General features: G+C 48.8%; 4 protein-coding genes, 1 long non-coding RNA gene and 2 pseudogenes across 8 annotated transcripts; 3 read left to right on the forward strand and 4 right to left on the reverse strand.

Annotated features, from left to right (window-relative positions):
• Positions 1 to 8,419: 8,419 nt before the first annotated feature.
• RNF186 (ring finger protein 186) lies at positions 8,420 to 9,064 on the reverse strand. The gene has a single exon (XM_040987623.1). It carries the CDS (start codon positions 9,062 to 9,064, stop codon positions 8,420 to 8,422), a length of 645 nt encoding a protein of 214 aa, XP_040843557.1.
• A 17,852-nt stretch (positions 9,065 to 26,916) lies between these two features.
• Positions 26,917 to 44,687, forward strand: LOC121161383. Its single transcript, XR_005884676.1, has 3 exons — positions 26,917 to 27,021; positions 34,295 to 34,298; positions 44,675 to 44,687. It is a non-coding gene; the product is annotated as an uncharacterized LOC121161383 (long non-coding RNA).
• Positions 44,688 to 59,352: 14,665 nt separating this feature from the next.
• On the reverse strand, positions 59,353 to 60,052 carry LOC121161384 (annotated as a pseudogene).
• A 2,639-nt stretch (positions 60,053 to 62,691) lies between these two features.
• On the forward strand, positions 62,692 to 91,074 carry OTUD3 (OTU deubiquitinase 3). 4 transcript variants are annotated; one of them, XM_040988015.1, is made up of 8 exons: positions 62,692 to 62,970; positions 70,878 to 71,026; positions 75,042 to 75,154; positions 78,202 to 78,324; positions 83,556 to 83,687; positions 84,116 to 84,215; positions 85,187 to 85,371; positions 86,806 to 91,074. In XM_040988015.1, exons 1-8 carry the CDS (start codon positions 62,750 to 62,752, stop codon positions 86,965 to 86,967), a joined length of 1,185 nt encoding a protein of 394 aa, XP_040843949.1. In that variant the 5' UTR covers positions 62,692 to 62,749; the 3' UTR covers positions 86,968 to 91,074. The 4 variants fall into 4 exon arrangements, with proteins under 4 accessions (XP_040843949.1, XP_040843950.1, XP_040843951.1 ...); XM_040988016.1 differs by having other exon boundaries at positions 83,556 to 83,663; XM_040988017.1 differs by having other exon boundaries at positions 62,865 to 62,956.
• A 4,580-nt stretch (positions 91,075 to 95,654) lies between these two features.
• PLA2G2E (phospholipase A2 group IIE) lies at positions 95,655 to 98,190 on the reverse strand. Its single transcript, XM_040987710.1, has 4 exons — positions 98,151 to 98,190; positions 97,402 to 97,540; positions 97,082 to 97,188; positions 95,655 to 95,797 (listed from the first exon to the last, which is right to left on the reverse strand). Exons 1-4 carry the CDS (start codon positions 98,188 to 98,190, stop codon positions 95,655 to 95,657), a joined length of 429 nt encoding a protein of 142 aa, XP_040843644.1.
• Positions 98,191 to 109,413: 11,223 nt separating this feature from the next.
• On the forward strand, positions 109,414 to 110,886 carry LOC121161322 (annotated as a pseudogene).
• A 21,874-nt stretch (positions 110,887 to 132,760) lies between these two features.
• LOC121161323 (phospholipase A2, membrane associated-like) lies at positions 132,761 to 134,676 on the reverse strand. The gene is made up of 4 exons (XM_040987625.1): positions 134,637 to 134,676; positions 134,305 to 134,449; positions 133,944 to 134,050; positions 132,761 to 132,903 (listed from the first exon to the last, which is right to left on the reverse strand). Exons 1-4 carry the CDS (start codon positions 134,674 to 134,676, stop codon positions 132,761 to 132,763), a joined length of 435 nt encoding a protein of 144 aa, XP_040843559.1.
• Positions 134,677 to 141,536: the final 6,860 nt, after the last annotated feature.

The following is a 141,536-nucleotide window of genomic DNA, read 5'->3' on the forward strand; positions in this document are numbered from 1 at the left end:
CAGGCACCGATGATGAATCAGTCTTGCAACAGAGACAACCTAGCCTGGTAGTTGGTTGAAGCAGAGAGGTAATTTATTGACTCATAAACTACTGAGACATCTAGGAGTGTCAGTTTCAGGTATGGCCAGGTCTAGGTGTTCAGAAAGAGACTAGGAACCTCTCCATCACTGGACCCTGCTTTCCTCTGGGGTGGCTCCACCCCCAGGAACATCCTACCGGCAGGATGGCAGGTGATCACGGACATTCTGCCAGATCAGCCACTCCAGTGGCAAGGGCCTTTCCCTGCAGAAAGTGCCAGAAGGATTCCTGGGAAGAGCTGTGAACCGATCACTAAGCTCAGGAAAAGTGATGTTCCGTTTGACATATTTTGGATACATATCCCAAAGACAATCCCGTTTGCCCTGGGATTGGGTGAGGAGAGGGCAGCCCCTCAGAGAGGACCCCATCCAGGCAGAAAGTACGCCTGCAGTTGGCAGTGGTAGGAGCAGGGAGGAACTCAACATGCCGGCTGCTCACGTGGTCTCTGCAGGGCGTCACTGACTGCTCTCTGCCCGTGCCCACATCCCGCTATACAAGGCATACACTTCCCCATGAGGTTTTGGTAGAACTGCCAGCATCAGCCCTGTGAGGTCAAAGAAAAGCCTGAAATTGAAGGGGACCTGGAGGTGGAAGTGAAGCTAGGAAGGTTAATAGGAGTGACTCAGTTTCTCATCTCAAGACAAAAGCTTGCCAGAGAGTCTAGAGCCCAGGGGCACAGGGGAAAGGAGCCCGACCTGGAGAGGAACCGTCTACATGGAGTCCAGAGCCTCCAGTTTGTTGCTGCCAAGGTCTAGCAGGAAGCTCTCTTGCCCGCTGCTGAGCTGAACTCACCTGTCTGTCCCTCGTTTTGCCCAACTTATGCACTGAACATTTCATGGGTACATACATATATTTTTAAGGATTCATTTGTTTTTATTTGAAAGGCAGATTTACAGAGAAGAAGAAACAGAAAGAAAGAGATCTTCCATCTGTTGGTTCACATCCCAAATGGCCACAGTGGCTAGAACTTAACTGATCCTAAGCCAGGAGCCAGGAACTTCTTCCAGGTCTCCCACATGGGCCTGATGATCCTACATTTCCAATCAAGGAAGAACTAAGGTTTAGGGAAGGCAAAGGCCATACCCAGGGTCACACAGCAAGTAGATGGGGAACTTGCTGCTGAGCCCAGCTCTGCCTGGGCTGGGGGCCATGTCTTCCCAGGATTAGTCTTGCTGGAGGTTGGGGAGGAGGGGCAAGGGCGGGGTGGAAGGAGGTGGTGGAGTGCAGTGACTACAGAGGAGGATCTGCTGCCAGTTTCAAGTCCAGCTCTGCCACTCGGGGAAGTCTCTGAAGTCACTCAGGGAAGGCTTCTGCTGCCTCTGAGTAGGTCTAGCAGTGATCTGATGACGTGTAATGGAAAATGCTCAGCGCTTAGAGAATGATGCCTACCTGCTGTGAGGGGTAAGGGCATTTGGTTCAGGAAGCTTTTTGGAACAGCGCCCCCAACGTGGTGAGCCTGGAGGAATGTGAGACACCCCGGGCTGTCCTGTCGCCTTCATTCCTCGCAGTCACAGACATGCAAGTGACACCCCTGTTTTGGATTTCCTGCGTCCGCAGCCTTGTAGCAGTCCAGTCCTTTCTGCTCGTTGACTTCAGGAAAGGGTTTTGACCAGGATCCTTGGAGAACTAGAACTTGTCTTGTGAGGCCAGAGAGTTAGACCTAGGGGCTGGCCTGAGCGCCCAGGCCATGTTTCTTGCCTGACCCCAAAGCTGGGCAGAGCTGACCCGGACACCACACTCCTGGGCCTGGTAGTAGCTCAGGCTGGCTCCCCAGAGGGGGCGGGTGTGAGGTCAGAGGCTCCTGTCTCCCTGGCCCTGGGGCCTTCCTTGGGCCAGGGCTTTGCAAGAACAGAAGTCCATGGTGGGGTTTTTGGTAACAGGGGCCTGTACAGCTTCTGAATGAGGTCAAGGGTATCAATTTCAGGTAACCAACACCTCCTGCAGCCATCTGAAGAGCTTAATGGCTGGGAAGGAACCTGAGCTTCACCAAGTACCAGGCCAGTACAGTCTTGTGCTGTTGTTGCCACAGCTGCCACCGTGCAACATACACTCTCACGCGTGTCACTGGCTCCAGATCCAAAGTTCTGAAGACTGGTTAGAGTTGGAATCACTTGTGCCAGATGACTTGGATCACAAGACTATCCCGATGCAACTGAATGCACAGGCAGAGGAAGGCCCCCCAAGACCCCAGCCGTGGCTGATGGAACTTGCCCTGCAACAAGACTAGACTCTAGGGGATAGAGGTAGGGAGACACTAGCTGTCAACCTAGGGTAAGTCAGAAAGGAAGACCATGCAGCCTACAGTCCTCTTGGTGCAGTCAGCCTCCGGAAGCCATGCTTGCTTAGTTCTCAGTAGATAGCAATGGGACGTGTCCAAGGCTTGGACTCAAATAGACTATGGAGTGGTTTCTTTGTTTTTTGACCTTGGGCTAGTATACTCCTTCACCTATGAACTCAACCATTTATTAAACATATATTTTATTTATTTAAAAGGCAGAGTTATACACAGAAAGAAAGGGAGAGGGTACAGAGAGATATCTTCCATCCGCTGGTTCATTCCCTAATGGCCACAACTGCCAGAGCTAGGTCAAACTAAAACCAGGAACTAGGGGCTTTCTCCAAGTTTCCCATGTGGGTGGCAGAGACCCACATACTTGGGCCATCTTCCACTGCTTTTCCAGGCATATTATCAAGAAGATGAATCCAAAGTGGAGCCATTGGCCTGGATCGCCTGGCCTGGGTCCTTGGGCCCCAGGGCTGAGGGTTCCCATGGGGCCCAGGTCATCTGGCCCAGGTGCTTGGGCCCACCTGTACAGTGGTTGCCAGGTTCATGAGCCCCAAGGGTTGGGGTTGCAGCAGGGCCCAGGTGGCCTTGCCTGGGTCCTTGGGCCCACCTGTGAGAACTGGTCCTTCTCAGTGGAAAAGATAGAGTAGTGGAAAGCAGGCCTTGGTACATGTAGAGGGTATGACAGCCCATTGGGGCCTGCAGAGGACATCTGATACCATAGGAGAGGAAGGAGAACAGAACAGATTGGACAATCATGATCTCCAGGCTGTATCAATAGGAGAAGGACTTATTCCTGGCAGTCAGACTTCACTTTGACCTGATGTTGCTATTATCTGCTATAGGGTTCTGGCCAAAGTGTTCAACCCAACATGGTGGACATTGAGGTACAGCAGGGGGTGAGGCTGACCCTTGGGATGCCCACACCTGTGTCGGGGTGCTGGTTCAAGTCCCACCCACTTTGCCTTTCCAATCCAGCTTTCTGCTAACACCCCTGGAGACTGTGAATACGGATCTATGTGCTTGGGTTCCGCCACTTAATGGGAGACCTGGTTGGAGTTGCTGCCTCCTGGCTTGGGCCTGGCCTGGTTCTAACTGTGGGAGGTATTTGGAGGATGAATCAGAAGGTGGGAAATTCTCTCTCTCTCTCTCCTTCCCTCCCTCCCTCTCTGTCACTCACAAACAGGTGCTATGTTGGCCTCCTAGGGCAGCCATGCCAAGGGAATACCATCCTCTGGCTTCCATTGCTCCAAGGTGTGGCCTCACCCATTTGTGGAGGCTGGAAGTCGTAGGTCAAAGGGTGAGCAAGGTAGGTTCCTGCTGGGGGACAGGAGGGAGAACCTGTCCCAGCTCCCAGTGGGTGGCTGGCCCCAGCAGGCATTCCTCAGCCTGTGGACACACCCTGATCCCTGCCTTGGCCTTTGTATGACGTCTGTCCCTTGGATCTTCTTGCCATCTTCCTTTTCTTTCCATACCAGCCTGGGTCCAGATATGCCCTCTTTATAAATCACTAGTTTTACTGAGTCAGGAACCACACTAAAGAACCTTATTTTAACTTGGTGGCCTCTATAGACCCTCGTTCCAAAGCAGGCCAGGCTCCGAGGCCCTGGGGAGAACTGCAGCTTGGCTTTGCTTGCAAGGGCTTGGGGAATTCAGCTCACAACTCACAGCATATTTCATACTTCGCCTCCTTCCTCACCAGGTAAGCATGAGACATACAGCACACCTGTAAAGACCTGCCTGGAAGGATCCTGGATGGGGTTTCTGAAGTCTTTAGAGAATTCCCTACAATTCCACTTCCTCTCCCCTCGTCTCTCGAAAACTGACTTCAAGATACCCAGAAAGTTCTTAAAACAGCCCCAGGCATTTTAGCTGAGTATGCTCTGGGCTGACCCTGCTTGGAGATGACCCAGAAAATTCCTACCAGTGACCTGCTTTGCCACCAAGAACTGAAGTGACAAAGGCTCAGTAGCACCATCTGGTTTACAGCAATGAGGCAGAGCTGTGAGGTGAAGGACTGCCATGTACAGGTAGGTTCCTGCACCCCTCTGTCCCAGGTAGCCCCTCTACCAAGAATCTGAAACCAAATGGGGAAATGCCAGCTTGTCTTAATTCTTCACTCTTAAAGTAAAGCTTCATGTACCTCAAATGTGTGTGATGTGCCCAGAACATTCCGTCTAGTATAATAAAGGTAAAGGGATATAAAACTCAGACTCCGGAGTCAGACTCAGGCAGTTGTCCATCCCTGGTACCACCTCCTTGTGAGATCTCGACCAAGTCACTGGCCCTCTCTGTGCCTTGGGGTCCTTGTCGACCCACCTCCAGCCATTGGAAGCCCTAACTTACAGCCTGTGTGATAAGGTAGGCAACGTGCTTGGCACAGCACCATCAAATAACGTCAACAAATGTTGTTGTTGCCAGGGACGTGGCTGGTGCTGAGCTGGTGTTGATAGAGGAGGCGGATGCTGGCGTTTAATCAGAGTCCGTTATCACAGCCATGCTACTTTTCCAGCCCTTGGCCCTGGCTCTCTTCCCAACCTCTCCCTCTCTTCTCCACTTCCTGATGCGACAGAGTGCTCCGTGAGGAACTGTCACAAAGACCTCCAGCGACCCTGGGGGATTTGATTCTTGGAGAGATGAGGCAAGTAATCGGTAAGTGTTGAAGCTGGAATTTCAGCCAGGCAGGGCTGCCTTGGAGGCCACTGAGCAGGCTAATGGGTCGGACAGGGATGGAGGCTACCCCTCTGCCCCTGCCATTCCTCTCCATTTTTAGGACCTAAACATATGCCGCTTTCTCAGGTTGGCCTCTCTTGGGCCACCTGGCTGCTCCAGTCCATTGTCAAGGCTTTAGATAGCAGATGATGGGTCCTTGCTCTAGAGAGGCCCCAAGCACTGCATTTCCCCAGGGATCCACAGCTCTGATGGAGACAGTGCCCCGTCAGGACACTGGATCCCACCCATCAGCACTTTGAGTCCTCACTCGGCCCCACCCTTGCCAGCCTCACAGGTGAGCAAACACAGGCTCCAGGAGCCTCTGTAGCTTCCTTCTGCCACTGGGTCAGAGTTGGGTGTGAGCCCTGGACTAGCTTTCCAGTGCCACTCACGTTATTTGTGGAACTGCCTGTTTTCCTGGTTCCCCTTCAGGGCAGCCCAGTCCCATCTGGATTCTGGTACTTTCTGTCCTGGTGCTGCTGGGGGGTGGGGCAGAAGATGATTGGGGCTGGCTGGGCTCCAAAAGAGGGTGGGAAGAGCAGTGTCAGGCACCTCTGCCCTGGAGATTGGGGGTACCTGCTAGGGATGTTGATGGGGGGCAGGGCACCTCTGCCCTGGGGATTGGGGTACCTGCTAGGGATGTTGATGAGGGACTGACTTAAGGGATCCTGCTGCTGTTCACAGGGTTCAGGCAAGTAAGGTGAGCATGTCAGGGCAAGAAGGGGACAGGTGGGTGCTCCAACCTGGAACTCCAAAGCTACAGCTGGTGTGGCTCCTGCAGTGAGGGCTGGAACCAGGGACAAGGCTGACATGGCAGACAGCTCATTGCTGTCATTCTTTTCTTTAGCATAGTAGGTTCTAGGGCTCTTGGCCTTTTTGGAACTTATTTTTATAGATTGATTTATTTTGGAAGTCAAGGTTATATAGCTATCTGTAGAGAGGGAGATATAGAGATAGATAGAGATCGTTCATGTGCTGATTTACTCCCTATATGGCCACAACAGCTGGAGCTGGTTCCGACCGAAGCCAGAAGCCAGGAATAATATCAGAGTTTCCCATATGGGTTTCAGGGGCCCAAGCACTTGGGCCGCCTGCTGCTGCTTTTTTCCAGGACATTAGCAAGGAGGTGGATCTGAAGTGGAGCAGCCGACATATAAACTGCTACCTTATGGGATGCCAGCATCGTAAGCAGAAACATGACCCACTAAGCTATTAGGCCAGTCCCCTTTTTGAAATTTTGAGGCTCCTGGGTTAGTTTCCTGTCCTCTGTGGAATCCCTCAGAGGCCCACAGTGGTGACAGGCTTCCTGGTTCTTGTGGAGGTGGTACACATGAGGCAGTGTTTTGGGTAGGATGGGCCCTGGGTTGACTCCTGGCAGTCATTGGCTGTGCAGCCCTGAGCAGTGGATTCACCTCTCTGATCCCCTGTCTCTACCCCTCTAGGAGAGGACAGGGTGAATGTGAAGTTTCCTTGAAGCTGTGTACCTGTAGACTGCAGCCAGCATTGGGTAAATGTGCACCTGCTGCTACGAGAGCTGAAGTGATGTCAGTAGCAGCACCTGAAACCTGGGTGGAGCTTTACCTCTTGGCAAAGGCCTTTAGAAATAGGACAGGACTGGGTGGGTGGGAGAGAACAATCCTTCCCTGTCCTGCTGGCAGCCATCTCAGACCGCACATGCCTGAGGCCACCTCAGGAAGCAGTGAGCCATCTTGTTTGGCTCTGTCTCCTTGGCCTGACTTCAAGGCGTTGACCCATGCACACCCTCCATCGCTTACCTACTCATTCACGCATGCGTTATCTCTCTCTGTTGTGCATCCCCCCTCCCCTCAGCACTAGGAGAGAGTAAAGCCAATGGTATGGGTGTAGGACACCCCAGGAGCCTCCCTGCAGACAGAAGCCCCTCGTTTTGCAAACAGTGAACTGCATGCAGGTGTTTCTGTTTCCCTTGATGTGGGTTCATGGAGGATGTGACCCATGTGTGTTCTGCTAGGGCCTAGTAGAGCCCTCAGTTCTTGGGGCTTCTGGAGTTTTGGGGGAATGGCTTGGTTCAACCAGCTAGTTTGGTGAAAAGGCAGCTCAGAGGGGCAAAGCCCTCGCTTTGTGTTGTCATAATTGTGGTTCAAGGCTAAGTTCCCAGGTGCCAATGACACAGTGCTCCTGCCCCTTGGACAAAGGCAGAGAGGCACAGAACAGAGCTCAGCCTGTGGTTTTCCCCTTGCTGGCAGGGACAGGGCATTGTGCCTGATGAGCCCCTTTGAGCTGCCCAGGCCTGGAGCCTTCGGATAGAAATACCGTGTGGCCTGTCACCCTCTGCCCTACTGGTAGAGCCCTGTACCTGGTGGCCAAGGCCAGTTTCCTTTCTGGCAGATGTCTCCTGGATGTTACAAAACAAAACTGATGAAAGGGAGAAGAAATAAAAACCTTTCAGATGACTGTGGTTTTCAGGATGAGACAGGAAAGGTGGGGTCAGTGGTGAGGACCGTTGCATTTATGGGACCTCTTATCTTTATGGCAGCAGCAGATGGGATGCAGTAACAGAGAAAGCAGCATCCATACAACCCATGCATATGTAACACAGCCCCGCTGTGGGCTGAGGCACGGTCCTTGTAACCCCACGAGTGTCGGTCAAGTCGGGGTCTGGTGCTATGGAGCTGGGGAGTCACAATGGGAATGCTGGGAAGACCGCCACAGCCTCCCTCTCCAGCCTTTTCCCACTCTGCCAGCCACAGGTGGATGTGGCTTCCCCACCTGCACCACCCTGCAGCCACAGCAGAAGCTCCAACTCCCCACGTAGCTTCTTTCCTTCTCACCCTGGGGTCGACTCAATGGGAGACCCAACCACCAGGACCCTTGGAGACTGGAAGATGCACAAGAGGGCTTCTCATGGGTCCCCATTTCCCAAGAAAGAAGATGTATAACACCCCAAAAGTGTTACCGACTGCCTCCAAACCGATTGACTCACAAGCAAGGAAAGAGCACGAGCCACATCAGTTGCAAAAGAAAAAAAAAAATCCTGGTTCTATTTAGGTTCAGCAGTTTCCATATGTTCATCAAGTTCTAGAAAAGAAAAGCCGGGAAGCACTGGAAAAAGGGGCAGGAGGCCCCCCTTGGAGTGGCCAAATGGTTTACACCTTCTGTTCCCTCTCATCTCCAACCCGGTTAGTGGCACAAAATCCAGGGCAGCTGCAAACCCACCATCCAAGGGCAGAATTCTTGACCTGAGGTGGCCATTCGGGCTTTGGCTGGCATGAGGTCCCAGAGGGATCCGGTCTTCGTGCACAACGCCTTACCCTGTTAGTGAAGAAGTCCAAGGCCCAGAGGGGCCGCAGGAGCTGCCCGGGCACTCAGGCGATGGAGGCAATCTCGCTGTGCTTCAGCTCTCCACAGAGGAGTATCCTGTAACTGCTGCTCAGGCCATGGGGGTAGCAGCAGAAGATCACGGCCATGAGCAGGGCCAGGCCAATGATGAGGGCCAGCACCCACCGGATGACGCCCGGGTAGATGAAGGGCAGAATGAAGAAGATGAGCAGGACCAGCAGGAGCAGGTGTGCAGCCAGGCGCCGGGCTGCCACGCGGTTGGCACTCATTGTGTCCAACCCATCCTCTCCCACAGAACTGGGGAGAGCTGCCGTGGATGAGGTAACCACACCTGCCAGCCCCTGAGGACAGAGCTGTACCTCTGGCCGCGGCTGGGCCAGCCACCTCACCACTTCCTCCTGGCTGCGCAGGCTACAGATGAGGCCACCAGGCACAGTGGTGAGCTTGCGGCACAGCGGGCAGCTGATGGACCAGGTGTCTGCTTGCACACACAGCAGGAGCTTCAGGCAGACGGCACAGAAGGCATGCTGGCAGCTCAGCAGCTTGGGCGACCGGGCACAGCTGTAGGGCTCCCGGCACACCAGACACTCCAGGTCATGTTCCCCGGGGCCAGGATGGCCGATGGCTGTGGTGGTGGCCTGGGGTTGCTGCGAGTCCTCGGTACAGGCCATTCTGGGCACCGAGGTGGTGGAGCACAGAGGATCAGCACCTGAGCATTTGCAGGGGATGTCAGCTGGTGTCGCCGGGGCCTGGAGAAAGTCAGATCGGATGCTGGATGTTTCAACTCTCCCCTGGCTCTTGCCGCGTACTTGCTGATCACAGCTGTCTGGCATTCCAGTCCCACACAGCCGTCTCTCTTCTTTCTTGGCATATGTTATGCCTAGAATTGTTATTATTTCTTTTCATAAAACCTAGGGTTAATCAGTAACTCGTCGGCCTGGAGACTTTGAATTGCCTGATAGAAGGGCTTGAGTGGGTGGTGCCTTAGTGAATCAGGCCTTTCCTGTTGGGGCCCGTTGCCAGGTGAGTGTTTGGAGGATGTGGCGCAGGGTGAGCTCGGGGATGCACCAGCATGCCCACAATGTCTTAGAATGCAGACGTTCAGGCCTCGAACCCAGAGACCAAGACAGGTCTGTATGAACAGGATCCAGAAAAAGCACACAATTTGTAAGCACCTTGATGATTCTGACCTGCAGGCAGGTGAGCTGGTGAAAACTAAGGAAAGATAATTCTTCACTGTTGAGGTGGGGAGGTGGTGGTCAGGAGAGGTAAAATCCAGCAAAATGCAGGAAAAAACAAACCAGCTACAACCCACAAGCATGTAGCATCTGCACCTCGACTCAGCCCTTTACAGTCTGAGCAGCTGTGTTAGTAGAGATTCGTGACCATCTTCCTGGTGCCTTGTTCTGCCTGAGATCCTGGTCATTGGTGCCACTTGGTGGGGTGTGCGTGGCCCTGCTGTGTTCCCCAACAGTAGAAAGAACAGCTGCTGTTTAATTGGGCCTATTGTGAGCCAAGCCTTATCCTCATGTGTGATCTCCTCGAGGTCTGGCCCTGTGGGGAAGGCCTGGAAACCAGGGCAAGGTGTGGCCAGGTAGGCCTCCTGGCTGCCTGCCCAGGGCCCTTCCGCAAGGGGGTGGGAGCTTGTGGAATCTCCCAGTATCCAAGGTCGGGTTCCCAGTCTCCTGGAACTCAATCTCATCAGCTCATGCACCTGTTGCCAGTCTCTGGGCAGCTGACTCAAGCTCACTTGGACTCCGGTAGAACAGCCAGATATGGCGGCCACTCAGAAACTGTGACCCTGTGACCTTGGTGGAAATCCAGCATGGGGGGTGGAATGGTACGGTCACTTTCTCCAAAGGACATCTCACCTGGAGGACGTGCGGGGTTCCTCTGCTGCTTGTGGCACCTGTTGAGGGTCACATAGTATCACCCTGAGAGTCAGGCACTGTGGGGGTCTATCCCTGGAGGGGCTGCTTGGTAGGGGCTTTCCTCTTTGTGGAAGAACTTTTGTTTCTTTCCTTGTCCTGGACCTTCTGTCTCTAAAATCCAGTCTCCCCAACACCTGCTGTCACCCAACCAATTTTCCTCGACCTTTAGCTCAACAGTTGGTTGTTTCTGCCCTGCATGATTTCTCCCATATCAAGCTAAAAGGGATTTGAGTCTAGCACTGGGCAACTATCTATTGTTTTCCCCATGCCGCGGGCTGGTTTCCTCCCTTTTGGGGAATGGTAGGCTTCCTTCACATCTGTCAGTCCCCACACCCCACTGCTATTTCCCTCCAGTCCTATGAGAGACAGTACCCACCCAGCAGCAGATTCCACTCCTGACTGCAATGACTGGTTCAGACACAGGCATGTGATGGGTGCCCAGCTAAGGAGACTCCTTCTGCTATACATCTCTTTCTGCTGAGTGTCCAGGCTAAAGGATGAGACCTGGGGCTGCTGGGACCCCAGCATGCAGGCAATCTGCCCAAGGGTAAGGGCAACATAGAGGAAAGATGAGAACGGCTTCAGAAGTCCATTGCCTGGAACCAGAGATCTGTCTTTGGGTTTTTTTTTTTTTTATTACATTAACCTATAAAACATGCTTGGGGTGGGCAATTAGCAGTGACAATGCCTACAGCCGATAGCAGTGTATTTGGGTTTGAAGCCTAGCTCTAATTCCTGAATCTAACTTCCTGCTAATGCAGACCCTGAAAGGCAGTGGTGATGGCTCAAGTCATTGGGTTCTTGCCCCCAATGGGAGACCTGGATTGAGTTTCTATGACCTGGCTTTGGCTCAGTCTGACCCTAGCAATGGTGGGCATTTTGGGGAGTGAGCTAGCAGAGGGCATCTCTGTATGTCTCTAATGTAATACCTTGTAATATCCACCCTGATTTTTGTTTAAAGTTGGTTCAGGATGAATTTCTGCCCTTTGCAGGTCAAATTCTTCTATGCAATACAGCAGTGGGCAAAGAAAGGAGAAGCCTTCCCCTTGCTTTCCAACGTGGTCAAGTGTCAATGTGATAATCAGAGTTTGTACGTGGCTAGGAATGACCGCGTGCCTCTGTGCTCCTCTGCATTTCCGGTGCTTTTGCTGGTTTTGTATCTCCCTGCTTCCTTAATGAGAAATGGAAAATTAGGTGGAGGATCCAGTGGCATGGTCAGTTAGGCGGGTGCCCCGTCTCTCGTAGCCAGCTCTGTGGGAAGCCACATTATCAGCAGGTTGTTGGGTGAGGCTGAAATCTGACCAAGGCGTGCTAGTTGGGGTTAATGTCTACAGAACAAGCATTTGGCGTTGTTGGGTAACCAACATTAGAAAACATATTGTCGGGCACAACTCAGATATAACAGAAATACATGAAGTTGAGTGTGAATGACCCTTGAGACATACTCGTTGTCACAGCTTCTTGGAATCGCAGGGCCACTTAGGCTTGGGAACACCTTTATTTCTGACAGGTGTCTGGCCTTACCTGTCACCTGCACCGACTTCACAGTAGGAACTCCACTTTCGGCCACTTTCAGCAGCTGTGTGACTCTGGACGAGAATGTCAACCTTATTGAGGCCTTTTAGTTTGAGGTAATGGAGACAACAGCACCTCAGCAAATGATAGGAAGGTGGCTCAAACCCTGGACCCCCGTTAAAACCTGTGGGGAGGCTTGGTCATTTACGTACCTTGTGGTACAACTGAGCTGGATGTAACTGATCCCTCCTAGTGTCCCTTGATAAAAACAAGGGTGGCTGTTCAGCCAGGTAAGCAAGCACTTCTTAAAAAGAAGTGAACTTGGGCAGTGTCGGGAGCATAGCCTGAAGCAGGTGCCTCTCGGGGTAAGTACAGAATGGCTCTGGAGACTCAAGATGTTCTCTTCATTTACTGCCCACATTGGACTCAATGGTCTTGTGTCTGTGTGGATATTAGAACTAACCCCAGGCAGAAAGAAATGCTTCCAAATTGCCAGACAAATATGAGTTCATTCATGTTCAGTATATATAAAGAAAATTCTCTTAGCTCTGGCTTGTCACGGCTGTGAGGGGTTTTAGAAGTATGAGAAGCCCAGCCTCAAGGGAGAGTAGAATTTCACATGCAGCTGCTGGCAGGGAAGCTGGAGTCAGTCCTGTTGAGAGGGGTCACCTGGAAGCAATGCTGTGCTGGCAGCCACACATCCATGCCCTGATGAGTGTATTTTTCATTGGAGCACCAGGCAACTCAGCCACAGGAATGATGAAGCAGTGCATTTGGCAGATGGTGCTGTATTCCGTTCCCATTCCCTTCAGGTTATACTCCTTGTTCCAGTTCGTGGTTTACCTAGTTCTGATGTCTGTTCCTTGACGTTTGTATTTATAGTCCCCTTCTACACATCTCCTTTTAAAATGTTGATTTTCATTTTTATTTGCCAGGTGGAGAGACGTAGCAAAGCAGACAGAGAACTTCCATACGCTGATCTACTGCTCAAATATCTATAACAGCCAGAGCCAGGCCAGGTTGAAGCCAGGAGCCCAGAATTCCCCGGGTGAAGGGAACCGAGCAATTGCACCATCACCTGCTGCCTCGCAGGGCACATTAGGAGGAAGCTGGAATTGGAAGCAGAAGTGGGACCCAGACACAGGCATTTCAACAAGTGAACATCCCCGATGGTGTCTTAAACTCCAGCAAAAGCTCATCACACTCGTGCAATTTTTGGTAAACAATTTCCGTTTTTCCCCAGTGATGGAAAGAATAGAGGTAGAAGAGATGAAAAAGCAGATAAGTGAAGAGAAGTAGTCAAAGACTCAGAAAATACAGGGCAGAAGGCAGTAGTGGCAGGAGGATGGGTGTGCACCTGCTGTGCTCTGGCCTGTCCAGATTAACTCCTGGGGCTGCCGCCCCCTCAGACTCACTGTTCTGTAAACTGCAGGCTTGGGGACGACATGTACCCATTAGAGGCCCCCTATCCGCCTGTCCTCCCTCCAGCAAGCTCAGACCTGGGATCTGCACCACTGAACCGTGCACACGTTTTGCCTCTGGAACATGACCTGTGAGCCATGAAATTGTCCTCCATGGTGATCAGCCCAAGGTCCGGAGGCTGCTTTTCTTCCCGCCCTGGCTGACCAGTCCCTGTCTTTGTGAGTTGCCTGGAAGGAAGACACTAGACTAGAAATAACTGCGGCTCCTGAAGCCTTGATTGGTAGTGGGAAAGCTGTTGTTGAGAGGTTGGCAGACAGGTCATTGTTGGATCTTGGCTGTGCATCTTGGAGTGACAGCTTGCCCTGTCTGGTTTTCTATTTCTTCAGCTGCCTCAATGGGAATGTAAATGTGATTATATCAGGAATTTTTTTGGTCCTGAGAGCCAGAAAATTTGACTTGAGCTGGCGTAACCCAAATAGAAAAGGTGTTTGTTGTTGTTGTTGCTGTCGCTTTTAAAATTTTTTTTTTGCCTCACGTGACCTCTTGGTCCATAGCTGGCCTGGCTTTCAGTGCGTTTAGGCTGGGTGTCCTCACCCACACACATGAGAAGTCAGTTTGGTTGCTGCTTTGTGGATGAGAAAACTGCATCAGAGGGATTAGGGTTAAAACAGCACAGGGCCGGGTCCTGGCAGCCAGGCACTATCTGGTGAGGCCAGAACCTGAGCCAGCGCTCTGACCACTCTGCATCACTGCCCCAGAGGAACCTGTTCCCAGCGGCTGCTCTGCGTCCTCCTTCCTGATCTAAGTTGTTTTGTCCATGAGAAGAGCCTACCGCTGCCTTCCTTCTGGAATTGCACCTGTCACCATGTTGGGCACATACATGTTTGCAGGTGTGGCAGACCTCTGTGCTGCCCAGGGGCAAGAAGCAGCAGCGGCTAAGATGGGGATCCCCTGTGCTGAGGCTCTTAGCAAGCAGCAGGCAGCCCTGTCCTGCCACACACGTGTGACCCCAGGACCTGGCATGGAGCTCAGTGCTCTGTGTTAGACTCCCCTGTGGCTACAGGCATGAGAGTGATCATGAGCCCTTGGGGTAACGAGGGAGCTGCAGCCACCTGTACCCCCACATTGCCAGCTCTCCCACCTCACCAGCACCACCAGCCTGGAGTCCCCAGTGTCTGGAGCGAACCTCTTGCGATCCTGATGTCCTGGTCACTCTGATCTTGGTCTTGCAAATCTCCAACAGGCTATTGTGCGTTCTCTTCTGCCTCCTTCTCCTCTCACTCTCCCCTGACCCCAGCACTCTAACCACCCCCATCTTCCACTTTGTAGCTCATGGTCTATTATCAGCAGAAAACCCTGCATCTTGACCTGTTGCCTGAAGTTCCCTCACTCTGGCTCTCACAGGAAGTGGATGCCTTCTCAGGACTCCACTTGACCAGTATCCTTTCTCACAGTGGTGGGTTTTCCTCCCCCAGCTCCTGTGCCAAAGGGCCTGGAGGCAAGCGTTGGTCATCTTGCTCCTTATTGCTGTGTACACACCCATTTCCTGCCCCTCATCCTAGAACAGCCTTGGCTTTGACCCTCATGTTGCGTACAGTTCCCTTGCCTCTCACTATCACTGGCCTCTGCTGGTTTCTGGCTTGCTCTCCCTATTTCCCGGTGGCCAGCATTCCTGGCTCACTGTGGCTTTCTCCCCAGACTCCAGCCTGCATCGACGATGACTTCCTGTGTGGACGACCCCTCCAGTCCTCTCAGTTCCTTGCCACTTCTTGGTGATCTTGATTTTCCCCTCAGTCTCAACCCTAGGCTCCCATGCTGAAATTTTTAAAAAAATGATTTATCGATTTATTTGAAAGGCAGAGTAACAGAGAGAGAAAGAGAGATGGCAAGATCTGGGCCAGGCTAAAATCATGAGCTAAGAGCTCTATCCAGGTCTTCCACGTGGGTGGCAGAGGTCCAAGCACTTGAACCATCTTCCACTGCCTTCCTGAGCACATTATGCTGGATGGGACATGGGCACTCCTGCATGGGCTGCCAGCATTGCAGGTGGCAGTTTAAGCCTCTCTGTCCATAAGCCAGTTTCCATTTTTGGTTGTTGTTACCCAGAAGTCACACCATCAGTTTAATGCTTTTGGTTCTACCTGCTACTAACTGTTTTTCTAGCTCCTTTTCTGGAGTAATGCCAACTATGACAATCCCTGGACATTGGAACCTCAGTTTTCCTATCACTGTTTCATGGACTCTTATCCTCATTCCTCTTTCTGGCCAGTCACAATCCCATGGCTGATGGGCACAATCACCTTGATGAATCCAATCTTGTACTTTTTATGTACGTGTGCTACTGCTTCTCACCGAGGCTGGAGAAGAACACACATCCACACTGACCAGTCTCACTTGACAATCTCAACCATGATTCAGTTGTTTCAATGCAATCAGAGAAGCCCCTGCTTTGCCCCTGGGTCATTGACTCTTCCTTCTCTGGATGTAATGTGTCTGTTTTATACCCTCCCTCTTCCCACTGTTCCATTTTATACTTTTAACTGCTGACTCTACTGAGCATTTCATTAAGATGACAGGATAATTACAAAAGAGCTTGTACAGGTTCTCCCGTCTCCACCTCTTCCCACACCTCACCTTCCCTCCTTCTATGCTTCTGGTTGAACTGGATCCCGCCCCTGGTCAAGGACATTGTGAAGGTCATTTAGTCTCTTTCCTGACACCTAGTTCTTTTGCTATCTTCTGAATTATTCCCAGTGGAATAAAACATTTATTTCTTTTCTTAAAAAATATTTTATTTTGGGCCTGGCATGATGGCTCAGTAGCTAAAACCTTGCCTTGGATGCAATGAGATCCCATGTCGGCACTGATTTGTGTCCCGGCTGCTCTACTTCCCATCCAACTCCCTGCTTAGGGTCTGGGTAAGCAGTAGAGGATGGTCCAAAGCCTTGGGGCTCTGTCCCCACATAGGAGACCTGGAAGAAGCTCTTGACTCTTGGCTTCGAATCAGCTCAGCTCCGGCCATTGTGGCCATTGTGGCCAGTTGGGGAGTGAACCAGTGGGTGGAAGATCTTCTCTCTGTTGCTCCTTCTTCCTGCAAATCTGCCTTTCTAATAAATAAATCTCTAAAAATTATTTTTATTTTTATGTGAGAGCAATAGGCAGAGTGAAATAGATGGATATACAGAGAGAGCGCCCCTTCACCGATTCACTCCCTAATGCCTGCAATGATGGGTCTGGGCCAAGACCAAAACCAGGAGTCAGAAATGCACATGGGAGGCAGGAACTGAGTGTCCTGAGCCATGACTGCTGCTTCCCAGAGTCTGCACTAGTGGGAAGCTGGAGTCAGGAGCTGGAGCTGGGAGTGGGGCCCCAGCAGCGTCACTGGGAGACTCCAGATCCACTCCCTTCATTTGTTAGCTTAAAAAACCCACACAAGACACTTATCTTGATTCTCCAGGCTGTCTACCACTCTGCTATTTTCTTTTAATAAAAGATAGTCTCTGTTCCTAGCTCGCTTCTTCCTTGTGGAAAGCTGGGGCCGGAGCGGGGGAGATACCAAAACTAAAATGGGGGGACAGCACTCTTAATTTCCAGGGTTCCAGTTTTATACACTCAGCAAAACAGCTCAGACTTCAGTCATATCTGCAAGCAGGGAGTTGAAGCAAAGCTAACAAGGCGCCTTGGTCAAAGCAGCACTGAAATAGGGAGCTGGCGAGGAGCACGGTCTGCCCCTGGTTAGCTCACTAGACAGAGCACAGAGGTTCACCTTGCATTAAGGGAAGCATGAAAATGCTCCCAAGGACGCACTGGGGGCGGCATGCACCCTGGGCAAGGGGCCCTTTGCCTCTTCCGGGAGCCTCTTCTCCACAGCTTCCCAGCCTTGCGTCTGTCACCCCAGCTTATCTTGTTTGGACACATTCTGTCACCCACAATATTTCTTATGAAAATTTAAGAAGACTCTGTTTTAACAAAGTTGGAGAAATGTGATATCTTTGTGAGAAAGAATGAAGTTCTTACCTAATACCATGTATAATAATCACCTAAAGTAGATCCAAGACCAAAGTGTAAGAAAGTACAATGGGCCAAAGTTTCCTCACACTGGATTTGGCAGTGAGCGCTTGGAAGAGACACAAAGGACCCAAGAAACAAGAACAGCAAAGGCCACTTTCAACCAAACACTGCTTTCAACAGGGCAAAAAAATCAATCCACAGAGAACATACTTGCAAATCACATATCTGATAAGGAATTAATATCCAGAATATATACAAAATTTCAAAGAATAGAAACAAACAAAAAAACCAAACAGCCCAATTCAAAATTGGGCAAAAGACTTAAATAGACATTTTTGGTAAATAGTTATTTATTTGAAAAGAATAACAGGGAAGAAGAGAGAGAGAGCGCGAGAGAGCAAGGGAAGTTAGTTCTTCCATCTGCTGGCTTATTTTCCAAATGGCCAGGAGTGGGCTAAGTTGAAGCCAGCAGCAAGGATCTTCAGCCTTGTCTCCATGTGGGTGGTTGGGTCCCTAGTTCTTGGACCATCATCTGCCACTTTCCCAAGCACGTTAGCATGTAACTCACTAACAAGTGAAGTAATCAGGACTCAAACCAGCACTCTGCTATGGTATGCCAGTGTCCCCAGTGGTGGCTTCACGAATTGCACCCCAGTGATGGCTGTCTAAGTAGACATTTCTTCCAAGAAGGTAACAAATGGACTGTAAGCATATGAAAAGGTATTCAACATCACTAGTCATGAAAGCAATGCAAATCAAAGCTACAGTGAGAATCTGCTTCACACCAGTAAGATGACAATCAAATAAGAAAAAAAAAACAGAAAATGATAGTGCTGGTGAAGGCATGGAGAAATTGAAACCCTTGCACATCATTGGTGGGAATGTAAGATGGTATAACTGCTGCAGAAGACAATATGGCATGCTCTCAAAAAGTTAGAAGAACTGCCATGTGATCCTGCAATTCGGCTTCTGGGTGGATGCCCAGGAGACTGAAACCAGGGTCTCAAAGAAAGACTTGCACATCATGTGCTTGTGTGCGGCATTATTCACAATGGTTAAAAGGCGCAGGTGCCCCAAGTGTCCATTGAGGAAAGGATGGAGGGGAAGCCACCTGTGGCGTGTCGAGACTCAGCCTTCAAGGGAAGGAACCTGTGATCTGCTAAAAGGGCTGAACCTTGAGGTAATTGGGCTAAGTGAAGTAAACCGGAAACAGAAAGACAGATACTGTGTGCTCCAGTTTTGCAGGATGCTTGAAGCCGTCAGATTCGTAAGGAAGGGAAACAAAGCAGTGGCCGACAAGGACATCCACCATCTGGAGTCCCCCATCAAGTCTACTGCACTTGTTGTGTATCTCACTAACCTTCCATTTATCCACCCACCAATTCATCCTTATTCTGTGCATTTTATCTATCTACCTAATTATATATTTATTAATTTATATCGGAGCGACAGCTATACAGAGTGGGGGAGAGACAGAGAGGATCTTCTGTACATTGATTCATTCCCCACGCGGCTGCCAGCTGGAGTTGTGCTGATCTGACGTCAGGAGCCTGGAGCCTGGGTCTCCCACGCAGGTGCAGGGTTCCAAAGCTTTGGGCCGTTCCTCAACTGCCCTCCCAGGCCACAAACAGGAAGCTGATTGGGAAGCAGGGCTTCCCGGATTAGAACAGGCACCCTGATGAAATCCTGGTGTACTCAAGGCGAGGACTTTAGCCACTAGGCTATTGTGCGGGCCCAATTTTCATGCATTTTAAAGTAAGTTGTAGACATTAGTGCACTTTTCCTAAAATACCACCCTTCAAATACTATGAATGTTATTACCCAGCCTACAATATTTCCCTAGCTTGTTTACACTCAATGGGATGTACACACTGTAATGGACATTCTCCTTCTCTGTTAAACCTGCCGACTCAGGCCTTCTTTGTCAGCATGCTGCAATGAACTCAGCGTTGTCAGGTCCAATGCGCAAGCCTCAGTCCTTTTTCTAAACTAAGATTTAATTATTTGAAAATCAGAGAGGCAGAGGGGGAGAGAGAGGGAACGAGAGGAGACAGAGAGAGAGAAAGATCCTCTATCTTCTGGTTCAGTTTCCAAATGGCTGCAATAGTCAAGGCTGGGCCAGGCCAAAATAGCAGCTTCTTTTCGAAGTCTGAGGTGGGACATGGGTGCAGGGGTCCAAGCACTTTGGCCACCTCCTGCTGCTTTTTTTCATGCACATTTTCAGAAAGCCAGATCAGAAATATAGCAGCCGGGACCTGAACTGGTGCCCATATGGAATGCCAGCATGGCAGGCAGTGGCTTTACCAGCTCTGCAACAGCACTGGCCCTAATCCTTAGTCCTTTTTGAAAATGATTTATTGATTTTACTGAAAGTTTGGGGTGACAGTCAGATGTAGAGAGAGAAGTGAGGGGGAGAGAAAGAGAGAGAGAGGAGTCTAATTGACATTTCAACTCAGGGTATATCTAATTGCACTTCTGTTCTTCCTCCAATCTCCACAAAACTCTTGCACCCTCCCTTTACTTTTAAAAAATACTCATTTTTTAGAATTGAGATTCATAGCAGCACTAAGAGAAGTCACAGAAATATTTCATTTATATCCCTGGGGTCTTACTCTTGCACATCCTCGTTTGTTCCCAATACCCCTGATCAGGCTGGTCCATTTGTTCCAACCAACGATAAGCCTGTAAGGAGGCACCATCATTGCCAGAAGTTGTAGGTTCACTGTAGGTGTCCTGTATTCTATGGACATTTGAACAAATGTATAAAGGCATGTGCCCACCATGGAGTCTGGAACTCTATCTAGACCTCCCACGTGGATGGCAAGGGCCCAAGAACTTGGGTCATATTCTGATGCTTTTTCAGGTGCACTAGCAGGAAGCTGGACTGGAAAAGGAGTAGCCAGGACTGGAACCGGCACGCTGATAACGGATGTCAGTGCTGCACCACAACCCCAGTCCCTTGATTACTTTATTACTGGATTCTAGAAGTTCTCTCTGTGTTTTAGACAACACTTTTATTGGTATGTTTCTTTGTGAATTCAGTCTTCTAGGCTGTGGCTTGTCTTCTTGTGGTCTTGAATGTCTTTGGCAAACCTTTACATTTTAATGCAGTCTAGTTTAACTGATTCGTTCAGCAGATTCTAAGTCCCTTACGTTTTCTCCTATGTCCTGTGAATACATTTGTTTTGCATATTGCATTTAGACCTATGGTCCATTATGTTTTAATTTTGGGGAAGAATTGTATGAGTCAGATTTTCACCCATTATAATCCAAGAGAAGCTACTTATAAAGGGAAAGATGTTTGACTTGGTTTGCAGTTTGTTTGTTTGTTTCACAGTGTAAGATCGAGCAGACCCCGCTGGTTTGGCCTCTGGGAGGCAAAGGGGATGGCAGAGCGTATGTGAAACAAGGATCATGTTGCAAGTCAGGAAGGATGGGTTGAGCCCAAGTTGAACTCTTGAATTTACATAACTACCCTCTCAGGAGATCCACCTGTTAAGCCTAGGGGTGGACTCCACTGACCTGAGGGCTTCCCATTAGGCTGACTTCCTAGCCACTGTGATTGGATGGCACTACCAGCCTCTCAGTGCTGGTAATCCAGTGCTGGTAATCCCTGATTGCGTGACTTTGGGACTTAACGGTCTGCAAGAGCTGGGGAGTTGCATCGTGCTCAAATCTCAGCAGAGTCTGTGTCTAGGTTTATTTCAGCCTTTGTCTCCTCAGCCAACACCTCAGGTTACACAAGTGAAAAATCTTGAAGCTGTCCTTGACTGCTGTTCTTTTACATTCTGCCAACAATTGATCAGAAGTGTAATTGGCTCCCTCTTCAAAACACACCATGGTCTAACCATTTCTTCACATTTCCTGGGCGGTCCTTGTCTGAGTCTGCGTGTTTCCCACCTGAACTGTTGGCGGTGGCCCCTTGGCCAAAGAACTCTGAGATGTTGAACTCTATGGACAAAGATTATAAATGATTGTAAGCTGTTAAAGACAGATTTGAAGAATCAAAGGAAAACATGTCCAAACAAGTATGACACCAATGTATCACCAAGTAGATATTGTTATTGTAAACATAAAAATCATAAAGAGAATCCTTGTGATTAGAATAAAAATAAGTGAAATAAAAAAATTTGTAAGGGAGGCCTAATAGCCAATTTGAAAAAAATAGAGGAGGAATCTGTGAGCTTGATGATAGATCAACTGTTATGATCCAGTTGGAGACACAAAAAGAATGGAGAAAAATGAATAGAGCTTACAGATTCATGGGACATCTTTGAATGTCCCAACACTACTTCTTTCCATAGTCACAGGTTTCTGCATCTATAAATTCAACCAATCCTGGGTCAAAAACTTTGAATGGGGCTGGTATGGTAGAGCTGGTAAAGCCACTGCCTGTGGTGCTGGCATCCCATATGGGTGCTGGTTCATGTTCTGGATGCTCCACTTCTGATCCAGCTCCCTACTAATGTGCCTGGGAAAGCAATAGAGGATCACATAAGTCCACAGGACCTTGTAGGAGGTCTCCATGCAGGAGAATCCGAAGAAGCTCCTGGCCTTTGGCTTTGTATTGGCCCAATTCTGGTCCCTGTGGCCATCTGGGGAGCAAACCTCTGGAGGGAAGACCTCTCTCTCTCTCTCTCTCTCTTTCTATAATTATGCCTTCCAAACAAATCTTTTCAAAAGTTATGCTATGCAGAATACACATGAATCAAATGTTGTATAGACATGTATTGTTACAGCCTTTGCTGCTACACAGATCTTCAATCTCTAACACTAGTTATTTGGCATTATTTGCCTTGCATCTCATTTATGTACTATTCAGGTCAGTCCTATAATGGTTGTTTCTTCACTACACATGTAGAGTCTATTTTGTTTGGTCACTAATTTTGAAATAATACAAGAATTCACATAGCATTAGCATTGTATAAAATATTTACAAGTAATCTAGAGATCATTTAAAATATACAATATACATTTTGTGTGCAGGTTATATGCATACATGATATTTCCTTTTTATTGACTATTACAGCATGACATTTGACATAAGGAACTTGATTATCTTTTGGTTTTGTTGTCTGTGTGGGGGTGGGAGTGGGGAGGGTTCTGGAACAAACACTTTGCAGACTTGAAGGAATGTGAATACGTGTATAATGGAGTTCTAGAAAAAGAAAGAGAAAGAAAAAGTATTTGAAGAAAGAGTGACTGGAAACTTCCCACATTTAGTTTACTAGAATGTATGGGTCCAAGGGCCACAGTGAACTATGGGAAGGCTAGATTGAGGGAATTGTGCATATAGAGACATTACAATAACATTCCCTAAGCCAAAGATAGAGTCTTGAAATCAGCAAGAGGAAAATTACTCTTCATGTACAAGGAATCAAGGTTAACCACTGGCCTGTTAGTAAAAATCATGGTGACCGGAAAACAATGTAACGTACCATTCATCTAAAATGCTGGAAGAATTGACAAAATAATTAAAATGGCACCAAAAACATATCCACTTAACACAAAAGAAGGTTGTAATGGAAGAAAAGAACAAAAACTGTAACATACAGAGGACACATGGCAAATGATGGGTGTAAATCATGCATTATCAGGAACTACCTGAAATGTAATTTGATTAAATATTGTAATTAAAAAGCAGAGGTTAGAAGATCGGACTAAAAATGTTCCAACTATGTGTTGCATAGATGAGGAGCGATTTCAATTCAAGGATGCCAATGATTTAAAGTAAATCAATAGAAAAAGATACCATGAAATTGTGACTGAAAGAGAGAGTTGGAGTGGCTGTGCAAGTATCATGCCCAGTAGACCTTACGACAACAATTGTTACCAGGGAAGATAATTATGAAAGAGTTGATTCATTAAGAAGATACATTCATTAAAAGCATGTATGTAACAACAGAGTTCCCAGATGCTTGAAGCAGCAGCTATCAGAACTGGAATGAGAAAGACTATTTAGCCAAAGTTTCAAAACTTCAACACCCGACTTTCAACAGTGGATGGAATAATAGAAGAGAAAATCAACAAGGAAATAGAAGACTTGCACAACTCTAAAAAAGCAATTAAACCAAACAGAATCCATGGAAGCCTCCACCCAACAACGGCAGAATATAAATTCTTCCCAAGGACATAAAGAACATTTCAAGAACAGACCATATGTCGGGCCATAAAACAGGTCTCAATAAATGTAAAGGTATTAAACTCATATAAGTTATGTTCTCTGACCACACGTAATAAAATTAAAAATCAATAATAAAGGGAAGTTTCAGAAATCTCCAAACACATGGTAATTAGCAAATTCTTTAATAACCATGGGTCAAAAAAGAATCACGGGGGGAATTAGGGGATACTTTGAGACAGCTGAAAAGAAAACCATTAAAGAGCAACTAACATCGGTCTTCCACAAACTCTACAAAAAATAAAAAGATGAAATAAAAGGGGAGAAAGTGCTTCCCAACTGTATTTCAAGGCCACTATTATACTAATACTAAAATCAAAGGTGTCTAAGAAAAAAATGGGAATATATCTTTAGTCCAATGTTTCTTATAGATGCAGAAATCTTCAATAAAAAGCTATCCAACCAAAACCCTCAGTAAGGAAAGAAAGAGGAAGTATCTGTATTTTAAAGGACAAAGTAAAGCTATTTCTAGCCACAGATGATATAATCATTTATAGAGGCACTCCTAAAACATCCACCTGTGGATACCCCACAAATATGAGAGTCCTTCACAAAGTTCAAGGAAATTCGAATGAAAGTAAGTTAATTTGGTGCAGACAGGCTGTTTTTTTTTTTAATGTCCATGCATTGCTTTTTAATAACTGCCTTTCAATTCTTATTTTTATAAACTTCTTGAAGTACCTCCACATACTGTTAGATCTAGTAAATAGATTCAGCAGTTTTCAGGATGTAAGGGCAATACATAATCAATTCTGCTCTTTTTCAGGGCTTGGGTGGTGTGGCTTCCAGCAGCCTGGCAGCTGCTGGAGATACCTGAACCAGGTCGGACTCAATGCTTGGGACCCTAGCTACAGCCACCGCTGCCACATAATGAGCGAGTCCTGGGCTTTTGGGTGGCCAAGGTGCCAACTGGCACCCTGTTCTGCCCTGTATACTACTGGTGGCAAGTTCTAGGGTCTTGGGGGGTGTGAAATTAATGCCTGAGGTCATCCATGGGTAAGGCCACCGTGTGTGTAGGTGAGGAATAAATCCTAAGGGTTTCCCAATGGCAGGGTCATTGTACTTGCATATAAGTGAGGGGACAGAGACCCAGTGGTGTGGAGGGGAGAGACCAGATGATCTGTATGTGTCAGACTGATACACCTGCCTACATGGGGGTCCTGAAGAGGGCTTGTTATCATGGAACATTGCTGGCCACCACATGCCAGTTCATGTGAAAGCTAGGGCTGGGGACCTGTCTAGCAGGGCTAGATTCTAGTACCTGACTGAATGTCATAACAAGGGATGGGTCACATTAGGCAGAGCCATGACACTAACCAGGATGCGAGAGAACCAAATCCAGGGGTAGATTTTGTGGGGAATATGTGGGCCCAACCCTGTGGAAATACAAATTTTGCTGATTAGCTCAAGAGTTGAGGTGGGGATGGGCTGAGCTAGGTGTGACCATGGAACCTGCCATCATTCACAGGTGCAGGGACCAAGAACAATCTGGGCAGATTCAGACTGCAGCACCCACATGTGCATCCTAAAGCAGGGTGTGGGGCAGGCCAGGTTGCAGCATTTACCAGCTCATATAAGGCCAAGATGGAGGGGCAGGCTATACCAGGTTAGGACTTACCACCTGCTGGCATGTATGAGATCTGGGTCTGGGAGTGGGAATGTGGGAAACGCCCCTAGTGGGTCATTAACTCCCACTGATAATCACATGGTCCAGGCCTAGGGGTCAGGCAAGTTGGGTAAAGTAGTTGCAACAGTTGGCTAATGTGTGGGTTGGTTTTGGAAGAGAGCAGACTGGGCAGGGCAGAGCAAACCATAGCTGACTGACAAAGGCAAAAACAAAGGCTAGAGCACAGGTCATGCTGGGCTAGGCTGCCACACCTACTGGTTTGCATGAGCCAGGGATGGGAGCAGACTGAGCAGTGCTAGGTTCCAGCACCCACCAGCTAGAGTCAGGACTAGGGGCAGGCCAGATCAGGCCGGCGACAGCATCTAAGGCAAAGGCCAAGACAGGTGAAGGACTATGCCAAGCTGGGTCGGAGCAACCATTGGCACTCGTGGAAACTATGTCTGGGAACAGGCCTGGTTGGGGAGCTAAAGGGACACCCTGGCTGGGTTGTGGTTCCCACTGGTGAGTGCACAGGCCAGAGTCAGAGCTGCAGTCTGGTCTGGACATGGCTGCAGTATCCCTCGGTACAAGTGTGAACTGGGACTGGGAGCACCAGACTGGGCTAGACTTCAGCAACAACTGGTGCTCGTGAGGACCAGGGTAGGTATAGGACGAACTAGGTTAGATCTCTACCCCTACTGAGCCATGTGTAAGCTGTATCTGGGCTGAAACATCCAACAGTAAGAACCGGAATGGGTTGAAGGCTAGTCAGGAAAGGACACTGCTCCTGCTAGGACAGGAAGTGGACTAAGTAGGGCTGGCCCATGAAACCACTGGTGTGTGTGAGATCTGGCATTGATAGAGCTTCTGATTGGAGGAGCCTGGGAAACTCCTCTATTGGGACACAGTCCCTGCAGGTGAGCACAAGAACCATGATAGGGAGCAGACCAGACCAGGCCAGGGATCAGTACCCAGCGGCATACATTTGGCACAGGTTTGGGACAAGCCAGCTGGGGCCAGTTCAGCTGACGAATCTGAGTACCAGAATAGCATGTGGGTCAGGCTGAGTTTGGTCACAACCCATGCCTGTATACATTAAGGCTGGGACTGGGTGCCTGCTGGGTTGGGCTAGGCTGTAACCCCCACCAGTGTGAGTTGGAACTGGGGGTGGACCGAGCCAGGCTAAGATATGGTACCCACTGGCAAATGCCAAGGTGAGGTGGGCCACACCAGACTGGACTGCAACACCCAACCAGCACACGTGAGAACCAGGGGGGAGGGGGCAAAGCCTGTGGGGGGGCTGCATGGGGCTTCCCTGCTGGACTACCACTCCCACTGGAGAGCATGTGTTGGGATGGGGGCAGACCAGATTGGGCAGGGCTACAACACCTGTTGGCCTCATGTGAGCTAGATCAGGGGAAAGCCAGCCTAGGTTGACTGTTCCTATTGGTGCAAGCATAAGTCAGAGTGGGTGTGGGTTGGTTGGGTTTTGCCACAGCATCAGCTGGGCAGATGCTGACACTGGGATCTAATTCTGTCAAGTTAAACTGCAGAACCACCTGGAGAGTGCATGACCCAGAAATGGGAGTGGGCCCAGTAGGGAAATAGTGGGCACCTCCCTCTTGGGTTGCCACTCCCATTGGTGAGCACGAGAACCAGGACTGGGACAGGCATGGCTAGACAGAGTGGCACCCACCAGCAGGTATGTGGCCTGGATAGTGGGGCTGACTGGGTTGAACTAGGCTTTAATGCCCATTGACATGTATGAGAGCAGAATGGGATGTGGGACAGACTGGACCAAGTCTGCTGTACATAGTGGGCAAGCACAGGAACCAGGGCAGGGGGCCAGAATGGTGGGGGTTATTGTGGGTCACTCCAACTAGGCTGCAGCTCGCACTGGTTTATGTGAGGGCTGAGTGTGTGGTAGGCAGAAACAGGCTGGACTACAACCCCCATTGGTTCGTGTAGAAGACAGGGTTGGAAACAGAACTGATCCAGCAGTTGCAATCACCAGCATATGCATAAGCTGATTGGGGTGACTGATGGAGCCAGATCCTGTATTGGCAAGCACACACAAGAATCAGGTCTGGGATCACCTCAGATGAAGTTTCTTTGGGGATCCCCCCAACTGAACTGCTGGACTCAGAACCCCAACCATGAAGAGAAGTGCAGGTTCCATAGTCTAACCGTGGAGTGCATGTGTCAGAGCTGGGCTTCCTCAGTGACTGAAATGGAGCAGTGGGCAGCATATCCAGGTGCACATGAAGGATGTGGCAGTGCATTGGAATCTGCAGAGGACACTTGGTGCAACAACAGAGGACAGGACAAGCTGATCATGTGCTGGCAGTGAAGTTCTGCACAAACATAGACTCTAAGGTGAACTGTGTCAGCCAGTGGATTCTGGAGAGATTTCATTGTGCTTGGAATAGTGAGATTGGCAGCAATTTAGACTTGTTGAACTATCAAAACCGCTTGAGCAGTGCCCTCGGAGCATGCCCTACATTGGGACGCTGGGATGGTTGGGCAGCTGGGTGGGGCTTCTCCCTTTATCTGCCCTTTCCCCCAGATACAGGAAGGAAAAAAGGGAATGTGGAAACAATGATCTTACCCACTTTCCTGTAACCCTTGACCCTCTGCACCCTAATCAGCTATGTAATAATAATCAAAAAGCAAGTTTTAAACACTCTAGAAAATGAAATTCTAAAAATTTTCATATGCTGGAATGAAATAACTAAGAATAAATTTAACGGAAGTACAAACTGCATAGAATGAAAACTACATAGTGTTGTTGATACAATTTTTTTTTTGTCCCTAAATGTGCTATAATGAGTCTCAATGTTTTGTGGTAGATTTTTGGTCAAGTTTCCATTAAAAAGCATCGATTTTGAAAAGCTAAACTGAAAACCACGTTGCATATGACCACACACACAAAAAGGTTCCCCAAACATTCTCCTTTCTTTTGAAGGCTCTATAAGGCATTGCATCATTGACTAGTCTTTCTCAACTATTAAGAGGCCAGCTGAGACTGTCCTACCCCAGATTAAGACTAGGGTGACAAGTATGAGGCATAACATTCATTCAGCCTTCTAAGCCTTCTGGGAAGACCTGGTGACCTTGCTAGGCCCGTGGCATTGATCACACCCACAGGGACTGACTTTCTCCTATCACAGACAGCAAACCAAGCTGCAGGAGGATGGGCAGAGAAGCCCTCAACACTCACGGACTTGCCAGGAGCTGTAATAACAATGGCAATACCACCAGATTTCAAGATTTTAGGGCCACCTTCCAGATTCTTTGCAGAATGATCAGTCTTTTCCTTTAGCAATCTTACAGCACTGTGACCATGCAGCACTGGGCATAGCCAGCACCAAATTGGCCTGGAGGGTTCAGGATAAACAGGAAAGTCAGCTGCTTCCATTGGGGGGCTGTTTTTCTGTCATCTGCAATGCTGCCATGACAAATATCTTTGACACACGCACCCTTGGTATTTAAGCCCATGATGATAGAGAAAGGAGAGACAGGTTAGATAGAATGGAAGCAGGGGCCCCACCCCGCCATCTGTGGAAACCCAGAGAACCTGAGTAGAGATTCTGGTTTTACTGCCTCTCCCGGAACAATCACAAGAATAGCCCCTTTCACCGTCTTATTATACAGATCCCTAAACAAGCAGTCCTTAACTGTTTCCTCCTTAAGAACTCCAATTAGCTAATCCTCCTGTTGCAAGTGCCAGGATCCTATATGGGTGTCGATTGGTGTTCTACCTGCTCCACTTCTCATCCAGTTCTGTGCTTATGGCTTGGCAAAGCAGCAGAGGATGGCCCAAAGCCTTGGAACCCTGCACTAATGTGAAGAAGCCCCTGGCTCCTGGCTTCTTAGAATCAGCTTAACTCTGGCCTTTGTGGCCATTTGGGGAGTAAACCAATAGATGAAGGATCTTTCTCTCTATTTCCTTCTCTCCATAAATCTGATCTGCCTTTCCAATAAAAATATAGTAAATAAACCTTAAAAAAAAAAAAACTGTTCCAGCTGCTTGGATCTGCCTCTGCTTCTTTCAAAAAAAAAAAAAATCCTTACGTTTTCTAAACTCTTCCATGGCCATGCCACTCACTCAGTCTCTGTGGTCACAAGTCATGGACACACAAGAGATCAGAACTCTGATATCCCTGCATGAAGAACTGTCAACATTCGGTATAAAGAAAGAAAATCTGCTTCACTCAACCTCATGGTGCATTTCAGCAGATGCAACTTCAGGTGTGATGTTGACTGGGGCAAAGGTTATCACCATGGCAGTTTCAAGAACACTAGTCTGCACTCAGTCAACAAGGAGGATAGCACAGCAACCATCTCCTGAAGAGGCAGCTCAAGAAAGGCCAGTCCGCTGGACAAGCTGGCCGGAGGACGTCAGGCAGGGCTTCGGGCAGTGTGGTTCCACCAGCATCTCCATCTTGGCAGGTGACTCTGCATCCACTAACCAAGACGAACTAGTGCTTGGCTCCAGCATGTTGTCACTGATGCATATCATATGCCAGAGTTAAAGTGGATCAAAGACCTAAACAGCAGAGCTAAAACTGTAACATTCTTGGATGAAAATAGATATACAGATCTTCACGATCTTGGATTAACTGATTTTTTTTTTTTAGATGTGACACAGAAAGCATGAATAACTGAAGAAAAACAGAGTGACTTCATCAAAATTAAAATACTTTGTTCTTCAAAGAATTGTCACAAAAGTGGAAAGATGACCTATGGGTACAGAAAGATGTGCAAATTTTGTGTCTGGTAAGAGTTTAGTATCTATAGTATAGAACACGTTGATGATTTAGTGACTTTAAAATGAGCAAAGCATTTGAAGAGTCATTTGTCAGAAGATACATAAATGACCAGTAATCGTTTGAAAAAGGATGCTAAATATAATTAGTCATTAGGGAAATGCAAACCATACTGAGGGTATTTCATCCCCACTAAGATGGCACTAATCATAAAGACGTAGAGGAACAGATACTGGGGAGACAGGTGAAGCAGCTGGGACTCTGGGTAAGTAAAATTACACTCACTCATTTTGTAGAGCATGTTGATAATGTGTCAGAAATGTAAAATACTGTTCTGCAGTTCTGTTCCCAGGAATTAACTAAGAGACTTGGACGCACACATCCACATAAAAGCTTGTACGTACATGTATGTACGTTTATTGATAAGAGGCAGCAGTGGGAGCAATTCAAACATCTATCAATTAATGAACGGATGAATAAAATGCCATATGTTCCACACAATGGTATATTATTTAGCCATGAACATAAGTATTGATACATACTACAAGATTAAAGCATTGTGCCAAATAAAAGAAGGCAGATGAAGAAGGTCCCCTACTGTCTGATCACATTTATAATGTATACGTAATGTATACTTTGTAATTATATAGAGACTGGAAGTAGATTTCATGGTTGCTAAGGAGTTTGTGGATCAAGGAGAGGGATTCAAGGAGTGCCTGCTGGTGGACTCATGGCTTCTTTTTGGAGTGAAGAAAAAGTTCTGGAATTTGATACTGGCGATGTTTGCACAGTTGTATAAATATGCTAAGAAATGAATTGTACTTTAAACAGATGAGTTTTATGATATGTGAACTATGTCTCAAAAAAGAACCCAGTCTTCCAATCTTTTGCTCCTGGGGAAAGAAAATCCAAATATGGAAAGGGGGACAAACTTAAACTGTGGTTCTGAATTGGAATTGGTTGGAATTGGAGGTCTGGATGTGAACTTGTGGCTTTTATAGATGACATAAACACAGACATAAAAGCGTAGGTGTAGAAATGTGCATTTGAGTACCCAGCACCATAGCCTAGTGGCTACAGTCCTTGCCTTGTATCCACTGGGATTCCACATGGGTGCCAGTTTGTGTCCTGGCAGCCCCACTTCGCATCAAACTCCCTGCTTGTGCCCTGGGAAAGCAGCTGAGGATGGCCCAAAGCTTTGGGCCCCTGCATCTGCATGGGAGACCCAGAAGAGCTCCTGGCCTCGGATTGCCTTGGATTGGCTCAGCTCCAGCCGTTGTGGCCACTTGGGGAGTAAATGATCGGACGGAAGATCTTCCTCTCTGTCTCTCCTCCTCTCTGTATGTCCACAGATCCAATAAAAATAAATAAATCTTTAAAAATAAAAATTAAAAAAAAAAGAAAATTAGAAGGTGCCTAGCCAAAAACATCCAGATGCTTTAAGCTCCGTTAGTTGTTTAGCCAACCCCTCTGTTGCTGCTCAAAACCCATTGTTCCCATCTTAGTTTTGAACAGAATGCAAACTTTCTTTGAGTAACAGTATTTCCAGCTTAATATTACAAACAGCATCAACTCCCTGGAATCTCTTGCAGCTATGGCTGTGTGCAGACCAAGATGTCAGTGGAAGTCTACTGAATACAGCTTTTGGAAAAACAAGTACTTCCCTGCAGGTGTGTGCAAGAAGTGGGGCTGCGTACTGGGGCCCAGAGAATCAACACTGCAGGCCTCTTCAGGCTAGGTGGCTACACCTGTGGGTGGGTGTTAGTGCCAGAGCCGGGAATGGGTCTGACAGGGGGTCCAGAGGAAGTGACCTCCCTGGAACTGGGCACACCCTAGAACCAGGACTGGTGGCTTAAAAGCCAGGGTACAGATAGCACGCTGTGGGGGTGGCCCACAGATGGCTTTAGGTGACAAACAGCCCATGCTTGGCCTCGGACGGGTCAGGATCTCCGATCTCAGGGACAGAACCCGTGGGTGCACCATCTGGCTCCAGTGCACACGTTGCATGAGCAGACCACCTAAGTTGATGATTCCTTTACAAAGAAGCCAACAACTTCTCGGAGGGAAGATGACGATGGGGAGTTTACAGCCATTGGCTCTGGATGGTCTCCGGTCTGTCGTGTCTCCAGCCAAAGAGGTGAAAAGGCCAAAGATCCTTACCACAAGTATTCTCCGGCCCCCAGGCCCCACCCTCTGGCTTCAGCAGACAACCAGGATGGAGAGGTTGCTAAGGAAAGCCTGCCGCAGACCTCCGTGTGAACACAGATCAGTCACTGCCAGACGCCGGGAGGGGAGGGTGGGACGAAGGAGATTTGGATTCAAAGAAAAAGAGGTGTGGAAGCTGGGTGTGATTCTTTATAACAGATCCTTGTAAAATGTTAACAGAGGAAGATTGGGGGGGGGTGCAGATGGGAAATCTGTACTAATTCACAATTTTTGTTTCATACATTGAAAACTATTCTGAAATCAAGTTCATTTAAAAAAAAGGCGGGAGGAACCACATATTCCCTTGATTGCAAACAAGCTTTTGGCTTTACTCATTTTCTTTCCCTTTCTTCCTGGGGCATAGATTCCGCAATGTGTACCAGTTGCCTTGCCGTTTTGAAGACAAACAAGCACTGGGGACAAAGGTCATCAGGGAGACAGGAGGGAGCCTGCACACCTGTACCAGATGGGCTAGCCCGGAACTACTGCTCTGTGGGAAAATGCATCCCTTCAGTCCAGCCACCAGGGCCTGGTTTCTGACATACGAAAAATGAAATACAATCCTGACGGGTACAGCACCAGGTTTACTCGGATTGAAATTGTGGCTCTCACATATACTTTGCGTGGCTTTAAGCGAGTTAGATGAATTCTGTAACCGAATTAGCCTATTTATCAGGCAAGGGATCTGTGATGACTGCAAATCAGAATGTGGAACTCAGCAGCAGGTCATGCACTTATGGAAAGTTGAGAGATGCTAGAAGGATCCTCACAAATGAATGGAGAGAGGAGAGATCTGGTAGGTGGTGCTGGGGAATTAATTCACTCTACACGAGACATAGAGAATTACATCCTTACTTCTTGCAGTATGAAAAAAAAAAAATCTTCAAACCTACCCAAGAAAGATCAAAATTGTGAAGCTACTAGAACAAGGTTGTGCCTCGGACATAGTGCATGAGTGTGAATTTTAAAAGCAAGAGCCGAAATAGAATCGACTAGAGAGGGGAAAGCAATGTATTTACCTACCTACAAAATAGGCTTTTAAATAATAGATACCATGAGCAAAATTAACAAACGAGTACACCATAGAAGATACTTGCAACCTGAAATCAACAGGGAATTGATACCTGGAGTCTAGACTCTAGGCTTGCGCTGTTCCATACGATTGCCATATGGTTATTAGGTACTTTATACGTGACCTAGCACATGCTGAGATGTAATGTCAGTGCAAAATATACACTCAATGCTGAAGTGTTAGCATATGCAAGCGAAAATAAAATAGCTCAATAATTTAAAAACTATTTGCTAGACGTTGAGAATATAACATTTTATTTGTTTGTTGAAGGAGAGAAACCGAGGACTCTCATCTTCGGAGTCTGCGTCCTGTATGATGTCCCAGGGTTCCAGGTCCCTGCTTCACTGCGTGTCCAGTTTGCTGCTCCTCTGCTCCCTGGGAGGCAGCATCTGATGGCTCCAGAGCCTCCGTCCCTGGAACGCATGTGCAAGACCTGCACTGAGGTTAAGGCTCCTGACTGATTCATCCCAGCCCTGGCTGTTGTAGACATTTGGGGAATCTCTCTCACTCTCTTTCTCTCTGGCTTACACGCTCTGCCTTTCAATAAAAAACTATTTATTTAAAAAGTTAAGGAGTTGTTGTGGTCCAATATATGAAGCTACTGCTTGTGATGCCAGCATTCTATATGGGCACCAGTTTTGCATACTGGCTGTTGAATTTCGGATGTAGCTTCCTGTTACCAGCCTGAAAAAAGGCAGCAGAGGCTGAACCAAGTGTTTGGGGCTTCACACGTTTAGGGACCTGGTTGTTGTGGTCATCTGGGGAATGATCCAGCAGATGAAAGATCTCTTTGTTCCTGTCTCTCCTTCTCTCTCTGACTTCCAAGTAAACAAACACATCATTAAAAAAAAAAAAAGGAAAAGAAAAGAAAAGTTAATTCATCTGTTTCTTTTAAAGTGTGACTATTGGGAAAAGTTTACATGATTAATTTAAAAGATAGAGATATATACACACAGAGAAATCTCTCATCCTCTGGTTCATTTGGGTGAATTTCAAGGACCCACAATACCCAGATGGGGCCAGACGAAGGCTGGGAGCCAGCAGTTCAACCCAGGTTTCCATGTAGTGGCAGGGACCTACATGAGCCGTGGTGGTTACATCATGATGCACAGCAGGATGAAGCTGGAATCAGGAGCTGCCACTGGGACTTGAACCCAAGGACTGCAATATAGGTTATGAATATTCCAAGCAGTGTCTTAACCGCAGCATCAAATGCACACCTCACTTTCTAGTATGAATATGTCTTAATATGCCTAAACTTGAATTTCAGACAAAGAACACATGAGCTTGTTGCCACACTTAGATGTATAAAAATATTTATAATATTGACCATGGTTAATAGCTAAATAGAATTCAGAGCAACCTCTTGCTTTCGTAAGGCAACCCTAAACTCATGACACTGCCAGGTCCTCCACTCTGACAGCGTTGGCCAGTGGTCACAGGAGCAACGTTCATTAGGGGCCAGTGTTGTGACACAGTGACTTAAACCACCAGTGATAACAGCATCCCCCAGGAGCACAGGTTCAAGTCCCAGTGTTCCACTTCTAAATCAGTTCTCTGCTAACGCACCCGAGAAAACAGTGGAAGACGGCCAGAGTACTTTGACTGTTACTACCTATATTGGTGACCTAGGTGACATTCCAGGCTCTTGGCTTTGGCCTAGTTCATCCCCACTCACGGTGGCTATTTAAATAGTGAATCAGCAGATGCAAGGACTTGTGTGTGTGTGTGTGTGTGTGTGTGTGTGTGTGTGTGTGTGTGTGTGTGTTTCTGCCTTTCAAATAAATAGATAAATCTTTTTTTTTTTTAAGGTGGTATTCATTACATTGTAATTCTTGGCAACTTGACCTTTGCTTCCTGCAGGGGGCAGCCTGGTAGACATCAGGACTCCCACGCCTTTCCTATTGTGTCACTGGATATCATCGGGCCATTATCTCCTCTGCAAAAGGACAGGATGAGTCAAAGGTGTCTTAGGTCAGTAACAGCCATCACCACACCCTACCCTGGGTTAAAGACCTGCCTTTGGAATCTCCTGGAACCCTGAGCCCATCACTCCTTACTCGCATCATGGAGTGATGAGCACTTGGGAAGCAGGGATGGGTCCAATCCAACCTTGGTTCAAATTCCAGCATCACCATTTACCACTGTCTGACCTTCTGGCGTAAACACCTTGTGTTTATCTCTGAGAGGGATAAATTGATTCCTCTTGGATTTGCTGTGAGGCTAATAATAAGAAAATGCAGTAAAGAGAAAAATAAAGAAAACATACAAGTACACTTCAAAAAGCTCACAGAAAATGGAATGAAAAGATGATTATTTTGGTGCAAAAGATTTTGAGATCCACCAGATGAGACATCTTCAAGAGGTTTATGAAAATGTATATTACAATAAACTATGCATGGATTGTAAATTTGCTGTCATGAAAATAATCCTCTTTTAATTCCAGTCTTCTATGAATTTTAAAAGACTTTTTCTTCCTTCCTTCCTTCCTTCCTCCCATTCTTCCTTCCTTCCTTGTTGGCTGACTGAGAGCTTGCAAAGGATGCGTGGGTCAGCGAGATGATAGGAAGAGATAAGACACGGACCACTATGGCTTGATGCTCATAATGGACAACTCAGAAAAGTTGCCTTCTTTATTTATACATAAATCATCACAAGTTTTTGCACAACATCCAATTGTTTCATTTTTCATTACATCATGGTTATGAAAATGCAAGAAGCCATCCTAAAAAATATTTTTCTACTTCAAAGAAAACATTTTTAACAAACCATTACTCATTGCAACCTGCAATCACCTGGCTGAAGCCAGGAACTCCACAGTGGCAGCACATGCGATTACATAGTGACAAATAGTTTGCTTATACTCAATATCAATTTTTACCAAACACAATCAAACTAATATTGCCTAAAATATTAAGAGTACAGAATTAAAAGATCATAAATGAAAGAATTTTATAAAAGCATATAACATAGATTCTTGCTAAATCTTATAATCAAATCATGCATTAATTATGGTCACCTTCACCTAGTGCTGATTCAATTGTTTTTTTTAAAGATTTATTTTTATTATTATTATTATTTTTTATTGGAAAGGCGGATATACAGAGAGGAGAGACAGAGAGGAAGATCTTTCCTCCGATGATTCACTCCCCAAGTGAGCGCAACGGCCGATGCTATGCTGATCCGAAGCCAGGAGCCTCTTCCAGGTCTCCCAAGAGGGTGCAGGGTCCCAAAGCTTTGGGCTGTCCTGGACTGCTTTCCCAGGCCACAGGCAGGGAGCTGGATGGGAAGTGGGGCTGCCGGGATTAGAACAGGCACCCATATGGGATCCCAGGCGTGCAAGGCGAGGACCTTAACCACTGCGCCACCGCGGCGGGCCCGATTCAATTGTTTTTTATTCTTTTGTTAAAGGGCAGTGAAAGAGATCAAGGCAGCTCAGCCAATCTACAAACAGAGAAACTTCCTTTCATCTATATAAACTGTTTTCTTTCCCTAAATATAAGTGCCAGTATAAGATAGAGATTATAAGCCATTTTGAGGGGGTTTTGTTTTGTTTCCCTTTAGAAGATGCCCCATACATTTTTGCTTTCTATGGTGAGAAACTAAAATGCGTCATTTCATGTGTTGTAACAGTTCAAGGCGCATGGTAAACAAACTCTTTGTACCTCCATGATTGCCATCTGTTCCAAGATATTATCAAGCCATTTCTTAAGGAAAACATTACTTATACTAGGGCAAACTTCAGGACAAAAGTGAGCACATAACAGATTATTTGGAAACATTGTGGGCTCAATTGTACTATTGTATACTTTTAGCTGTGTGTCATAGCCTTACGTCGCTAAAGATGTTTTTATCATAACATGATTGATCAATTTGAGGTGTCATACCAGTTACAGGAATCACTTCACGTTAGCAGAAAAACAACACCACCACCCTCAGAAGAATTCTATGAAACAGAGAGGCGATTGAGTTCCATACAATGGGTGAGGCAGCAATGAGGTGACCAGAGACGTTCTGCCAGGCCTTGCCACGCAGCCAGAAACTCCTCACAGCCTTGCTAACTGAGGGGCGGTGCTCGTCACACACCCATGCCATCCGACCCAACTGCATGGCTCCCCACACTGTCTTCCTTCCTCCCTTCCTTCCTTGCTTCCTTGCTTCCTTCCTTCCTTCCTTCCTTCCTTCCTTCCTTCCTTCCTTCCTTCCTTCTTTCCTTCCTTCCTTTCTTCTTTCCTTCCATCTTCTTCATCTTCTTTTCTTCTGAATAATAATTTATTTTTATGCTATTTACATAGTTGAGAGGGATGCATTCCCATGTGGATCAAGGAACGTTAGAAGTGGATGAGACAACTGTCTCCAAGCTTCTTTGTTCTTCCTGTATCTGGGAAAATGGGGGGAAAAGGAGAGAGGGCTGCTCCCAACAGTTCAACCATATCAGTACCCGGGGATGGAGAACAGCCACCAATATCATCTCAGAGTCCTTGATGTGGAACATATTCTGAGGGAACTGCTCAAGTGGTTTCAATAGTTCTGACATGCTGTTGATTTTGTTGCTCCAATGTTGAGGAAATCCTTCCAAGATCCATTTGCCAACATATTCCACCTTAGTTTCCATTCATCCAGATACTCACTGCCAAAGCTTGACCAGGAGAGCTGTCGAATTTGTCCTGCCCTCCATAGTACTAGATGTCCTCTGCAGGTCTCAGTGAACTAGTTGTCATGTTCTCCATGAGCATCTGGGCATGCCATTCACTGCACAGGCCTCTACAACTGTGGAAACCCAGTCCTGACACGTGTACTCCACAATCCTGTGATTTTCACCGTGGCTGAAGTTCTGAGTTGAGTGATCCATTTGAGGAGAGGGGTCCCCAAAGAAATCTCACTAGAGGTGATCCCAACCTGACTCCTGTGTGGGCCAGCTAGTGTGGGGTCCAGCTCAGTCCATCACCCACGTAAGCCTACACACACACACTCGTGTCACTTGGTCAGTTCTGTCCCTTCCTCCAACTCATATGCAAGCCAGTGGATGCTGTGGCCCAGGCTAACCCTGCCCACCACAGACTCAGCTCTTATGCACACCAGAGGGAACTTGAGCATAGTCAGAACAACTCCCAATAGCTTCCACAAGACATGTCCCCAGCCTAAGTTCTTGTGCATGCTGATATGTGCAGCAGACTGGTCCACTCTGCATCACATCCCATTCAGCTCTCATACACATCAATGGGCATTGGAGCCTAGCTCAGCCCAACTGACCCCACTATCCGGTCCACACTCATACTGGTGGGTGTCACTGCCTGTCTAGCCAAGTCCAGCCTCAGTCCTGGTTCTCATGTTCACCAGTGGAAGCTGCAGCCATCAGAGAGGAGCCTACAATTTCCCTACTAGGTCCACTCCCAGCCTCAGGTCTTGCACTTTACAGGTGATTCTATGGTCTAGCCTGACAAATCTTGCCCCCAGTCCCAGCACCTTCCATTCAATGCTGTGGCAAAGCCCAACCAGCTTGCACTTACTCTGGTTCATACATATATCAGTGGATATGGTTGATTAGCTCAGCCTGGCTCTCCCCCTAACCCAGCTCACATGCAGGCTAATGAGTTTTGCAGCCCTGCCCAGCCTGGTCTGCCCCCCAGACTCAGCTCTCACATTTACCAGCAGGAGCAGTGATCCAGCAGGGGAACCCCCACTGCTCCCCTACTGGGCTTGCCCCTCATCCTGGGTCTTACATGTGCTGGTGGGAGCTACGACCCAGACTGCCATGGCTCACCTCACCACGGCATTTATCATTTATGGCCTGCTCCCAGTGCCAGCTCATGCTGGCAGATGCTACAGCCTAGCCCCGACCAGCCAGCCCGCAGTCCTGGCCCTAATGTGAACTGGCTGATGTTGTGGCCCAATCCAGCCTGTCCTGCACCCCATCCTGATTCCCACATCTGCCAGTAGGTGCTGTGAATCGGCCCAGCCTGGCCCACCTCCAGACCTGAGCCATATGTAAGTACACCAGCAGCTACTGTAACCTGACCTGGTATGGGTTATTCCAACCTTGATTCTTACCTTCCTGACAAAGGAGTTTCCCAAGCTTCTCTATCAGGTCACCTCCCTGTGGCAGATTTTGCACCCACCAATGGGTTCTCGGCCCATCCTGACTTGGCCCATCTCCTGTCCTAGCAGGTACAGCATCCTTACCCAACCAGCCCACACTCATTCCAGCTCTTACTGTTGGGTGCTACAGGCCAGCACTACTTGGTCCACTCTCAGATCTAGCTCTCACATGACTTAGCAGGTGCAGAGACCTAGCCCAGCCTGTCCTGTACCCACCTTGTCTTTTGTAAGCACCAGTATTGGAGTCTAGCCCAGTCTGGAACACACCAGACCTAGCCCATACTCATGCTGAGGGATACTATAGCCACGTCCAGCCCAGTTTGCTATTCCTATTGTGGCTCTCGTGCTCACCAGTGCGAACTACAGACGAGCCAGGGAGCCTCCATAGTATTCCAACTGGACCAATTCCAGCCACAGATCTTGTGTGCTCCAGTGGTTGCTCCAACCCTGCCTGGCATAACCCATCAGATGCTGCAGCCTCGCCAGGTCCCACCCACATCCCATCCCAACTCTTGCTGGTGGGTGCTGCAGCCTAGTCCTGCCCAGCCTGTCCCCCTCCCTGGATTTTATGCAAACCAGTAAGTATGATAGCCTAGCCTAGCCTGGCATGGCCCGCACTCCGTGCGGATTCCTCCACTTGCCAGTGTGCTACAGTTTGGTGTGGCCCTGCTTGTTCTGCCCTCTACAGAGCCAACCCATATACCTGCCAACAAGTGAAGCATCCCTGCCCAACCTGATCAATACCCAGCCCTGACTCACGTGTTCGCCAGCAGGAATTGTGACCTACCTGTGGAATTTCCCGTTTCCCTACCAGGCCCACTCCCAGACCCAGATTTCATGTGTGCCGGTGGGTTCTAGGCACTTACCTGGCAAACTCTGCCCCTCCTCCCCCGACAGTGTCTGCTTTTGTGTATGCTGGTGGATGTTGTGGCCCAGCCCACCCCACACCCAATTCCCAACTCCAGTGCCCATGAATATTGGTGAGTTCCATGGTCATACCTAACTCAGACCATCACCACCCACATCCCTTGAGCAAACCAGCTGGTATGGCAGTCCCACAGAGGTGAGTTCACAATCCCCTACAGAGTCTGCTTCCAGACTCAGTTATCTTGTGAGATGGCTATTGTCATGGGCCAATCTAACATGGTCCACATGCTGCCCTGAGATTCACTTATAGGGAACTGTGGTTGAACCCTTCCAGGCAAGCCCCCTCGCCATGGCTTCAGTGTGTGCCAATAGGTGGTGATTGATACCAACCAGCCCAACTCGGGTCTTCCACGTGGGCAAGCATATTGGTTTCACTTCCAAAAGCTTTTCTGGTTTCCTTCCTCTAAACCATCTGGTCTCAGTTCCCTCATTTACCTGTAAGTGGAAGTTCCCCAGAAGGCACTTCTCACTCGTCACGTTCTCCTTCAGCAGTCCTCCCTCCCACACATCTCTAGACCTGTTTTCCTAAGCAATACACAGCCCCCCATGCCCACTAGTGCATGGATCCCTAAGCCTGGTCCTCTGACAATGCCTCATGCCAGCCTGGGGCCCTACCTGCCTATCCAGGGCCCAAGCAGACCTTGTCTGCTGGAGTGCAGGCTTCTATCTCCCACATATCTTTTTTAAAAAAATAGAATAGGCAGTCATGCTGGTACACTGATAGAGTTCACATAAATTTGGTATTAACTAGGTCCAGAATGCCTATCAGTGGTTGGCTGTTCTCCCAGTAGTGTAACACTTGCCTAAGTGTGATGCAATCTCGGCAGTTACCTAACGCTGGGGTCTCTCTGACTTTCAAATAAACAAATCTGAAGAACAAAAACTGTTCAGATAGAAAGACTTTTTATTCATGATGTAGTGCTCTTTGTGGAACATCAGAAAATGTCATGTTATCCCCTCAAAGACATGCTAAGATGACTATGTTATATGGATGCCCAACATTATGAAGATGATGATGATGATGAAAATCAGGGTTATCAAGAGAAAGGAAGAAATACACACAGAGAGCTATCTTCCAGTTATTGGTTCATTCTGCAGATGACTGCAATGATCAAGGGCCAGGCAAGCCAGGAGCTTCATCTGGGAAGGCATATGGACACAAGAATCCATGTAGGCCAGCCTCTGCTGCCTTTCCCAGGCTACCAGCAAAAAGCTGGATCAAAAGTGGATGAACCAATGTACAAACCAGCACCCATGTGGGATGTGGGCATTGCAGAGGGAGGCTTAACACACATTATCACAACATCAGCCGTTAATTTTTTTTTTTTTTTTTTGGAAAAGGATGAGACTAAACATGATTTAGGCCCACTGAGGGCCTTTCCTGGGAGTATTCATATTGCAAAAGATTTCATCTCTTTTGACATGAGAAGGACAGTTATAATGGTGAAGTTGTAGCCAGCATGAGGCATCCACAGGCACATTTGGGGGCGGGGATGTTCCCTCAAAGCCACTCAGATGGTGCAGCTGAGGCAATGTCTTCCTTGTCCTGATAGAGACCTTTCTAGAAGGTAAACCCCAATGCCAAAACCTTCTCCAAGCTTCACCTTGAGATGAGGATGGAGTCCATGGGATCCTCTGCGATGGGGCTTGATCTTTATACAGCTCTCTAGAGAAGATAGGTACAATAGCAGAGAGAATGTGACTCAGTAGCAGGTGTCCCATTCACGGCCATCTGGGTGGTGGTGCCGCCGCAGTCAGGTGTGTCCAGGTTGGTATGTCAGCAAGCACGTCAGTCTGCACTTTTCCTGCTGTTTTAGAGAAACCTTCTCCTCTTCCCTGTGTCCTTTGCTCTGAGATTCAGCTTGTCTGGCCTTGACGTGCTCTGAACCTGGAACCCAGGGAAGCCCTCTGACCCCCCATGCTTTCTCTTAACATGAAGTACTCCTCTAGGTGGGGAATCTCTGATTTGGACGCCAACCCAAAGGTCTGCTGCTTCCTAACCAGAAATCCATGTGGCTCAGTTTTCTTGCCTGGGAGAGAGGATCATATAGACTCTTCAAAGAGTTGTGTGTGGAGAAAATAAAATGACACACCAAAGTGCTTTAACACAGCAGCGAATGCTCATCTGATGGTAGCATTGGTCATTGTTCACACCCTGGAGTTCAGCTTATGGAATCATGCAATCCTTAAGGAGACTCCTGGACTTGCACACACCCAGCTCCCACCTCTAGCTCCCTCTCTTGAGGCCCAAAGTCTACTTTACATATTTCTAAGAAGTGGCTTTGTTTGTGGGGTAAAGTCTCCCACTGCAGGAATGAGTTAGGGGTTGGGAAGTGGATGTTAGAGTCTCATCTCAGCGGATGACTCATGCGCTTGGGCTTGGGGCCTGCCTTTGCAAAATTGGAATCATAAAGCGTTTCCCCTTTGGCTGCTCCACCCTGGCCTCCCAATTTATGAGGCCACAGGAATATTGTAAGCTCTCATGGTCTTCCTTGGAGAGAAACATCAGATGGAGGCAAAGAGGATGGTGACAACAGACAGAACTGAAGGTTTATTTTCAGAGCAATCCTTCCTGACACCTGGAATGCATCAGGCAGGTAGCGTGGAACTCACTCTTGGAGAACCAACAGTGTAGGATCAATGTTTGTGCCAGAATCCACGCTGCAACAGGAAGTTTTGTTGAAAACAGTGACCAGTTGCACAGGCTCTGGAGCTGGAGTCTCAAGTTTGCAGCCCAGCTCTTCCTTTGCTGCTTTTCTGACCTTAGGTTAGTTTAGCAGTCTCTCTACACTCCAGTTTTCTCAAAAACAGGAGTGATGACAGCATTTGACTCCTGGGATCGCTTTGAGGATTAAATGAATTTTAAAAATCGAATACTTAGTAAGAGCTTGAGAGGAGTTCACTTTTATCCATTCAGACATCTATCAACATCATCACCTAAGCACTTGGACGTTTGGTGATTTCTGGGTCTTGGTTCATACTATTCCAGTTTCTGTTTGCAGTGATGGTTGAAAGAGAAAGATAACCCAAAGATAGATGTTTAAAATACTAAACTGTCTGAAAAGTATCAAATTACTAATAAGACAGTGAAGAATAGGAGGGAGTTTCAGAAAGGTGTGGAAGGTTAAGTTACAAGGTAAGTGCGCTTTGGTACAAAAATTTTGGAATCCATGCATAGTTCGACCATAATACATTATTTGGCATGACCTCTCTGAAGACGCCTCAGACAGGATGAGGTCTGGGACAAAGTAGGATCCCAGAGAAGTGAAACTAATGCACAGGGCCACTTATGCCCAGGGATACTTGCTGATATAACATAAGCAGGCAGCTGAGAGGCCAGTGCCATGACATAGTGGCCAACAATGCCGGCATCCCACATGAGGGCTAGTTTGGCTTCTGGCTGCTCCACTTCCCGTCTAGCTCACTGCTAACGTGTCTGAGAAAGCAACAGATGATGGGCCAACTGCTTGAGCCCCCGCTCCCACGTGACAGACCCAGATGGAATTCCTAGCTCCTGGCTTTGTCCTGGCTAAGCCTTGGCTATGATGGCCATTTGGTGGCTGAACCAACAGATGGGAGATCTCTCCTCTCTCGCTCTCACTCTTTCTCTCTCCGTGTGTGTGTTTCCCTCTCTTTGTAACTGCTTTTTAAATTGATTTTTAAAAGTAACAAGAAGCTGAGAGCCTGAGCTTGGGCTGTGAGTTGGAGCTCTGAGAGGAAAACAAAGTAGCATGTAACCCAGGAAAAGAATAGGGATCCTGGTAAATCATTCCCATTTATAGCCTGGACCCAGAAAGGCTGTGCCCTAGGGGAAAGGGTGTCCCAGGGGAAAAGGTGACACAGAAGTGCCAGCTCTAAGGAACCTTTGTGTCTTTGAGTCGTTAGAGGGAGCCCGAAAACCTCGTTTCACAGATGCCAATGAACATCGTCTTTGGAAGAACATCACAACACCCTGGGCCTCCAATTATTTTAAAACATATGTTTTAACCTGTGATATCCAATAATAACAAAGCAGAACACCAGGAGCAAGAGTTGATAGAAACAAGCCACGAGGGAAACAGACCCACAGGAACCACTCTCATGGTTGGTTCTCAGAAACCAATAATGAAATAATTACACTCACTCTGTCCCGGGAGGTACAAATGAGGCTGAGCAATTTTGTCAGGAAACAGATAAGTGATAAAAAGGAATATACCAGATTTGAAAAAACAAAAAGAACCAAATAGGATTCCTAGATTAAAATAATAGAATAGCCCAAAACTAGAAATATCATGGCTGGTTTTAATGTGGGACACAGTTAAACTGTTGGTAACAATGCACTATAAGGCAAGTCAAAAGCAAATCTTCAGAAGAAAGCATCAGAATAAAAAAGTGGTAAATCCCGGACAGGTGTGTGACACAGAATGGCCAATTCATGATTCCTTAGAGTCCCAGAAGGAAAAGACAATGAAGATAATGATGAAATCTGGCAGAGATGTGGACACACTTCGCACCACAGCACAAAGTTTGGCAAACAGAAAAGTACTCAGCAATATCTGTCCAGGGAAATTGTTTGCATCTCAATTTTCTCATCTACAATGTCAACTTCCAACACTGTCTATGGATGGTTGTGAAAATTAGATTAGATTAGATTCAACCAACATCTGCTAGCTTAGGACTATATGCCACATTTGACCTCCCTGAGTCCTGCTGTTCTTCTCTGTTCGATGTGATGAATAACACTATTGGGTCATTTTTATTGCAGGCTATCAGGCTATCAATTGTGTCATATTTGATAAAGAGGGTTGAATGATCTAAAGGAGAGCCCATCTGTTGAATGTCTGTTTATGACTAAACCCTTTGCTAAACTAGAAACTGATCTGCTGTTTTCGAGTGGACGAACACCTGAACATCTCACAGTGTCCACGAGGATTTCCCCTCAAGGTACGCAGCTCCACAGGTGCTCAAGTCCTCTAGCTGGAACGGCATGGTGTCTGCATAGAACATACGCACGTCCTCCCCGTCATGTGCAGACATGAACTCATCTCGAGATGATTTACAATCCCTCGTACACTGTAAGCACTGTTCAGGAGTCTCACATGGACTAATGACAAAGGGAAAAAATCTGTACATGTTTCGCATGGATGCAATTTTACTTCATTTTAAAAGACTCATTTACTTACTTAAAAGTCAGGGTTGCACAGAGAAAGAGACGGAAAGAGAGATCTTTCAGCCACTGGCTGACTCCCCAGATGGCCGCCAGCAGCCAGCCGGTCTTCCTGCTCCCCTGTCTCCTGAGCTGCCAGGACTCTAGTGCCACTGTGCACTTCACAGTGCTGGAAGCATCTGAGGTCACACATACTTCTGTTTCCTTGTGTAGTGACATCTCCTTGACTAGCATATAAACTCCTTAAAAGCCAGATCTTGTGTCATATCGCTTAAAAACAAAACAAAAACTTACAATTACATTGTACCCAACAGCTTTGAAAACCATCCTTGTTGAACCAGGAGACCCTGCTGACTACCATTATAGGATGGCCAAACTGCTCGGTAGTGCGGAGTGGACTCACAGGTTGAGTGGTTTGGTCCTTTGTGTCTCCATCAGAGAGGAGCGAGGGCAGGCTGCAAGTTCAAAGCAAAGCACTGGTAGCTAGCCTCCAGCTAAAGTAACCCAGCCACCTATGTGGCGGCAAGTCCTGACCCCTCAGCCATGGCGTGTACACCTGGAAGCTGAGTGGCATGCCCCAAGGAGCAACATTCAGTGTTCTTAAAACTCAGAGCTCCTTTTCTCCCTTTGTCTTTCAAGGCAAGTTGAGCCAGTGACACAGCTCTGCCAGCTGCCGAACCCAAGCAGAATGTTTAGCTAATGTAATGGGTGACACTCCGGCCATGAATCGAAGTTGGGGTCTGCTGCCAGAGAACGGGATATTTGGCCTTTACCCTTACGAAGATGTCCATGGATGCAATCCACTTATACTTTTAAAAAAAGAGATTTATTTATGTATATTGGAAGGCATATTTACAGCTAGAAGGAGACACAAAGAGAAAGTAGCCAATGGTTTCTGCTTTGGATAAGCTTGGCTCTGGCCATTGCAGCCATTTGAGAAGTGAAATCAGGGGATGGAAGATCTTCAGAAATTTAAAAAAAAAAAAAAAAAAGAGAGAGAGAGAGAGAGAGAGATGTCTAGCTCTGACTTTGTGAAAAATGATGCCAAAAGAATCTCAGAACAGACTTAGGGCAAAGCACCAGACGTTCCATGGAGTGTTCATGCTCTCCTTGGGAATGTTGTCTTTCTGCCTATTTGGCACAGAAGGTGGGGGGAGGGGAGGTGTGCGAGAGAGAGAGAGAACGAGAGAAAAAGAGACCACTAACTTCCTTGAATGCCCACATTGGACACCATGGGATGCTGCACTGGGATGAAGTTGAAGCAATCACAGGGAGATGCAGAGTTCCCCAGTTATGACGAGTTCATGCTCTCTCAGCAAGCGTCACTACCTTTAATAACCAGACAGCTTCCTGCCAACCCAGCCTACCGATAAAACTTGCTGTTACTTACAGGGGTCACATGATAAACAGCAAGAGGTTACACTCAGCAACTTGCAAGGTAGGCGTATCTCCCTTGCAGATCAAGAGATTAGAATTGAATGAGATGAGGTACCGCCCCCTACACTTGGTGCCCAACGTGTAGCAACCAGAAGGGCCGAGATTCTAACCCAACTCCACTTGAATCCAGAGCCCTGAGGCTCTAGCCAGAGCATGCTGCTATCTCGTAAGGCTCAGCTTATAGGCAAACTTTAATTCATCAAAGGCTGGTAGATTTTCACTACTAAAGGAGTTTTGATTAAAACTTAAAAAAAAAAAAAAATTGATTGGAAAGGGAGAGAAGAGGGAGAGTTCCCATCTGCTGGCTTACCCCCGAAGGCTGCAGTGGCCGGGACCAGAGTCATGAGCCGTGAACTCAATTCAACCATCACGACTGCCTTCTGGGTTCTGCGTGGGTGGGAATCAGAAGCTGAAGATGATGCTATGTGGGATGCAGGCACTTTAGCTGCTGGGCTTACCGTTCTCTCCCTGAAGGGTTCTTGACTGAATTTGACCTCTCAGCAAATGCCATTTCTTACTAATCATACTAATCATAATTGCCCCCAAAGACCTGCAGATAAGTATAATCAAAGAAGCCCGAGACTGCATGGATGACTTCCTCTGAAAATGTGGCGTCAAGGTGAGAGGAAGCTGGAAGTAGTTCCTCCTGTCTCTGAAGATCTGCTTCCCACCATTTCAGTTATCTACTGTCAACAGGGTCGGAGAATGTAAAATAGAGAACTCTAGGAATGCACCATTGATAAAAATTTGTGTACCATCCTGAGTTTCTCCAATGAAATCTCAAGCTGCCCTGCTCTGTCCTGCCTGGACTTGCACCATCCCTCTCTGCAGAGTAAGTCCCCTAGCAGCCAACTCAGTTATCAGCCCTATAGTCTGCATTGCACTGTTTGTGCATGCAAGTAACTCCCAATAATGGCCCCAAAGAACAAGAGTCTTGACGCCAAGGAAGAACCAGGAAATCAAACACCAAGACCCACCACGTTCCGATGTGGCAACACAACGAGGCATATGGAAAAAACACTGCGTGTAATGTTCAGTATGACCCAGGAGAAGGGGATGGGGACTAACTGTACCCACCTTCCAGCAATGAAGCTTTGGGAAGCTTTCCTGATGCTTTTGCCCTGTGGTTCTGGGAGGGACACCCCACACCCTAGGCTTGACCCACAAAAGGTGATGTCATAAGGAAGTATTCAGCCTTGATGTCTGCCTCTCCCAGACATAAGATCCCTCTTATAATCAGTGCTGTCTGCCGTGAGTGCCCAGTAGATGAGCCTGAGTCCAGCCGGTGCTTTCCAGCCTCTGACTTCCCACATGCGTCCACCCCCGGCTGCTCATGGGCTTGGGTGAGAGCCACAGACTCAGAAGACAGAATCTTACTACAGAAGAGGGCGGCCGAGCTGAAGTAGGCACACTCTTCAGAAATCCCAAATCATAAATGAGTGAATAAAAGCCACATGTGTCTATAGGGGCAAATTGAAAAAAAAAAACACACACACATAGAATGTTTAGTAAATGATTAAGGTCATAGAAGACACATTCACTCACATCCCATGTATATAAGTAGAAAAGTGCTAGACAGTGGAGTATTTGGATTAGTGATACAAACCTATGTATGACACACATCTAGAGAGTGGCTGCTTCAAGGTCAGATTCAGATGGAGCGTGCTGGGGAGGGGCAGATGGGGCTTCGGTTGGACCTATGGCTTTGCATTTCTCAAGGGAAGAACACTGGTCCCTGTGCTGTGGCACTGCACAACAAGCTGCCATCTATGATGCTGGTATCCTACATGAGTGCTAATCAGAGTCCTGGCTGCTTCATTTCCAACCTTGCTCCCTGCTGAGGTATCTGAGAAAGTAGCGGAAGATGGCCTAAATCCTTGGACCACTGGCCAACATCCACGTGGGAGACCAACTGGCATTCCTGGCTCCTGGATTTGGCCTGGCCCAGCCATTTGGGGAATGAACCAACAGATGAAAATCCCCTTTTCTTTATCTCTCTGACTCTCTCTCTCTCTTTGAAACTTTAATTTAAAAAAAATTATTTGCTTTTATTACAAAGTCAGATATACAGAGAGGAGAAAGAGACAGAGAGGAAGATCTTCCGTCCCATGATTCACTCCCCAAGTGAGTGCCAATCCGAAACCAGGAGCCAGGAATTTCTTCCAGGTCTGCCACACGGGTGCAGGGTCCCAAGGCTTTGGGCTGTCTACTGCTTTCCCAGGCCACAAGCAGGGAGCTGGATGGGAAGTGGCACTGCCGGGACCAGAACCAGTGCGCATATGGGATCCCGGTGCGTTCAAGATGAGGACTGTAGCCGCTAGGCCACAGTGCCAGGCCCGAAACTTTGCCTTTCAAAGAGTAAACAAGCACTTTTTATTTTTTGGGGGGGGGGGCAGGGTGAAGGGAGGAATGTTGGACATTCTAATATATGTGTTTACTCTATACATATTTGTGAGCACTAAAACTTCAAAAACTAGGGTTTGAAGAAACACATACACATGCAGTGTAAGACATCTTAGCAGGGGCAGGCTTTGGTCAGTGCTTGGGATGCTTGTCCTGAAGTCCTTGCTCCGTGGTGATTCCAGGTCCCTGGAGGCAGCAGCTGATGACTCCAGCTCCTTGTCATCCATGTACAAGTCCTGGATTGAGATCCCAGCTACTGGCTCCAGCTCAGACCCAGTCTCAGCAGTTACAGAAATTTGGGTCAAGCAGGGGATAGGAGTTCTCTCTGTCCCTGCCTTTCCACGAAACAAAATAAGCTTTTACAAATCTAAATGGAACGATTTAAAGTTCATCGTGGGAAAAAGATGGGAGGAAATGTTAGTCTAAATCACACGAAACTGGTGTTTATGTAGCCTAAAAATGGCCACATACCAGCAATTTCTAGCTAAATTTAATATACAAAAATGGCAGTAAGCAGTATCTCTAAGAGTGGGAATAAGGGATTTTTTGGTTGTTCTTTATTTTTGTTTTAGATTTTCTATACTGGATGTGCTCTTATTTTTCATATCAGAAAATATCCTCAAATGCATCATTTGAGAGAAATGAGAAGTTGAGTTCACCCTGAGCATGGGACTGGATGTGGGCAGCAGGGGAGACAGGAGGCTGCCGGCTGGTTCTCTGAGACTAATTAATCCAGTTGACAGGCCCAGCAGGTGCAACCCAGCTACTCAGAGCGGCAGCCTCCCTGCCTAGACACAGCAAGGGTGGGCTAAGAGCATTTCCAATGTCCTTTTCTGCAATTTCTGGGCTCTGATCGCAAAGCTACAAACTTTGCCACCACAAAGCGTCTTTCTGCTGCCCCCTAGTGTGCCCTGCGGGAGAGGCCTCCACTGGCTGCGTGTTCGTTCTAAGGCAAAAGACAAGGTGTGATCAGGGCCTGGACACTGCTCCTGCAGTTATAGGTAATTAGTTTACACAGGATGACTGTTAGCACAAACATTGTGGCCGATTAGGATCTCTGGCACAGGGACACCAAACAAAGAAATGACTATGAAGTCATAAAGGTAAGTCCAGCAGCTCAAGGGTTAGCAGGTTCATTGCCTGGCCAGGAGGATCAGGAACCCTCCCCTTCCCTCTCATTAAGGGCGGCTGATGAAATGGCGAAATCGAGTGAAGGTCATTGATGAACAATGGTCTTTTATTTAGTGTTCTGTTTCTGTAGGTGTCTAGGAGTTCTATGGTTGCTACAAAAAGCGACAGTGGAAGATTCTTCTTTCCAAATAGAAATAACTTAGTATTTGTAATATGTTTTCGTTTTATAATTTGAGAGTGGAGAGAATGAAGAGTAGTGAGGTTGAAAAAATATAGAGAGAAGAGGAGTGAGGAAGGAAGGTCGGGTGTGTGATACCAAGTACTTGGCTGGGCTTGGGAAGTGAGGCTTCCAGACAACTTGAAGCAGACTTTCTAACTGTCCCAATGAGGAAACTGGAGTTTGGAAAGATCCTGGAAAACACTGCTGGATGCACAGCTTGTGAGTTAGCCAAGTTGGGAGTGCGACTTAATCCCAACCACTCCAAGGCACATTTCTGGGGCCACGTATGCTAAGCGGGTGACAGACATAGCGGATGCCCCAAATTCAAGGAAGAGCACGGTCAGAGAGGGAAGACGGGGCTGTTGCAAACACATGGAGGATGACCAACCGCTGTTAAGAGCAAGAGCCACAGCAGAAAATAGAAACAGGCATGCCTCCAACAGCAGTGAGGAAACCACAAAAACAACACAAAAAGGATGAGAGAGACAGAGAGGGAGGCGTTTGTGTTGATAATTTCTCTTCCCTTATCCTCTACTTGGAGATTGTCCTTCAACATAATCACATGTTGCATTTTTTTCATATATTTTTAAACTATTATTTTATGATACAGTTCTGTAGGTTCTGGGATTTCCCCAGACCCTTCCCCAAGTCCCCTCCCCCTACCAGTTCCACCTATATTATTACAATAATATAGTCCTTCATGCACAGTCGTAAGTCCATCAGTCTGCTGTTTAAGCTTATGCTGACATTGTAGGTGTGGGCAATAGCAGAGAGTTCAGCCAAGATATAGTTTAATAGTCCATCTTTGAGATGCATACTGCACCTTTGTATCTTCACATCTGGATATGATAATCTTTATTACACAGTTACTATACATCCCCTTAAATGAAAAGCCATAAAACAAACTCAGCCACAGGAAGAAAAGTAGAAAGTTTGCAACAACATAAATTTATTTTTATTTTTTTAAAGGATTTATTTATTTTTATTACAAAAACAGATACACAGAGAGGAGGAGAGACAGAGAGGAAGATGTTCCATCCGATGATTCACTCCCCAAGTGACCACAACGGCTGGTATTGTGCCTATTCATAGCCGGGAACCAGGAACCTCTTCCGGGTCTCCCACATGGGTGCAGGGTCCCAAAGCTTTGGGCCATCCTCGACTGCTTTCCCAGGCCACAGGCAGGGAGCTGGAAGGGAAGTGGGGCTGCCGGGATAGAACGGGTGCCCATATGGGATCCCGGGAGTGCAAGGCGAGGACCTTAACCACTGCGCCACCGCGCCGGGCCCAGCAAAAATAATATTGAGAGGAACTTTTATAACATCAGGTGCTTACAAAAACTGAAATGTCTCAAATAATCTAATTATACATCTCAAGAACTTATTTAAAAAGGAAAAAATGAATAGGACGCAAGAAACAAGATCACAGCAAAAAAAAAAAAAGGAATTGATACTAAAAAATTAAAATTGCATCAAGAAAGAGCCATTTTTTAAGAAGATGGGCAAAACAAACTTTTTGCAGACTAACAAAGAAAAACCAAGTAAAATTAGAGATGAAAAATAAAACATCCTGAGAAACTAGTAAGATGATCTCTTCTTGGTCCCCTTTGGATCGCTTGATCATTAGGTGGTGTCCTTCATCTCTCTTAATATTTTTTACATCAAAGTCCTTATCCGATGTCAGAATGACTATAACAGTTCATTTTCCCTTTCCATTAACCTGGAATATCTTTTTCCAGCCCTCCACTTTCAGTTTCCACATATCTTAGCTGGTGAGCTGTGTCTCTTATAGAGATAAATGGGATTTATTTTTTGATCCAGTTTGCTACTCTGTTTCGCTTGATTGATGAGTTTAATCCATTTGCATTCAGGATTAATATCAGTAGGTAGTAATTTTGTCCTGTCATTATAGCAATGGGTTGTTCATTGCTTGATTTAGTTTTCATTTGCTGTTGTGTTGGGACGTTCTCCACGTTTGCCTTTGACTTGGGTAGGTGCTATTCCCTTTCTCTGTCAATAGAACATCTTTAAGCATCATTTATAGGGAAGGTCTAGAAGAGGCAAATTCTTTGAGCTTTTCTTTACTATGGGAAAATTTTATTTCATTTTCAAAGACAAAGAAAGCTTTGCTGGGTATGTTATTCTGGCCTGACAATTTTTTTGCTTTTAAAATCTGGAATATCACTCCATTTTCTTCTGGCCTGCATTTCCTCTGAGAGGTCAGCCATGAATCTGGATGGGGTTTCTCTATATGTTAATTGATTTTTTTGCATGCATATTTAAGGATCTTTTCCTTGTGTTCAACTGAGGAGAGCTTGATTATCATGCGTCATGGTGAAGATCACTTTTGGTCAACCCTGTTGAGAGTTCTGTGCCCCTCTTGTATTTTGTTTCCCAATTTTTTCTCTAGATTAGGGAAATTTACCTTATTATTTCATTGAATACACCTTTAATCCCAGTTTCTCTTTCTGTGCCTTCTGGGACTCCCATAACTCTTACATCTGACCTTTTAGTAGCATCGCTTAATTCTTGAATACCTTTTTTTTGCTTGACCCATCTCCACTTCCAGCTTTTTGATTGTTTCCCTATTGTTGAAGGAAATGTGTTCCAATTCTGAGATTGTTTCTTCTGTCTTTGCTCATTCTATTATTGAGGCTTTCCACTGAATTTTTAATTTGTTCCATATGTCCTTCATTTCTAATAATCCACCTTGATTTTTGTCTCAGTGTTGTTATTTCCTTAAATTCCTTGAACTCCTGGATGTGGTTCTTTCAATGTTAAGAAGCTTTATAACAAGTTTTAAAAATTCTCTATCTCCCATTTTCTCAATGTCTTCCTCAGTTAACTCTGAGGTTGACAAAGGCCTTTGCTCCTTTGCAGAACAGGTGTCAGCAATATTTACTCTGTCTCTTCTTTTATCTCTTCTGGTTAACAGATGCCTCTCCTTGGGCTGGTTTCTAAGCTGTGTTGCCCACTCATCTACAGTTCAATTTTACTGATTGTGTTTGGTACCCAGTTGCCTCTTTGCAGTCACGTGTGCCACTCCCTCCACTGAGTTTCAGTCCTTGGCTTTCGCGCTGGGCTTCCACCATGTTCTCCGTAACCCCAGCTTGTGTCTCACCACTTTCCACTCTCTGATCCTGTGCTGTGGCCACACCGTTGTCTGTCCAGCCTTTCTTCCATTTCCCATTCGAGCAGTGCCTGGGATTAGGGAGCCATAACCTGTGCATTGTAAGCAGTGCTGGTCTTGCTGGATGGAACCTGCTTGCCATTAGGTCTGGGGGTCACCTGGACCTATGTTGGGTAAAACCCCTAGGATATCAAGTAGATACTATTTTCCCTATGAGACCAGTGCAATACGCTGAGCTGGCAGTGAGTCTTCTCCTGGCTCAGTGCCTGCGCAGCTTGTTCCTTCAACCCGCAGTCTTTTCCTCAGTATACAAAAGGTGCCTGATTTGGCACTGGTGGGGATCTGGGCCTACTGGCCTTTAGGTCTGGAGGCCCCCTAGACCTATCTTGGGTGGAATCTGTAGGATGCCAAGTCAGTATCGTTTCCTCTGTATCGTTTTTCACAATGTGTCGATCCAGAAATGAGCTCACTCCTGGCTTAGCAGATGCACAGCTCCCTATGCATTTAGTCTCACAGCTTTTCCTGAGTACACAAAATGGCACCTGATGTGGCACTGGTGGGGGGTCTGAGCTGTGAAATCCCCCTGTTCTTGCTTGGGCTCTGCCACTTTGCTTCTGCTCGTGGTCGAATCAAGCAAATCAGCAGGACGGGCAGTTCTATGCCTGGGTTCACTTCCTGAGCTCCCGGTGAGCTTTCCTTCCCTGCTGGCTGCTTGGGAAGCTCTGATTGTCGATCGCCGACTGCCGCTGGGTTATCTGGTCACTGCAACACCACTCTGCTGTCTCTGCTGCTCCCCCATGCCCATGGGTCTCCAGGTGCCCCTCTGCCTTTGGCCGGTCCTCTTCTATTTCCCTAGTTCATGCCCTCTCTGTCTCACCCTGTCTAATGATTTTCCATCTGTTTAAACGTGTCAAATGCTATTCCACTATCTTGATTTTCCTGTTGTATTTTCACAACATCAGGAACAAACAATGAATTAAAAGATCTGTCACAGTGGCATGGCAGGCTAAACCTCCTCTTGCAGCACCTGCATCACACATGGGCTTGTTTGAGTCCTGGCTGATCAACTTCTGATCCAGCTTCCTGCTAATGCACCTGAGAAAGCAGTGAAAGATAATTCAAGTGCTTGGGCCCCTGTACCACAGGCAGCTCCTGGCTCCTGGCTTTGGATCAGTTGAGCTCTGGCGGTTGTAGCCTTTTGGGGAGTGAACCAATAAATGGAAGAATTCTCTGCTTCTCTTCTTTCTGTAACTCAACTTTTCCAACAAATATATGCTAAATCTTAAAAAATAATTATCTTGGGGCCAGGCATTCCATGCCTTGAACTCTGCTGGATAACACCTGTACAGAGCATCCATCCTGCACCAGGTCCACTCAAGAGGTGGACCTGGGTGGCAAGTTGAAACAATACTCTGCTCTTATCAATTATTGATGTCTGCTTATGTCCTCTGTGTGCATCGATAGAGTAAAGCAGCATTTATTCACAGTCTAGCAATAAGTAGTCTCTGACAACTTGGACATGGCTGAATTGATGACTAATTTTACTCAGAGCTCTGTCTGGACAAGAAGAATAAATTAGCAACAAAACTAAAATGGATCGGAGAGTGATATGATGCAGGAGGCAAGCAAGAAAGATGCCAAGGACTCTTTAAGATCCTGACTCGTTGTTGCAGGAAATCAATGTGCATGGTACCGGCTGGTGTGAACTGAGGCATCAGGCCCCCAAAGAACTCTACGGAGCTGCAGCTGAAAAGGAAGAATCTATTTCTGCTCATCTACTGGAAAAATCTTATAGATTTAACTATACACATGATGCAGCAACATATTACCCTTATTCAAAAAAATATTCTTGAAAACATACACATGAAATAAATATGGTCCATTGCTACCCCTCTTCTTCATTCCTATCAGTTTGGTAGGTAGATTTCCAGACATTTTTCTAATTCCCCACATATCATCAGACTTCAAGCAGTTTATAGAAGACCTAGCACAATGGTTGAGTGGCTAAATTCTCAACTTGCAAGTGTCAGGATCCCATATGGGGTCTGGTTCGTGTCCTGGATGCTTGACTTCCCATCCAGTTCCCTGCTTATGGCCTGGGAAAGCAATGGAGGATGGCCCAAAGCTTTGGGACCCTGCACCGGTGTGGGAGACTTGGAAGAAGTTCCAGGCTTCTGGCTCCTGGCTTCAGATCAGCTCAGCTCCATGTGGCCATTTGGAAAGTGAATCAGCAGATAGAAGATCTTTCTCTCTGTAAACCTGATCTGCCTTTCCATTAAAGATAAATCAACCTTTAAATCTTAAAAAAAAAAAGTTATGAAGAATGAGATTAAATGGCAAATTATTTGAAGTGAAAAGGCTTATGTATTTACTCATTTGAAGGAGAGACAGGTATCTTCCATCCACTGGTTCATGCCCCAAATGGTCCCAATAGCCAAGGCTGGGCCAGACTGAAGTTGGGAGCCAAGGTCGGCTATGTGGGTGCAGGCCTCCAAGTGCTTTCCCAGGTGCATTGCAGGGAGCTAGGTCTGAGTGGAGCAGGTGGTGGCCACACAAGATGCCAGTATTGCAGGTGGTGTCTTCACCTACTATGTCATCCCTTAGACACCTGTGGAAAGGGTTTAGTTCTTCCATGGCATTTGGGTGTTGTCATTGTACTGTAGATACTGGATTTAAGGAATGGATCATCCTGCCGTGTGCTTTGTTATTCCACTGGATGTCTAGGAGACGACCATCAGTGTGAACACATGTAACCCTGCCTCATTCCTACAGACTGTGGCAGGGCAGTTAATACTAAATGGGGGCTCCCTGACTGGAGAGGCCATTTTCCTATGGACAGATATTCAGGCTCTTCCTGGTGGTTTACACATCGCCATGCCTTCAACAGCCCCACAGGTGGCTCCTGGTGCTGCCACACGCTTTGTTTTAGGATAGGTAATGGGCCGTGGCATTTCTATTTTTAGGATGGAGAATGAGAATGTGGGCACCAGGCAGCTCAAATTGCCTCCAACAGGGGCTCAACTTACTTCTGGGGAACAGTGACTGGGTTCTCATTTCCCCAGGCCCTGAAAGGTATTTTCTGGAAAGTCTGAAAGCTGCGTTTTCTTCACTAAAATCCCATTAGTCATGCTTTTCTCTAATTTGTGCTAAATGCCACCTGATAAGGTCGGGTGTTTCTTTTCATTACTTCTGGTCAAGCTGGCGGAGTGTTTTATTCACATGTACTCCCTTCCTTTGGCCTTTAGATATAATTTATAAGTAGTATTGATTTTCAGGTAAAAAGAGACACCAACCTAGGCTTCTGCTGTGGAGAGGGCAACAGCCTCATTCCAAATGCCATGCTAGGAGGAAGGGCAAAGGAGTTTAGGCAAACAGCAGTTCTTCCTAAGAAGGCAGAATGTCTACATGTCCAGCCACACAAGGAGAATCTTCAAAAAACAGAAACTTTGTAGGGCTATGTGTTTTACGTTTTTTGGCACCCTAATACATTTATCTTTAATTTTGATGTATTCTTCTATGTTTGCATCCTGCCTTCCCACAAATCTTATGATGACAAAGCCGGTATTCCTGGTTGCTGAAGTTCTGAATGTTGGTTTTGTCCTTGAACCCACAAGCTTTCAGTCAGAGGGAGCCTTCCAGCCCCATGGTGGACAGTTAGACCCACAGTCAGACCCATGGTGGGCCTGGGGCTCTACAACCCTCGCCCTCTCCTCTTACGCTCATAGCAGAGAAAATTGAGCCCACGATGAGTCTGAGCTGGAATTGCACATCTTCTATTGCTTTGGTTTGACGTCTTTGCAATTCAATCTACTGTGTAGGAACTTAGAGAGCCAAAGAGGAGTAAAAGAAAAGAGAAGGTAAAAAGATTGTGTGTGCAATAAACATAGGCAATGTTAAGAGAATTAAAAATGGAATAAATTGGTGTGTTATGCAAAGTTATATGTGTCCTATCACACAGTGGTTAAGAGCTTATGCTCTGAAGACAGGTATCCTGGCTCTGCCATCTCCTTGCTAGGCGACTTTGGGCAAGGTATTTCACCTTCCTGTGCCTTTGCTTTTCTCATTTGCAAAGTGAAAATTAAAACAGTCCCTATTTCATTGGGTTGTAGTGGTCACTTTAAACAAGATACTATTTGCAAACCAGAGAACCTCCCTCACCCACAGCTTTCAGGGTCAAACAAAAATATGGAGGTGATTGTCTAGGCAGGTGGGTTTTATCTGGGAAATTACAAATAGGGCTGCGTCCAGGACAGGCAGATGGATGGTTGGATGGAGTGGGCTCTGCTATGCCCATGACACAAACAGAAGTTGAGGTTCTACTGGAGAAAGATGGAAAAAAGAAAGCAAAAACTCTGAAGGATGTTTTGAAAGAAATCGCTCTGGCACGTGTGTTGTTAAGCAAGAGATGTGAGCTCGGATTGGGGAATTTCAGAAGCTACTAGATAAAACTGGTCTACCCGTCACACGGTGTGTGAGAGACAAGAGTCAGATAAGTGTCCTCAGCTAGTGCTTCAGGCTGTCCAGTGGCTCAGGTGGTAAACTGAGGTCTGGGAAATCTTCCCATGCTGCTTTCTGTGGTCAAGCAAATCACACACTCTCCCCAGCTGTCCTTGGCTTCTTTCTGCCGGCTTCCACACGGTGACTCCATCTCCACTGAGACGACTCTGCCGTCGCAAACACCATCAAGGCGGATGGACCCTTAATCTCATTCCTCTCTTGTTTCACAGGTGAGCCAAAGGAAGGCTGAGAGAAAGCAACCAGCACAAGCTCATGGAGCTGGTCAGTGACGGACCTGGACCAGATCTGGACCTAAGTCTCCACCATCTTGAGCTGCAGCTTCCTATTCCTAGCGCTGCCTCCTAAATTTACTAAATATGAACAGAGGGGTAAGTACAGGCCCTGGAACGTCCACGTGAGACAAGGTGAGGCCAGCCACGGTTTAGGCTCTCTTTTCCTGAGAAATGGGTAGGATATGTGAAGGAGGTGCTTCAGAAACTGTGGAACACATGGAGTGGCTGAGGCCAATTCAGTCCAGTTCTGTTTCATGAGCTCATATGTGACATTGCTCCATCTGGCCCTGGATATCTCCATCACATGTGTTTAAACACCTGTAGGACCCTCCTCCCTGGCTTCTCCCCATGTTGGCCAGGTTGGCATTGCTACAGTGAAATATAAGAGGCAACCAGCTTTTGGAAGAGAAAGGCTTTAGATTGTTGTTTTGGAGAGGCGAGCCCAAGGTTGGGTGGCTTGTGGTTTTGGCATCCTGTGAGGGTGGCAGAGGTCTGTGTAGGAGTTAAAGGTCACATCTTGAGCCAGGAGCAGAGATTAAAAAAAAAAAAAAAAAAAAAAACCCAAAGTAAAAAAACAAACTAAAAACCCTACTCTCTAGAATGAGGGCATATCACCAGGGGCCCTGGAGGATCTCCCACAGGGCCCATCTCCTAAGGGCTCCACCCCAGAGAGCAATACTTGCACTACTTGGGACATTCCAAACCAAAACACCCCCTTCGATCCATTTCTCCCCACCACAGCCAGTCAGGTTTCTGAATACAAACAAGATTCATCAGCCCCCTGATTTTGTTTTTTAGAAGTGGATCTTTAAGTTTATTTTTACAACCTAATTAAGTAGTTCTCTTGATGATTATAAACATGTAAGGCTGTTTTGGTAGTTTTCAGAAATATCATAGTAATGACAGTTTTCCACTTAATTTGTAGTCCTCTATATCGATTAGAAGTTACTTACATGAAACTACTGTCAAACAAGTAAGACTGCATTTATGTCTCCATCATTTTCAGGATTGTTGGTAACCTGGGCATATTCCCTCTCCCCGCCCGGCATTAATCTCGCCTCCTTGTGACTCACTCTCATTCACCTCAATGACAGCCACCAAAGTTATGTATAATGGGGAAGATGGATTCTTTTCTACACCAAGCGTTGGCATTTCAGTTCTGGATGTGTTGCGTGGGCTTTCTTGAAACGTGAGCCCACTGATTTCATGAATCTTTCATAGTGGGTGTTTTCTTGTAAGCTTATCTCCATCAAAGCCGACTTTGGTAACCATCCTCCTGCATGCCTTCCTTTTTTTCTTTTTTTGCTGTTTGAATAACTTTTAATATTTCTGTTTCTCTCCAGGCATGAACTTCAGGCATTTCACTTTTGTTTAATCATATTGGAAAGGACTTTAGCGCAGGAATTCCCTGAGCTAAAGCAGATAAGCAGATAAGCAGGTATTGCTCCCTGGGGAGTCTTTTCATCCTTCTTTTGTTTGCTGTTTCTCTTTTCATCTCTGCTTTCTCAGCGTGGGGCTGCTTGTGGAGAGCTTAGCGTTCAGACTCAGCATCTCTTTTGCTTTCTTTGAGTGTTCAGGAGCCTCCAGACTTTGGTTTTTCCTCTTTTTCTCATGGTGATTACCATAGTGTTTACAGTGTAATTCAGTATATTTGTTTTGTGGCATGGTGACAGGATCACTGGGTGCTGCCTCCCGGATTCAAAGAACTTCCAAACCTTCTGGTCTCAGAAACCTATAAGACCTGCCCCCTGATTAAGACCATCAGTGGCCTTTCCCATGGTCTGTAAGCTCCTGGTGGATACAACCCCCCTTTCCCGTCTCATGCTTACAGCCCTATGCCCATCTGCTCATCAAATCCAAGCTCCAAACCCCTTTGCTCTGAATTTTCTGGTCAAGTTCTACCTATTGTTTCTACTTTTTTGGGGAAGCTATTTTGCATTTTTCTCTTCACTCTACTTTTTCTCTAACACCCAGGAATGCTTCCTTCCGGATAGCGCCCATTCCGCGTTATTGTAACTTTGGGGTCTGCACCTGCACCTCTGACACTGCGCTCCCACCTCTGATGCTTTGGATGTAGTCTTTAGTAGTCCCTGGTTTCTCTTCCTCTGTGGTTCCTCTTGTCTTCATTTTGGTGATTATAAATCAACTCTAGGATTAACTCACCGGGTCTGGTGCAGTTAACAGTGGCTGAAGTCCTTACCTTGCATGCATCAGGATCCCATATGGGCGCTGGTTTGTGTCCTGGTGGCTCCACTTCCCTTCCAGCTCCCTGCTTGTGGCATGGGAAAACAGTAGAGGATAGCCCAAAGCCTTGGGACCCTGTACCTGTAAGCGATACCTGGAAGAAGTGTCTGGCTTCTGGCTTCGGACTGGCTTAGCCCTGGGTATTAGAGCCACTTGGGGAGTGAGTCAGCGGATGGAAGATCTTTTCCTCTGTATCGCCTACTCTCTGTAAAAATAAGTAAGTCTTAAAATAGATCTTTAAAAAAAAAAAGATGAACTCACTACGTTTAGGGAGGGTACAAGAGTAAAGCCAATAGAAAGACCACAAGTCATGAAGAGGTGGTTAGTTAGTCATCACCCCTGTAGTTATGACACCAATGTTAGTTGTCCTTGCGTAGGAGCTCCAGGCTCTGATCAAACAAAGCAATAACAAGCTACCCAGACCCCCGCCCCCAGAAGACCGAACCCACTTAGCTATCCTAGGAGAATATGCTGGCTTCCTATTGCTGTCCACACGAACCTTTTGAAGGAACCAGAGAGCTGCATACTGGCTAATCATGGAATCCAGAACTCCAACTTGAATCTAAGAATTGCCACCTTTGATCTGTCAAGGCATTGAGTGACAGTTGTCTGTCTCCTTGTTGTGCATATTACAAACCAAAACCAAAACCAAAACCAAAAACAACAATAACAACAACAACAACAAATGACTTTCTTCCCTCATGGCAGTGTCAGTGATCGGCTTGGACATCTAGGCTTTGTGGGGTTCTACGACTATCCCCACTGGACTCCAGGATCCTGGAAGGCAACTGTCACATCTGCTAAATTCAATGTTCCATGGGGCCCTGAGCACAGGTAGCAAGCATTATTTGCATGTTGGTGATAGAGACACTGGCGAAAACGAAGAAAACAGCGGTTAGTGCCCACGGGGAGCTTACAGGTAGGGTGAGACAATAAGATTTCTAAGGGTAGAAACATCAGGCTCTCAGGAATGGAGACAGAGACTGGATGGAGTTCAAAGGCAGAGAAAGCAAAGGAATCACTGCAGGAACCAAGAGGGCTAAGAGGAGCCAGGAAAAGCGAGAGGAGGCGACCAGCACAGAGTTACAGTCCAGCACTTGGGAGAATGGCTCAGGAAAGCCAAACAGTACACTTTGCCCAGGGCTGCTCGGGGTGAAAATGAGTCTTCCTGCATCCCAGGAAAGCCTGCAGTCTGAGCCGAGCCAGGCTGGTCATCCTGGGGCGGCTCTGGGTCTCTGGAGGTCCATTACCGATCCCATGCAGAGGGCAGGGGTTGCCGAAGGAGGACAGGTCTTGGAGGCGGGCTAGGCTCTGCCTGTTGGCTGTGTGATTGTGCAGTCAATCTCCCCAGTCGCTTCCTGCATTTTGGGGACAATCCAACAAGAATACGCCAGGTAAAGTGCCACTCCCAATCAGGGTTACATCTTTTTGCCTATTGTTTCATTCATTTCTTTTTAAAGAGTTATTTTTATTTGAAATGCAGATTTATAGTAAGAGAAGAAGAGACAGAGTTCCTCCATTACTGGGTCACTCCCCACATGGCTGCAAAGGCCCAGAGCTGAGCTGATCTGAAGTCAGGAGCCAGGAGCCTCCTCCTGGTCTCTACTCTGCACTGCTTTACCAGGCCACTAGTGGGGAGCTGGATTGGTAGCGGAGCAGCTGGGACTCAAAGCGGTGCCCAGATGGGATGCCGACGCCTGCAGGTGCCCCTGTTTGTCACTTCTCTAACACCCTCTGTTTCTCTCTTGACCTTCTTTGTTTTTTGATTGATTTGATGGTGTGGTGGTGAGGCGGAGCCTCTGAATCCACCTGCTGCTCACGCGAAGGACTACGCCTACCGCTAGGGGAAGCACACAACGCACCACGAAGGGTGCCTCTCTAGCTTCGCGGGCACTCTCTATGGTGCCGGTCGGCTGAGCCCCACAGAGGACTGGGGGCGGGGACTCTGGTCACGTGAGGGCAGGCTCTGGCGCGTGCGCAGGCGCAGCGTCCGCGTCGCCGTCGCCGGGCTGTGTGGCCCGTGTCCGCTTCGCCTGCCTGACGGCTCCTCAGGGCCCGGGGCGACCGGCCGGCGGGGTCCTGCGGTGCTCGCGCCGTGGGCGCCGCGGGCTGTAGGCCATGTCCCGGAAGCAAGCGGCCAAGAGCCGGCCCGGCAGCGGCAGCCGCAAAGTGGAGGCCGAGCGCAAGCGGGACGAGCGGGCGGCGCGCCGGGCCCTGGCCAAGGAGCGACGGAACCGGCCCGAGTCCGGCGGCGGCGGCGGCTGCGAGGAGGAGTTCGTGAGCTTCGCCAACCAGCTGCAGGCCCTGGGGCTGAAGCTGCGGGAGGTGCCGGGGGACGGGTGAGGCGGGCCGGGAGCGCGGGAGGCGGCCCTCCTTCCGTGGGGCGGCAGGTGTCACGGGGGAGAGCCGGGGGCCCTGTTGGGGACCCGCCGGAGCTCTTGGAGGTGGAGTGACGAGGCCTCACTCAGCCTCTCTGTGTCCGCCGAGGGGCTCATCCCGGTTTTCCCGTGTGCTGGTTTTCGCTGAAGCTGCAGTGGCAGCCTGCCTGCGTTTTCTCAACATAACCGCCTAGTCCCGCTCCCCCCCCCCGGGAGTAGAGAACGCCTCCAGCGCTTTTTCGCTGAGTGAAGGAGAAAAGCGGCACAGCCCGTCCAAAAGCAGAGGACATGACGGTGTACAGCCAAGGCTGGGTGGCAGACCACGAGGTTGGGTGCTGACTGCAGGTGACTGGGTGGCTGGGTCCTCGCAGGAGGTTGTTGGGGAGCAGACCACAGCGTGCACGGGTTTGGGAAGGTTATGGGGATTCCTACCTCTGCACCCCGCTTCCCCCCAGAGAGAGCATGCCTGAGAGAGGGGTCGGGAGAAAGGGAGAAAGGTGGGCAGTCACTGAGGAGCCCCAGGAACTCTGGCTTGTGTCGCTTGCAGCGAGTAGTAGTTACTGTAGTGGAAGCAGGTCGCTGGCTGCATCCGATGAGCTCTGCGTTCACCTGTGTGCATGTATGGGCTGTGAGTCAGGGAGCCCCTGGGAAACTCCCTGTGTGTGTGTGTGTGTGTGTGTGTGTTTGAAGGAGCGTGAGGGAGCGATGAGCCATCTTACATTTGAACTCACGGTTTCCTTAAAAGAGGTTCAAAGACCACATCACCTCTCCAGGCCCTGGAGAGTCTGAACAGTGATTGATGGCAGGATCTTACAGAGAAGGAAGTGGCCAGTCCACCCTGAAGTAGTCAGGAAGGCCACCTCATTCATCCAGCACTCACTAGTCCTCTCTGATGGAGGCGTCCTTTGGGAGTCGTGGGGTGGACTAGCTCAGCCCTCTCGGTGTTCTGGCTCTTGAGAGTGTGGTAATGATAGGCTTTACTGGGTGATGGGCGGGCAGGTATCAGCATCTGTTAGAGCGAGAAGTGTTTCCTGAGGGAGCAGCCGTGTGCCGTGGAGGTGGAGCTGCTGGTTAAGGTGCCATGGGGCGTGAGTCCAGCTCTTGGAGCTCCTGCAGCCTCCAGCTTCCTGCTGGAGAAGCAGCAGCCGTGGCCCAAGTTGTGGGGTCTCTACGTGGATGTGGCCCCCAAGGGTGCACATGAGCAGTAAGTTGGAAGCAAGCCAGGAGTCAAAGGCAGCTGCTCCGCTCTGGGGTGCAGGCATCCCAAGCGGCCTTTGCACCAGTTGGATCTTGGTGGCAGAAGGGTACTCGCGGTCACCTCGTCGTATTTTCTTACATCTCCTGTACGGCAGTCCTGTTCTGACACCTAATTAGATGGTTTCCAGTGCTGGTGGCACAATGGAAAGACTCTAAGAAATGTCGCATGTTGGCTTATCTCTAGATGAGCTAGAGCTTCATGGGTAATTCTTTCCTTCACTCCTTTCTTCCTGCCTTTTTTTTTTTTTTAAAAAGGGATTTATTTATTTTATTAGAAAGGAAATTTTACAGAGAGATAAGGAAAGAGAGAGATCTTCCATCTGCTGATTCACTCCCCAAAAGGCCACAGTGACCAAGAGCTGAGCTGATCCAGAATCAGGAGCTTCCTTCAGGTCTCCCACATGAGTGCAGGGTCCCAAGGACCTGTCCCATCTTGCGTTACCTGCCCAGGCCATAAACAGAGAACTGGCTTGGAGGTGGAGCAGTTGAAATTTGAACTGGTGCTCCTATGGGGTGCTGGTGCCACAGGACAGAGGGTTAGTGTGCTGTATCACTGCGCAGTTCCCTCATTGGTATTTTCAACCTGCAGGCATAATGTGGAAGTGTTGATTCAGACTGTTAGATTCTAGGCAAGTGTTTGTCAGTCTGAAGTACCTGGTGTGCTGCTTGAAACCCCTGGATGGAATCAAGATGGTGCAATAAGGTAAAGACACATTTAAACAGATGGAGAAACACCCGTTGGAAACATGGATGAAGCAGACAGAGCACATTCCAGGAAATTGGAGAGGACAGACCAACGACAGAAGGGCAGTGAAGACAACGGTGTACTGCTGCAGTGTCCAGACAGCCAGCCGCATTCTGAACTGCATAGGCTGCCGGAACTCCACCAACAACCAGGTGGGAATGAAAGTTCATTGGGATCCCAGGAGGTGAACCCAGACAAAGAACTGCCCATCCTGCTGTTTTCTTTGATTTGACCAGGAACAGAGACAGAGCAGCAGATCCCAAACAGGCAGTGTGGGAACAGAGTGGATTGAATCAGGCACCATCTTGTGTAGTGAGGCAATAGCTATGGGATAGGACTGCACATGCACTAAGCTGATAGTGAACTCATTTTGGGCTCAGTGTATTGCAACAACATGGCATCCTGCAGGTTCCAGCCAAGATAGGTCCAGATAGCCCTCATACCTGATGGCCAGAAGATCAAGCACTCTAACGATAGCACATCAGGTGCCATTTTGTATAAAATAAAAAAGGCTTTAAGACTGCAGGGACAACAGTGAGCTGTGCATGCATTGGGCTGGGAGTGAACTCACTAAGCTCACTGCATTGCACTGGTCCTACAGGGAAAATAATATCAACTTTGGCATCATATGGGTCAAAAAGGCCTGTGTGGCTCTCAGACCTAACAGCCAACAGGTTCCAGCAAGATCAGCACCACCAACAACCTGGTTACATAGGACACCTGGTGTCTCCATAATCCTGGGAATCGCGTTAGCATGAAGTAGGGGAAAAGTTGTACAGGCAACAGTGCAGCCTCAGCACGGTATCACCGTGAATTTAGTTACCATTTAATTAAAGCAGAGAGTGGTGAGCCAGGAGCTGGGGCTACAGGGATCATGGTGGAAATCTTAACGTAAAAACCCAGACCTGGAACTTGCTGGAAGGAGTGGCACAAGTGACTGCAAACAAAGAACTGTGTACCAGGTGCAGTAAGTAAAATCTAACTGTAGACCTGTGGGTGACACAGCTTAGCAACCCACCCTAGGGAGAAGACTCTGCTAACCAGAAGTACAATGACCAAGAGCAAAAGAGGAGACAAAGGCACAATGAATATTACTGAAGACTCCCCTGCCAATCTCAGAGTTAACTGAGGAAGACATCGAGAAAATGGAGGGTATAGAATTCAGAACACTTGTTATAAAGCTTCTTATCAACAGCAAGACGCACATGCAGGAATTTAAGGACTATGTCACACAGGAAATAACACTGAAACAGAATCAAGACAAATTATTGGGAATGAAGGGCGCAATAAAATAAATTAAATATTCAGTGGAAAGTCTCAGTAATAGAACAAAAGAGGCAGAAGAAAGGATCTCAGAACTGGAAGATATTTCTTGTCACCGGGGGAAACAAACAAAAAGCTGGAAGCAGAGCTGGATCAGGCCAAACAAGTATTCAGGAATTGAAAGACACTATTAAAAGGCCAAATATAAGAGTTATGGGAGTTGCAGAAGGTGCAGAGAGAGAAGCTGGGTTTATAAATGTATTTAATGAAATAATAAGGGAAAATTTTTCTAGTCTGGAGAAAGAATTGGGAAACAACATCCAGGAGGGGCACAGAACTCCCAAAGGTGACCAGAAGTGATCTTCACAACGACACATGATAATTAAGCTCTCTTCAATTGAACATAGGGAAAAGATCCTTAAATGTACACGTGAAAAGAATCAATTGCCGTAGAGGAATGACAAATTCACAGCTGACTCATACATCATACAATAGCATCAGTTTCTTCAAGAAGGTTCTTGATTTTCATTTCTTCAGTGACACATTAGTCATTCAGTAGTGTGTTATTTAACTTCATGGCATTGTAAGTTTCTATATTTCTTCTTGTTTTGTTCTGTGGCTTTTTATTTAAGGGGATGTATAGTAACTGTGTAATAGAGACTACCATATCCAGATGCAATGCAGTATGCATCTCTACTTCCAGACAAAGATGGACTCCCAATGAAACTGTTAACTATATCTTGACAATAGGATACTGGACTCTCTGCCATTGTCCATGCCTGCGGTGATAGACTTATGACTGTTTATGAAGAACTATACTATAGTAATAATATGAGGGGGAAGGGGTTTGGGGAAGGTGTAAGAGAAATCCCAGGGCCTATGGAACTGTATCATAAAATAATAGTAAAAATGGGGGAAAAAAGAAACCCCTGGATGGACTAGTTTCTTTGGCCCCAGCCCTAGTGTGAATCAATCGGCTATAGATGAGACCCAGGGTTTTCATTTTCTAGTAAATTTTCAGGTGATGCTGATGTTCCTGGTTCAGGATCACATTTTGAGAATCGGTGATTTAGATCCTTGCTCTCCAGTAGAAATATAATGTGAACCAATTTTCTAGTTGTCACGGTAAGAAAGTCAGAAGAGGGAGAGAGCTGGATTGGGCTCCTAGCTCCCGGCTTCAGCCCAGCCAGGACTGCTTGGGCGTTTGGCAAGTGCATCCATTGATGGGAGATCTGTGTTGTTTTCTGACTTGAAAATAAACAAAAAGTTAGAAGGAACAGGTGAATTGAGCTTTATTGTATTTAAGCCAGTTTATGTAGAATATTGCCACTTCTACCATATGATCAATATAAAAATTACTGATGAGATGCTTTATATTTTTTAAATGCAAACTTATCCAAAGCTAGCATTTTATGCTTGTAGTGCACCTGTCTGTGACAGCTGCATTCTGGATGCGGCTGGTGCCTCATGTATCCAGCAGCCCGGGTCTAGACGACCCCTGCGGGTTGTCAGTCCCGAGTCTGGTGTCAGTCCCGAGTCTGGTGTATCACTCGTGCTGAGGTGTCTTCCTTTTTTTTTTTATTTTAATGTAGCAGAATGCGCTTGTGTGTGTCTGTAGCTTCTGAGTTTTCGTTTTATTGTACTAGTGAATCTTCTGTTCATGTGGCAGAGAGTTAGAGCCAAGGGTCATGTCCCCCCGAGGTACTTTTAAACTAAACCTCATCAATTCACGTTGTTCTTGTTATGCAGTTTAATGCCACCTGACCTCATCAGGATGTGTCTGTTGAATTTGGGTAACAAGGATGGTGCCAAGTGCCACAGCATCCAGGAACCATAGCACTACGGTGACTTGGATTCTTTTAGAGGTCAGAGATTTGACCTTGAAGACCAGAACAAAACCTCTCCCCCTTCCTTTCCTTCTCATTTCTTATAGTTGCAACATATCATGCATTCATGTTTTGCTGGCATGTATATTCAAATATTGTCTCATGGAATTATTTAACGCCCAAAACTCTTAGATGTGGCTTGTGTAATTGGTTGTTTTTGTGAACTCAAATGCAAGACCTTCTATCCCTGAAGCCAGGCTGAGCTGCTTCGTTCCCTCCTTCCTCCCCCGGGACATTTGACAGTGTCTGGAGAGACTTGGTTGTCACAGCTGGTGAGTGGCTGGGAGGTGGTGGAGTGCTGCTGGCATCTGATTGGAGAAGGCCAAGGCTGCTTGTCCCCGTGCTGCATCACCTGGAGACCTCCCCCAGCTCAGAGGAGCAGAGTGACCGTCAAGTGGGGAACCTGTGCTGCACACGGAGGTGATGGTGCAGGCGGCAAGCAGCCTGCATCTCCCAGAGGCCTTTGGGCAACACTGCCTGGCTCAGCACCTTCCTCCCTAAGGAAACCCAAGTCACTGTACTGTCTGTTCATGTTTCCTGTGTTACTGCCTGAATCCCAGTTAGAAAAGGAATCAATTTCAGTCTAGCAGGACTTGTCTGATAAACCTAGAAGAGTGGATACATTTAGTTTCCCCTAATTCGTTTTGGTGTTGGCATTTGTCGGCTGGAGCCAGGTTTTCCCTGGGTTGCAGTCCCACCTGCTGGTTCTATGAGCTTAAGGGATGGTGCAGAACCTGCCGCATGGAGTGATAAACCCCAGGCCCACTGAGTGCAAGCGAAGGACTCCGAACAGGCTCTGGTCCTCGGGAGAGAGGTCTCCATGTGGCTTCAGGTTGATTCTGCGCCTGCGTCTGTGGTGATGTGTGATGTTCTGCCTGCTTCACTGCCTGCTGAACAGCATTGGCCGTGTTGCTGGTGTTCTCTGTGAGCATGTTACTATGAATTTTTAAGGCATTAAAAGTAAAATAAATATATATTTTTTGTGTTAAGTCTTACATCTCAGAAAGTACTCTAGTGAGCATGATGCTTAACTTAAGGAAAGCTGAAAAGAGGAAACGTTTTCTCTGATACCTTACATTTGTTCCTGTGGTGGAAAAATGATGACTGCTTGGGCCCGGTGTGGTGGCCTAGCGGCTGAGAAATAATGACTGCTCTTGTTAGATTTTAGCAACAGACACATCGGTGCTGTATGTGGAGCCTACATTCCTGCCCCTTCTAGAATCCTGTCACAGACTTTCGTAGTTTCTTGGTTTTTAATTTATAGTCTCTATTTTTTAAAAAAATCTTCATTTTTCCTGTCAAAATTAAAAGGTGAGGCTATAAAATCTTTATTCATTAGAGGAAATTCCTGCTGCCCTATGATGTTCTATTGAAAATCACTTTTCTGGTTCTGGCATGGTGGCTCAATTGGCTAACCTGGCTGCAAGCGCCTGCGTCCCATATGGACACCAGTTCTAATCCCGGCTGCTCCACTTCCCATCCAGCTCCCTGCTTGTGGCCTGGGAATGCAGTCTAGGACGGCCCAAAGCCCTGGGACCCTGCACCCTCATGGAGACCCGGAAGAGGTTCCTGGCTCCTAGCTTTGGACCAGCTCAGCTCTGGCTGCTTATGGCCATTTGGAGAGTGAACCAGAAAATGGAAGTTCTTTCTCTCTGTTTCTCCTTTTCTCTGTAAATTTGTCTTTCCAGTAAAAATATTTAAATCTTAAAAAAAAATCATTTTTCTCAGTTGAAAAACAAAAAATGTTTTCTCCTATGTATTGAGATCTGAAATCCTCTGGAAATGCTGAGTTTGTATTTTGGGATTGAAGTGTCACAGTTTTGCCTTTGCAAGAATAAACAGTTTGTTGTGAGCCTGGTAGCTGTTAGCTTCAGCATGCCGTGCTGCCTTGGTTCTCAGGGTACCAGATTGTGTTTGTCTTATTTTCATCTCTGTGTCTGGGCCTCTGTGTTTGTGATTTAGTTTGGAATCTCAGATGTCTTTGAGGCATTTGAAAACAAACATAACTTATAGTTTATTGCTGACATTTTGATTTTAGAAAAGCAAAACCCAGTAAATAAAGTTTTTATTTGGCAGGAATAATCTGGGCATTGCTACCAGATGGGTGGCAGACAGGTGAGGGGTAAGGGGGAAGTGTGTTTTCGCAGTGCACCTGCTGTCCACTTGCTTTCCTCTGGCTTTCTCCACTGTCCTCCTGGGATGCAGTGTGCTGAGTTCGGTTGTCTGTACTGGGAGCTAGGGGACAGTAGAAATTGCTGTCTTTTTAGTGCCCTCTGTTGGATGGACAAGTACTAAAGTGAGCGGCTGTAGTGAAACTTGTTTCAGAAAGAAATCCGCTCTAGGATCCCTAGCCCTCAGGTGCGGGAGGGCATCGGAGGCCTGGGTGCAGTGTTCACACAGTTCATCTCACGGGCTCGGCTTACCACGTTTCTCGTGACTCTCGAGGTAGCCAGTTGGTGAGTGGGGGCAAGAGTTCCTGTTTGGAGTCTCCAGAAGGTCAGGTGGTTGAAGAGCTCTTGTGCCCGCCCCCCATTCCAGGATTTGGAAAGAATTGTGGACTGTTACTATGGAAGCTTGACTTCTCCTGTGTTAGCATGGAAGCTGTGCGTTCCGGGCCTGAACGATTTTCCTTCCGGAGGGGCTGGCTGACATGAGGCATCATTGTTTCAGACAAGTTCAGTTTTGGAAGGTCTTGACTGATACTTTTGTTTTGACAGCAATTGCCTGTTCAGAGCTCTTGGGGATCAGCTGGAGGGACACTCGCGAAATCATCTCAGGCACCGACAGGAGACAGTGGACTACATGATAAAGCAGCGGGAAGATTTTGAGCCCTTTGTGGAAGATGATGTTCCCTTTGAGAAGCATGGTAGGTTCGCTGTGGGGTGTGGGCTCCTCAGGAGGAACACGCTGATTAGTGCATCAGCATCCCTGGTCTCCTCCTAGGGTTTAAATTCCAGCCTTCGCTTGTTGTAAAAGGTGCCAGTGTGCTGGGCAGATGGGAATCCATAGATTTAAGCGTCAGTGCTTTTTATAAAAAAATGCTGTTGTCAGTTGACTTGAGCTTGTGTGACTATTCAGTGGGGGTGAGAAAAGCTATAAAATAGCCGGTGGCACGATGGTTGGGCTGCGACCTGGTTTGGAAGTCCCTGTCTGCTTCCAGCCAGCTTCCTGCTGGTGTGCACTCTGCGAGGCAGCAGTGCTGGACAGCTCCGCTCCTTGGGTGTTTGACACCCATGTGGAAGATCCAGATTGAGGGTGTCGCTTTGTCTTTGGCCTGGCCCAGCTTCACCCGATGCAGGCCTTTGGGAAGTGGACCAGTGGGTAAAAGATTCTTTCATCTCTGTCTGTCAAAATGGAATTTTAGACATGTAAAAAACATGCTGGAAGACTGATCCTGTTTTTACGAATACATAGATGATAGAAGAAGTCTGGAAAGGGCCTGACATTTTAGTTAGCTACACTTTTCAGCTCTGGGTTATTCTCTTTAAACTTCCATAAAAGGAAGATAATAAAAGTACCTCTCTTGTAAGATTTCTTGACGATTGAATTAGAATAAGTTCCTAATAATGTTTGTCATCTTGGAATGATGAGGCTATGGCTATTTTAAATTATCTCCTGTAGATTAACTTAAAAATTAATTTATTTGAAATACAAATGGATAAAGAGATCTCGTGTCTTCTGGTTCACTGAAATGCCTACAGTTGCATAGCTGTGCCCAGCTGAAGCCCCAGCCTGAATTCATTGTGGGCGTTTGGAACTCAAGCACTTGGGCTGTCACTTGCTGCTCACAGTGTGTGTTAACAGGAAGCTAGAGTTGGAAGTAGGGGTGCAGTGTTACGGCGTGGGGTTAAACTGCTTCCGGGAATGTTGGCATTCCATTTTAGCACCAGTTCAAGTTGCAGCTGCTTTGCTTCTGTGCCAGCCCACTGCTTGTATGCCTGGGAAAGCAGTGAAAGATGCTGCAGTGCTTGCATCCCTGCTGCCCGTGTTGGAAACCTGGATGGAGGTCCACCAGATCCAGCCGTGATAGCCATTTGAGAATTGAACCAGTGGCTGGAACTGACTGGCTCTGTCTCCCTTTCACTGTAACTCTGCTTTTCAGATAAATATGTCTTAAAGAAGAAAAGAAAAAAAAAAAAAAGCAGAGCTGGGATTTGAACCAGGCACTCTAGTCTAGGATATGATCCAAACATATCTGTGTTTTCATTGCTGCACCAAACATTTGACTCTGCTTTCTAAATATTGCTAATTTGCAAATGATTATGTATTATTCAGTCAGAAAAATCAATAAAGTTATATTAACTTCTCACCAAAACCTAAAAATAATCTGATAAGGCAAGTCACTTAGAGATATGAGTTGATTCTTTTTTCTTTACAAGAAGCTTTATTTATTTGAAAGACAGAGTGACAGAGAGGGTAGAGACCGAGAAAGGTCATCTGTTCCCTTGTTTATTTCCTGAATGGCCTTAATAGGGCAGGCAAGGCAGAAGCCAGGAGCTTGGAACTCCATTGATGTCTCCCATGTGGCCGCAGAGGCTCGGGTCCTTGGGCCGTCTTCCCTTGCTTTCCAAGGGGGATAAGCAGGGAGCACTCCAATGTGGGATGTTGTAGGCAGTGGCTTAACATGCTGTGTCATGATGCCAGCCCCTTTTGATTCCTACTTAATACACACATATTTAGTAAGAAAATATATGTGAGATTTGAGACATTAATTTCGCCAGATATTTAATGAGGGCATACTATGCCTGGATACTATTTTATTTATAGATAATATATAATATGCATTTTCCTCATTGAGCTTGGTCTTAGTCATCTCTAACCAGAAAAGAGTTATTTTTGAGTTTTAGACCAGGGAAGCCAGCGTGCTATTGGATGGAGAGAGGGGGTTAGAGGGGAGGCTGCTGAAAGGGCTGTCCCACTTGGCCGTACGAGACGAGGGAGGGTTCACCTGAGCAACTTCGGTGAGAAGGGCGCAAGCCAAGACAGGGGTTGCCCCTGACAGAACTCACTGAGGAGGAGGTTAGCGGGGGGTGAAAGTGACTCTGAACCCTCAGGATCAGGGACAGCAGGTGGAGGATCCCTGGGAGGAAGTGCTGGGGACTCCATGCCTTTTCTCTGCCTCACCAGGAAGTTGTTCATCAGGCACCAGCCACACCACAGCCAACCTCCGCATTCATAGTCTAGCAGCAGCCACTCTGCAGGTCAGCAGCTTGCAGAGGGAACGTGGGCATGTGCGGCAGGGCTTGTAGCTAAGGACCATGTAAGATGAGTCGTGTCCTTGATCCAGTTAAAATACTAATCAAATGAGGTCTGACATCTTCAGTGAAGGCCATGGATGGATTTCGAGGGACAGGATAGGGGACTTGGACCTTGTGCTGCTAGCAGGGTGGTCACATCAGACATGCAGTAGAGAGGTTTTGTTCTGAAATGTCACCGTGTATGTCAGAAGGTTGGTACTCTGTAAGAATGTGACAAGGAAGTGTCAGTGGCTTTGCCTGCCAGAGAGGTCAGAGGAAGCCCAGCTTTCTGCATCTGCTCCTTGTGTCAGTGGAAGACAGGACGTGCCTCCTTTGTTTTCTGTAACTGCTTGTGTTGTCTGACCTCTGTGCTCTCCTGTGAGGCTCTTGAAGGCACGGACTGTCTTCATGTAGTGTGGACTGGTCTCATTGCCATGGACCACATCATTTTGATCTGTCTCCTTTGCTGTTATAATCCGTAACAGTATGAGGAGACAGATAAAAATTAGCCACAAGGGAGTTGCATAGAATAGTCTAGGAAGGTTCCAGATATGAATAATTTGTTTTCCTGGGAACATAGCATCTTAGTGGCATCAGTGTGTGGCAGTACACACACAATATGGTCAATCAAGAAGGCTGATCGAGCTTTGGTGCCCAGAGTCTTTGTTGATTAATTAGTTGCTTGCCTGTGTTAACAGGCTGGTATCACATGGCTGTTAGCATGGGCTGGTAGCAGTTTTGGTTGAGAGTAAGCCCCGTCAGGATTAGCAGAGACATCCCTGTTCCCACTGGGAATTCCATAAGGCTAGAAGTCACCTCCCAGGATCCTGTCTGGGCAAGATCAGTTTCTTCAGCATGCATGTCCTTTCCAGAACATTGATCTTTCAGTAGTGTTTGTCTTGTTTGCCTTCCACTGGCTATAAACTCCTGAGGGCAGACCGATGGAAGGGCCGCAGAGCAAGGGCTTTGGAGTCAGGCTGCCAGGTGCAAGCTTGGCTCAGCTCTGTGTGGCTTGCTGACCCTGGGTACAGTTATAACTATCCTACATATCTAAAATGACCTCTTGGGCGTTTGGTACCCCTGTGCCACATCTGACTGTGTCTGTTCAATCCCTGGCTATCGTCCCTGACTCCAACACTCCTACCAGTACAACCGTGGTGAGGCAGCAGGGATGGCTCAGATTGGTTGGGTTTCTGCCTTCCACATGGCAGACTGGGATTAAGTTAATGACTCTGCTTCAGCTTTTTGCTGCATTTTGAGAGTGGAATCAGCAGTGAGAGCTCTGTATTTGCCTCTCAAATAAAAGTGAAAAGAGTGATAAATTTAGAAGTCATTGCAGTTGTAGAGCCTGACACGTAAGCCTGCATGGGCGCAAGCTGTAACGACCTTCTCAGTGCTGTGCACATCCAGGTGTATGGGAAGCACCAGACAGTGTGACAGGAACAGTGAACAGACCCTGGCTTTGAGCAGTACTTTTTGAGGACTCGTCCGTATATTGTACTTCCTCACTCTGATGAAGCCAAAGAATTTTACAAATAGGCACTCTTGTTTCTTGTTATTTAGTATTACATAAATACCAAATCCTGTGTGCATTTGAATTTTTCCATTATAAAGACTTGGTTTTTCTTTCCTCCTTCCATGCAGTGGCCAGTTTGGCAAAGGCTGGCACTTTTGCTGGCAATGATGCAATCGTAGCCTTTGCAAGAAATCATCAGTTGAATGTGGTGATTCATCAGCTTAATGCCCCTTTGTGGCAGGTAGGTCACCTACTCAAGACTCTGTCTTCTGTTCTTATTCATAAATGAGCTTGAAGATACGCTGAGGTGATAGGGCTTGGCCTGTGATACTGAACGCCAGTGTCTTGGAGAGAGTAGCGTGGGCTGTAAACGTAACCAGAGACGGAATCTGGTGTGGGATTCATCCTTGTGCCATTTGCAAATGAAACTGGCATGTACATCAGAAGTCTTTGAGGGTGCTGATGCTCTTACTCAGGAATCATTCAGTGGGGATCCTGGGACAGAGAGGTCACACCTTATGGAATTATTTTATGAAATTATTTAAGTAATTCTATAGAATCTCTAGATGAACATTTAAAGCATTAAAGCATACATGTGTGTGCAGGCTTGTGCATGTTGATGTGTTTAGATTGTGTGTAGAAATATGTCTCTCCAGTTACGTATGAGAGCTTTCGGTGCTGTGTGAGGGACCAGGACAGCGCCTCTCGCTGTTTGTCAAGAAGGTTATTCACAGTGTCCTTTTAATCTTATGCTATCTGTCTGTGTACATTAAAAAAGTGAAAGTCAGCTATAGAGGCAGCATGCACAGGAGCAGAGTTCAGCCTTTTTGAGTGTGTGTGTGTATGTGTGTTTGTTTAAATGATTTTGGTAAACACATCTGTGTAGTCACTGCTGTCAACATAAGGAATGATTCTACAGGAGCAGCAAAGATTGTTTTGTGTCCTTTCCCCCGTCCCCAGCCTCTTGCCATCTCAGTCTCGTTTGTCCTTCAGGGCTTTTCCTGTCTCGATGTCATGTAGGTAGTATGTGTCTGCCACAGTGTCCTTTTTTTTTTTTTTTTAAAGATTTATTTTCATCATTTTTTTCATTGGAAAGGCGGATATACAGAGAGGAAGATCTTCTATCCGATGATTCACTCCCCAAGTGAGCGCAACGGGTCGATACCATGCCAATCCGAAGCCAGGAGCCTCTTCCGGGTCTCCCACGTGGGTGCAGGGTCCCAAAGCTTTGGGCCGTCCTCGACTGCTTTCCCAGGCCACAGGCAGGGAGCTGGAAGGGAAGCGGGGCTGCCGGGATAGAACCGGCGCCCATATGGGATCCCAGGCGTGCAAGGCGAGGACTTAACCACTTGCGCCACCGCGCCGGGCCCCACAGTGTCCTTTTTAACAGAATTACGCTAGACCGAAGTCAGTGGGCTAGCCACGGGTTGCCGAGGAATCCCACCTTGTGGGGGTGTGATGAGCAGAGTGAAACCGAGACGCGGACCCCGGGCAGAGCTGGCGTGTGCTCACGGGGCTCCCTGAGAGAACGGTCCGTGAGCTGACAACACCTCGGTGCCCAGACTTACACCTCGGTGCCCAGACTTACATACTGCTTAGCAGAAGTCACCAGAATACTTAGAATGTACAACGTGATGGCCTTCACCTTGAAGGAGAGCAAGGTGCCCCGTAGCCTTTCTTCTCCTCTGTTGAGAGCCTAGTTTTTAATTACTCATTCTGCAGTTGGAAATTGTTTTCAGGTTTGTTGCTGTAGTCTTTCATTAACTGCAGAACACTGGAAGCTTGTATTTTTAAAACTATTTTATTTTCATCGGATCCTCCCCATGTCCTCCCACCTCAGAGAAGCTTCTTATAGAAATTTTATTTGAACATTTATTTCTTCATTGAGAGAGAAAATGTGGGCTCCAAAGAAAGCGTGCGCCCATCTGTCGCTCACTGCCCGAGTGCCATCGTGGCTGGGGCTGACCAGGGTGACACTGACGGAGCCACCACCCCCCGTCACCCAGGCGCTCGTTTGCAGCAGTCTGGAGTCAGAGCAGAGCTAGCCCTGGGCATCCTGGTCAGCAGCATGCCATGGGTGCCTTCGCCAAGCCAGTCCTCGTCCTGGGGTTTCTAGCACTGGTCACAAGTACCTTGAGTCAGGAACCTTGCGTTATTTATGGATAGTAGCTTCTACTTAAAACATGGAAATACTGAAGCCTACTTTTTTTTTTTTTTTTTGCTGATTAGAAATAGAAGGTGTGCTGTGTGTAAGACAGTCTTTTTTAATTTGCTGACTAGTCTTCCAATTATGTTTTCTATTCATAGCGCACATTTAGATTCTGAATATTAAGTGTGTCACAGCTTCAGGAATGATGTCATTCAGAGACTAGTAACAGTTGACCTGTCTCTCTGGGAGATGAGTGGCACGGTCATTGTTCGCATTTGTCCCAGGCAGGTGCCGTACTTGGTTGCCTGGGTTTCTGCAGCAGAGCTGCTGTAGTCCTCACACCATCACCTGGGGCCTGCTGTGCCTTTAGACCGCAGATACTGTTTATGTTCTCGGTGGTATTTTACTACTTGTGACAGTAAGAACCGGAAAGGGGGACTGATGCGTTGGATCTTTGAGTCAGTATTGATTGAAGATGGTGAGGGTGCTGTCAGAGTTTCTGTGCAGGTGGTGGTGGTCTGGGGACAGCTGGCTCCTGGGGTCCCAGCTGCCAGAACACCTTGTGAGGGGTACTTGTGAGGGGTACATTGCCCTGGTGCTGAGTCGCTGTTGTGTTTTGAAATTGATGTAAGTGGAAGCTTTGGATTTGTTGCTCATGACGTTTCTTTAGCTGATGGAAAATGCAGGTATTTTAATAGCAGGTGAAGTTACTGTGACTTGTAAATATGCCGGGCCCCTCATTTATACAGCTTCCTGGGAAGGTCACAGGAGAGGATTAGCAGTTTGCTGTTTGGAATTTTGCGCTCTTTGTCTGGACCCCAAGTTGTATTAGCTTCAAGCTCAAGAATTCCGACCCTGTGCTTGGGCCTCTTGAAAGGGATCCACACATTTGAGGGACTAAGAGGCAGGCAACATAAGTTTATTTAAAACATGTTGCTTGTTTTTAAATGTGTTTTTGTATGAATTTACTTGCATAAACTACATATTAAGTGAGCACACTGAAGCCTACTAGGGTGGGAGGAAGGTAGTTCAAAGGTTGCTTGTGGCATGGCCAGTCATGTGCCAAACAGCCTCTGGGCAGTTAGAGAGGTGCCTGCGCTCTTCAGATCCTTGCAGCCTCTCGCCTTCTCTCACTGTAGATTCGCGGCACAGATAAGAGCAATGGGAGAGAGCTCCACATCGCCTATCGCTACGGGGAGCACTATGACAGCGTGCGGAGGATCAACGACAACTCGGAAGCACCTGCTCATCTCCAGACAGACGTGAGTGAGGCCTTGACTTCCTGCTGTGTTCTCAGCCCTCAAGCAGACCGAGAGCCATGTGACGTGGAGCTAACGTTGGCTTCTTTTAAGAGTTTGTGGCTTGGGACCAGCACGGTGGTTCAACAGGCTAATCCTCCACCTGCAAGCCCTGGTACCCCATATAGGCACTGGTTTTGTTTATTTTTATTGGAAAGGCAGACTTAGAGAAGGAGAGACAGAGACAAAGATTCTTCATCTGCTGGTTCACTTCCCAAATGGTCACAACAACCAGAGTTGAGTTGATCCAAAGCCAGGAGTCTGGGGCTTCTTCCGAGTCTCCACGCGGGTGCAGGATCCCAAGGCTTTGGGCCGTCCTCAACTGCTTTCCCAGGCCACAAGCAGGGAGCTGGATGGGAAGTGGAGTACCTGGGACATGAACTGGTGTGACTGCTTACAGGTAGAGGATTAGCCAATTGAGCCACTGTACCAACCCCAACTTTTGTTTTTAATTTTGAAGATTTATTTTTTTATTTGAAGGGGATGGTTAGAAGGAGACATACAGATCTTCATCTGCTGGTTCACTCCACAGATAGCCACAATGGTCAGTACAGGGCCAGGCTGAAGTCAGGAGCCAGGAGCTTCTTTTAGTCTCCAAGTGGGTACAAGGTCCCAAGAACTTGGGCTGTATTCCTCTGCTTTCCCACGCAAATTATCAGGGAGCTGAATCAGAAGTGGAGCAGCTGGAATACAAACACTGTTAGGGTGCCAGCGTCAAAGGTGGCACCTTAATGCACTATGCCACTGTGCCGATCCTGGCACCTGGCCAGGTCTCTTGCCTGAGTGACAGACAGGCATTACCTGCTGCTTGGCAGGGCGTGCATAAGCAGAAGCCAGGATTAGGACATGATATATGGGACCTGGACATTTTTACCAATGCCTGTCCATCTGTCTCTTATTTGAAAGGCAGAGTTACAGAGAGGGCTCTTCCATCTGCTGGTTTACCTCCCAAATGGCTGCAGCGGCTGGGCCGGGAGCCAAGGACTTCATTTGGGTTTCCCACACGGGGAGCTGGATTAGCAGTGAAAGTTCAGCTGTGACATGAACTAGCGCTTATGTGGGATGCTGGCATTTGGTGTCACAGATGGTGCTTAACGCACTGTGCCACCCTGCTGGCCTTTGAGCTGCTGTCTTAACTGTAGGCCCCATGCCTGCCCCACTGTGACCTTCTCAGCACTCTCCCACCCCCAGTGGTAGCGTCTGATACATACTGCATTCCCATACTTGCACTGCGTCTTTTATATGAAACACACATTACAGTTCCTCACAACATGTAGGTGCTTCCTGCTTCCTTTCAAAAGGGTGCATAGGGGCCAGTGCTGTGGCAAAGCTAGTTAAACCACTGCCTGCAGCGCTGGCATCCCACACAGACACCGCTTCTAATCCATGATGATGTATTTGAGAAAGCAGCAGAGCACAGTTCAAGTGGTTGGGGCCCGGCACCCGTATGAAAGACCCAAAAGAAGCTTCTGGCTCATGGCTTCCGCCTGACTAGCCCAGCCATTGTAGCCGTTGTGAATCAGTGAATGAAGATCTCTGTCCCTCCTGCTTTCTCTGTAATCTCTCCCTTACACACATATAAAAGAACAAGCCACATTGTGTTCCACAGCATGGATGCATCCTAATGGTTTTAAGCAATTTGTGACTGGTAGACTTTGTGACAATATTTGCCATTGCATGCAACACACGGTGCCTCATTTCACCTGTGTGTGAGTGTACCTCCCAGGAGGTTCTTCCCACACCAGAGGGGGGTTTATTTGTTGTTGTTGTTCAAATATTTGTTATTTGAAAGGCAGAGTTAAAATAGAGGGAGAAAGACCCGGGAAGGGGGAGAATGAGAGATTTCCCATCTGCCAGTTCACTTCCCAATGACTCCCAACAATTGGAGCTGGGCTGCTCTGAAGCCACGAGCCAGGTGCTTCCTCCAGGCCCTCGGGCAGGTGCAGGGGCCCAAGGTCTTGGGCCATCCTCTGCTGTTGTCCCGGCCCACTGGACAGAAGCTGGATTGGAAGTGGAGCAGCTGGGTGCCCATGTGGGTTGCTGGCCCTGCAGGCAGCAGCTTTACATTCTGCTCCACAGTGCTGGACTCAGTAAGAAGATTTCTGAAAGGTATTGCCAGATTACTTCTGGGTTTTAGCAATTTATATTCCCGACTGCAGTGTGTGGCTCTTTGCCAATGCAGTGTAGCACCAAATTTTCAAATCTTTTTTTTTAAAGATTTACTTTTTTTTAGGAAGGCAGATATACAGAGAGGAGGAGAAACTGAGAGGAAGATGTCCCATATGATGATTCACTCCCCAAGTGACCATAATGGCCGGAGCTGAGCCGATCCAAAGCTAGGAGCCAGGAACTTCCTCCAGGTCTCCCACACGGGTGCAGGGTCCCAAGGCTTTGGGCCGTCCTTGACTGCTTTCCCAGGCCACAAGCAGGGAGCTGGATGGGAAGCTGGACTGCCGGGATTAGAACCAGTGCCCATGTGGGATCCTGGCGTGTGCAAGGCGAGGACTTTAGCCAAGGCTGGGCCCTACAAAGATCTTTTTATTCAGGAGTTAGAATTCTCTCATGGTTTATCCTGGTACTTCTGTAGGTTTATTTATTTATGTATTTATTTTCATGAAGTCTTGGCTTCTTTTGGGATTTACGTGCAGATAAGGGGGTAAGGATACAGTTCACCTTCTTATTTTCCCTGTGATGACCTAATTGCATCCAAACTGTTCTTGTCCTGTTATCTGCTGGTTTGAAGTGCTGCTGTGAGGGTGTGGAGGTCAAGCCTCCGAGGAGGACACCCCCGGTGTGGGTCCTGGCTGCTCTGCTTCCGGGTGAAGCTCTCTGCATCCCGGCGGGCAGCAGGTCAGCGTCCAGGCTCGCCTTCCGCCGCCCACAGGAGGCAGTGGGGGAGTTCTGACTCGCTTGGCCGGCCCAGCCCTGGCTGCTGCCCGCCTGTGGGGACTAAACCAGATAGAAGATCTGGCATCGCTTCTCAAGTAGATGCAAATAAATGGTAAAATGTAAAATAAAATATGAAATAAATGTTATCAAATGTTACTTTTTCCCCCTAGATCCTATGTTTCCAATATTATGCGTATTTATTTGTAGAGATTTGTTTTTTTCCCACTCATCTGTCTGCTTGATGTCTCGTTGTTACAGTTAATATGTATTAAAATTTAATATTTTTTTTTACCCATAAATTTTCTTGTAGGAATCTCCTACCTGTTCTTGCTTTAAAAATAGAATCTGTATGTCTAGTTTAAAAAAAAGTACTGCTGAGTTTTTAAATAGTGGTGTCATTAGTAGGTTAATTTAAGGAGAAGTTGACTGTTTTGTGATGTTAAGTCTTCTTGCTCAGAACCTGGTGTGCTTTTTGTTTGTTCAGTTGAATTTTTTTTTGTGATCCATGGGAACATTTTCCCATTTTTTGTTGAATTTATTCTTAAGCGGTTTTTTCCCCCTATTGAAAGGAGAGGGTGTTATTTCTCTAAATCCTAGCTAATCATTATTTGCATGTGAGCTCATTACTTGCCTGAATGTCCTACAGAATTATTATTTTTTCAGTTTGAGATCCCATCCCTACGATACAACAGCAGTCACTGGGCAGTCTGTGGGTCCCTGACTCTCGGGCACGCAGTTGCAAGCCCGGCTCGTCCCTGCGTGGTCCTTCCTCCCTCTGCTCCTGCAGCAGACCCCAGCCCTCGTCTCTGCCTTCACCTGCGCTCCACATCTCATGGAAACGCGCTCGTCCTGCTGGCTGGTGCTTGGCAGATGCTTCTGCTCTCCATCCCTAGTTCGGTGTTCTTTCTTTTTCTCTTTTTCTTTTTTTTTTTTTTTTCTATGTCTGTTTAATTTCATACTTCTGATTTCTTTATTTTGGCTGACATGTGTGTTATGCCAGATGTTAAATAATGGTGATGAAAACCTTTATTTTACTTTATGGAAATAAAGACATCAAGTGAATTTGCAGCGGTTACTTAACCAGACCTGAACTATGAAACCTTTATGTGGCTCCCGTTATTCACCAGTGTGCGCCGTTACGAGCACTGCTGCATAAATCCTTTTTATGTTTGACATTATTTTCTTTGGCTAAATTCCACAACTGTGAAACAGCCGGGCCAAAGACTCTGTTAAAACTCATTGCCAAATTGTAAAGGTATAATTTTATATGAGATTGCTTTATATCAGCATTCTGACACATAGGCTGTTTGTGGGTGGACTCCGCTGAGTCGTCAACAGGCCAAGAGCATTGGGATGTCTGACATGTACCCATGGACCGCATCAGTGGGGAACAGAAGGAGAGGGCTGCGGGGCTGCTGGGGAGAGGTGACTGTCACCTTCCTGGTTTAGACTCCTGGAGGCTGTTGTTTGTGGCTTTAGAATTTGGACCGACATGTCCCCCAAGTGTGGTGGCACGCACCTGGGGTTGGATGAGGCATGTTCATTTGTGGCCTTTCATCTGGGACAGAGCTTCAGTGCCTAATGCTTGCTGATGGTCACGCAGGGCTGGGAACCAAACAAGAAGTGTATGCATTTTACTTCTTTTCTTTCCTTTTGTCAGAGATTTATTTATTTGAAACACTGACAGAAAGACAAGGATACACAGACATCTTGCAGTCACTGGTTTCTGCCCCATAATGGCTTCAGTGGCTGGGGCTGGACTGGAGCTTCATCTTTGTTTCCCATGTGGGTGACAGGGACCTGAAAGCCTCAGATGTCTGCTGTTGCTTTCCCAGGTGTCTGTGGCAGGGAGCTGGATTGAAAATGGAACATTTGGGAGTTGAACCAGCACTTTTATGGGATGCCAGCATTGCATGTGGCAGCTTAACTTGCTGAGCCACAGTGCTGGCCTCTGGTTGTATCTGTTTCTTTATGGCCATCATTGGTTCGCAAAGCTCATGGGGTGCACATAGAACAAGATCTTCTGTTGCCGGGACCACAGCTTTGGAAAGCAGCTGAGACAGAGGTGTGCTACCAGAGGCTGAAGTCATCACCATGATGCTGGCATCTGGAATCCACATTAATGCCATCCCTGGGCCCGCCTTTTTAGTTCTGTGGTGTCCTGGAGTCTCAATGTGTGGATCAAATCCAGCGTCATTCCTGCTGGTCTGCTGATTGTTTTCATGTTTGCTTTTTGATGGTGTTGAAGGGTTGAGCATGGTTTCCTTCTAGCATTCTGTGATTATTATTCTGTGTGTTTCTTTTAGTTTCAGATGCTTCACCAAGATGAATCCAGTAAAAGAGAAAAGACCAGGACAAAAGCAGTTGACTCTGAAGATGACCTGAGAGATGAAGTGGAAGATGCTGTCCAGAAAGTTTGTAATGCAACTGGATGTTCAGTTAGTATTTCTGTCGTGCGGCTGTGGTTGATGAGCTGGCACTGTGTGTCATTTCCCTGCTGCTCTGTAGCGTCCTGCAGCACCCTGCACCTGACGGCCAGAGCCCTGCGGGGTATTCAAGGTGGCTGTGTCATAGCTGTTGATTGACTCCTTGCTGGACTTGACTCAGTTCTGCTCCAAATCCTGAAGAAATATGTGCCTTTAGTCTTTGACTAGAGCTTAGTGAAAGTACAAAAGGAAATTCATTTCCTAACATTAACTGGTTATTTCAAGTGACCAGCTGTATTAAAATCAGACGTTTTCTACGTGAAATAAGTCTTGACTGAAACTTTGTAGTTCTCATTGTTATGTCTGTGTTTACCAGGTTGTTGAAGTACAGCAAGGTAGGAAGTGTGAGTACTGATGTCTTTTCTTTATTTCCTGGATAGGATTTTGATTTAATAGTCCAGCGCCTGGAAGCTGAGAATTATAACATTGAATCTGCAATACTTGCTATGCTTCACATGAACCAAGGGAGAGGAAATAACAGTAAGTTCATGACTGATGTTTATGACGACTGTGTTGGTGATTTCCCGAGTGTTTATCTGAAAGGTCATAGGTGGCAATTGTACGATGATTCATTCATCCATTCAGAAATTGTCCATTGAGTGCCTTCTATTTTAACCACGCCCCCAACTTGGTTCTGGTCCTGAGAGAGCATGGTTTAGGGGTTGAGAGGGCATGGTGGGAACAGGTAACTGGAGGAGTTCTTTGAGGGTGAGGAGTGGACAACAAGGCCTGTGACCCAGTCTCAGGGCGTGCAGAGTGTCAGGGAAGACTGTGCTTTTAGAAATATGACCCCTTTTTAAAGCCACAGCGACAAATGAAAAATAGAAGACCCTCAGTTACTTGCTTGTGGTCATCCAGGATCTGTGCTAATGCATGGGTGATATACCAGACAGGAGGTAGTGTGGCTGCGGAGCTGCGTTTTAAATTGTTTTGAATTTGAATTAGTTTCCCTGTAAATAGCGGTCTGTGGTTGGTGGCTCCCGTGTTGTACAGCACAGCTTTAGAGCCCACTCCTTTTCTGGGTTTTGGATATAAATGAAAGATTTCCCATAAATATTCATGGTGCAAAGCAATTTGAGCAAACAAAGTATCCTGCTGGCGGGAAGCTGGTCATAAGGCTGGGCAACAGGTTTTTTGAGTCACTTTTCCTGAATCACAGAACTTTTGTGCGTCCTGTTGTATTGACTTGACGTTAGGGTTTTGTCTACAGCACATTTGCTTCCAAAGCCAGGGGCCTGGGATGCTGGAGGTACACTGGAGCCATCGGGACAGGCAGGACACGGACTGCTTCCCAGGAAGGTGGTCCGTGTCCCTCCCTGTCCCCAGTCCCGCCAGTAGCAGGTGACATCATTTCATTGTACTGAATTTGGAGCTCATTTCAATTTTTAATTTTTAAAAAAATACAGTGTAACTCTTAGTTCTCAGCTGTAATAAAAATCTCTCCTGGGCAGATGCAGAGGTGAACCTCGAGCCCGGCGGCCGAGAACGGACACAGCATGGCCACTTGTGGGAGGAGGGTGGCAGCGGCACCAGAGTCTTTGGAAACCAGGGCTTAAATGATGGCAAGAGCGAGCACAGTAAGGCGCAGGCCAGCCCTAGTGAAGAACACAAAGCAAATAAAAACCAGCTCTCAAAGGTACGGGCTGGGGCCAGAGGGCCGGGGGCCAGGGGCCAGGGGGCGGGGCCGGGGTCAGGGGGCCGGGGGCCGGGGGCCGGGGGCCGGGGGCCGGGGGCCAGAGGACGGGGGCCGGGGGCCGGGGCCAGAGGGCGGGGGCCGGGGCCAGAGGGCTGGGGGGCTGGGGTCAGGTGGCGGGGGCCGGGGTCAGAGGGCCGGGGGCCAGGGGCCAGGGGGCGGGGCCGGGGTCAGGGGGCCGGGGGCCGGGGCCAGGGGGCGGGGCCCGGCAGAGGGGGGTCAAGGGCAGAGGTCTGAGGGGAGGGAGAGGCTGTTGTTTCTTTTGAGTCGGTGGTGGGTTCTGTCAGGCTGTGTAGAGCTCACTCTCCTGTTGGGTGACTGTCGTGACACTTGGAAGGCAGTGTACCCCGAAATGGCCAAGTGAGCATTATCGTCTGCCTGGTCCCACTGCCCGTAGGAACTCTCCCCGTGGCAGTCCACGTTGTCTGTCAGGGGGATTTGTTTGCCTTGTTTCTTATTTTCTTAGTGTCCCTGGTCAGAGGGCGTGGACGTGGGACTCCTGCGCTTTCCAGACGGAGGTCCATGTCCCTCCCTGTCCCTCCCTGTCCCTCCCTGTCCCTCACTGTCCCTCCCTGTCCCTCACTGTCCCTCACTGTCCCCACTCCCATCAGCAGTAGCTGATATTTCATTGTACTGAATTTGGAGTTCGTTTTAATTTTAATTGCTTTTAAGATTTATTTATTTATTTGGAAGAGTTACAGAGAGAGAGACAGAGGTCTTCCATCTGCTGGGTCACTGTCCAGATGGCAACAGAACCAGGACTAGATTCATCCAAAACCAGGAGAAAGGAGCTTCTTCCACAGCTCCCACGTGGGTGCGGGGCCCCCAGCACTCTGGCTGTCTTCCACTGGTTTCCCAGGCATGTGTGCAGGGAGCTGAGTCAGAATTGGAGCAGCTGGGACTTGAACCAGAGCCCACCAGAGCGCTCTCATTTAAAGACTTACCCAAGATGGTCTGAGTACTTCTTGTAACAAATCACCCTGCATAACGTGCCCTGTAACATGAAAAGCCACAGGCATAGGTGAAGGTGCAGTGAGCCTATGGACGTGTGCTTGGCGTTCCGTGGGGTGTCTAGTTAATGTAGGGAGTGGGTGTGGGCACGTTGGAGTATTGTCTCTCGCTCCGTTGGGATTTGTGTTTCTTGAGGTCATTGTGGTTTGGTTGTCAGGAGAATTGAATTGTTTGCCAGGTCAGCAAGGGGATAATAATACACATTTAAATGGAATTTCAGCACTGATGGAAGATTCATCGTTTTGGCCTCTGTACCTTGCCGAGAAGCATTCTGTGCCCTGTGTTGGTCAGCCCAGTGTTTTCATTCTAGCAGGCAGCAGGAGGCAGCTGCGCCAGCCGCCTCCCCACCGTGGTCTTCTCTTCCAGGTCACAAACAGACAGAGGAAGGAGCAGCAGCGACTGGAGAAGAAGAAACGCCAGGAGGAGCGGCACCGGCACAAAGCCCTGGAGAGCAGGAGCGGCCCGAGGGACACGGACACGAGTGCGCAGGTCACCCTTGTGAAGACCTTTGCCGCTCTCAACATCTGACTCCAGCCTCCTGGGAGCGGTCCAGAGCGGACGGAGGAGGAGGTGCCCGGGCCAGGCGTCCAGGGAGGCCACGCTTCACAGAACCCACACATTAGCCCCAACATGGAGTGCGTTTCCTTGAAGCTGCCTCTTTTTTGTTCAAAGTTTAATTTGATTAATGATGTGTTTTATTTGATGGAAGTTGAAGCCGTTCACCCTCGGTAATGGCAGCTTAGGGTGGTGGACGTCAGGGTGGATGGAGAGATCAGGAGGGCCCTTGCTGTGTGTGGCTTTGTTTGCACAATCAGCTCAGTGGCCCTGGAGCTTCCCTTAACACTGGGGTGAGTTTTGCTGTAATTATTCCTAAAATAGTTTACAGTAACTGTCAGGAACCGAACTGCAGGTTTCCTTCATTTCTCTTTCATTTGCAAACAGATGTTACCACATAGGGTAGTTTCTAATGATCTCCAACTCAGGAACAATTTAGATTTAATTCTCTTCTAAGCCAAGTTTCTCAAAAAGTAATTCAGGAACTATTTTCCCAGAGTAGTGTGATCTGAGAGTTGTGGAAATGAGGTGCATTTCCTTCCCTTCTGACTGGCTTCAGTTGGGTGCAGGTGCGTGAGGTCATCTGTACTCAGGCCGTAGGACCGGTGCACTGACCGTCAAGTAGGCCTGTTCGTTGCTGGGGTCTGCTTCTTGACATTGGGAGGATGGTGTGTTTCTGCTGAGAGAAAATTCTGGGACTCTGTGGACCAGTCAGTAGTTGTAAAGGGAGAAGTCACGGCTGCCTGGAGCTTTGTCTAAGTCTAGAATGTTCTTTGCTTAAGTATGGAAAGACTTCTCGTGTACATGGTAAATAACTCCGTTTTCCCCCGTGCTATTGTAGCCTTGAAAGATACCTTCAGAGGAAGTAAATAATAACCTGGCCTCATAGGATGTTAAATTAAAGTTTTAGCCTTCTGGTAGTGCAGGCCTATCAGGTGCTGCATTTTTGTTGTTTTTTGTTTCTTTTTGAAGTTTTGTTTGAGATATAAGTTAGAAGAACTCGCTAGTACCTACCAGGAGTTGTCAGTGTCTTAGGTTAGATCAGCAGGAAGGAGGACATACTGTTGTCAAGGCCTTTGAATAGCTCTGCTACTGAGAATAGATTTTTGAGTCACAGGGAGATGTCATTCTTAAAATGGAATTAGGTACCCGAATGTTAATACTGCAGTAGCCAGTTTGGACAATCTGTCATTTGGGAACCTCATATTTGGACAGCTTAAATATGCTGATTCAAAGGGTAAATGATTTGCCGTCTCCCTGCCCCCATTATGAAATTTTATAAGAATGCAGGTGCAGGGAAAAGCAATGAAAAGTGTTGACGTGTGTCGGCGTAACTTTGGGCAGGCCCTGGGGCCATTGACTTCTCCGTGCCAGCAGGCTGTTTGCTTTCTTTATTCACTTTCTGTTCAGAGAAGCCATAGCGTGCTGGACTCGCTGCCAGGATGTTGAGGTTTGGACTTCTGCCTGGGTAGAGCACATTGTAGGCCTTAGAGATTGGAAAGCATCTCAGTGTGTTGAGTCTATGCATCCGAGTCCTGAGTTTGAAAACTCTGGGATTGTTTAAGCCAGCAATGGCTGTCATCCGAAGGAGGTGGGATACAGTGCGTCAGACCTCTGAGCAGTCCCCGGGCAGGTTCTGGTGTCCTACCAGCGCCTGGCGTGCTCGTCCTCATGTGCAGAGCGGGTCCTCTCAGTGGCCAGAGGCTGCAGATGGGGAGCCAGAAACTGCCAAGGCCTGCCATTGCCCGCAGCAAGACAGCTGCTTCCCTTCTTTGGTCAGTGAAAGTGGCCTTGGGCCCTCCTCGGATTTGGAAGTTTTAGAAGCTACTAAAAAATGTTTCTCATAAGAACACTTATTTGTAGGTTACTTAATTCTGATAATGAGTTTCAGTGGTTTTAAAAACTAATCAAATGTGTTTAATAATATGCTTTGATTATTGTTTCAGTTTTCTGTTATACCTGGTCTATGTTTAGTGTTTTTAGGGATGGAGCATACGTGTCCACCAGAACGGCATCATCTAGCCAAGGATGTGACTGCTTCTCCAGCGCCTTCGTGGGCACTGGAATGTTACCTCCACGGCAGACCCGCTGGAGGCCCAGTGCGGCTCGTGCCGTGGTGGCTGTTGCCTGGCATGGTTGCCCGTGTCCGCTCTGTCTGGGACCGAGTCTGTCCGGTGGAGACTTGTAGACGCTGTAGCGTTGTATCTGTGGTTTGCAGTGAGGCTGGCGGGGAGAGGTGGAGCGGGGTCCAGAGCTGCTTGCTGGTCTTGTAAACTGTACATAAAGGTTAGGCTTTTGTGGATTTAAAACAAAGATTTTTTAAACATCAAAATATGAAATAAACTTAGCAACAGCTTTGAACTAGAGAGGTAGGTGCAGTAAAACAACACACAACTTCTAAGAAATAGAATTATCACCAGGAGATACTAGAGCGGTAGGATGTGTTTGTCTGTTTAATTTTAGCTTTTCAGGAATATGTAATAGTCTTTGAACCCAGTTGAGGAGTTGTGGCAGAGAAAGAATCCTCAATCCTGACGCTGTCTGCGCTTTCTTTCCTGGGCTCGGCACACACTTCCAAGCCGACGGCAGTCAGGAGGGCTCAGTGGAAGCTGCAGGGTGACAGCTCCCTGCCCTGCTTTTCAGGGGGGCTCAGATGACGTGCTCTGAGTGCACGGCAACATGTGCGGTGAAGTGCTGCTTGGATGGGCCTCGGCAGCAAACCGTGCCAGAAGTGGCCGCTCCAGCCGGTGGCTGTCACTCCTAGCACACGCCCTTCCCTCTGCCGGGTCTTGCTGGGTCAGCATGGACTGCTGGCGGTTTACCTCCGAAATGTCCATCTTGAATATACCACTGTTAGGGGGATCAGAGTTCTGCTCAGGGGTTTCAGTCACTGACCCCGGGCGCTCTGGGGGACCAGAGAACGGCGCTGCCGGCTGCACCTTGCTTGGCCTCTCATCCTGTTGCAGTTTTTCTGTTTCTGCACTTGCCTTGCTCACAGACTCAGCCCTGAGGCTCCCGCAGTCCTTCCCCCGGGACTCATTAATGGCATTTTGCATGGGAGTGTTTGCTTGCCTCCAAAGCCAGTCGTACTTTTCCACTGACACTGCTGAGCAGGAGAGCCCGAGAGTGTATTCCAACCAGAACATCTAGAGTCACAGGTCAGGGGACAATCCCCAAGTCCCCGACACTTGAAAAGTGGAGGTTGTAGTGTGGCTTGTGTGCACAGGCCGGGCCACCGCAAGCCTGCCTTGTATGTGGCCTTGGCCTTGGCCCTACCCTGTCTCAGGTGGGATTCCCATTTAGAACCTCAGGCTCTCGGTTTCTTCAAAGTAGTTAGTTTCCAGTCTTTGTAACCGTCCTACTTTGTGGTTTGAATAAAATGTCAGGTTTCCCTGTCATTCCTGGAGAAGGGGCCAGTACCAGTGTGAAGAATGGGCACACCCATCAAGCAGAACTGCTGCTGTTCACTGAAGGTCAGGGTCACCGGACAGCACCCCTGGGACCTGGCTCTGCCCGCCACTGTCCAGCCGTCCATGACAATCACTTGAGCTAGTCCCAGCGCACCCTCAGGTGTGGGCCTGTGTTGGGCCCCTCTCCTGGAACTTGAGCTGTGCTGCCCTGAGGGTTTTCACATCTTCCCACTCCCTCCCTGCGCCCCTCGCCACACTGCTCGTGGTGGGAGCCCCTTGCGGGGTCGCAGGGGCCACCGTGGAGCAGGCAGCTGCCCTCTCCCCTGGCTCCTGGCGCTGTCCTTGTTCCCGCTGCAGTCCGAGACTCTGTAGAGCTCTGTGGGCCGTGATTTGTCAGCGTGGCAGCTCCGCCTTCTCTGTGGTGACAGGCGGCCAGCAACGTCCCTCGTGTAGTTCCCCTTGGTGGCCGCCACAGGTCTGTTCATCTGAACCATCTCATGTTTTGTTTACTAAAGTACTGTACTTGGCTATTTGCAGTGTTTTCAAAACCAAATGTTCCTTTTTTGTGTTTTTAATCTTTAATACTTGGTGCAATAGAAGCTGCAAAGATGTGCCACTTTATCTATGAAATGGAATTTTGTATACCAATAAATTCTAGTTTAAAGACAAAGTTTCAAGCAGTCTTTTTTTTAATTATTTGTGAGTGTGTGTGTGTCTAAATCACGCCCGCAGCTTGGGAGGGTGAGAGGCCTCGGCTGTGAACCGTGACATGTCCTTTCGAGAGGTTGTGGCCCGGGAGCTGTCCAAGTGGCGCTCTGCTGCTGTGGTCATGGGACCGGCTGCAGTGAGGGTGGCCCCTGGGGCCCGAGGGCGTCTTTGAGCGCTTGGGAGTCGTCGGAGTCCTGAGCGTTGACCTGACCCCACTCTGGAGTGACACTGGACAGCAGTGACTGGAGCACAGACCACTGGCTGCCGAAGGACAGACAGGGTAGTGGTGACCGCAGAACCGGAGGCAGGAAGGCAGCCCGCAGGAGCCAGGCAGGCCACATAGATTTATTTTTGTTGTTGTTTTTAATTGGAAAGTCAGATTTACAGAGATAAGGACAGAAAAATCTTCTGTGCACTGGTTCACTCCCCAGTTGGCTGCAACGGCCAGAGCTGAGCCGATCCAAAGCCAGGAGTCAGGAACATCTTTCTGGTTTCTTACACAGGTGCAGGGTCCCAAGGCTTTGGCCTGTCCCTTACTGCTTTCCCAGACCACTGGCAGGGAGCTGGATAGGAAGTGGAGCAGCCAAGACATGAACTGATGCCCATATGGGATCCCAGCACATGCAAGGCAAGGATTTAGCCACTAGGCTACCGCACTGGGCCTGATTCTGGCCTTTTAAGAGGTGGTGGACTGGCCTCAGCATGACCTTGCGATTTTGACTGCAGATACTCCTGCTCCGTTCTTAATTTTGTATTTGACAAGCGGCCCTCTCTGTTAGCCCCCCTGTTACCTTAATTCCAAACAGAAATGGGGGCGGCATGGCACGCTTGTTAGGAGGAGCATTTCAGTTCCTGGGAAGGGTGTTGTCTGGTCACTTAGGCCGCCCTCCATGTGCGATGCTAACTTCAGTCCACAGCTGTGAGACCCGCCACTTGAGGGCAGCACTGTCTACTTCCTGAAGGTCACTGGACCCTCCCCGTCCAGATGAGCCTTTTTGCAGGGTGCTCGGGACCAAGTGATGTCAAGGTGTAGGTGCTGCACCCCTAGACAGCTTTTATGGCCGCCTTCGTTCTGTGCCAGGGTCTCGGGAGAGCCGCCTGTTGGGCGGGCACCTGGGAGGTGGCCGGTGAGGAAGTGTAAGCTGGGGGGTGGGTGTAGTCTCCCAGGGACAGAGGTGTCCTGCAGCCAGGAGAGCACAGGTGGCTGTGCCCGTGTTCCTGGATGTCTGTGCAGGTTGAAAACCCAGAGACTTGAGTTAATGTCACCCAGGCACTCCTCCCTGAACGGGGTATTCATGTGGGCGGCTTGAGTTATAAGGCAGCTCAGAAATTGTCCCGCTCCAGGGTAATTTGGACTGAGCTGACAGAATGGGTCTGCTCGGATGGGCGTGAGGCAGGGATGGAGGATTTTCCTGGTTGAGGGTAGAGACTGTTCCTGCGCAGAGAAAAACCAAGGAGCTCGGTGGTGGAGGTGACCTCGGGGCTAGGCATGGGTCAGTGCTGTGCTCACTGAGTGACCCCTGCCGGGCAGGTGTACCTGGTCCAACCCGAGTTCCTCTTCAGAATGTACCCGTTCTGACTGGGGACATTGTAGGGCCACAACCTTCCAGAACAGATGTGGTAGCGTCCTTCCAGCCAGCTTACTACTTCGGGTAGCGTTTCAAATATGCGGCCACTTATGTTTTCTGTTTTTGAAATATCCTTGGTAGGTGAAATTTTTTTTAAGGATTTATTTTTTATTGGACAGACATACAGAGAGGAGATAGAGAGAGAAAGATCTTCTGTCCACTGGTTCACTCCTCAAGCAGCTGCAACGCCGGAGCTGAGCTGATCTGAAGCCAGTAGCCTGGAACCTCTTCGGAGTCTCCCACATGGTTGCAAGGTCCCAAGGCTTTGGACTATCCTCTACCGCTTTCCCAGGCCACAAGCAGGGAGCTGAAGGGAAGTGGAGCAACTGGGATATGAACCAGTACATCTATGGGATCCTGACAGATGCAAGGCAAGGACTTTAGCCACTAGGCTACCGTGCTGTGCCTGTGTTTTCTTTTATTATTGCTTTATTAATTTCATTTGAGGCGCAGAAAGAGCTCCCACCTGCTGCTTCATTTCCCACAAGTCCTCAGTGGCCAGGGCCCCTTACAGCCCCAGGGCACCACAGATGCCTCTGGTGGGCCAGTCTTTGCTGAGGTTGCCAGCTGCTGGCCCTGCCACTCTGTGCAGTGGGAGCTAGAGATTCAATCCAGGTGGCACACACCCAACAGCCTGAACTGCCACTGCCTCCTGAGGGCCAGATTGGCAGAGCCAGAGGCTGGAACCAGCAGTCAAGCTTTGGTACCCTAATGTGGGACGTGGGCATCTTAACCCCTGTGGCAAGGTTTCTATCAGCTGGCGTGTATGCAAGTACACCCCAATGTGTCACACAACGAGCATTTACAACCCATGAATGGATGACATGCCAGGGTTAACTCAGTAAGCACCTGACATGACCAGGCACTGTTCCAAGGTCTTTGATGCATGAATGAATGCATGGATGGATGAGCGAGAATGAGGCAGAGTCTTCTCAAAGCTGAGGAGGCAATGCTGTGGCCTGGAGGTTTGCCTCTTGGATTCTGTTAACAAAGATGGGAAGTATTTCTGCTAACAGCAGCCTGCCAGGCCGAGATGGACACTGACTGTCAGCTCCAACTAGACTTGAACTTGCCCACCCTGGGGGTCCTACTGCCTGTAGGTTCTGCCCCAACAGCCTGGGTTGTGCATTTTCTAACTAGGTGGGTGCTGTGGCTGCTGCTGCCCACAGGCCGTGCCGGGCAGCCTGGCTGTGAGCTAGACCCACAGCTTGCTACAGAAGTGGACAGAAGTTGCACCTGCAGCTGCTGACTCCCAGGCTTGCTGTTCTTTTTTTTTTTATCTCACAGGTTGGCTACAGGAAGCCACAGACAAACACCCAGATGGAATTGGGGCAGACCCCCGGGTCATTCTTGCAGCGTTTGTAGAATGGCAGGAAAATGAAGGCTACAAGCTGGGCTGAGACCTGAGGGCTCCCAGGTGATTCAGGTGGGCGATGAGGGTCCCAACAGGCTCTCCAGGTCTGGCTCCTAGGTCCCCATTTTCACTTTGCCATACTGTTATGCACCTAGAGGCTCCCTGGAGCATGGCCTCTCTGTCCCACCCATGTAGACTGCTCCCTCCTGAGTTTCCCACTTCTATGTGGCACCAGCATCCTGTTTGGTTGTAAGGTTTCTGGGGAATCACCGAGCAGTTTTCCTGATTGAAACTGTGGGTGCAGAAATGTCAGGGCACCAAGAACACCGTTCTGCCCAACTGTTTCTTCCTGGTAGCCTGACTAAAGTGGCCACCAGAGGGCGCCCCAGGACCGTTCTCCCGCCTGGGCACAGGTGATTTTGGCTGATGGGTTTGAACACCAAGCAGAGGTAGAGAGGAGCCTGACCCATCTGTGCATCCACACAGGTGCTCTGTCCTGGGCGCTTGGGTCATCCCAGGTGGCCACAGCAGAGGGTGCCAACTCCTTGAAGAAATGATGGGAGTAGGGAATCCCCTCTCCAGCCCCCGACTGTCAAAAAGGGGGGCTTGGAGGAGAAAATTTTCATGCATTCATCCGTTTATTGAGGTTAGTTTTATTTATTTGAAATTCAGAGTTAGAGAGGACACACACGTGTGCGCGCACACACACACACACACACACACACTCTCTCTCTCTCTCTCTCTCTCTCTCTCTCTCTCTTTCATCCACTGGTTCACCTCCCAGATGGCTGTAACAGGGCTGGGTCAGGCTAGAAGCCCCATCGGGTCTCAGGTGTGGGTGGCAGGGGCCCAGCACTTGGGCCGATTCCTGCTGCTTTCCCAGGCGTGTCAGCAGGATTGAGGGTGGGAAGTGGGGCAGTGCCATGGGCAGCCGCCTAACCTGCAGCCCTGGCTCCAGAGAAGACAATGCATGGCTGCTTTATTTGCATAGGCAGGCTTAGCCATTGGGGGAAGGGGGCAGAGTGGGGGCAAAGGGAGACAGGGTGGATGTTAGGTTGGGGGAGTTGATGGTTAATGATGGCAGGGCAGTCTTTTCAGGCTGGTATATTTCATGTCTCACACGAAGCCACATGTCCAGCGGAAATCATCTGACCGTTACCGTTGTTGTCTTGGGTCAGATTGTGCAAAGTTTTCTAGAACCCCGGACACCGACTGTGATGGAGTCCTGGGATCGCGGCAGGCAGGGACCACCACATCCGGCGTGTTCCCACATCTCCAGGGCCACGTGCCCTGCTGGTGCATGGCAGGTGCTCAAAGCACGAATGAATGCACGAATCAGTGAATACATGAAATGAAAACCTCAGTGTTAGAGTGACAGGGCAGAGATCGGGGGAACGCTCAGAGGGTCGGGGTCGGGAGCATGATCCTCCTCCCAAGGGAAACGGGAACCAAGGTGAGGCTTCCAGGCTGCTGGGTGTGGAAGCGACCCCTGGCTCCTGGGGCTCCTGAGAAGCAGGTGTGGCCTGGCTGAGCCAGCCAGGAGAGGGGCGGACAGCAGCCTCAGCAGGGAGGGGTGGGCCCCGTGCACAGCCTGTTGGGGTAATGGGCGTATCTGCGGTTGTAGGTGCCAAGGTTGTGGCGGAAGCAGAGTGCAGCCCTCCTGTCACACTCGCAGGTCTCACGCTGGCAGGTGGTTCTGCCGGCTGGATGGGACAAGGTGAGTCAGAGAGAGCCGAGGCTTCTCATGGAGGGGCAAGGGACAGGGGAGGGCCTGCTGGGCTGATCCTTGCTGTCCCTCCTCTGCCAAGCCCACCCTGCCTACGTTTTACCCTAACCCCACCCAGCCCCAGAGGGGACATCTGTGCACTAACTCGCACCTGCCAGTGCCCATGCGCCAGCCACCATGGGTCATGGACATGCAGACAGGAAAGCAATGGTGTATAGCCACTTAGCCCCAAGTGGCTGGTGTGTCCCTGAGCAGCCTGTGCGCAGGCTGCAGGCTGCTGGGACCATAGTTGGGAGCCCCCTGGAAGCCTGGCCCATTAGAGGGGACAGAGCCCATGTTTGTGCCCACAGCCAGCTTGAGACTCAGACATCTGCCCCTTCCTGTCCTCCCCAGAGCTGGCAGCCATCACTCTACGAGCACCAGGGACCCTGAGCCACTCCTCTGTCTGCCTCCCTCTGTCCACGAGGCTGTGGCTCCCCATTGTTCCCCCTGAACTCAAGATGCTGCTCTCAAGGGCCTAGTGCCAGCCTCCATTTCCTCAGGTTGGGCCATTGTCTACACCTGCTCTTTCTTCAGACCTCCTGGGCAGAAGGGGCAAGTTACACAGCATCTAGGGGAGACCAGGGCGTCTAGGCAGGAGCCAGGCTGAGCTGGGAAGCAGATGAGGCTTCTGGAAGGTTTGCTGGTCTAGTGTCAGGGTGAAGTCCTGAGCCTCGCACACCCAAGCAGACGGATATCCTGATCTTTCATGAACAGTAGCGATGGGGAGCTCACAGCCTGAGAAAGCTTTCCCGCAGAATGGGCCAGGCTGTGGGAGCACTCCCTCACCTCCTCCAGGACCCAGCTCAGAAGTCTGGGCTGAGTGCTCACGTCCTACCCTGCCCCTCGATGCCCATCAGGCCCCGCCCTCCCCCCCAGGTATTGCCATAGGGTCTGTGGCTCAGAGCTGTAGCTGGCCAGCTTGGGGCTTCACCTACAGCTCCCATTGGGCCTTAGGAGAATCCACTTCCCCTGGGGCCTGGCTCATTGCAGCGACCCCCCTCTCTGCTAGAGCCATGGGGTGGGGAGGAAGGGCCTGGGGCGGACGTGGAGGCTGCAGCCTTGGGCCGTGGGTAGCTGGACTCCATTCTCCAGCCTGGACATCGGGTACGTACCAGCCTTCTCCCATCACCCCAGGATGCTAGTCCCCAGCCTCAGCCCTGGAAGGGGGCTCCCAACTTCAGACTATCCCAATCCCCTGCTTTGTGTCCAGGCCACATACCGCAGAGGATGCCGTGTTTGCTGGTGGAGAAGACATATTTCTCCAGTTTGGGTTCGCAGCCCAGCTTCTCCAGGCGCCCATAGCAGCAGTCATGGGCATGGCAGCACCTAGGAGTCAAGGTCAGCCCAGGCCCGGGGGCAGGGTGGGGGTAGGGGATAGTCTATGAACCAGGTTGGTGAGCTCTAGGGCCCAGGAGCCAAAGGGGCTCCAAGAAGGAGGTGGGCCTCCCATGCCAGCTAAAAGTGCCCTCACCCTCCCCTCGCCCTCCTGCCAGCACCTCTTCATCCCCTGATGGCAGTCCCCTGCCAGCCCCTCCTCACCAGTCAGTAGGGTCCACCGGCCAGTGGGAGCCCCCCAGGCCGCAGTAGCAGCCGTAGTCATTGTACTGCAGCGCCGACTTGCCCGTCATCCTCTCGATCATCACCCCAAACTGGACCAGGTTTCCACTGACCAGGGCCACTGCAGGAGACATGGGATGAGAGTGGGGTGGGAGGGTTGAGCGCCAGCATCCTTAGACCCAGCTGGCATCTGGTGCAGGGCCCCTCCTTGACGTATGCTCAAATGTGGCCCCAGCCATCACATACCAACTGCTGCCCCCTCCCCAGCAATTAATGACAAATCGATTGCCTCCAATGGTGCCGACTGCATGGCCACTGCCCAGGCCCACCCAGCTCATCTGCTGTCTCCCAGAATCCCTCGCTCACCCCTTCTGGGGACTTCAGGTTGTTCAGACCTTTCCTACACTGTCCTGCTTGTCACCCCCTACACCCGGGCACCCTGCGCCTCCTCCCCTACCCCCTGTCTCAACAGGTGCCCCTGGACACACTGCCCAATCACCTTGACCACCTCCTTCTTGAGATCCAGCCACAGCAGTGCCCACTTGTGCCAGCTGCCAGCTGCCTGCTGCCCCCTCCCTCCTCACTGCAGACTCTGGTGGCACTGGCCCCAGGTCATCCTGGTGGGAGGAAGGGGTGATCCCAGCACCCTCTGTACAATTGGGCCTTGGAGCACCTGGGGATGCCAGGGTCAGGGCAGGGGAAGGCTAAAGTTCATGGCAGGGGTCACTTACCCAGAAGGCAAAGCACAATCAGGACAGGTGGCGGTTTCATCGTGGGGGAGGGGAGGTGACAGGGGCCAGGAGCCCGGGCAGGCGGCAGCAGAAGGAAGTGAGCAGGGGCACCTCTGATGCCAAGGCACCTCCCAATTAGTTAAATACCCGGGTCCTCCTGTCCACTCCCCATCATTAACCCCTGAGTGCTCAGTGATGCAACCATCCCTTCAGGTCTGACACTTAAGCCTGGTCTCCAGGGGCGGGGCCAGGGGGCCCCCCAGGCTGCGCTCCCAGGCAGTGTTGGGGTGTAGAGCGATCTTGGAGGCTCTCTTCCCATGAGCCAGCCATCGCCTGTGCCCACCATGAGCAGGTTTACCTGTGGGGATGCAGCTGTCAGTGTTGTCCAGCGAAGCTGCCAGCCTCCTGTTCGCCAACCTGGGAACGCTGAGCCCCGATCGGCCCTGCTCCCAGGGTGCTCCCTGATCCCCGACCAACTGCGACCGGGATAACTCGACCGTCCACTTCCGTCAGCGGACAGCGCCTGGTGGCCTGGGACTCCTGGCTCCACCGGTTATTACGTGGTTGTAGGCAGGTCTTCCCCTTTCCTTGTACCTTCAATTTTCCTGTCTGTGTTCTGGGGATACAGACGGCACCACACCCTGGCCTCCCGTGCATCGGAAGGAGTGGAACTCAAACGCAGCCACCCGGCTGCCCTGTGGGCGGTGGGCGTGTGCCAGGCCATGAGCCCCCAGATGGCTACGATGCAGGTGCTATGATTGTACCCATTTTACAGGAGAGGAAACTGAGGCACGAGTAACTCAGCAATGAGTCAGATCTTACACACTGGGCATAAGAGCCACAGGACCTAGCGCCCACGACACCTCGAGGGGCCTCCCAGATGTTTGAATTTCTGAGACAATCGGGATACATGTGACCCAGGCTGGATCCTGCTTTGTCTTCATATCAGTCAGGTTGTGGAGCCTAATGATCTGTGAATTTTTCTAGGGCATGAAGGGCCCATCAAGGCAAAAAGTGCCCAGGTCCTTCATAGAGGCTTTCCCACAGCCGGCAGGGCAGGGGCCCAGGCTGTTCCAAGAACTGGGAATGCCTGGATGCCTGGGGACAGAGCCCCTGGGAGGCTTGCCAGTGGAGGAGGGTGGGCCAGCAGGGAGCAGGGCCCTGGGCTTAGCTGCGAGGTAACAGGTTTCTCTCCCAAGAACAAGGCCCAGAGAGCAAGGGTGCTCCCCACTGGGCTCCCTCCAGCCGCGTCCAGCCAGGAGCTCCCCCAGGGCCCCTCCCTGCTGGTGCCTTCTCTCCCCTAAGGGGGCCCCAAATGAGAGAGGGGCTGTGTGCATTCCACCTGCTCAGGGTCCCCCAGCAGCTGTGAGTCATGACCTCCAGAGCGGGGGCTCCCCCTTGCTCATTGTTTGCGTTTGATTTTTAATGAGGGCACTGCTTGACGGCCCCTGGCTCCGGGACTGGATCACGGGAGCCCCAGCGCTGAGTCACCCAGAGGTGCCTCCACACAGCCGAACACCAGCTTTGATTCCCAGGAGGTTGGCTCAGAGAGAGCCAGCTTTTCCCAGGCAGTCCCTTCCCTTGAGCCATTTGGAATCTTGGCCAGGCCAGGACATGTCTCCTTGCAAGCTCCTGCAGGTGTGTACCTGTGGCTGAAAACTCAGAGCCAGGCAGGGAAATCCAGGCAGGCTTCCAGGGGGAGGTGCAGCCCAGTGTGGTAGGGTTTAGGGGTGGTGTCTGACATCCGGCAAGGGTTGCTGGTGTTGTGGTTTAAGTACCAGCAGCACAGCATGATGGAAAGCTGTGAGCCCAGGGCCCGGGTGTTACGCCTTGCAGCTGGGGGCCGGTCCTGCTGCCTCTCTGTGGCTCACATCCACCTCGTAAGGAGAGGATTAGGACCAAGCTCACAGGGTTGTGGACTAGATGTGGAGGAAAGGAGATGTGGAACCCCCGCCCATGAGTGGGACCCCCTAAACATCAGGTTCTCTGCTCTTGTCTGGTCATGACGGGCAGCTGCTGTCCCAGGAGCTCCCATACCCATTCTCACTGGCGTGCAGCTGGCCAGGACTCCCAGCCTTTCCCAGGCTTGTGGTCCCCACGTGAAAAATGGAGGGTGGGTGGGGGTCGGGTGACGGGTGCAGACTTGGGTGGAGGTGAGGGGAGGGTCCAGAGCCCGGGCTCCCAGCGCTGCCTTCTTGCTCTTGGTGTCCATGTGTCCGTTTCAGCTCAGAAGTCCTCCCCAAGCCCCTGCCCTCCCATTGCCATCATCATTACCTGACCGTAAAAATGACCATCGCCACTGACTCCGTTTCTGTCAGGCTGCAGGCACTGGGTTCAAATCCTGACTGCTTCATCTCACTGACTTCTTCGATGCTTATTTATGGATTCGTTTTCATATACTGCAAAGGCAGAGCATCAGAGACACAGCTTCCATCCACTGGTTCACTCCTCCTGATGCCTGCAGCAGCCTTGGCTGGGCCAGGCTGCAGCCAGGAGCCGGAATCTCTCTCCGAATCTTCCTACGTAGGCAGCAGGGGTTCTAATCCTTAAGCCATCACCTACTACCTCCCAGGCGCACCGTCAAGCACTGGACAGGAAGTGGAGCAGCCGGGGCTTGAACCGGTGCTGCAGTATGGAGTGCAGGTGTCCCACGCTTAGCCTGCTGGGCTGCCATGCTTGCCCCCAGCCCCAGAGCTTTTAGGATCCAACGGATCTCTAAGTAAAGGGGCCTTATTGGAAGGATCAATTGCTCATTCAGTTAGTAAAAACCATAGCCCAATAGCAAGTTCCACAGGGCTCTCAGAGTGTTGTAGGGCACCTGCTCCAGCAGGGGGCGCTGTGGGGCTTCTCTGTGGAAGAAATGGTTGAGCTGGGATCTCGGGAAGTTGACTGGATAGGGAGGGAGGTGGACAGAGTTTAAATGAGGGCATGGCCTGTGCAAAGGGCCAGTGGTCTAAGGAAGGTGGCTCCCCAGAAAGGCTGAAGGGAAGCTGGGGTGGGCCTGGGAGGGCACACTGTGCCCGGAAGCTGACATGGCCTGGGGTCTTGGGCTCCCATTCAGCACAGAATAAGTCTGCTTCAGCCTGGTGGGGGCAGGTGGGGGTCCCTAACACAGAGCCCCTGTGGGCACCTATAGCATGTTGCCCCGGGGAGGTGGTGGAACCCCATCACCTCCCCTCCCCCAGCCTTTTTGGGTGTGTTGGACACAGGGGAGGTAAGGACAGCTGTAGCCATGCTGACCGTGGAGAGAAGAGGAGGGGAGAGGTGGAGGGAGGGCCAGGGAGGCTGCCTGCAGGGCTTGGCAGACCTCCAAGAACCCCACTGGGCTGACACTGTCATGTCAGAGGGACAGGCCAGCCTGTGGCGTCGGGCTCTCCCTGGGTGACACTGAGTTCTGACCTAGACGGCCCCTACTGTCGGACAAATGTTGTTAACTGGCTTGTCCTCTGCTTGCTGGCCTGCGGGGCCTCTGGCTGCAGAGGTTGGGGCACCTGCTGAGCGCTGGGAGTCACTGCAGCCAGGGTGTGGGGAAGGTGGCAGTGCCAGCTCTTACGGGTTTGGGCACCTCCCCAACAGAGCCCTTTGCTGCTCAGAACCCCCAGGTCCCCACGGGCCGCCTGAGCCCGTAAGTCAGGGTTGGGGAAGGGCTGGCCCCAGACGTGAGGGGCTGCCTGAAGGCACCAGGCAAGCTGTCACACCAGGAAATGAAGTCTGTTTTAACTTTTACTTACAGAAAAGTACCTTAACAAAATATACACAAAAGGCCCCAAATTTATGAGAAACAAACATTTACAAAAGGAAAACCCCACAAACTTCATCAGAACTATGTCCAAGTTGACCGAGTTTTGGTACAATTTTGATGCTCAGTTCCTGGCCTGGCAGTGTTCGAGGGAATGATAAAATACAGACAGGTGCACATTGCTAATTAGTCTAGATTCGTGGCATGAAACTTGGTTTTCTTGCTGCGATTCCAGCAAAATCCTTGTTGATGTTATCATTCAGTCTTCCTCTGTCTGGTGTTCCTGTAGCAATAATGATCTGAAAGATTACAAATCTGAGTGTAATTAAACCTGTGTCATGTAAAACACATTTTCATATAAAAACAAAATAAGCCTAAAAATGGAAAACCAGAGTATTTTCAAAAAGCCACTTTTCTTTGAAAATATCCTAAATTATCTGCTAACCGTAAAGGATCATGAATGAATACAAAAGATCGTGTGAATATAAAAAAATTCCAAATAAAAATGATTCTGATAAAATACTTTTCAAAGTCTTTGTTGGAATTTTTATATCTTACCAAATATTCTGGTAAAAATGAAACAGTTTGCACTTCTGTTTTTCAGGGCTAATTTGCCAGTGTAAGACCTGTTGTGGGTGGGCATTTGGCCTCCCGGGTGCCCCCCGTGTCCCACGTCAGGGACCAGGGTTCAATCCCCAGCCCCAGCTCCTGCTGACCCACACCTGAGGAGTCAGCAAGAATGGCTCTGCTGGATGGATTCTGACCTGCTGTGTGGGAGACCCGGACTGGAGTCCTCTCAGCTGGTACGACCTTGGGGGAGAGGGGTTCAGTGAGTGCATCAGGGGCCCTTGCCCTCCCTATCTCTCAGCCTCTCAAGTAAAAAACGAACATTTAAAAAATGAAATCAAGTTGAGTGGGGTCAGTGTTGTGGCACAGTGGGCTAAGCTACCGGCTGCCTGGGGTGCTGGCATCTATTGCACTTCTACTCTGGCTTCCGGCTAGTGCACCTGGGATGGCAGTGGAAGATGGCCCAAGTGCTTGGGCCCCTGCATCCACGTACAAGGCCTGAATAAAGCTCTCAGCTTTGGCTTGGCTCAGCCCCAGCCACTGCAAGCATTTGGGGAGTAGACAACCCGATGGAAGCTCTCTTTGTGTAATGCTGTCTTTCAAACAAATACATCTTTAAGAAACTAAAGAGAAATCAGACTTAGGGGCTGGTGCAATGACTTAACTGGCCTGCATCTCATGCGGATGCTGGTTCGTACCCCAGTCCCGGCCCTGGTGGGCTCAGCGGATGCACAAGGGGCTGGGCCACTCCTGTCTGCCTGCGGGGCCTCCCGCTGCTGCTGTGGGCTGGGTTGTGGGGTTCCTCTGCCATCAGTGGGGGCCATGACATAGCCTCACTCCCAGGTGTGGTAGTTAGTGCTGCGGCTGGGGCACACGACTATGATTAGTTTCAAAGTTTTATTTATTTATTTAAAATTTCCTTTTAGTGTTATTTGCATAGTTAAGAGGGATGCATGCCCATGAGGGCCTCTGATCAGGGTGGGGAGGGTCAGGCACCGAGGAAGGGGGGTGGGACAAATGTTTCAGGTTTGTTTGTTTATTTCTCCTGTGTCTGCAGAGGAGGAGTAAGGGGGAGGAGGAGGACTCTGCTTGCTATAAGCTTCAGCACCTGGGAGATGGGGACGGTCATTGGATGACACCCTAGACAGTGATGTAGGCAGGAGTGTTCCGAGGGTGTTACTTGAGTGGTTTTGATAGTTCTAAGAAGTTGTTGGTTTCATTGCTCCAGGGTTGAGAAAACCTTTGCAAGGTCTGTTGGCTGACCAAAGCCTCCTTAGTGCATCCACAGACCCAGACACTTGCTGTAAAGCTTGGTCAGGAGAGTTGTCCAACCTGTTCTGCTTTCCATCCTTCGACATGCCCTGCTGGCCTAGAAGAGCTGGCTGTCATGTCCCCTGTCATGGCATGTGTGCGTCTGGCCATGCTGTCTACGGCACAGGCATCAGTAATGGAGGAGGCCCAGTCCTGATACTCCAAGGTCAGACCACACATCCTGTGATTTTCCTTGTAGTCAGGGTCTGAGTCTAGTGGTCTAGTAGGGAAGTCCTCTAAGAAACTTTGTCTGAGGTGACCTTAAACTTGACTCTTCTGTCACCTGCACCAGGCAACATAGGGTGGAACTGATCCAACATACTCATGGATGCAGCTTCTGGGTCAGTTCTGCCCCAGCCCTGCATCTCATTCAAACTCATGGATGCTACAGCCAGGCAAGTCCAGCCCACCACGGACCCAGTCTGCATGCGTATCAGCAGGAGTCGTAACCTAGTCAGGGTGACTCCCAATAAGCCCCAGCAGGCCTGCCCTCCCTCCAGCCCCAGTTTTTGCACATACCAGCCTCTGCTGTGACTTAGTCCAGCCTGCATCCCATCCAGCTTTTGTGCACAGCAATGGGTGCTATGGCTAATTCAGCTCCCTTGCAGACCTGTCTTGCAGACCTGACTCGCTCTCACGTATGCTGATAGGTGCTGCTGCCTTGTCCAGTCTGGCTCACCCCTAGTGCTGGTTCTTGTGTTCGTCAGTGCTAAGTACAGCTTAGCAGGAGAGTGCTGACAGTTCTGCTGCCAGGCATGCTCCCAGCCCTGGATCTTATGCCTGCCTGATATGACTTGCACCCAGTCCTGGCATTTGCCAGCTGGTGCTATGTCCTAGCTTGGCTGACCCATACTCATTCTGGCTCTTGCGTATGCCACTGGGTACGGTGGTTGAGACCAGCTTGGCATGCCCCCAGACTGGCCCACCCTCAGTCCCAGCTCTCACGCACACCAATGGAAGCAACATCCCAGCAAGAGAGGAGTCCCCAATATCCACACCCCCCCAGGCCTGTTCCCAGTTCTGGGCCTGTGTGTGTCTGCAGGTGCTGCAGCCCAGTCTGAAATGGCCTGTCCCCAGTCTCAGCATTTGCCAGCAGGTGCTACAGCCTGGCTCAGCCCTGCCTTCTTCCAGTCTCAGTTCTCACTGGTAGGCGCAGTAGCTCAGTCCAACCTGGTCCCCCTACGCCTCATGTGAACAAGTGGGAGCTGTGGTCTCTCCTGGCCTGTACCTCATCTTGCTTTCACTTGTGCCTATAGAATCTGCCCCAGATTTGGTTCTCTCACATTCTGATGGGTACTGTGGCCCAGCCTGGCGTGACCCATCCCCTGCTCAGACACCCGTGGGTGGGCTCCATGGAGCATTCAAGTTTGCTTGGAACTTGAATGCTCCATGGTTGTAAGGAAGAGAAAAGGAAAGTTGAATGGCTTAAATACTATGGACTCTGTAGCCAAGGAGTTGGTGGGTAGGGCTGCCTTCAGGCCAGGTTTGATCAGGGCTCAGGTTCCGTGTCTCTGCTTTCCTTCACATCCTAGGTTCCCGCTCTCTCTCTGACTTTGGTTTTGTGTGTGGTACCAATGTGGGTACCAGCCAGCAGCTTCCCGAGGCTGCTGTTTTCTTGTGTTTTCCTGAGAGACATTCCTTCCCTATAGTGGAAGGAGTAGCTCGTCTGGGATGCTATTCAGGTTTGGGTTCTGTTTGTGAGTCTTGGCTGCTGCAGCCTGAGGAGTTGGAGGTGGTGTCAGCACTGTCACGGCACATAGGGGGAAGCTGAGGTCGGGAGAGAGGCAGGGGTTTGCTTTGGGTCAGTGGCCAGCTTGGAAGGGGAATTTTGGTCTGTGGTTCCATTTTCTTGCTTCATTCACTTCACCTTGAGCACAAGTGTTGCCACTAGGCGGCGTGCAGTTCAAGCGTTGCTTTGCTTTTGGGTAGAGAAAACAGCGCCCTCCTGGATGCTAGCAGGAAGCAATGGGCTGCTCTAACCTTGAACTTGGCCGCTTGAGACTGTGAATTCCTCACCTTTCAAAGGTTTATCACTTTGTGAGCTGTATTTGTGCTTTTTAAAGTGACAGGCAAGAACATAGAAAAGCACTGTTAGGGCCAAACTAGCTCACACCATTGCACAGATGTGTCCGGCTTGTTCTGCCAGGACCAGCCTCACTGATCTGCTCTGAAGAGGAAGAGATGAGGGTTGACTGACAAACCCTTTGGAATGCACTCCTGGGTCTGGGGAGGGAGGACGGTTTTATCCACCTGCACCATTACTATGCCGTAGTGTAGGATGGGAGGAGTGGGTCCCCACATGAAAATCTGGGTTACATTAGGAAGGTGTTAAGAGGGCAAATGGCGGGGATGCGGTGGCATGGTTGTGCAGCAGTTTAAATTACTGCGTGGGATACCCGCACCCCTTTGGGGAGCCCTAGTTAGAGCCCTGGCTGCTCTGCGTCTGGTCCAGTGGTGAGGGCTCGAGTGCTTGGGCCCTTGCCACACACACGTGGATGATCTAGATGGAATTCTGGGCTCCTGGCTTTGGACAGGTCTCACTCCAGCTGTTGTAGCCATTTGGGAAGTGAACTAGCAGGTGGAAGGTTTCTCTCTGTATGTTTTTCCACCATCTCTTTCTTTTAAGTAACTAATTAAGTAAGTAAATAAATCTTTTAAGCCATCCGAGTGTGCCCCTTTCTTTAGAAACAGGGGTATTTCCAGAATCATCCACAGTCTATCCAGAGCTGCCTGTTAGATGGGAGGTGGATGGGCAGAAGGGTCCACTGGTGTGAGGTTGGGCAAAAAAGCCAAACTGCAGTTTGTGGAGCTGTAGTGACTCCCAGAGAAAAAAATCCAGACCTCAGCATCTCCAGTGGTGGCACCTGCTCCAAGTCTTGATCCAGATGTGAATTCTGCTTTTGTAGGTTGCTGAGGGATGTATAAGTCAGCACACCAAAGGCCTTCCTGTAGACAGCTGCACACAGCCAGCTGGACTCCTTCAAACACAGGAAGGAAAATGAAAGCATATGATGCACAAACAAACCACATTTCTCACAAACAGAGGATCCCCTCGCAGGGGCTCCCCAGCAAATCTTTCAACACAAAGAAGCTGCCAGAACAGTGGTAAGCATCTCAGAGCTGCCTGCCGGTGTTCAAAGCAGGTGCAAATTAGTGGCCACCAACTTCTTACAAAGAGAGAGAAGAACTCAACCATTCAGTTTAGCAAACATAGTGTTGATTAGAAAGGTGGAAAGACTGCATGCTGATCCCGCTGGGCAAAGACAAGCAAATTCGTAAGTAACTCTAGCAGAGGTGTGGCATGAAGGGTGTCAAGGGGGAGGTACAGTTAATTCTGCAAAGATGACCTTCAGGGAGAGCTGCAGAGGCAGCTGCACCTGAGCTGGGCTTCATGAAGGACGAACAGGGTGCAGCTCTGTAATCAGGAGGGTAGTGCAGGGAGAAGCCGCAGGTACAGAGACCCACCTGTGCAGGCATCCAGTCCTCATCTGTCTCTGCTCAGCAGCCTCCATCCTTCCTTCATCACTCCTCTCTTCCTTAGGGAAAAGCCCTCTCATTCTGTGTAGACCTGATAGAACAGCCAATCATAAGAAGACCCCACCCCTCAGAGATGAGCACATCATCAGAGCCAACCAATCAGATGCCCTCGTGGGACTCTGTGGCTTCAGCCCAGCTTGTACTAGGTGAAGGTGGCTGAACAGGGGTCATTCCACCCTTGCTGCCCTGTGGTCTTGCCCATGGCACTTCTTACATCTTGCCCTTCCCAAGGAGCAGCTCCTTCATCTGTTTCACGAGTTATCTACCCAATTTCCTTTCATCAAATTTCTTTTTGGCTTCAGTTAGCCAGAAAAAAAAAATGCTGTAGCTTACAACCCAACAATTTTAACTGCTGTTAGATAAAGACTGGAGGCCTCAAGGGAGCTAGGGAATCTTGAATGGGTTCCTGGGGTGTGATTTGGTACCTTGTTGCCCATGTACCCAGGATAGCCAAGCAGACAAGCAGACACCTGTTGATCCAGGGCACAGCTTGGGGAAATGGTGGCTCCTGACATGCAGTAATGGGAGGCTCATATGACTGGACATAAGTCACATGTGTTTGTTTATTCTTTTCTCTCTCAGTAGAAGACAAAGCCCTTGCAGGAAGGGATCTTGTCTTGGTTTGCGGTTCTATCTGCTTAATGTCGTCATGACCAGTGTCTAACACAGAGTGATGGTGTGTGTCTCTGATCAACAAATACCTACAGCAATCAACAGCAAATGCAAGCTCAGGATTTCTTGACTAGAAGTTGTAAGGATGAGCCGAGAAAGATTGGAAGGACTACGGTAATCTGTAGTATCACAGACCAAGAATAAAATTTTAGATCTGATTGGAAATTATTACTATAGGTACAAGCAGAATTCTGCAACTCAGTATGTAACTCAAGCTAATGTTGCCAGGGCTGGCAAATTCACATGCTGGTCCACTCTGTGCAGCCTGAAAGCCAGACTCCATTGCCTTAATGTAGAGGGGAAAATGAAGCAATGTTTAAGAGACATGAACTCTGCACTTGTCTACCATCCTAGAACACCTCCCATTTTCCTCCTGAGAGGGTCTTCTGTTACCTTCACTTTGAGAGCCAGATTGGTATGGGCAGTGGCGTCACCTTGAAAAGCTTGTTCTGGCATCCTGTTCTTGGCCAAGCATGGTGGTGGGAGAGGCCGCCGCTGCTTGCTTTCAGTAGGGTGGCGGGGTGTCTAGCCTGGCACAGCAAAGAGGTAGCAATGTTCAGGGGCACAGCGGAGGTTGTCATGGCAGAGGTGGCGATCTGACCCCTGGGTGTCACTGGATGTGAAACGAGCAGGTGGCCCACTTGAGTCTTGCATGGTTTGTGGGCCAGTGGTAGGCGTTCCTAGGCTCTCAACCTGGCTGGTGCTCCTTAGGGTCCGATGCTCCCTGGTCGTCCAGATATTCCTGCTGGATTAGAACGTGATTCAGGCCTGCATTAGATTCTCATCAGGCACACCTGCTATTCCTTCTGGAACTTCTGCTTAGTATCTTTGTGGATTGGACCCAATCATTTTTGTACTTTATGACATCACCTTTGCTGACCTTTCTGCAGCACTAGACTGTGTCCTCAGGTGGTTTTCTATGAAAAAAAAGACACACCTGATAGGTCAGAAATTCTGGTGGATGGGACTCGGGGCTCACTTTACAGTCCTTCCAGGTCGTTGTGATGGGTACTCAAGAGGGGAGCCCCTGCCTTGGGAGAAAAGTTGGGAAATCGGGGGACTTAACTAGAAGTAGAAATGGACAGGTGGTGGCCTGGAGGCGTGGCTCTGACCGCTCCGGCTGAGACGGAGTGCTTGAGGGCAATTGTGCAATGCCCTCAGATCTTGGCACGAGTGGTGCTGTAGCCCTGCTTTGTTTCATTCAGTAGGCCTTGATGTGGGTTCTTCCTCTGTCCTTCTCTTGTCTTCCTCTCTCCCTCCCTACTCTCATCTCTCTCTCTCTCATCTGAAGTGGTCAGTGGGAGGTGCTGATGAACTAGGTCACCGGTGCTAATTGTCAGACAATTGCAAGATGCCATCAATTTCATATGCTCAGATGGGGGAAGGGAGGTCCCAGCAGCAGGCTGGGTGACAGAAGTGGTGGTGGAGGAGTGACTGATGTGTCCCCGAGCAGATGCACACTCTGGTTTTCTAGGCAAGGTGGACGAACTGCACCTCTTGCTACCAGATGACTCGCCCTTGCCAGTCTCATCTCATGGCTGCTTTGTTAAATCCCGTGGTCTGGACTCAGCAGCTGTGGCACAGCATCTGGCAGACGTGTTCAGCTTTGATGGGCACACTGTATGCAGAAAGAGTTACTCCTGTTGAATCTAAGGCTTTGTCTCAGTTGGCAGCAGCTAATGCAGTGGCAGGTCTTCTGCCTGCTGGTGGACTCCTGCCCTTGCCTAACCCTCTTACACAGATTGGCGCTGTTCCATTCACTCCTGCTCTTTTTTTTTATTTAAAAGATTTATTTATTTATTGGAAAGTCAGATAGATATACAGAGAGGAGGAGAGACAGAGAGGAAGATCTTCCATCCGATGATTCACTCCCCAAGTGAGCACAACGGCCGATGCTATGCCCATCTGAAGCCAGGATCCAGGAACTTCTTCCGGGTCTCCCACACGGGTGCAGGGTCCCAAAGCTTTGTGCCATCCTCGACTGCTTTCCCGGGCCACAGGCAGAGAGCTGGATGGGAAGTGGAGCTGCCAGGATTAGAACCGGCGCCCATATGGGATCCCGGGCGTGCAAGGCGATGACCTTAACCACTGTGTCTTGCACACCGGGCCCCACTCCTGCTCTTAATCCTGTCCTTGCTGCCCTTGGGCTTCCTGGAACAAACTTGAACTGTCAGTCTCTTGCCACAGATCAGCTTCTCAGTACTGCTGATCCGATGCTGAACCATGCAGCGGCTGGTCTTGTTTCACTAAGTCTGCACTCTGATCCCTCTAGTGAAGAAATAGAGGAAGCTATAAGAAGAGTGTGAGAAGCACAGGCCCTGATTTCTGCTGTTACAGAGCCAGATTAGAAGGAAGAAAAAGGTGTTTGAGATCTAGGTCGCAGTCAAGGAGGAGGTGGAGGACTCCCTCATCTTCGAGAAGCAGATCAAGGAGGTGATGCACCAACAGTGCAAGACAGAGGAGATCTTTCTAGAAAGAACGCTACAAGATCAGGGAGCATGTCAAAAACCAGAGACAGAAAAAAGACAAAGGAAGAAAAGTGTTCCAGACACCACGCAGAAGCTACAGCATGGCCAGATGTTCTAAAAGTGCAAGAGACGAAACAGGAGGAGCAAGATTGCCTTAAAAACAATCCAGGTCTCCTAAGCAAAAATGGTGTCAGTCACCATTCCACAGGAGAAGAAGAAAGATAGACATGAAGAAAGAGGCAGAGATGAAAGGATGATCAACAAGCAAGAAGAAAAGTAAGATGGGGTAAAGGACTGGGAGAGAAAATCAGGCAATGATAAAGATGTGAAACAGGAGCAGGGAGATGACAGCGAGAAAGGGAGACTACAGGAGAAGCCAACGGAAGCCAGTTCCTCTAAAACACAGGAGTGTTCTGTGGGAAAGGGGCTGGTGACTCACTAAGCGTGGTTAAGGCTCTCCCCTTGCAAGCATCAGGATCCTATCTGGGTGCCGGTTCAAGTCCCAGCTGCTCCACGTCCCATCCAGCTCCCTGCTTGTGGGCTGGGGAAAGCAGTTGAGGATGACCCAAAGCCTTGGGACCTTGCACCTGCATGGGAGACCCAGAAGAGTCTCCTGGCTTTGGATCAACTCAGCTCCGGCCACTTGGGGAGGGAATCAGAAGATGGACGGTCTTTCTCTCTGTCTCTCTTTCTCTCTGTAAATCTGCGTTTCCAGTAAAAATAGATACATTTTTAAGAAGAAGAAACGGATGTGAGTGACTGAACGTTGCTGCTGTACATGAACAGCAGTGTCACCCGTTGTGTGATTTGTTGGCAAAGTATTTGCTCACCTCAAACCTAGATGCACACAGCTGACTTGTGGATGGCTATAAAGCTTCTTACAGTGATAGCATTTACACCAAAAAGCTTTTAGGAAGTGGTGCATGAGTTAGTAGTTCCTGTTGTGGTGAGATATGATTGAATTACTAAGCAGTTTTACTAGTCTGGTGCTGCTTCTTAACAAAAAATGCAGACATGTGGCAGACATGGATTGCTTATGGTGTGTGACTGCCTTCCTTCCGTAAGGTCACCTGGACTATTTCTAGAGTTTGATTCCTTGCCATGATGGAGCCATGTGGGGAATGCACTGATGACATGTTATTGTGGCAAGAATATCCAAATATCATTAAAATTCTCCAATATGGTGGATCACTTCTGCTCACATTTGTTGGCAAGCCAAGTTAAGATTCTTAGATCTGGAAATGAGCATTAGAGATCTCATACGTGTACAAGTTCATGTCCTGACGGCTCCACTTCCCATCCAGCTTCCTAATTGTGGCCTGGGAAAGCAGTAGAGGATGCCCCAAAGCCTTGGGACCCTGTATCCACATGGGCGATCCAGAAGAAGCTCCTGGCTTTGGATCAGCTAGCTCTGGTCATGGCAGTCACTTGGGGAGTGAACCAGAGGATGGAAGATCTTTCTGTCTCTCCTTCTCTCTGTAAATCTGCCTTTCCAAGAAAAATCTTAAAAAAAAAAAAACTTGTATCCTGTACCAGAATGCCAACTCAAGTGCCAGTCCCTCTGCTCTCAATGCTGTTCCCTGCTACTGTGCGCTGGGAGGCAGCAGATAATGGCTCAAGTGTTTGGTCCCCGGCTCTCATGTAGGAGAGCCAGCGGCTGTTCCAGGCTCCTGGCTTCCGCCTGGCCCCGTGCTGGTGCTGTGGGCATTCAGGGAGTATTTACTGGCACTCAGACCCAAGCCTTCCTGATGTTCTTTAACATTGTCTTGAAGGCTTCCTTCCGGGGAGTGATGTGATCCCAGCCACCCTGGATTGGTCCAGAAGCCACTCAAGAGCAACTCCCATTCAGATGACAGGTAGTCCAGAAAGTACCCCAAGATCCCCCTTTGTTTCATTTAAAAGGAAACTAAGATATCTGTACCAAGAAGCTGGCCTTGTGGTGTAGCATGATAAACTGCCACCTGAGATGCTGACATCCCAAATGGGATGAGCAAGAAGAAGAAGGCTGATTCAAGTCCTAGCTGCTCCACTTTTGATCCATATCCTTACCCACGTGCCTGGGAAAACAGCAGAACACGATCCAAATGTTAGGCCCCTGTACCTGCAAGAGAGACTCAGACGAAGCTTCTGAGTCCTGGCTCCGGTCTGGTCCAGCCCTGGCTGTTATGACCTTTTGAAGAATGGACCAATGGATAGAGATCTCTCTCTTCCCCTCTCTTTATGTGTCTCCACCTTTTAAATAATAAGTGTATCTTTACAATAATAGCCTGTGGTGGGAATCAAGGCTGACAGGTGTAAACCATGACCAGCACAGGGAAACACTTGGTCAATGAAACAGTGATGTGTGAAAGAGAAGCAGAGGAGCCAAGAAGGCAAGATTGGCAAACTGAGAGCTGAAGCAGGGAAATGACCCCATTCAGAAGCAGGCGGAGGTCCTGCAGGGTGATGCCAGGCTCCCAGCGCAGGCTGGACGCCGCCTACAGCGCCCTGCAGCAGGTCCGAGCCAGACTTGGGAGAAGCCAAAGAACACATAGAAGCACGTGCAGTCTGGATTCGGCGCAGTCAGAGCCTGACACTTTTTTGAATTCGGTGCTGTTTGTGTTCAATCCTAACGTCCGTTCTAATTTATTAATCTTGACCCCTGCTGTCTGTCCAAGAAACCTGAGAATTGGATTCTTTTTATAAAATTGCATATATATATTTTTTGTCTAATTTGATGTATCAAGTAAATGAGTTCGTCTATAAAAGTAGTATCTGCTCCAGACAGAGCAGCCTTAGGACCACAGCCTGCAGCCTGTGTGGGAGAAGGGGCTAGTCTTGCCTGTCAGTGAAGACAAATGTCTCCTCTCACAGATCGAATAAAGTAAAAGATATCTACGCCCCTACCACTGAATCACAGCTTTGGAAATTATTCACCATGATTTTATTTGCTGCAAATAAGATACTATTTGTGACAATTCTTTCTGGGGCAGTCATTAGAATTCTCCAGGAAGCAGGCTCATGGTGTTGGATGGATAGCAAGTGCAGAGGGCTTGCTTAGGATGGGGGCTGGATGCCAAGGAAATGAGCCTCGGGGTTCCAGAGTTGGAACTCTCCTCACGCTGCTCCGCTCTGCATCTGGAGAGGAGGAGAGGGGCTGAAAGGTTGACCTGATGGTGGCCAGTGATGTATTTAATGATGCTACCCATTGAAGCCTTGAGAAACCCTGATGGGAGAGGGGTGAGAGATTCCGAGCCTCTCAACAGGTGGAGGTGTCTGGAAGATGATACACCTGGAGTGGCGTGGAAGCCACACCCCTGTGCCTACACCTTGCCCTAGCACAGTGGTGCAGCAGGAAGAGGGCCTGGGGACGCCTGATTCCAAGTGGATGGGTTAGAAGCTCAGTCCAAACAACCTGGGGCTTGCATTTGGCATCTGAAGTAGGGGCAGCCTGGTGACTGTGGGCGGTGGACCAAAGGCAGTGGGAGGCCATTGCTTTGAAACAGCCTTCTGTAGCAGGCCCCCACAGCCTGCTCCAGCCCAGTCCAGCCCAGTCCAGCCCAGTCCAGCTCAGTCCAGTCTAGTACAAGGGACTGCCACAGAATCAGACTAAACCTCGAAACAAGCCGGCTTTCTCCCAATCCCTGCTGACTCCAATCGGTTGGACTCAGTGTAAGAAGGAAGTTTTCTCTGGCTCACCTGTAAAGATGGCGCTTTGGCAAACCCACCTTCTCATTTCCTGTTTCTGCGAAGCGCCTCTGTTTTCTCAATTCATGGCACTGATCAAACCTCCTGAATAAAACGCTAGATTCCAGAGTCACAAATAGAAGACTATGGGGTGAATGCCACGGATCTGGGGACATTGTGGAAGGGTTGTGAGTGAAAAACATTTCCTAGATGGTCAAGTGGGCTAAAGTGGAATGGATTTATTATACAAGTTGAGCGTTTTTTTAAAAAGCAAGACTTACTACCAGGCATAGGTTGATGTGACCCTAGAATCTGGTCTTTTTCAATGGCAGGGTTTCCTTGGCGAGCTAAGAAGATTATACCAGGGCACACATGGTGGCTAGTAGGCTAAGCTTCAGCCAGTGCTGCCGGCGTCTTGTATGGTTTGTCCCAGCTGCTCCACTTCTGATCCGGCTTCCCACTCACAGCCCAGGAAAGCAGCGGAGGATGGCTCAAGTCTTTGGGCTCCTGCACCCATGTGGGACACCTGGAAGAAGTTCCTGTCTCCTGTCTTTGGAGGGGCTCACAGCTCTGGCTGTTGTGGCCATTTGGGGAGTGAATAAGTAAATGGAAGATTTTCTGACTCTCCTCTTTGTAAATCTGACAAGAAAAAGAAATAAATCTTAAAAAAAAGAGAGAGACTACCAAAGGTTTTCTTTAGCCTTTAAGTGATCTGCTTAGAGGGGGAGAAAAGGATTCTGTCTTTTATGAAGAAAAATCTCTTGTTTATGTTATCTCTTGATTACAAAATAAAAGGGTATCTTCTTCTTAAGAGCTTCTTCAGCTAGTAACTTTTCCGTATTTGTTCTTCATTGTCTCGTAAGGGCTAGTGATCCCGTCCAGTCGAGCCTCTTAAACGTTTTGATGTGTTTTGACAAACTTCCCAGAACCTGGTTCTAAATTAAGTCTTTTTGATGTTGAACTAACTTTGGTCCTGGGAATAATTGTCTTTGAAAAATCTCCGAAAGAGAGTGATTAAGCTAATTAGGCTTGTTTGATGTATTAAATTATAGGAGAGGCCTTGTCAAGTAAGAAATGATGGTTAACTTTCTTTGAGACCTCTTTGTATGAATATCTTACTAGTAGGTGTTCCAGAAACTTGAAGATGTTTCTGGAAATGGGAAATGCTATCAGTCATCATTTTGGTTAGTGTGGAATATATTTGCCACAGAAAATAACCAAATTTTTCTTTCAATCCCTTTGGTATTTTTGTGAACATGTGTTGGGTTTTTAACCCTGGCCATTTGAAGTCATGTCATCCATGACACTTCTTTACTGAAAGCTTTGTGTAATCACCTGTGACCCTAACTTGCTTCATCTCTAAGGAGCTGCAAGGAGCGAACTGACACGTATAGATTTCTGATACTTTAAAGACCATACCGTTGGACTGCGTAAGAATTTCCGGACTCCAAAAAACGATTGGGCTTCCGGATGGGCATTCAGTATAGCGGGTTCAATGCCATTTGGGGTGTCTGCATCCCGTATCAGTGAGCCTGGGTTTGAGTGCTGGCTCTGCCTCTGGCCCCAGCTTCCTGCTGGTGTGCGCACTGGGAGGCCGCGTGAGGGCTCAGCACGTGGGTGTCTCCAGTCACGTGGGAGACCAGCCTGAGCTGCCAGTTCCTGGCTGTAGCTTCCCTGCTGGTTGGGACTTGTGAGGGTGAACCAGGGGATAAAAGCTCTCTCTCTCTCTCTCTCTCTCTCTCTCTGTCTTTCAAATAAATAAGTAAAAAAATTAAACACTTTAAAGTGTTTAAAAATCTTTTAAAGAGTATAAGCTTATTTAAAAATGTAGAAAAATTAATGCCTTTGTGAAACTTATTTGAACCAAAGCAGAATGCACATGGCTTCCATGAGACTAAATGAAACCATGAGAATAATATTTTATGCACTTTGAAATTTTTGATTTTCACAAAAGATTTATTTATTTTTATTGCGAAGTCAGATATACAGGGGGAAGGAGAGACAGAGAGGAAGATTCTCCATCCGATTATGCACTCCTTAAGTGACCTCAACAGCTGGTGCTGCGCCGATCTGAAGTCAGGAGCCAGGAACCTCCTCCAAGTCTCCCACGTGGGTGCAGGGTCCCAAGGCCTTGGGCCATCCTCAACTGCTTCCCCAGGCCACTAGCAGGGAGCTGGATGGGAAGCGAACTGCCAGGATTAGAATCGGTGGGATCCGTTCAAGGTGAAGACTTTAGCCGCTAGGCCATTGCGCTGGGCCCGAAATTTTTGATTAAAAAAAAAAAAGATTTAGTTACTTATTTGAATGGTAGATGTTACCAGAGAAGCCCAAAGGGTTCATTCCTCAACTTTATATAGAAATAAAAAGCCAGAAACCAGTTACAGACAGAGAAGTTTATTTGCGAAGTGACCAGGTGAGTTGGAAGGGGAAAGCCTAGGAGAGGGGTGCCCCCCCGGGAGACAAGAGCGAGAGACACCCAAGGTCTGGGGAAGGGCCTTGGGGTGCTAAGCTTTCCCTGACCCCTCCTTGTTGGGCAGGTAAAGGGCTCCCCGTTGGTGGTCTCTTATCCAGTTAGGAAGTGGGTGGTCAGTGCTTGTGCCACCCACTTGAAGGTGTGGCCAAGATCTCAGCAGGCCTGGATGGTCTCAGTAGAGTTATAGAAAGGGAGAGACAGACAGAGACAGAGACAGAGAGAGAGACAGAGAGAGACAGAGAGAGAGACAGAGAGAGAGACAGAGAGAGAGGCAGAGAGAGAGACAGAGAGAGAGGCAGAGAGAGCGTTCTTCAGCCATTAGCTCACCTAGCTCACTCCCCACATGACCACTCTGGCCAGGGCTGGGCCAGGTCATGCACTTGCACAACCTTCTGTTGATTTTCTAGGGGCATCAGCAGGGAGCTGGGTTGGAAATGGAACAGCTTATGGTATTGGTGTCCATACCTAGGGGGCAACTTAATCCATGTGCCACAGTACCAGCTCGTAATTCATCACTTTCATGTTTTGCTTTCTGAATTTAGAGAAAAAAAATTTTTTTCCCCCTTTTACATGACAACAATTTGGCCATGTAAACTTTGTAAGAGAATGGAAATATTTGCTTTTTCTCCCCTTCAAATCCATCCAGAATTAAAAAAAACTTTGTGGGTAGTCTTGGGCCTAGTGTGATGGCCTAATGGATAAATCCCTGCCTTGCACATGCTAGCACTGGTTTCCATAGGAGCACTGGTTCATGCCCCGGCAGCTCCACTTCCCATCCAGCTCCCTGCTTGCAGCCAGGAAAAGCAGTTGAGAACGGCCCAAAGCCTTGGGACCCTGTACCCGCGTGGGAGACCCAGAAGAGGTTGTGGGCTCCTGGCTTCAGATCAGCTCAACTTCAGCCGTTGAGGCCACTTGGGGAGTGAACCAGTGGATGGAAGATCTTTCTCTCTCTCTGAAAATCTTTCCAATAAAAATAAACAAATATTTAAAAAAATAGTTCTTTGTATAAGTTCAGTAAGAGTTTGCTCTCTTTACTACAGGATACAGTTGGACATGCTGGCTATAGCATCAGGATCTTGGAATACCATATTTGATAACGTGCATCGAATGCCTACCTTCAAGTGTTCCCAGACTCACCAAACAACAACCACCACTTCCTGCCAGGCCCAGGAACGTTAGGATATCTGGGAGGTCCTGGGCAGGTGACTGGCAGGCAAAGTTTGTAGTCTACCTTGGTTGGACTTCTTGGCCTGGAGAAGCTTTTAAAACTTAAGCATTAGACCCTGAATCAAACGTTTGAGAAAGCCAACTTCTTATGTGAGTCAGGGCAAGAGTGATGAGATAAAGCTGATTTTGTTATCAAATTATTCTGACTTTGAGGATCTCTGAGAGAAATGGGTGTCAGAGAACGGTGGTACTCAGAAGAAAAAGAAAACGCGTAAACCCCTTCCTTGTTTTATTATTTATTTATTTATTTATCTCTCTGCAGACTGGATCGGAACTTGGATTCTCCTACTTTTCTCCAATATCTATCTGGCTTTGACTTCCCAGTTGCTAACCTGAACTTGCCTTTGACCGACGCTGTACAAGCTGGAGCTGGAAAACTCAATGTTAGGTTTCCAGGGACGGACTCGGGCCAGATGTGTGGGCTGCTCACCCCAATGCCCTGGGCCGTCTCCAGAGATGACCTCATGCTGGGGACCTGTTGGATCAGGACTCCCCATGATGATGAGCCTTGTATCCCTGCTAACTTTTTGTTTTGTTTTGTTTTTATCTCTTAATCGTCCCCTTGCTTATGCCTCCCACTCTCACTTGGCAGAATGTTGTAATGACAGGGTTACAGCAGTAGCCGCTGGGGTGACCTGGCAGAGGGTTGCACCTGTTCTGCTGGATTACCATCTTCCCATTGCCCAGAGGAGCCTTTCTTGCACTCACCGGCCAACTTTGGCAACATCCCTAGTGCAACCATTTGTTCACATTGTACCTCACATTGTACCGGGAGCATCTCTCCTAGTGTCTGTCTTCTCCACCCACCTGTTGTATTCCCTGCTTCGCTGTAACCCAGTTGCAGGATACTTGATCATGGAATTGCTACTTACTGTCTGATGGGGGTGGGGGGGGAGGTGTTGCTAACACTCCTTCTTGCGCTTGGGTAAATTCAGCTACAGAAGTTACTGAGTATCCATGTATCTATTTGATGCTACTTGCTTCAGTTCAAGGGGATCTTCCTCCTACCTCTCTGGGGTGAAGGGTTGTCTTAGTAAAACAAATATCCACCTGCAGTCACCTGTGGTATTCCTTGTGGTTTCCATCTGGGTCAGGCTGAAGAAGCCAAGAGCCAGGAACACAGCTCAGGTCTCCCACGTAGCAGGCAGGAACCCAGCCACCAGGATCGTCATTACTGCCTCCGAGGCAGCTGAAACTGGGAGCCAGAACTGGGAATCTCTCCCCACCAGATGGGCAGAGGGTGTCTTAACTGCAAGGCCAAACGGCTGCTCCCAAACTCACTAGAAGTTTAATGTTCCCAAACTCACTAGAAGTTTAATGTGGCTAGATTGATCATGGCTCTGGGTAAGAATTTCCAGAACCCACTGAAAGAACTAGACTTTCAGAATAAGCATTTAGAGCAGTGGGTTCAGGGTTGTGCTCCTGACTCCAGCTGTTCACCCAGTTCTTCTTAAGGATGCTGCACAAGACACCCATGGGCATCCAGGCCGGAGAGACGCATGGGAGGGCATGGCATGGGGGAGCTTGGGTGGCCATGCCCTCCACATGGACATATGTGTGGTAAGTCATCCCGAGACCATTCTTTGGATCTGTAGGAGACTTCATCACACAGACATATGTCATTAAATCTCTGACCTTTCAATGATTGATGATCTCTGTTAATACAGAGAAAAGATGGCGACTGCTGGGAGATGGGCATTCCGTTCTGCCCAGATGCTGTAAGCTGAAGATTCACTAGGGTAGTCAGGTGACATGGCAGAGTGATGTGGGGAAATCAGGTAAGGAGTTAGATGGAAACAGGTGAGCTGGGAGTTGTTCCAAGATTTGCACTGTAATTTTATTCCCTCCACGGCCAGCTTTTTTTGCATCTGCCTTTCCGGGATGCACCAGTGTCTCATCTAGGACCAGGAATGGGCAGACACCGTGATGGCCACGGGGAAGCTCAAGTCCATGTGGATGTGCCAAATGAACCCCAGGAAGACCCTCTCTGCTCCTTGAGGAAGGCACCACCCTCAGCTTCGGTTCTCAGTGTGAGTGTGGGAGGGGCGCCACCCCCGACTGGATCACAGCGTGTGTGTGGAGGGGAGACAGCACCCCGACTTTGGATCACAGTGCGGGGATGGGGGCATTCTCTTGCGCTGCTCCTGCTGGGGAGCCTTCTCGGGAGCCTCCCTTTCCTCCAAGGCAACTCTGCCTCATCAAGGTGGGCATCTGTGTGTGAGGCTTACACTGGCACACTCTGTGTGTGGGGTGGCCCACCTGGCTTTGGATCACAGTCTGTGGGGGAGAACGCGCCTTTTCTTTCACTAATTTCGGATCCAGCTCTGATTCATGCTCTCTACAGGTGCCTCTGCTTTAACTTCTTACCTCTGTGGGGACCAAGAATCTGAAATAAAGATCAGAAGTCTAGATGCATAGTGTTACGGGATGATGAAGGTGAGCTTGTCTCATGTTGAACAAGACGTTCCTTGCAGACAGGGACGGTGAGCAAAGCAAGATTTAATTAAGCGAGAAGCCCCCTCCTGCAAGCGAGGACTGGCCTGGGAAACTTTTGCCCTAGGTCTTTTATACACAAAATACCACCTAGATTTAGCCAACCAGGGGAGAAGCAGAATAAGAGCTAGCAACCAACCGGGGGCTGGGATAACCAGTGAGTGGCTGGCAAAGCAACCAATCAGAAACAAGGACAAAACCCATGGAGGATGGGGATTGGTAACCTTGTCTGGCTTGCCTATGATAACAACAACAACAACAAAATTGATGTTGCTACAGGCAGCCTCTGGGAAAAGATAAGCACCTTGCCCACTCCTGATGGAACTCTGTCTCTTTTCTCATTCTGATAGGCACCTGACCCAACTGCCTGCTAGTCTATTTCCTCACAACAGCAGAGGCCGGTGAGCCACCCAGGAGTCATTGAAACAGGGTTGTAACCCCAGCAATGGCAGTCAGCGAATGCCCTCTCTCTCTCTCTCTCTGGCTCTTACCGTAAAGTCAAGAACTTACTCTGGTCATTCTAAGCCTTCCCCACCTAAAAAATTCGGCATGGGCCTTTGAAATGCAAATCTGGAATGATTTGTTTTATTTTGATCAACCAAGAAGCTGCTTAACTGCAAGCTTCAGCCAGTGCTGCTGCAGCCCCTTGGAGACCAGAAAAAAAAAATAGCTAAAAATATATATTCTTTAATATGGGAATGCGTGGTGAGAGAAAGCAGCCTCTTGGTTGCCCACTGGGGACACACAGGCGCTCACCATCAAGCCACACTGTGCTTCCAGAGCTGGTGCAACTGCACCAGACTCCATGTGGCCAGCCCCACTTTTTCTCTTCTTTGTCTTTAATGCACTTTTTCTGGACTCTTCCTCTTAGCTTTCCTTCCAGGATCAGACAAAGGGGGCAGGGAAAAGTCATTTCATGTAACCCCGAGACACCCTGGCAGCTGGCTGGCAGGAGGAAGGACTTCCGGCCCTGGCAGGAGATGTTCAATGGCTCCCCTGCTTTTTTGGCCCAGAGGACACTTGGCCAGCCCCCGGAGTGCTGGGCAAGTTGCTCTTTTTCAACATGTCAGCTGGCTCACAACTCGTACCTGCCAGGGGTAGCGATCCCACTGAACGCCTTTTCATGGTAGAGGGCTTCAGCGTCCAAGACGAGGGAGGCAGATTGCTTTTAAAACATTTATTTAGAATTACAGAGCTAGAGAGGTTGGACAGAGGAGAGAGTCTTCCATCCCCTGATCTAGTCCTCAGATGGCTGCCAAGGGCCAACGCTGGCTGAGCCCGGGAGCCAGGGACTCCATCTGGGTTTCCCATGTGGGTGGCAGGGCCTCAAGCAAGGAGATGATTCAAACACGCCTGACTCCTGACACATGAGTGTGGCTACTGCTGGCCGGCTGGGGTTTCATATTCCTCACTGTGGGAGATGGCTTCATGAATCCTCAATGTTGGTGCCTCAGTGTTGAAGGAACAAAGATCTGAGTCTCAAAGCCATGTTAACTCCTTGCCTGAAACCAGAAGGAAGTCCCCAACAGCAGACTGTTTTGTTCTTGCATTCTTTTTAAAAAACTGGGTCAGTCCCACGACCCGTGTTGTTGCCCATCCCACTCTGCATTTTTCCCCAGCTACCTGCAGGGAGAGAAGGACACTGAGTTTGAAACGTCTGGGAAAAGCAGGTTTGCTCTGCCCTCCTGCCATACCATGGCCCATGGTTTCTTCCATTTTAGTCTGTTGTTTTATTGGAAAGTCAGCTCTACAAAGAGAAAAAAAGAGAAAAAGATCTTCCATCCACTGGTTCACTCCACAAGTGGCCGCAATGTCCAAAGCTGAGTTGATCTGATGCCAGTTGCCAGGAACGTCTTCCAGGTATCCCACACAGGTGTAGGGTCTCAAGGCTTTGGGGCATCCTCCAATGCTTTCCCAGGCCACAAGCAGCGAGCTGGATGGGAAGTGGAGCAGCCGGGATATGAACTGGCACCTGTATGGGATCCCAGTGCATAGAGGGGAGGATTTAGCCACTGAGCCATTGTGCTGGGCCCTGCTTCTGATACACAAACTCAGCTCAGGTTTTCACCTTTATTCCCTGGGAGCACATTCACTCAGTGCACGCTGGCAGATAGCACCTCTGCGAACTGATGATTTCCCTTGAATAAGCTTGTCTCAGTTGTGAATGTGTGTCCTGCTTCCTCTCTGCCCTGTCGCTCTTTCCTTACCAGCACTAACACGCTAGGCAGTGGAGATTCCTCTGGGACACAGATGGCAGGCACAGGTTAGAAGCTTCGCTTGGCCCACATGGAGTCTCAGACGAGGTGAGGTGCTAGATATACAAAGCCCTGAGTTGGATCCCAAGTGTGGGAGGACACTTCAGATGTGGGTCAAACTAGAGCAAATACTGGCCTGGGATATAAACTCCAGGCTGGGAGTTTCAAGCTTCTTTTGGTTCAAGTGGCATTGTAAGTACACCAGTGCCCCCTAGAGGTCAAAAGCCTTAAGTGTGGTGATGGGAATCTGAAAATAAGCTGTTTGTGGGTCTCTCACGAGGCTGCAGGGCCCCATGGCCGAGGGCCACCTCCTAGTGCTCTCCCAGGCCATAAGCAGAGAGCTGGATCGGAAGTGGAGCAGGATGGGTGCCGGCACCGCAGGGAGGAGGATTAATTTGCTATGCCATCATGCTGACCCCTCTCAGTCTATTCTTCTAATCTCTGGGTCATTCTTCACCTGACCACCCAATTCCAAGGATTCCAAGGGGTGGAGCGAGTTCTGGGTTTGTGACTTCCTGTTTGCTGCCACCCTAGACAGATGCTCTGGTCGGTTTCATCACGGAGCACCTGGCAAGTGGGAGCAGGCAGCATGCAACACTGTCAGCCCAACTCGGACAGATGACCATGTCTGTGAATTTTTGTGTGCTCCTTCAGTGTTTATGGAGCTATCAGCCAATGCGCTCTCTTGTTTTCACCCTTTCCCCTATAAATGCTCACATTGTCACTTGGGATTACATGCTTGGAGATTTCTCTCACTCTCTCTGTCTCAGTAATTTAAAGCTTCATTGTGGTACATACGTATTTTGTGAAAGGCAGACACACCGAGAGATGGACAACTAGAGAGAGGTCTTCCATCTACTAGTTCACTCCCTGGATGATCACAGTAGCCGGGGGCTGGGCCAAGATCAAGCCAGGATCCAGAAACTCAATCCTGCTTCCTCACATGGGTGGCCACGTGACCCAAGCCACATGGGTGGCCACGTGACCCAAGCCGTCCCCTGCTACTCTCCAGTTGCACATCAGCAGGAGGCTGGAGCTGCATCTGAGCACTGAGGTGCAGGATGTGCCTTAACCCCTGAACCCAACGTTCACCCCTGGAGAGTTTCCTGTGTCAGAACAAGAACGCTTCCCTCATGGAACAGACGTGGAGAGTCCTTTGCGAAGAAGCGCCACTGGAGATTCCTCCTGTCTTCTCTGCAAAGACTCTTGGGCTTTCTCTAACCCAGTTCAGAAAGCTGCAACAAAGAACAAGCTTGTCCATGCCTTGTGGTGCGTGCATGTATGTGTATGTGTGTGTGTGAGTGTGCGTGTGTGTGTGTGTGTGTGTGTGTGTGTGTGTGTGTGTGTGTGCGCATACCCATGTGGATCCACAGGCTGCATTTTCAAGCAGTGGGAGTCACTGAGCCAAAGGTTTGATGCCTTTGTCATGGTGCCAGCTAGTGCCAGCTTGCTTTCTGGAGGCATACTGCCCTTCCCCAGTTAACCTAGGACTGCGGTTCCCTGTGCAACCTGGCCAATAGGCTTTGATCCATTTTAATACATACAAATATCATCTGCATGGAGTTCTATTTTGCAGCTCTCTGATTTTGAGTGACAGCGCCCGTGGCCAGGGTTACCTCCAGCTAAGGAAGATGTGTGGGGCAGAATTCGAAGAAGCTGTCCCTTCTGAAGAGGATTGCACAATGTCACCTTCTATCTGTGAAAGGAGTGAGGATGTTGCCCAAAGCAAGGTGGAGTTGTTTGGGTCAACCCTAGCCAACCCGCGAGGTTGTGGATGGAGTTCTTACGTGTGATTGCCAGGTGGGAGCGGTCAAAAAAGGCTTTGCCATGAGCAAACCTAATTAAAAAAAATTGCTTCTCCCAGGACATCTGCCCAGCAGCCACCTGTTCAGCTGAGGCCAGCATCTACCTGGGTACTAAACCAAATAGGATGGTTTCAAAACATTTGCATATAATCCTTCCTACGCGTGGTTTGTCTCTGTTTAGGCTGATGGGGCCAGCACAGAGCTTGCTGGCTGTGCAAGGGCCCCCAACTGTGGGAGGTTCAGTTCCCGCCCCCCCCCCCATGCCTCTGGAAGTGGGCTTTAACGCAAGGGTGCGGTCCCAGAGCCCCTGCAGGGATTGCTCGGAAAGTAGGGGAGGCTGGAATAAGTCCAGGTGGAGAGACCCAGCACCTGGATGGCAGGGAGGGAAGTAGTGCCCAGGTGAGAAGAGAACCAGCCATGCGGGGCAGGGAGGGTTAGCTCCAGGATCTGGGGACACAGATCGCAACATTTACACGGTGGACACTGCGGCAAAGCAAACCAGAGGCAGGCCCTGCTGCTTGAGCTGAACCTCCAGGAAGCCAGCCCTGGGGTGAGTGGGCGACAGGGTCTGGCTGGTGGCCAGCCATACATCACCCCACCTTTCCCACAGGGGGACAGAAGATTCCTGAGGGAGCTGTGACCAGCAGGTGTCTGGCTCGTGCAGCTCGTGGTGAATTCTCACCCGTGGATGTGCCAGACCAGGTGCTATGCATTCATGACCTTTCCCAAGTCTCAAGGTCGTGCAGGAGGTACCAACATGGTCTCCCTTTAGACCCGAGAGCCACGGCTTAGGTGGGATTGGACCTGGCCATCTGACCCCAGGGCATGGGTTTGGAACCCTGTATCATGTTGTTAATATTTCTTCAGGAGACTATTTTCCATGGGGAAAGATGTGGGTGGACACACACACACACACACACACACACAGAGTGGGGGTAAGGCATTTTATTCAGAAGAGACAGGAGAGTTTGGAAGTGCCTGGGGTTAGGAGGGAGGCATGCAGGAGCTGGCTCAGCAGGAGGGGCTGTTGCCAGGGCACAGGCGGATGGGATAGTGGGGGGTACCACACATTCCACAGTCTCTAGCAAGACAGTTGGCTGCGTTCTTATCACATTGGCACGGCTGGCTCTCACAGTAGCCCTGATTTGCTGAAATCACCAGAACACAAGCACCCAGTGGGGCTGTAAGTTGCCTGTGCCCCACCCCCCCACTGGAAGCCAGGGAGAAGATTCCACAGCATGCTCCCAAAGCTCCGGATCTCACACAAGCAGCTCGGCTCCGGGGGCCTCTGGCTGCAAGGATGGTGGGACTGCCGCCCTTGGAGAGCGACAGGGACACACAGCAGCCCTGCCCTGGGAGCTGCTTCCAGGCCTTCCAGACATCCGTGCTGTCTGCCTTCTCTGCAACAGAAAACATCCTGAGGGCAAAGTTCCACCCGTGGGACTGAGAACCACCTGTGGCTGGTGTAAACCAGGAAGCCTCACCTTGGCATTGACTCACACCCCGTGAGACTCGATGCTGACCAATGAACCACTAAGGCATGTCTAGCAGGGCCCTCTGGGAAGGAATAGTGTTCTGCCTCCATAAAGAGAGTTGTGTGGTGTGCTGAGGCCACTGGGCCTGGAGCTACGTCCTGCCAGGATGTCAGCCTGTGCCGAGTCGAGGGCTGGGAAAGGCTGGGTGCTGGGTGAGGGGTGGAAAAGGTGCTCAGGCCACACTGCCCTCTCCTTACATGACAGTCACCGGCCCACGTGTTCCCAGCCGCTATCAATCAGCACCCGCTAAAGACACCTGGTGCCATGGAGGGTCATGATGAGAAGAGATAGTGTCTGATCTTCAAAACTCAGGGAACAGGAGCAGTCGACTTCATGGCTGCTGTCAGTCGCCTCCGCCTTGCTGGTGGCTGCACCTTTCTCTCTCAGTTCTGATCCCTATCTCCTTTTCTAGGCCCTGAAACATCAGCTGTGGGAGCAGAGCCCCTCTCAGCTCCTTGCTGCTGACTCTGTGCGCCCCAGGCCACAGACCTCTCCCAGAACTCAAGTTCCCACTACCAGCTGCATGCTGGACATTGCTCTGGTCTTCCTGCAGGGCCCTTGACCCAGATCTGGTAAAGCAGGCAAGGCATGAACGTGTATGCATCGGCATGCCTGCATACACGCATGAACACACATGGATACCCATGTGCAACACAGCCCTCTCAAACGCAATGGACCAGCAGATTCGGATGCCCTTGCCAGGGCATGCATCTCTTGGTTTTTACCGCTCAAAGGATGCTGGAGTTGAAACTTGCAAGTGACACTGCTTTATTCTGAACTCCAGCTCCTTTTAACTAGCTGCTCCCTCCAGGGTGCTGGGGCGTGGAAGCAGTGTGGATGAGGCTCAGTTTGGCCAATCGATGGGGCCAGAGGTTTGATTGCTGTGCCTCTGTGCTGTGTTCACCGGAACAGGAGAGAGTTGAGAATCTGAACGGATGTGCCCTGCGCTGATGCCAGGATGAGTTAATGGATCATTCTGACATCTTCCTTGTGGGCTTAGGTCCTGCTGAGCACACTCCCAGAAGCTGCTCAAGGTGTGATGACTGGTCAGTCCCCTCCCAAGACGACAAAGGCCCACCTCTGTTGTGTTGGGAACTCTTCATGGACTCAATGGCACAGATGACGGGAAGGGCGCCATAGGAACTGTTTGGGGTCATCATTGAGTCCTTTGTCTATAAAAGTTCTGCCTTAGCCTCCCCCAAAGTTCTAGGACTCCCACAGGATGCTGGGGTGTGATAAGGAGCATTTCTGGACCTGTCTTAGGGGGCCCCACAGTCTAGGATGGAGCGGTTTAAGGAAGTAGGTTCCCCTTCCCAGTGTCTCTGTCGTCTCTCTCCTGATCTCCACCCCAGCTCTCCAAGCCTGGAAAACCAGAGGCTGTCCTAGAAATTCCAGCAAAGAGCTGCCTCCGCCTTGCTCCCATTCCTGGCTGTGGGGCATCGGCCATCCACGTGCCTCTGCCATCGGGGACTGAATGGCTCCACGTTTAATTCCTAGCATACACATCATTTATCTTGATTCCTAATATGTGCTAGCAATGAACCTGCACAGTATCACGTGAACAGTGGCCAACAGCAGCCAGCCACCATGAGAGATATGTTCTGGAACATGCAGGTGTCTTTGTACTTTGTAACTCCTGGCAGGGACAGCAGACCCTGGCTGCTCAGGTGGTCAGATCAGAGCTGAGGTCACTTCCGGGCCAGAACCAGGGAAATGCAGCTGCAAACCTTAGCGTGTCCTGCCCATCATGGGGGAATCTGCAGATGGAGCGCATTGGTCCCTGAGTCACCCTGGAGGAGAGCTGTTGCAAATGCTGTGACCCTCAGACCTAGATTGCAAGGAACAGGTTTTGTTGCACTAAACCTCTGACAACAGAGGTCCTAGGAGTTAATCAGGTAGCTTTCCTCCCGAGAATGCAGTCTACCTAGTGCCAGAAACATGTCATGGACTGAACTGTGTTTCTTCCCCTGTCTACACATACTTTTCAAGTCAGAGAAAACCCCGACCTAGTCCCAAGGATCTCTGGGATCCTTTTCTGACCTTCTTCCCTGGCCTGGCCTGGTCCTGGCGTCCAGGGTGAGAACTTCATGTCTCAGCCAGGGCTCAGAGATGCTTCCTGGCCTTGGTCACACACTTCAGCTTTGGAGTCCTTGTTATAACAGGCAGAACAGCGTCCTTGGTGTGTCCTGTAGATCCACCCTTGTACAAGGTCCAGGTGGCAGGCAGAGGATGAGCTGCAGCATTTGGGATTCTGTCAGCTTTAGTCTAGGCCTCCCCATTCTTCAGAGCAGGGAGCTCAAAGTGGAGGGAGCTGAGTGGACAAAGGGTTGCTGCACGGCCCCTCCCCACAGCATGGACACTCCAGCACCAGCTGCATCCTGCACCTGCTTCCATAAGAAGCCAACATTGACACATTATCATGAAAGCCATCATGGTTGGCATCACGGGGCACTGTAAGGGTGTCACGTACTATGGATGTTGAAAATGTGCAATGACCAGTACCCACACTTACAGTGTCACACAGAGCTGCTTCAGAGCCCTGAATCCTCCATGTTCATCTGTTGATTTCTGCTTCCTTCCAAACCCCTGGCAAGCAGGGATATTGCGTCTGGCCTTGCCAGGATGTAGTCACACCAGCACAGTCTTTGCTCACCAGCTTTGCTCTCTTGGTCACAGGCGTTTTTGCTTTCTTCCTTTTTCTGATTTGAGAGCTCCTTTCATCTCTTAATACCATGTCATCATGTGGATGTATCATCATTCATTTATCTATTTGCCTATGAAAGCATATGAGGGTTGTGTCCAGTTACTGCAGCAGCTGGCAACATTGTTGGCTGGTTTTTCATGTGTGCAAAAAAAAAAAAGAAAGAAAGAAAGAAAATGACAGGAACTATCAAGGAACGCAAGTGCTGGACCACAGAGCAAAGGTTCAGTGTTTATGTGTGGGAAACCAGCGAAGCTCCTCACACAGGGGGTCTCACTTTGCATTTGCACCAACAGGGATGGAGGTTTCTCATTCTTTCCCACTTGCCACCAGGGCAAATGTGTCTTGTTTGTTTCTTACATATTTTTTTTTTTTATTGGAAAGTCAGATTTACAAAGAGAAGGAGAGAGAAAGCTCTTCCATCTGCTGGCTCACTCCTCAGGTAGTTGTAACGGTTGGAGCTGAGTCGATCTGAAGCAAGGGGACAGTGCATATTCTGGGTCTCCCACTAGGGTGCAAGGTTCCAAGGCTTTGGGCCATACTCTACTGCTTTCCTAGGCTATAAGCAGAGAGCTGGATGGGAAGTGGAGCAGTCAAGACATGAAGCGGTACCCATATGGGATCCCGGTGATTGCAAGGTGAGAATTTTAGCCTCGAGGCTATTGTGTCAGACAGGCACAAGTCATTTTGACATGTGCATAATGATGCTTTTAAGTGAGATGCCATATCCTCCCATGACATGTCACGTTGAGGAGCATTTTTTCATATGCTTGCCATCTCTGTTGGTGAAGCATCTGTCCCAGCTTTTCATTGGGTTGCTCTTTTATTCTCTTTTGATTTTAGGGCGTGTTTGTATGTTTCTGATAATTTTCCTTTATGGGGTATGTTTTTCCATGGAAGAATTCATGGCAGTTTTATTCAACAATACAACATGTGATAACAATAATGCCCACCATCTGTATATGCCTTACGTTACTCATCTGTTCACCTTAACGTCACTTTGGCTGCTCGCACCTGTCGTCACAGTTTTGTTCCCAAACAGGACATAGTTGTAATGTCCATTGTAAGAAGACTGAATGAGTAATGTGTAGCATATGTGTACTATAGAGTGTTGAGTAAAAAAACAGCAATGTATATTTTATGTTATATCATTAACTTTAGTGTAAAGCCACACTTTGTCCTTGGCACTAATGGAACGAGAAGGGCCATTTTAGTGTTATACACAAAATGACGAACTTCACTGTTTTATTCAATGGAAACAGCTGGACATCAAAGTGTAGACATAATATCTGATTCCATTTGCAGGAAATTGTGAAGTAGGAAGATGAAAGAAAGGGCAAAAGAATCAGACCTGTGTTTTCCCAAGGAGAGTTGGTTGATGTGTGCCCCCAAATTCACGAGCCCCAGTAACTCAGAATGTGGCTGTGTTTACACAGAGGGCTGTTGGACACTAATCCAATTACCCTGAGGTTACTAGGGGGTCCTGATCTGATCTGATAGTGAATGCAGACACAGGCAGAGTGAGGCCACGCACGGGCACAGGTGCAGAGCCGCGTATAGATGTCAAGGAGAGAGGCCACCGGAGAACCGCGTTGTGGCAACGAGGAATGTGAGAACAGGAGTTGCTGCCGAGCCAGGGCCCGCTCTGTGGTTCTTTGCCTGGGCAACCCCAGGAGTGTCCAGTGAGGCCCTTGACCAGCAGGGGACGTGTGGCATTGGGAATGTCTAGAGCTTCATGAGCTGTGGGTTAAGAGGGTACATCTGTTTGTCAGACTTGTGCAGCTGTCTACATTTCAGCATATGGGAATGTGTTTTTAGTTTCATCCTGTTTTCCTCCCTTCCCATGCTTGGATATTCTGTTAGTTTATAAGCTGAATTCTACTGCAGAAAACTCTTTCTCACACAAAAATTCCCCCCTTGTTTTCCTTTCCAACTTTCTTTACCAGAAATACAGCCTCAATCTTAGAACTTCCTTTTCCCTCTAGTTACTGGTTCACCTCTGATTTGCTTTCATTTCCTTCCTCAAAATAACTTTTTGAATGAATCCTTAGAACTCTCTGAATTGGGCAAAGTCATTTTTCAGAAAAATCATAGTTTAGTCTTACGTTTTGAAAGGCAGACCAAGGGAGGAGTGGGCGCAGAGAGAAGCCCTCAACTGCTTGGGCTGGTCCAGCTCAAAGCCAGGAGAGCAGAGCTGTGCTCTGGCGTGGCAGGTGGAAGCAGAGGCCCAAGTCTTTGGCCCATCACCCACTGCTCTTGCAGGTGCCTTATGAGGGAGTTGGGTGAGAAAGAGAGCAGCTGGGACTTGAACTGGTATCGCAAGCAGCAGCATGGAGTACCACAAGGCCACTGCACAATTGCTCTTTTTCCAATGGAAGAGATAGTATGGCAGACATAGAGGCACACTCCTGAGGGTCTGGGAAAACAGGAACTGCAATCGAACCCCTTATTGCCAAAAGTGGCTGCTTTTATATGCATCCCTCTGCTTCCTTTTTCCCCTGTAGGTCTTAGCTTTCTGCCCTTTCTGCTGCTTTTTCTCCTCATACTCCTCCCCGTAGGTCCTATTGCTTTTGTACCCCTCTTTCTGCTGCTTTTTCTCCCCGCTGGTCTTAGCTTTTCTCCCCGTAGGCCTTACTTTTGTATACCTGTCTGCAGCCCCACTCTTCTTCCTATCTGTTCTTCTCCCTGTTCCTCTTACTGCTTTTAGCAGCTGCTTTTATACCGCTCCCCACCAATCACTTCTCCCCGGGGGTCCACTTGGCACTACCTGATAGGCCATTAGCAATGACATAATCACAGTGAGGGCATCAGCCTATCCCCATGACTTCCTGTTACCTGCTGGCGAGACCAGCCCTGCCTCCTGGCTAGCTGCCACGGCCTTTCCTATTCTTGGGGGTGGCTCCAGCACCCTACTCCCCACAATGACCGTTTCATTTTAACTGCAGTCAACAGCAGCTAAAGTGCCATGATGGCTCCTTGGCAGTCCTTGACTGGCAACTCCCCTGGGAGAGAGCTGTGACTGCCATTGGGACAGCTTGGCCTGGAACTCATGATGAGGCCTCTTCCTTTATAGCACCCAAGGGCCCCTTCCCTTTCTGTGCCAAGATCTGTGCCCATTGCAGGGCCAGCTCCCCTGTGTCAGCAAGTCCCAGAACCTTCCAAGGGAACTGCAATTCCACTGTGTTGGAAAGCTGCCACCACACTGGATGGAAATATCCAACATGGCAGCAGGATGCATCCAGGAGCCCCCATGAGCTTCAGCTCATTATAATGTCACGATACTAGAATTACCATGGAGGGTACACCCACTCTGATCACATCTCTGAGTCCATATGTTTCCTAATATGGGTGCAGGAATGGGTGGTGACCAACTGTACCCCTAAGTCTTCGTTCGGTTGAATATTCAGTTGGGCTCCATCTCTGTCATCACTCCCAATCTCTCTTGCAGGTATAAAAAGAAGACCTAACCTTGTTGAAGGGACTTACTCTTAAGAGTTTATATTGGTCGGAGACTTTTTCCACTTTGAATGGTCTTTTCACAGTGGGAGTTTCCTTTGCCTGGGATACTTTTGCGGTTCGGGCTTCTCATACATGACTTGGTTCTCGCGCTTGTACTTTTGCTTTCCTCCAGAAGCATCCTGTTCTCCTGTAAGCTGATATGCCTCTGCCTTTGAATTCTTTCATGTGTGGAGGCAGGAACCAGCAAGAAGGCCAGCAGGTAGCACCCCCACTTACACCGGCCACACTATGACAGGTGTGCTTGGACCCAGCCACCTGACCCTGAGTCTGTATTTGAATCTCTGCACTGTGCTCTGTTCTATTGATTGATGCTCACATCAGCCACCCACAGTGCAGAAAGCACCTGTGCCTCCAGACCCGCACATTCAAAGCTTGCTGGTGAACTGCTTTATTCAGAAAAGGAGTCCCGCACCCATTCCCAGGAGTGCAGGGAGCTGGAATTGGAGGAGTAAGCAGGAAGTGTGGAAATCTGAGAACCAGAGAGTTCCACTGCGAGCATTGGGCTTCTCATCCTGGGTGGGCATAGAGGGCTCCTACCCTTGCCTCTAGGGTGAAGAGGGATATTTTCAGGATGAGGGATGAGGGTGTAATGGAAAGAAATGCAACCTTGGTGGGGAGCAGGTGCCATGGCTGTGAGGTCTATCAACAGCTTGGTTTGTTTCCAGTGCACAGCAGGTTGGGGTAATTCCAGTAGTTTTTATTGTAGGAGTTCTGGTGTTTGGCAAAGCAGTAGGCAGCAGCCCTGTCACATGTACATACTGCATTCCTACAGCTGTCCTCCTTTTCTGAAACCAAAGCAGATAAGTATGAAATGAATTATTCTATACTTTCATTTGGTAGGTGGTGAGAGAACACAAAGCTGGTACCACAATGACTTCCGCTCTGGGTAGGGTGCTTAGAGTCCTGAAATTCTGATGGTTGGGAGACAGAACTGCCCTTGTCAGTGAGCTCCTGTTGGATGGGCACACAGCGATTGAGCTGGGAGCTGTTCCAGAATACTTACCTACCATGGTCATTTTTTGCTTGCTAACAGACATGTCCTGGGGACACAGGACTGGCTGCTGGGGCATGAATATGAACTGTGATTGGTGTAGGTCATGCACTATCATCTTGTCCTGCTTGGCACTGAGGTTCTCAGGCTGGCATGTGACCTCATGCTGATGGGCAGCAGAGTCCCAAGGGGGGCCTGTTGGTCCCGCTGTGCTGGACACCCTCTCCTAGGCTGTTGTCAATCGCGTCCTGCTTGCTAACACCTATACCTCCTCTCTTGGTCCTCGTCCTGACTGTCTAACCCTTCTCTGTTGTCTATGTGAATCATCAAATGCGGGAGCAGAGTGCCCTGGTCCCTCACTGCTAACTCAGGCCACGCCCCTCCTTTCAGCTGCAGGTGCTGGACAATGCACTGTTCCTGCTGGAGGGCCCAGACCTCAACACGGACAGAACTGCTCCTACATCCTCATCCTGTCTCCATGGCCCTCTTCCTCAGTGTCCCTGGGCAGCACAGGCTGGCTTCTGGTCCTTCTGGTCCTTTGTCCATGCTGTGCACTCTGCTTTCATTGCCTCTAGCTCTTCTTCTCCTCTGTGCACAGGTGCATCCCAGCCTAGAGTGACTCCACTCTCAGGAGGTGACCCTAGGCATCCCGGTGTGGTTGCTCAGGCATCCTTGCTGCTATAGTCTTTCCCACCTTCTGTCTTCTTTGTCCTGACTTCCACTCAACTGAAACTCTTAGAAGCAGGGACAATGCCGCTCAGATTATTCTCCTAGTCTGCCTGCCCAGGGGTCACTCAGTGAATGAAAGAACTCAATGGAGTCATGGGGTCTTACCACAAATGATGTTGCCTCCACTCTTGCTGTAATTATAGCTCAGAAGTTTGGTGCGACACCCAAGATCATCCAGACGGCGGTAGCAACAGTCATGGATGAAACAGCATCTGTAGGAAGACATGCTGTAGAGTGCCTTCCCATAACTTCAGGGTCCCTGTGCCCTCACAGTGTTATCATTGACCCTGAGTAAAGACTCAGTGATCCTGGAGTAATACAGAGTTGGATCTCAGCATATTGGCTGCTGCTTCTGCAGGGATGTGCTGGGTCCCCTGTATTCATGAGGCACAGACACTGTCCTGCACCTCTGCTCCCGCAGGTCCCAAAGGGGAGCAGAGTGATAGAAAGGCTGAGGTGGCCTCACCGATCTGTTTCATCCTTGGGAGCTCCTTTGCCACCCACGCCACAGTGACAGCCATAGCCATTATAATTCAGAACAGCGCTCTTCCCAGTTATGTACTTGATCATGTCTGCAAATTGTATCAGATTCCCATGTACCTGCAGCAAACCTGGAAAGAAATGGCCTGGTGATGGGGCATGGAGTTGTTTCCTCCTTCTCTGCCACTCTCCCTCCCTCAAAGTTTTCTCTCCTCCCCCCCATCTAGAGAGGACAGATGTGGTGGGAGGGAAACTGGGGTAATTGTGTTTCCTTCCCTGAGCTGTCCTCTGCATGCAGGGGTCACAGTCAGGTCTTACCACAGGTCATGGTCACAGCCAACAGCAGCAGGGTCTTCATGCTGAGAGTTCTGTGTGGGGTAAAGACAGAGAGACTGGCCTAGACCCTTTGCCCAGGTGGTCCCAGCTTCTGCCCTGGCCTTGTTATCTTTCCCAACCTATCATCTCCAGAGCTCATACTTGCTCTTCACTGCCACACCCCAAGGCTACGTCCAGGGGGACTTTGGTCCTCACATGCAGTGACCTGCAGCATTGCACACAGACACACACTGCCTCCTGAACCCTTCCAGATCCATGCTTTCCCACACACGAGGCCCTCACGTCCAGGGAGACCTCATCGCATCTGATCCTGAGTCCTCTTATTATCCATCAGACAGAGAACTCCTGGAAGGAGGAATCCAAGTTCAAGTCTCAGAACTGGGAAAGCTTGAGGTCAGAGGTTTGCCTGCCCATTTAAACTGTATACTGCACCAAACATCGGAGCTCCATTATGGATTTTTTCTCCAGATTGAGGGCAGCAGCCCCCTTTTTTCTAGACATTCTAATTCCATATATATCTACATCTGCCCCCACACGTTCATACAACTCTATGCTAGCCCACTCCGGCACTCATGCCAAGTTACACAGCCCATCATGAAATGCTCAGAGCCCCAGCAGCTTGTGCACATGCACCCTCTTGATCTAACGCTGCACGCCATGCAGCATGTCCAGGCATACGTGCATTCGCAACCACACACGCAGACACAAATCCAATCGTGAAGACTAAGAATGAGCACAAATTGCTACACCCATGGCAAGACATTTGATTCTGGGTTTTTACCTCTCAGGGGATGCTGCAGCTGATGCTTCCAAATGGTAATGTGACTTATTCTGGATCCTAGTTCCCCTTATATAGCTGTTATCTGTAGCTTGTTATATGTGTATGTGTGTTTGGGGGGGGGCAGTGAGGACATGGATGGAGTGGGTGTGGTCATTCGGTGGATTCAAAGGTCAGCTCACCTGTATAACTGTGTAATCAGCTTTTATGTCTCTCATGAGGTGACAGGAGGGAGCTGAGGATTGAGACCATATGTACTGAAGGCTGATGCCAGAGTAAATGCAGGGTCATTTTAAAGCTTTTCCTCTGGGCTTTGATCCTGAGTAATTCTAGTTGTCTCCAGGTGTGACCACTGCTCAGTGCCCTCTCTGCAGTCACTCCTAGGAGGCGCTCGGGCAGGTGTAGACTGAACTGCATTAAGAGGGGGCCCCCACATCATGGGAATACCGTTCCTGTCTTCTGCTCTGTGTGACCCTTAGTGCGATTCATTTATTCTGTCATTCAATGCCACATTCATCCTGTGCTCCCCAAGGTTCCAGGACTAAGGTGGGACTCTTGCGTGATGAGGACCATGCCTGGGCCTGTCTGGGAGCCCCACTGACCAGCAGGGAAAGGACTGAAGGAAGAGGATTCCCCATGCTCCATGGCTGGGCCTGCACCTCCATCTTCCTTTCTTTCTCTCCACCTTTCTCCCACCTCCGTCCCAGGGCCTCCAATGCCTGGAATGAACAACAAAGAGCTTTCTGCCCCTCATCTGTCACCTGGCCTATCTGGAGTTGTTGCCATTTTTCTCTCAGATCACTGCTCCCGTTTGCTTCTGTATGTAGGTACTTAGCAACTGCACCTTTAAAAAATTATTTATTGCTAAATGTTCATTATGTTTATTAGAAAGACAGATTTTATTTTTTTTTTAAAGATTTATTTTTATTATTTTTTCATTGGAAAGGCGGATATACAGAGAGGAGAGACAGAGAGGAAGATCTTCCGTCCGATGATTCACTCCCCAAGTGAGCGCAACGGGCCGATACTATGCCGATCCGAAGCCAGGAGCCTCTTCCGGGTCTCCCACGTGGGTGCAGGTTCCCAAAGCTTTGGGCTGTCCTCGACTGCTTTCCCAGGCCACAGGCAGGGAGCTGGAAGGGAAGCGGGGCTGCCGGGATTAGAACCGGTGCCCATATGGGATCCCGGGCGTGCAAGCTGAGGACCTTTAACCACTTGCGCCACCGCGCCGGGCCCGAAAGACAGATTTTATAAAGACATAAGGACAGAGAAAGGGACATCTTTCATCTCTTGAGTCACTCCCCAAATGGATGCAACATCCAAAACTGAGCCAACTGACCCAGGACCCAGAAGCTTCTTCTGGGTCTTCCATGTGGACGTAGTGGACGTAGGGCCTCAAGGACTTGAAACATCCTTTGTTGCTTTCCCAGACCATTGGCAGGTATCTGGATCAGAAATGTATCAAATGGGACTTGAACCAGTGTCCACATGGACGCCTACTCTGCAGGTGGAGGAACAGCCTGTTAAAGCTCTGTGCTTGCCCAGCAATTCTACTTTTGATGTCTAGCAAATACATCTTCTTTCATTTTGAAAAGTTATTAATATTATTATCATTTTATGATACAGTTCCATAGTCTCCTGGCATTTCCCTTAACCCTCCCCAATCCTCCCCACCCCCCCACTCACCCAGTTCCGCTCTATCATTACTGAAGTATAGTTCTCCACACATAGTCATATGTCAATCATTGCATGCATGGACAATGGCAGAGAGTCCAGAATCCTATTGTCAAGGTAAAGTAAACATTTTCATTTAAGTCCATCTTCGTCTGGAAGTAGAGAGGCATACTACATTGTATCCTCACATCCAGATGTTAGTCTCCATTACACAACTACTATACATCCCCTTAAATGAAAAATCACAACACAAAATCAACAGCAGGAAGAAAAATGGAAATTTACAATGCCATGAAGTTAAATGACATGTTACTAGATATGACAGTCTCCATTAAACAGCTAGTATACAACCCCTTAAATGAAAAGACACAAAACAAAATCAACATCAGGGAGAAAAAAGAAATTACCAACATCATGAAGTTAAATAACATGCTACTGAATGATTAATGTGTCACTGAAAAAATGAAAATTAAGAACCTTCTTGAAGAAAATGGTGCTACTGTAGGATTTATGAGTCACTGAAAGATTTAATCAGAGGAAAGTGTTTTGAAGAGATGAAACTAACAGAAAACAACAAAACTCATGCGATATAGTTTCCATTGATTTCTGTGGGTGAAGTGTGTCTCTTCTAGACAATAAATAAACGAGTTTTGTTTTTTAATCCAGTCTACTAATCTATGACGTTTGATTGAGCTTAAGCCATTAATATTCAGGGTTAATATGTATAGGTGGTACTTTGGTCCTGTCATTTTAGGAATGGGTTGTTCATTGGTTTAGTCTTCTGTTGTCATTTTACTGTGATGTTCTTCCCATTTGCCTTTGGTTTTGTTGGGTACTATTCCTCTTCTCTGTCAAGAGAACATCTTGAGTATCCTGTGTAGGGCAGGTTTGAAAGGCGCATATTCTTTTAACTTTTCTTCACTGTGGAAGAATTTTATTTCATTTTCAACGACAAAAGAAAGCTTAGCTGCATATGTTATTCTGAGCCGACAATTTTTTTTCTTTTAGAATCTGGAATATGTCACTCCATTCTCTTCTTGCCTGTAGAGTTTCCTGGGAGAGGTCTCCTGTGAATTTAATTGACATTCCTTTATACGTCAGTCTATTTTTTCATGTGCACACTTAAGGATCTTTTCCTTGTGGTCAATTGAAGAGAGCTTGATGATCATGTGTCTTGCTAAAGATTGCTTCTAGTCAAGCCTGTTGGGAGTTGTGTGCTCCTTTTGGATGTTGTTTCTCAATTCTTTCTCTAGATTAGGGAAATTTACCTTCATTATTTCATTAGATATATTTGTAAACCCAGTTTCTCTTTCTGCACCTTCTGGAACTCCCATAACTCTTATATTTGGCCTCTTAATAGTGTCTTTCCATTCTTGGATACTTTTTTTTTTTTGGCCGGATCCAGCTCTGCTTCCAGCTTTTTGTTTGTTTCCCCCTGATGACAGGAAATATCTTCCAATTCTGAGATTTTTTCTTCTGCTTGCTTCATTCTATTTTGGAGACTCTCCACTGTACTTTTAATTTGCTCTACTGCGTTTTAAATTTCTGATATATCAGCCTTGATTTGCTTTATTGCTGCTATTTCTTGTGTAACATATTCTATAAATTGTTTGAACTCTTGTTTATGCTTCTCATTGTTGATCAGAAACTTTAAAATTAGTTTTCTTAATTCTGTATCCCCCATTTTCTCAATGTCTGCCTAGGTTAGCTCTGAGGTTGGCATAGGGTTTTGCTGGTTTGTTCAGGGGACTTTTCAATAATATTTATTGAGCTTTTGTGTCTTCTTTTGCTCTTGGTCATTGTACTTCTGGTTATGAGAGTCTTCTCCTTGGGGCAGGTTTCTAAGCTGTGTTATCCATAGGTCTACAGGTCGATTTTGCTAATTGCAGTTGGTACACAACTTTTTGCTTGCAGCCACTTTTGCCACAACCTCCAGTGAGTTCCAGGCCTGGGTTCTTATGTTAGATTTTCACCGTGGTCTCCATAGCCCCAACGCCTGGCTCACCAGTCTCTTCCTCCTGTGATACCCTGCTGAGGTTGCACCGTTGTCTGTACAACCTTTCTCCCACTTCCGGTTGGAGCAGGTCCCAGGATTAGAGAGACACCAGGTGTCCTATATAGCTAGGTTTTGGTGGTGCTGATGTTGCCGGAACCTATTGGCCGCTAGGTCTGGGTGCCACACAGACCTATTTTGATCCATACAATGCCAAATTTGGCATTATTTTTCCTGTGGGACCAGTGCAATCCACTGAACTCAGTGAATTCTTGCGAGCTCAGCACATGCATAGTTCACTGTTATCCCCTGCAGTCCTAAAGCTATTGACACAATGTCCAAAATGGCGCCCGATGTACCACTACTAGAGTTCATGATCTGCTGGCCATCAGATCTGAAGGCTACCCAGACCTGTCTTGGGTGGAACCTGTAGAATTCCATGTTGATGCAGTTCACTGAGTCAGAAATGAGCTCATTCCCAGCTGAGAGCATGCTCAGCCCTTTTACTTGACCTTGCCTCCTTATGCAAAATGTTGCCCAATTCAGCTCTAATGGTCAGACTGGACTGTGAAATCCACCCTGTTCTCACACTGACCGTCTGCGATCTGCTGCTCTGTCTCTGCTCCTGATCAAATCAAACAGACCAGCAGGACGGACAGTTCTTTGTCTGGATTCACCTCCCAAGCTCCCAGTGAAAGTCCCTTCACACCTGGTTGCTGGTGGAGTTCTGGCTGCTGGTGGAGTTCAGATTGCTGTTAGCTGAATGCTGCTGGAGTATCAGTCACTGCAACACCACATTGCTGTGCCCACTGCTTTCCTGTGTCTGTCAGTCACCAGGTACCTCTCTGCTGTTGTTCTGTCCTCTCCTACTTCCTGGAATGTGTCCTCTCTGCTTCATCCTGATTAAATGTTTCTCTGTCCATTTAAACGTGTCCTTGCCCTATTCTGCCATCTTGATTCACAAACATCTTGATCTTTTTTCCTGATCTCCAATGTGTGCTTGGAGTTCCCATGCTGTCAGGTAAGTGCTCACCAACTGTAGCCCAAATCTGCTGCCATGGCTGAGGCTGAGTAGTTCATGAGCAATGCAGGTACTCACTATATACCTCAGCTCCTGGCAGGATCCTCTCTGGCTTCTCAGGCTCGTCAATGTCAGATGGTTGCAGAATACACTGCCAGGCATCTGCAATGTCCTCTGTGTCTGAGGGACTGAGAAAGAATTGAGGCTGAGTTGTGACTGTGAGGACAGCTGTCCTGGAAGAAGAGAGCTCCCGAATGGCCTAGGAAGGAGAAAGAGCTTCTGGGGTTCCAAACTTCCCATCCCTTAGTTTAGGTTATACAGCCACACCGACTGGTTTATGCTCGGGGCATAGGCACCTTACCTGTTGGGAGTGCAGATTACTTTTGTTGTTTAATCCGTGTCATGGCTTGGATTAGGTGCTCTTCCCTGCCTGATTTTCTTTTTTTTTTTTTTTTAAAGATTTATTTTTATTATTTTTTATTGGAAAGGCAGATATACAGAGAGGAGAGACAGAGAGGAAGATCTTCCGTCCGATGATTCACTCCCCAAGTGAGCGCAACAGGTCGATACTATGCCGATCCGAAGCCAGGAGCCTCTTCCGGGTCTCCCGCGCGGGTGCAGGGTCCCAAAGCTTTGGGCCGTCCTCGACTGCCTTCCCGGGCCACGGGCAGGGAGCTGGAAGGGAAGCGGGGCTGCCGGGATTAGAACCGGCGCCCATATGGGATCCCGGGCGTGCAAGGCGAGGACTTAACCACTTGCGCCACCGCGCCGGGCCCCCCTGCCTGATTTTCATGGTCAAGTCATCACAACAAGACTATATTTGGAAATAGGACTTGTCTTTGTCTGGACGTAGGATCAGCAGTTTGGACCCTGAGTGAGCAGGACTGGATCCTCACAAAGAGGAGAACAATGAACAAGCGAGTCATGCTCACTGGGAGAGTGATAAATGGGGAGGAAGGTAGAGATAGGTAGAGATCAGAAAGATGCTTCAGTAAGTGGAGGAACACAGGTGAGTTCCAGCAACTTGCAAAAAGCATGGAGAGGCAGCTGCATTATGGTGTAGCAGGTAAAGCTGCTGGAATCCCATGTAGACACCAGTTTTGAGTCTCATGCTTCTTGTCTCATCCTCTCCCAGCTAAAACATTGGGGAAAGCAGAGGAAGATGGCTCAAGTCCTTTTGCTCTGGGCCCACGTGGGAGACCCAAAAGAAGCTCCTGGCTCTTGGTTTAAGTATAACTCCACCCTTGATGTTGCAGCCATTGGGGAGTCAACCAACTTACTGGAAAACCTTCTGTCTGCCTGTCTCTCTGTGTCTCTTTGTCTCTGTAATCTTGCATTTCAAATAAATAAATAAATAAAATATCTTTAATAAAAGAAAAAGAAAGCATGGAAAGATAGTGCTGGAGTCAAGCTCCA

This window comes from Ochotona curzoniae, unplaced genomic scaffold (assembly GCF_017591425.1).
Source record: "Ochotona curzoniae isolate NIBS_2020 unplaced genomic scaffold, NIBS_Ocur_1.0 contig_4792, whole genome shotgun sequence".
Lineage (NCBI taxonomy): Eukaryota > Metazoa > Chordata > Mammalia > Lagomorpha > Ochotonidae > Ochotona > Ochotona curzoniae.

Bases quoted from the DNA above. Each gene is read 5' to 3' on its own strand.
- RNF186 (XM_040987623.1), bottom strand. From the start codon at position 9,064: ATGGCCTGTACCGAGGACTCGCAGCAACCCCAGGCCACCACCACAGCC.
- OTUD3 (XM_040988015.1), top strand. From the start codon at position 62,750: ATGTCCCGGAAGCAAGCGGCCAAGAGCCGGCCCGGCAGCGGCAGCCGC. The intron at 62,971-70,877 runs GTGAGGCGGGCC...TTGTTTTGACAG, and splicing joins CGGGAGGTGCCGGGGGACGG to CAATTGCCTGTTCAGAGCTC. The intron at 71,027-75,041 runs GTAGGTTCGCTG...CCTTCCATGCAG, and splicing joins TGTTCCCTTTGAGAAGCATG to TGGCCAGTTTGGCAAAGGCT.
- PLA2G2E (XM_040987710.1), bottom strand. From the start codon at position 98,190: ATGAAACCGCCACCTGTCCTGATTGTGCTTTGCCTTCTGG. The intron at 97,189-97,401 runs GTGAGGAGGGGC...CTTGACTCCTAG, and splicing joins CCGGTGGACCCTACTGACTG to GTGCTGCCATGCCCATGACT. The intron at 95,798-97,081 runs GTATGTGGCCTG...TGTCCCATCCAG, and splicing joins CAAACACGGCATCCTCTGCG to CCGGCAGAACCACCTGCCAG.
- LOC121161323 (XM_040987625.1), bottom strand. From the start codon at position 134,676: ATGAAGACCCTGCTGCTGTTGGCTGTGACCATGACCTGTG. The intron at 134,051-134,304 runs GTGAGGCCACCT...GTCTTCCTACAG, and splicing joins CCCAAGGATGAAACAGATCG to ATGCTGTTTCATCCATGACT. The intron at 132,904-133,943 runs GTAAGACCCCAT...CTTTGGTTTCAG, and splicing joins TGGAGGCAACATCATTTGTG to AAAAGGAGGACAGCTGTAGG.